The sequence below is a fragment of the Chroicocephalus ridibundus genome, chromosome 2 (assembly GCF_963924245.1).
Source record: "Chroicocephalus ridibundus chromosome 2, bChrRid1.1, whole genome shotgun sequence".
Classification (NCBI taxonomy): domain Eukaryota; kingdom Metazoa; phylum Chordata; class Aves; order Charadriiformes; family Laridae; genus Chroicocephalus; species Chroicocephalus ridibundus.
In genome coordinates this window covers 28,727,178-28,841,511 of record NC_086285.1, presented here as the reverse complement: position 1 = coordinate 28,841,511, position 114,334 = coordinate 28,727,178, and the positions used below count along the sequence as shown (strand labels likewise).

General features: G+C 38.6%; 2 protein-coding genes across 4 annotated transcripts; one reads left to right on the top strand and one right to left on the bottom strand.

The window, feature by feature from the left end:
• Positions 1-1,157: 1,157 nt before the first annotated feature.
• On the bottom strand, positions 1,158-15,188 carry MIOS (meiosis regulator for oocyte development). Of its 2 annotated transcripts, none has more exons than XM_063324894.1 (11): positions 15,001-15,188; positions 12,685-14,052; positions 12,372-12,470; positions 11,156-11,413; positions 9,797-9,966; positions 8,108-8,173; positions 7,302-7,460; positions 6,381-6,533; positions 4,839-5,043; positions 3,604-3,733; positions 1,158-3,364 (listed from the first exon to the last, which is right to left on the bottom strand). In XM_063324894.1, the coding sequence occupies exons 2-11, from the start codon at positions 13,979-13,981 to the stop codon at positions 3,268-3,270; spliced, it is 2,634 nt and encodes an 877-aa protein (XP_063180964.1). In that variant the 5' UTR covers positions 13,982-14,052; positions 15,001-15,188; the 3' UTR covers positions 1,158-3,267. The 2 variants fall into 2 exon arrangements, with proteins under 2 accessions (XP_063180964.1, XP_063180966.1); XM_063324896.1 differs by having other exon boundaries at positions 15,027-15,188.
• Positions 15,189-30,590: 15,402 nt separating this feature from the next.
• Positions 30,591-101,679, top strand: COL28A1 (collagen type XXVIII alpha 1 chain). 2 transcript variants are annotated; one of them, XM_063324892.1, is made up of 37 exons: positions 30,610-30,628; positions 30,738-30,777; positions 31,690-31,843; positions 32,385-32,944; positions 34,454-34,474; positions 35,097-35,153; positions 36,358-36,411; positions 36,934-36,975; positions 37,675-37,701; positions 38,816-38,860; positions 41,677-41,721; positions 44,752-44,805; positions 53,844-53,912; positions 55,393-55,461; positions 56,690-56,758; positions 57,711-57,779; positions 59,357-59,425; positions 60,125-60,193; positions 61,248-61,316; positions 62,318-62,389; positions 64,291-64,359; positions 65,835-65,906; positions 66,553-66,621; positions 69,388-69,456; positions 74,022-74,090; positions 76,214-76,282; positions 83,545-83,613; positions 85,724-85,792; positions 90,787-90,855; positions 93,745-93,825; positions 93,916-93,951; positions 94,150-94,186; positions 94,491-95,045; positions 95,902-96,083; positions 98,283-98,499; positions 98,944-99,120; positions 100,093-101,679. In XM_063324892.1, exons 3-36 carry the CDS (start codon positions 31,723-31,725, stop codon positions 99,111-99,113), a joined length of 3,483 nt encoding a protein of 1,160 aa, XP_063180962.1. In that variant the 5' UTR covers positions 30,610-30,628; positions 30,738-30,777; positions 31,690-31,722; the 3' UTR covers positions 99,114-99,120; positions 100,093-101,679. The 2 variants fall into 2 exon arrangements, with proteins under 2 accessions (XP_063180963.1, XP_063180962.1); XM_063324893.1 differs by lacking the exon at positions 30,738-30,777 and having other exon boundaries at positions 30,591-30,628.
• Positions 101,680-114,334: the final 12,655 nt, after the last annotated feature.

Below are 114,334 nucleotides of genomic sequence, written 5' to 3'. Positions count from 1 at the left end.
ACCATATCATAAACTCCAAAGAGGGGTCACCAAAACCAGGGCCAGTAACTGGAGGTATGAATAGGAGCTGGTCACTTCTTTGGGAGGACATGAGGGTGATAAAGGAGGGAAAGTGGGGTATGAAGTGAATGATGCAATTGTGCCTGACTGGGAGAGGTTCCTGTCACGTGGAGCAGTACAGCAAGCCTGCTGCTCCCACTATGCTTGTGACTGACTTCTGGCACCTGGCCTCTTTTTCCTGGCCCTTGCTAAGGGAACATTTGGAGCACTCTTCCTAACATCAGCATGCGGGGACACCATCATGTTGCCTTCTCCTCCTGTAACATCTGTTATACTTAGATGGGGCATCCTGCCAAGTAAGGATAACTGGAAAAAATTAAACTGGTATAGAAGAGGCATCTGCCAGAGATACAGGGAAGCACAGACTGGGCAAGATAGCTGTGGGAAAGGTGGAGAGGAGATTGAGCAGGTCCCAAACTAGGCTCCCTTGGCTGCAGTGGAGGTTAGGCTTTAGCAGACGCTGGTTACTAAGTGCTTCAAAAAGGAGAGGCAGCTTAAAGCTGCCTGCCTTGTTGAAGGGGCTGCTAGGTGGTCCAGTCTTCATTAAATAGTTTTGGAGAGCTATGTTTTAAAAAATGGTTCTTAAACCATCAGTCTGTTTTAGCTGTCCAGCAGGCTAAACTGCAAATAAAAATTAGGAAATAGAGGCAATGGAGAGTGAAGTGAAGTGAAGCACCATGCAGGAACCTAGGGCTGCAGTGGGAAGCGGGGAGAAGCCTTGTCAGGTGCGTCACAACAGACTTCTCTGGCTGAGCCTGGTCACCATCACCAGAACTGCTCTGCTGTCCTTGCTCGGGCATGGAGCAAGCAGCCTGTGCATATGGTAAGAAAGGGCTTGCGCTTAATCAGGTAAGGGAGGCAAGGCTGGAGCATATAATGAAACAAAAATAATGAAGTGATAATAATGAAAATATAATCAGCATGAACCACGCTGACCATAGGGTCAAAACATTTTAGCATGTAAGGCCATCTTCATCTAGTTAACTCTATCAGAGTCGAGAAGATAGCAGAAAACAGTAAAAGTAACTGCAGCTAATAAAGTGTCTGTAGCTATACTTTTTGTTAGAAGAGAACAAATCACCCCCAGAATCACAGCTTTATTAATTTAAAAGCAAAACAAGGAAAAAATCTGATCATTAAAAAAGATACATCTCTTACTTTGTAAGTTTTGCAAATGGTGTAATTACTGGCCTGAAAGCTTGATTAGCAATCACAACAGCCAAAACTGGTAGTTATACTGTGCCAGAATACACACACATTTATAATCCAAAACATTTCAAAGACATGCTGAGTATCAAAGTAAGCATCTAGAATTTGAATTTGACACAAACAGGTATAGTCAAGTCAAAAACATTATAAATGAGATTTCTTTACATAAGAAAATGAGACATTGTAAGTTAGTAGTTGCATTCACCTGAACATGGAATTTATCAGGAAATTTACTAAACATTGTTACTACAGAGGAATAAAAACACATCCTTGACACTTAAAAATCCTCATTTCCATAAAGCAAGTTTTATTGCCTGTATTTATATAAATAGAGTATCATACATTAAACCCCAGTTTATAAATTTTGAAGAGCTCTTCAACAGCAACATAAAGTGTGCAAAAATACTAGAAAGAGAAATAAATATTCTAACAAGAAAAAAAAGTAACTGCTCTCCCATGCCTACAAATAACAAGTACCTCGTAGATTTTTAACTTAAAGATCTTTGTCGATTAGGCAAGAATTTTAGATGAAAATCAACGCAGCAGATGTTTTATAATGTAAATGTTAAATCAGAAAATATAAGTGAAAGTCCTGAATGCAATCATGTACAGCTACAGAAAATACTTCCACATTCTATCTTGTTGCAACTACACTGGAACACTCAGAACTAGTGGTGTATTACAATATATTCTCTTTTAAAACACCAATTTTCACAGTCGTGGCAATATGGTACCAGTTTATTGCTAGCATTCCATTTAGTATTTCATAGCACGCAAGTGTTAAGTAACTTATAGACTGTTTCTACTAGTAAATAAACACACACCAAGTAAACTGATGTTATTATCACATACCTTAAAACAGGTTTGTTTTTTTCCCCCTAATTTGTGTGAATTTTGTTGCCTACAAAATCAAGGACAACAATACCGATTAGGTCCTAGGCACAGTATTAACAAAGTATCATTGACTCTCTCTCAAATTAATAAATAATCTTAATTCCAGCTGGTAACATATCTAGAACTACTTGTGGTCAATGACCTAACATTGTGCAGCCTCCTGGGAGAAGGCTGGCGTCCGCGAATGACCAGAAGCAGGATTTATATGGGCTGGTTTCGCACCTCCCAGCATATTTCAGAAGTACAGGGAAATGCTGATTATCCAGAAGTCTTTAAATATTTTTGTACTCAAAACTCGGCATGTAGTTTAAAACTTAAATATTTACAAGCCTCCAAGTCCTTGAGATTTCAGATCTTCACAGTACTATGTTACAAATTAACCAATCAAATGAAACGTCCTATAGTTTACCTGCACTTTTCAGGTGAAATCTTCTCTAGGATATAGACACCGCTAGGAGACAAAGCTCCAAAATTCTTTAGCATTAAAATTCACATCAGCTAGGTATGTAGGTAAATTAAATAAGACTTTGAATTGCCAAGGTATTGCTTTACTATTAACAAAACCTGGCAACAGAAAGAAATGGGTTTTTCTTTAAAATAAAAATCTTTAGAATACAATGAACAGTGGCACTTTGAATGAAGTTAGAAGGAAATGATCATTTCCATACAAGAAAGGGTGATCAAACAATGAACAAAGGAACCCACAGCATCACTTTGCGATCTTCTGAAGAACACTTTTCAGGTCTTTATTTAGAAGGCCCACTTTCACAGCATATAAACACTGCTTTCTTTGGAAAACAAATAAAAAGGCTGATCAGCATTACCCTGAAAACTTTATTAAAAGCAAATCCAAAAAGTCCACAGTTCGAGGAGCGCTTTTGAACGTAACTGCTTCAATCCTCTGAACAAGGACCGCATGCTAAACCCAGAGGCTCATTTCAGGAATACCAGTTTCTACCAAGCACAGTCATACACACATCATTTTACTAATCTGATAGCAATTTATTTTTTCACAGTCAGTAAGTCACAAATGACCTTTGTCTAAAACATATGCTTCGACTACGATGGACATCCATTAGAGACCCCTGCGTTTTCAAATGATATTTATGCCTGGACAGTCTCTGCTGGAATGAGATTCCCTGTTGTATCCAGCTGCATACACTTACAAGAGCAGGCAGAAACCGGGCACTCAGTATGGTCCCTAGACAGCAATAGCAGAAAAAGAGAAAAGAACAGGTAAAATAAAACTAGCAAGATTTTTGTAATCTATAAATGTAAGTATGTGCAGGGACATAGTATCTCAGAAAAACTCAGCATCATAGTAAAGTTTTGCACATGTTCTAAACCAACAAAACATTATGATAGATACAGCAAAGCAGACCAGTCTTACTCAGTGCAGCATACGCACATGAAATAAGAAAGGTTTTAACATCAACTTACCGGAACCAGCTAAGCATGTGCCCAGCATGCCCACCATGCCTACAGTTGTGACACCAAGTAAACCAGTTGTTGAACTGGGCTAACTTCTTGTCTTTGCTAAGATCCACTTTTTCATCTGACTTGGATCCTCCTGTGCAGAGGCAAACCCACCCCCACAAATATACTTGTAAGTCATTATGCTTCATTTATATTTCAGTCCCAGTAACAGTATTAGAATAAATTTGAAGTTAGGAACATTATGTGAAAAAGCGGCCTGATTTTAAAAGAGAAGCCAGGAAAATTATTAAAAGAACTGGTGGAAAGCCAAAACAAGAATTGTATTGCTGAGCTGTTTCACATCTCAGGGACATGTTAAACTTGCCTATTAAATAAATTTTTCAGACAGAATCTCTTTCAACAGTGATTTATGTTTCAGTGATTGATTTACGTTCTAGTGAATTATGGGCTTGTTCTACTGCACATGAAATGTTCTGCTTTAAAAAGAAATATAAAGAAATTATATATATATATAAAGCAACAAAAATCAAAGCTATGAATTGGAACAATTACAATAAAGAAGTCAAGAGATCAGTGAAAGTATGAGAACAGAGATATAAATAGATGACAACTGTGCAGCTGCGCATGGCTCTATAACAAGACTGACTTAAAAATATGGGCAAAATCAGTTTCATTTAGAGCTTGTATAATGCTGAGCCCAAGACATTTAGAACCAAAAGATTCTAGTCATAATATTTCTTAGCTGTGATAGCATGACCCATACACTCTTTCATACTTAGTGACAGAAAGTATACCACATTAAATTTATTCTCTTCCTCTTCCAGCTAAAAATCAATTAATTTACATTCCAAGATTTCTGTAGCATCCCTACAGTTCATCTCAAGCAAACACACTTCCCATTTCTTACAGTTTTAAAGCTCACAATATTGACCACCACAATATTTGAATCTTTTCATCTGTCTAACCATGGAATTTCACTGACAATCTCACTGTCGGAATCAAGTAACTACGTGTACTGTCTGACACCAAAGAGCTGAGACATAGGTTTCATCATAAAATCAGATGGGATGTAAACAAGTTTTCAATTATGGTCTTCCTCCCTCAAAATGATGAGTATGAATATTTACAGTCTGAGTACAAATAGAAGGAAAAAGGCGCAACAGAAGATCGTCCAACAGGAACTAATTAGTCCTCTCACTAGTACACTAGCTGAATAACTAAAACCCACTGTGTCATACCTGGGCAGCTGGAAACTGGTGTTCCCATATTTATCAAGCAAAGTGCACAGCGAGGAAGGGGTTTACGGCAACCAGGACAGCTTGTAACTTTTGACTTAGTTGGTGAACCACTAACGCCGTACTGGCTAAAACCTCGCCCCTGATGAGGAATAGCTGAACAGCTGTAGGATATTGATTTTCCACAGAAATTGCAACTCACAAACACCTAAGGAAAACAAAAGCCCATTAATTTTTGTGTTTGGCTCCACTTTTGCTACACCAGTAAGCGAATTTGTTCAAACTAGAATTTACCAGATATTCCAGAGAGTGCCCTGGAAAGCCAAGGCTACTTGTGAAGGAGTTCCTAACAGCACTTTGGCTTATAGATGTGGCACACAGTCCTGAGAAGTAGTCCTTAATGATGCTCACTTACCTCAAAAGCACATAAAAACATGCACAATTGCTAAAACTTGGAAAGCTATTATTTAAGATAATAAAATTATATATCTGCAGTAATGAAAGAAATTAAGTTTACTCTACATACTGTATAATCAAATCTGGTCTCTCCCTCCTTATAGTCAGGTGACCCATTCTGGAGTCCCCACCATGAGGATCTTCCTAATAATCTTTATCTGCATACCTTACGCCACAAGTTATGACGTGATACCAAGGAGCGCATATGTTAAACTCTTTCAGGGCTATTTACGTTGATATATAAGGAACGAGCAGTAAACTCAACTCCCTCCCACTTAAAGCAGTACGGATGCAGCTCTCCTTGAACACCTGTGACGGATACATGAATTCAAAAATAGCTATCCTTAGAAACCCCTGGGCCCTAAGGCTCATAATTCACATACTTAGCAGACACTAGAGAGTGGAAGGTGCTGTGGTAAGACCAAGTTAGCTAAAAATGCTACCAGATGTTAAATAGATAGCATTTGGACAGGGCGTTAGTTTTTGCTTTAGCTTATGTTCAGAACTGATAATGAAGGTTGCTCCTGTTCATTTTTAGTTTAAAGTTCAAGGGCTTCAAAACAGCTTTGAGGTTCGCTTCAATTAAAACAGAGCCAATTTGAACTAGTTCTTGGTTCAATTCCTTGGTTTCAGCATCATCCTCACACTGATGCTGAATTCAGCTGGATGATACATCTCTGACTGTTTTTCAACATGGGAGGAAAAAATTTTCCCCAGAAAAAGTGTTGAAAAATTACAGTTTCTGAAAGACAAGCCTTTTTCTTTCAAATAACAGGTTAAGAAAAGAAAAAAGAAAAGGAAGACAAATAAAATGGTAGGGAACTAATTTCCTAGATTAGATATGAAGAAATGTAGATTTGTTTACCATATTTTTGTACTCTACTCTCTATCAAAACAGTTATCAAGTCCTTCCTAAAAAAATATTTTGAAAAAAACACAGCTACTTTTTTAGGGCAGCCTTAGTTGAAATCTTTCTTTTGCACATGAAACCTCATAAAAGCCAAGGTGTGGCCAGCAACTTTTTTCTGCAGAAGCACCACGTCACTTTCCTTTCTGGACTGGTCATACTTCATACAAGAATTCATTTACCTGGGCTAAAGGTTTTGAACTGGGATCCAGCTTACTCCTATGGATATCGAATTCTGCACGTTTATGCCAGAATCTCCAAGCATCTAAAAGATTCCTGTAGTTCTCGATCCAGTACTGAACCCTCTCATCCTTAAGTACATCTGATGGAGAACCCTAAAGCAGTCAGGTAAAAATGTCAGACTCACATTGAAGACACACAATACATATTATTCACCTTTTTCAAAAGGCTTTACAAAGCATATTACAAGATATGAGAAATAATACAGTGTAATTTGTCTAGAGAAAGATTAATTTTCTGTTAAACTGTAATGTGAGTTTGATATAAAATTTTCTTCAGTCTGCCTCTCCAGCTGAAAATACTCGTGCTGCCATATTCTCCTAAAAACTTGTGTCTGTCATATGAGGATTATAAAATTCTGTCACATATCACAGTCTATATCATTGTTATGATTACACATGCAGTTAAACACAGTGCTGGCAATAGCTGCAACTACGTAAGGGCCAACACAAGTCCATCATAAAAGAAAAACCACAAACCCCATGCCTACAGACAAACAAAAAAACCTCACCTCAGTTCTCTCTCAAAATTGTGGAAGCAAAAATTATAATGAACCTGTCAGGAAACACACCAGCAATAAGCAGGGGAAATAGGTATTCCCAGTTCAGCTAGTGAAAAGGACTATGTTTTCTTTTTGCCTCTCTCCCCTACCATCTCCTCAAGCTATCTCAACCAGAGAGACTGAAGATACATGTTTGCAATTAATGCTGACTGTTTCAGATGATTACGCAAAACAGGCATGATACGTATTGTCCCAATTTATTATAGAAAATACTTTTTAGTTCACAAGATCCAGTACTATACTGCTAAAGAAACTGTTTAATTCTCTTCTATAAAGATTTATTTTTGAGTGAAACACTAACCTGTAGCATGCAATAGCTTGCTGTCTGAACATCCCCAGTTCTGTCAACATAACTTTCCATCAAGTCAACTCCATCTTTCGTCAGCCCTGTTAACAGTATTCCCTCCAAATTCCCGGCATCTTTCATTTCATTCGTCAGCTTTTCAATAAACCTGTTCAGCTGTAAAAAAAAAAAAAAAATTACTTAACTTTTGCCATCTGGTCATCCCTTCCTAACTCATTTATGTTGGTGTATGACAAAACTTTTAATGATTTGAATAGCTTTCTTTAAGAGTGTCTGCTGCTAACAGAATATGCCGCTTGCTGGATGTTATGCAGAAAAAGTTATATGGCTATATCCACTATATTGCAAGAACTCAAGTATTTATCAACAAAGTTTAGGGCTACGGATAGGACGTGCAAAGAGGAAGGTTATATACTCTTTAAATACTTCAGTGAATTTAAAATAAAACATTCCTGCTGTAAAACCAAGTCTTAATTCAAGAGAACATAAATATCTGGGAAAAAATACTGAATAAGTACAAAGTAAGAGAGATATACAGGTAATGCAATAGCATTTAACAAACCAGCATGTCATGAATCCTAATTAAAAAAACAACCAAACAAGAAAAATAAACAAAAATCAAGCTTAAGGTACACACTGAAGACCAGATTGTATCATACTACATTATATCCTACTGTGATCAGAAAAAACAAATCACTCATGACTCATTGCTTGCGCTGTTCACCCCTCCACCCCAGACCTTCTTCCATCTCTAAATGAAGTCCAGCTTAACCGTTTGCTCAAATATGCAACCACAAACTTACCTGAGCATCATTGAGGAACTTGCAAGCAAATGCCACTCTGTCTCGTACAGCTACATTATTTTCGTACTTTGGAAAGAAAAATGGGAATATTACCATCACATGCAAGTTTCCGCTTTTTCAATACATTGTTTGTAAAAGTCAGAACGTTTACACTATTGTATAACTAATACTATGAAATTGATTATGTACAAAGACAACATCACATCTGAAGAAAGCTAACGCTACATATCAGATTAAATGTTTATGCTCAGATACGGTTATGAGAGCAAGACTGTGGCTCCCGGAACAATCTACTCAAATGGCAGGAAAGCCTGGTACAACACATCCTACCTGGTTTATGAAACTCTAGAAAAAGAAGCTTTGCAAGGCATGTAGAGCTGGGCTTAGTGTTTCTAGCACATATAGCCAAGAGTCTCACCAAGTCACAGGGGGAAGAAAACCAAACAGACCTTCATTTACTATATGTACAAAATAACTAGCCTAACCACTCAATTCCTTACTAAAATTACAACTAAAAGTTAATAAACAAAACAAACAACCCCCTCAAAAAATTAATTCCTAATACCCAGAGCATGCATTTCTCACAAGTATACTGGCACTCAAGGTGCAGCAATACAATACTATTTACTTTCTGCTTTTTAATCCTTTTACTAGATCCGACACTGAAGAAAAAAAAATCCTTGAGCAGATTAATTCTGGTACTTAGCTGTGCCCATATTCTTCCCTTCTGATATTCACAGAATAGAAATAGTGATTGACACTGACAAAACAAGGACATGTGCTTGGCAAAACTTTTTCACGCAAACTTCAACATGTCTCACTGAAGTAAAAATTAAAATAAAAAATAAAAGACCTTATGATCTGTCAGTTTCCAATTCATCAATAAAAAACGATTATAAAATTATTACCTAACATCCAGAGAACAAGAACACTGTCTCTTGAAGAGGGAAAAAAAGACTCAGGTTTCTCTCCTCTGGGATTCTTATTTTTTTTTAATACTCTAAAAGCATCATATTATGACAACTTTGTTTTCAACAGGTTTAGGCCAATTATCCTGTTACATTACAGGAGTCCTCCCTTGGGCTAAATAATTCCTACTGAATCAAATACTTCTGTTGTTTTCTAGACAAGGATCAAGTATCCTTGAAGTATCTCATAATTAACGATTTAGTTTGCTCTTCACAAGGCAATTTTGTACCAATTTCAGAGGATGTGAAACTATTTGGTTTACTGTTTCAACACAGTGAAATTATTTTAACAAGTAAACAAGGAAAAATAAAATACAATTTAATGCAAATGTAGCTTGATGAAAACTCTGCAAACTCCCCTGCACTTACTCTGTTTTGTGCATTTCTATTATTAACGTCCCTCTCCCCTTTTTTCCCCGACCTGCTTAAATTATTTTGATAATGTATTTCTAGTGGTTTAATAACTCCATGCTAAAAAAATCCTCTAAAAATGTGTGAACTATACTGGATATTTTGGCTGCTTATGCATGTTTTATTCACTAATGCAAGATGTCTGTTTAGCAGAAAAAAAAAAAAATGTTATCTGCCAGCATCAGAAGAAAACAATACATTCTAATCTGATTCATTGATGGAGTATATAGCATTTCCCCTACGTATATATATGTGTGTATATATGCACCTATTACTTAAAGGAATTTTAACGTAAGAGAAATTTACTCACCAAAACACCATCATATGAACCAGACTCACTTGTCAGGAAAGCAAACATAGCACACAAGTACGGATTGTTCAACTGCAGTCTTAGAGTACTGCACATTTCTCTCCAAAGTGAGTTCTTCTCATCTGTGTAGCCTGACAGAGCCATCGCAACTACATTAAGGTTCAGATCACCTGATTTATTAAAAACAAACAGTGAAATAATATTTGAGTTAAGGACTTAAAAAAAATCCTATTAAAACTATAATTGAAAGCATCAGTTTGAAACAGAACATTTTGTCAGGATGCAAGACAATGCAGGAGAATTAACACTAGCTAAAATAAATGTGTGTACACAGGCATTTTTTAACTTCTGCTTTAAATACCTCTGTTTAGGTAAGTCAACAGCTTTAAGCAACATCACACTGGTTCTGGTATTTTGAAATAGTTTTGAAGTGCTAAAGGTACTCCTATCACTATCATAAAAGATTGTAATTACCATAATTCATATCCACAAGAAATGAAAAGATAGGATTGTATATATAGCCATCACTTAACAGACCTAGCTGGAGGATGACAACTGCATACAGCAGCTTCAAGTTTACAAGTTTCCTAAAAACATTAAATCTATTTCATCTAAATATTCTTTCTGTCAGAAAGTTCAATTTCATTTTTTTGAATTTGAAGATAGCGTGTCACCGGTCTGAACCTTCCCCATGGAAAGCACACACACACTTCCCCCCACCAAACAGGGGCAATATTAAGTATAAAAGAACCTTAACAGCTCCGTGCCCACTTTAGTGGCAAGACTGTCTTTTAAATTTGATATGAGAACGCAGATGCAAATCGGAGTTGTAGGAGGAATACTGGCAAGAAAACAGAACAAAAATACCTCCATCTCCTGGCTCCAGTATCTTTAACTTTTCCCTCATACACTACAACTCTTACCAAATATTACTCCAGAACAAATGTTTTCTGCAGACCCTGAATATTACATTTCAGTTATTCCACAGCCATTGCACTGGTGGAAACCTGCGTACAGCCCAATGGAAGCAGATAAACGTGACATCTAAGCCAAGACACGATGCCATTAAAATAGAAGAATCCCACCAGTTCCGAGTGTAACACTTTCTGTGGTATCTATCAACAGGAAATTCTGAAACGTACAATCTACTTTAACCAGACAGTAAGGCACATGATAGTCTGAGGAGTGAAAGATCAGGCTTTGTCAGATTCCCAGGCTCCAGGTGCAACCATTTCACGTAACTATTTTATATGACAACAGGCATCTTTCCCAGACTATCTTCCATAATTCTGTTTACATTTGAAAAATCTACTAAGGTGATGTAACACCAAAATAAAAGATACTAAAAACAATACGCACCTTTTCCCGAGGAAGCCCCTTTATTTAGAATTTGTATTGCTCGCCGTATGTCCAAGTTGAAAAGTGCTACAGCAGCAGCTCGCTCCCAGTCTCCTTCCTGTTCCAATGAATTTAAAAAAGGTTCCACGTCTAAGTCAGTTCCCTTCTTTATCCACCCACAGAGCTGCAAAGCCAAGGATCTCTCCTCACTCAGATACTGAATAATATCTGCCTGTCTATCCGATCCACTCCTGCTGTGCCTGAGGTTCTCTGTTGTTCCTAGAAATGGTGAATAAGTTAAATTATGCTTAAACCACAATCTGAATTGGAATCACAATGCTTGGATTTCAATCATAAAGCAGAGTACAAAAGCTGAGTATCATATTTTAGTGCTTTTAATCAACATCGCTAAAAACTCCATGGTAAGGAGCAACGTACACAAAATCATTTTGATCTGCTCAAAATCATGCATCTAAACTTGACACATATTCCCCACTAAGTCTTTTTTCTTTCCTTCACCTCCTCAGATTTTGGAGGTTCTTGTTACAGTTGACAGGATTGATCGATCAATGCATCCTTATGCACCGAAAAGACATAATACACAGTCAAGGACCTGCTCTACCAGTTCTTTTCTTCTTAGCAAGCATCAACGTGCTAGAAGCTTTCCCACCACTGAGGAGTTACTTTTTGCTCCAAGAAGTATAAATATTAATAAGACGCATAATGAATAAAGAAGGAAAGATTCAAATAACAGACTATAATAATAAAAACCTTACTGAGCATGAGAGGCATAATGAGATGCACCAGGGTGATTACCACTTCAGAACAAGGCAGCTAATTTAAACATAGTTATATAAATGTACTTGGTACATTTACTACAGTAAAGTCAGCTTCCTAGAACTACACCCGTATGTGGAACTTCAAAAAAATATAAAAGTTATGTGGGGAGTGAGAATTTTCAGCACCATAGTCAAAATCCAGATGTTTGAAATAGTGAGGATATCTCACGGTATCTGAGGATATTTTGTTTTTATGATTACTGACCTCCCAAGAACACTGAAAATTCTGGAAATTACTGTAATATAAACTATTAACTTACATATATTAAAACACAAACAAATACTTTGTTTCTGTATTTTTCAATAGCCTCTTTCAATAATTTTTAAAGACAAACCCATGAGCGCATCATTCTGTAAACACACTACAATAGAACTTAGCAAAGTTGGAACATTCTTACCCAAAGATGACTTCACAATTGATTTAATGCCAGCATAAACTAAGGGACCTTTGTTTCCTGTAAGTTTTTGATCCATATCTTCAGTATACTGCTTCATAAGTATTTTCATGTATAGGAAGCTTAATTTTTCCCAAGTGTTTGAAAAACTTTTTTTTTTTTTTTTAAATTTAAAAGTCATATCCTATTAATGTGTGCAAAATATTTACAGGATGTTGCATTATATTTAAAGACTTTCATGCATTTCATATAACTGGTTTACATATAAAGGTACATTACTACTTTAGGATACAAACTACAGTAATATAAAGGATATAATGCAGAGTGTACCAAAGCGATTTCAGTTGAGGATCTTCATTTCCAGCTAGTAGGTGATTTCTCCAAACTTGTTCAGTATCAAGACCATACCTTGACAAAGCTCTAAGCCGCATTTTGGTTGCTATGTCTTTTTCCAAGGAACTAGCTTTTCCTTCTTCTGTACACTCATATAAATGTCGTCCACAAGCCCACATCAAGGATGTCACTGGACTCCATGCAAGAGAAATTCTTTCAAAAACTGTGAAGTCAGACATAGTCCTGTTGGGAGTCACTACTACCATTCGATTTTGACTTGTGGGATGCCAAGCAAATGAAGCAATGTAGTTTTCACACGGCTGGACGCTTCTTTCAATGATCGTTGGCTCAGTTTCATCTCCAATAGGGGTAGGAGTATGCTGCATGTCATACAGTCTAATGATATTACTATCCCTTGTTAAAGTAGCTAACAGTCCGGTTCTTGTTGGGCACCACGCGACTTTTGTTAAGGGTTTTGGTTGCTCTGTCAAGGTCAAAACTGGCTTTTCAAATTTTCTTAAATCCCATATGGCAACCTGACCTTCATAGAAGGAAGCTACACGGTCGTGGAAATAGGGATCAACAGTCACTCCTTGGACAGCCTTGGTGTTTACAAATATTTTTTGGCTTGTGTTCCTCAGATCAAAGATAGCCAGATTTCGATGCATTCCAGCTAAAAGAAGCTTCTGATCCCGTGGAAGCCAACAGAGAGAGAGACAAGCATCGTTCTGTCCTAATTCATACAGCGGCTTCGTTACTACCAGTCCCGCTTCTGGATCTCCTGCTGAAAGTCTTACTTTCTCTGTGGCAACTGCAGTCTCTGGGGCATATTTGCTACTGATATCCCAGATCAACACTGAAAAGTCAGCCCGATGTTTATCTAACCCGGCAGCGAGCCAATTGCTATCTAGTGGGTTCCACGCGAGGGTATTGCATTGCCGCGCGTGTTTGGGAACAAACTCTTTGCCTATCAAATCTTTAGATTTTGAGTTGTGATCTTGGCCAAGGCTAGTAAGTACCACTCGACCATTGGCCTGTCCGACAGCAAGGAGACATTCAGGATCGTACTTTGGATACCACGCCACACATTTCATATACGGCGTATCTGAATTTATTGACAATAGCGTAGCTGTAGTTTCTTCTGATAACCGCAAGGACCCTGCCTTGAGTTCTGAACTTACAGCAGAGTCAATGTGATAAAGGCTCAATTCCGAATCGCAGACAACAAATCTGTCAACGTGGTGCGGGGCCCACAGAATATCGGGTTTGGAGCCACTCATGTTTAGGCTAAGTTCACACACAATTTAAGCCCTTGTAAGACAATTCAGGTGATATCCATGCATATGGAAAACTGTTGAGAAAACAATTTGTAGGGATGTTATCAAACCCCAAATTCTTTTGTAATATGAGATCATCTTTAAACAAACAAAAATATGGTTCTGAATGACTTTTAGCCCAAGGGTTTAACGTGTATACATTTCAGGCCAAAACCTTAAGCATTCTCTGCATTACATCGCTTTTCCTGCAGCACACTTTGGTTTTGCTTAGTCTCCTACAGAGACAGGACCAACACAGCCACCTACGAACTGACGACAGGATTCGCTGTGTTTACAAACTCCACACCAGTATTAAAGAAGAAGGGATTAACTGAGATGAGATGTGATGTGGCATGATATGTGGGTGTGCTGCTGGTAAAGAGACACTCCCTAAAACATGGAGGAGAAAATGTTGCTGCCTAGTTGAAGTGCACTAATTGACAGAAATTAGAGTGTCTATTTCGTCTGAAGTCTGTTCTAATGCCCAGAAAGGCCTGTCCCCTTTGAAAATTTCTACAGAAATACAACTTTTTTTCTCCTCATCTTATTCTAGCACTCCTAATCCCACCTTCCACCCCAACATTACCTTGTCTTCACTTATATTTGGCCTGGCAGCGTTCATGAGCTTACATTCCCGCCGATTGCCATGTACATTTTCAGTAGCCCAGAATCATTGCACGTGCCTCCACACAAAGAAAAAGCCCCCACAGATCCCATAAACTTCCACAATTGGAGAAAGGGACATGCGAGACCGGGAACGGCGGAAAGGCAGCGTTATTTACTTCTACCAGGCCTCCTCTGTGTTCCTGACTGTTACCCCCCTCCCCCCACCAGCTCCTACGAGTTCCGGGGGGCGCAGAGCCCCCGGGACGGGACGCGGCCCGGCCCGCCTGGCCGGAGGAGGCCTCCGAGGCCTCCGAGGCCCGCCGGGACACCGCGGGAAGGGACCGGAGCACAGGCGGCTGCCGCCATCACCCCCCTACCTCCACCGGCCGCGGCGGCTGCTCACCCAGCCCACGGGGCCCGCCGACACCGACCCGCCGACCGAGGAGAAGGAAGAAGAAGAAGAAGAACCGGGCGGTGCACGGGGGCTTCCGGTTACGGGGGCTGCGGGGAAGGAAAAACCGTGGCGCTTCCGGCGCGCGGGGAAGGAAAAACCGTGGCGCTTCCGGCGCGTGGGTCGACGGGGTGTTCGCTCGCTTCCGGCTTCGGGCCGTGCTTCTTTCATTGCCCCGCGGGAGGCTCCGCCCCTCCCCGCCGCCGCCGCCGGGGGCGAGCGGTGACGTCACGCCCGGCGCCTGGGCGATGGGGCCGCCCCGAGCGGAGCGGGCCCCGAGGCCCATGGAGAGAGGCGCCGCCGTGCTCGGGGGGTGTGAGTGATGGTGGAACGCTGGGGGTTTTCAGTCGGAATCGTAGAATCACAGAATGGTTCGGGCTGGAAGGGACCTTAAAGATCATCTGGTTCCACCCCCCTGCCATGGGCCGGGACATCTCCCACTAGACCAGGCTGCTCAAAGCCCCATCCAGCCTGGCCTTGGACACTCCCAGGGATGGGGCATCCACAGCTTCTCTGGGCAACCTGTTCCAGTGCCTCACCACCATCAGAGTGAAAAATTTCTTCTTAAAAGAACAAGAATTCATAGGACAGAGTGAACAGAGGTCACCCCACGAGGCAGTGACAGAGCAGGGGAAGGGTCACGTGACACCCACCTTATTTTATTTGATGTTGGTGCTTTATGTAACATTCAACGTCTGTCATCACTGGAGGGTCAGTGTTGGTAAGCACGCCAAGGACATGGAAAAAGGGGTAACAGTGGCAACAATGGTGGTTTTTCCACATTAGTGGAAGTAAGGCGTAAGCAGGAACACGAGTGGTATTGTTCACACTGAAAAGTGCAACAAGTGTGAACTGAAGTGACAAAACCTCAGGAAATCTTGTTCATTTTGGAGCCTGCTGTCGCCTCTTTGCCTTCTAAATGGCTTCCCAGAGTCCTTCGCATGCAGAAGTGGGGTGTGATGCACAAGTTTTCTAGTAGCGGTAGCTCTCCTACCGTCTTTTTTTTCTGTGTCCCACTATTGTCGACATCGCAAATACAGATTCTCTTATGTGCATGTGCAATAAACCCAGTACTTCCGCAGCCATGAAGAGAGGTGGCTATGACTGATAAGTGAGGCTGATAAAAAATTGTGTTCAAACTTCCAGTGGGAAGCTTGGGTATCTTCCGAAGTAAAATTTTAATTATATATGTAGTAGGTTTGCTTTCTCTGAAAGTGATTCTATGACATATTAGTGCTGTTGAAAGAGTATTTCTGTTCCAACTGGTGACACCGTTGAGGTGTGTTTTGCATTGGTTGTCATTTGCAAAGCCGGTTGCTGCAGCTAAGAAATTCCTCTCGCCAGCGTGGAGTAGAGAGTGCTGAGTAACAGGGTGCACAAACCCGCTGGAGCTCCACTTCTGTAGTCAGAAGAGGGCAGGTGACAACTGATGTAACATTCCTCTGAAATATTAGCAGTGGCTTGTTAATTGAAGTTGGAATTCTTCAGAAAACAAGTAAGCCTTAAAAAATTTTGGATATTTTCTGTGTGAAAATTATTCTCCTGATCTATTCTGTCAGTTGTTATCTATGAGCGGAGGAAACACCTGACACTGGAGGGACTTCTAATCTAGCAGATAAAGGCGTTGTGAGGGCCTGTAGCTGGAAATGAAAATGCAACATTTTCTGGCAGAATATCGAGTACACATTTTGAAAAAGCAGTAATCACTGTAACAGATAACAGAGATATGGTGTTATTTTCCAACACTCAAGCTCTTTAAACCACCTAAAAGAAATGTTTCATTGTATATTGTATTTACATGTTTTATGGATATAGTGCGGGAATCATGTGCTGAAATTTTGTCAAGTAATACAGAAAGCATTCTCCCTACAAGTCTTAGCAATATATCTTCTTCACAGGAAAAAAGTTTGTATTTTGGAAGGGATGGCTAATACTATAGTTATACTCCTTAGAGTTATACTCCTCATAGAAAACGTTGACTTCATTAAGATCAGATTTTATTCTTAGGTAAGATTTGAAACCTTCTCCCCAGACATTACCTCTTGAGCTAATGTGGTAAAAGATGGCAAGACTGGATTGTTACCATTGACGTGAACTGTCCCTAGAGAGCGATGGAAAAGGTTGGGAAAAATGTAGTCTGATTTCAAGCTCTACAGAGGAATATCGTCCACCAAGGACAGACTCTGGCTCTCACCTTCTTCTTCAGCCCTTTTTGCATTTAGTCCCTGTAGCTTCTCGCTCCAATTTCTTTTCCCTGTTCCAATCCAATTGCTTAAGGGGTGGGTGCAGATTATCTTTTCCAAAGGCTTACAGCTTGGCCAAAATTTAGTAGATTTGCATAAGAACTACAGCAAGTGCATCCCTCTTTCACCTTCTTTCTTCTCCCCTAATCTCTGTACTTTGGAAAGTACACCTTACTGCTCTAAAACATTAAGGATGCCGATTTTCTTTAACCAAAGAGAACCACCTGTTTTTCGTTAGCCTCATTCTTGGAAATGACTGGATTGCTTTCGCTAAAACTTAGACGGAAAGACATCTGGCATGAATAGTTTCAGTTTATGTCTTTAAAGTTACATAAAGCTATAAACAACGAAAACTAGAGTCTTAACTAGGAAATATTGTGCAACCTTAATAAAAGGGCGTGGTACCCAGCCTGTCCGTGATTACACAGAAGTGTTCTATACACGCTCTCTAGATGTGTCCTTTGTCTCATCTCTGTTTTTGAATGTGATGGGAATCACAAATGGATGTGGAGTCTAATCCAAGCCCTACAGATGCCAGGCAGGAGTCTTTGTTTGACTTTGTAGACTTAGAAACATGCTCAGGGGAAGAACAATCGAGGCCTTATTACCTAGACATGTAGGATAAACTCAAAATTTTCTCACTTATGTAAGTAGAAAAAATGCTGAAAAATAGGCATTATTGTCATTGCTTAGATTTGTCACATGGATCATAACTAAATCCTATCAATGGTAATTCTGAGTAATTCTCCTTACATTCTGTATATTATGTCAAAGACAAAATAGAAATGTTTGTATATTCCTTGAGAGCAAGTAATTAAGCAAAGTATTTCATCAAAGAGCTCAAAGGAAAGAAGTTTTGTCAAAAGAAAGAAAAAGTAATCTGCGACATGGTAATATTCTGAAGGCACAGGAAATTTTGTCTCTCCCCTGGGGTTTATAGCATCTCTTTAGGAATAAGGGAATTATACCAGAAAAAAAAAAAAAAAGTTGAAACCTCTATCTAGAGAGGAAGTATTTAATACCTCATATGGGAAAGGCAAAAAAATACCCTAAACAGCCTTTTAAGAGGCTCTCAGGAAGCCAAGGAAACTGTTTTATCAGATAACAGGAAATTATTCAGGGCATGTTTTGATGGCCACCTGAACATTAAAAAAGCAGCCAAGAAAACTGTACATAGAACCTCTTGGGGTGGATTATAACACTTTTTTAGGTACATTGTAAAAGATAATGATGAAACAAGCATTTGTCATCTATAAAGGATCAGAAATTATAATGATCTAAGAAGGCCTATAAAGGGCAACAAAAGATTTGGTTTGTTATGAAGGAGGATGGTTCAGGGTATTTCAGTGAAGAATATTGGTGTGTTGTTTAAAAGGAAATTTTTTATTAAGTTAATGTTTAAGAATTAAAAATCAATATGTTTTATTTTAAATGTATTTTTAAATTTGTGGCAATCCAACCAAATTATTAGTAATTATTACAAAATGTTAAGAAATAAAAGTACTTTATTTTTGTCTTTCCTTTTTTTATTTGTAGGGACCGGAAGGTCTATTTAGCCCTAAAGGACCTTGGGGCCCTTGGGTAAGTGTAACAGAAAGTATAGAACTACTCTTACATAGTTTTCTGAGAGTTCGTTGTGTATTTCATACACAATCTAATTTTGTTGCTAAACGGTAAACATTTGCGGGCAAAAAATCATACATTTTGGTAACGCCAAGAATGTGGTGCACATCTGGCACAGGGCACAGAGCTGTGTTGGTGCAATCAGCTGTTCAGCTGAGTGCTCTGTATGTGCTGTTATTATTTATTTTTTGTTACTGAGGACCTGTCGGTTCATTTTTCCTGGTGCTGGAATTTCAGTGAGCTACTTAAGTATCCACAGTGGCAGCTTCCACAGTGTCCCAGGATGACTGGCAAAGTAACTCCTCCAACAGCTGAAAAGACTGAAGCCGAGCAAGCAGTGTCAAAAATGCTGTGATTGATAAGTAACTGTCCGCTGAATCAGAGAATAGTCAAAACCAAGAGTCCCCTTGGTAGCAATTGCCCAACACCCTTCTGTTTTCATTCATTGTTGTCAATGGCAGGTCCCTGATGCTTTCTGTTTCAGCAGTTGCTGGAAGGGGTTGTAGCAGCCATTGCATTTTTTAACTTCTGGTCTTTTTGGAGGGGAGATGGGAATCTGTGGAGAGTGGCTTACTGTGACAGGGATGTCATAAGCATTGTCATATGTTGCTAGCTCTGTCTGTCAACAAAGAGAGGACAATTTTCTTACTTCCGTGCGATGGCCTGGACACAAGCATCTCTAGAGTAGATGAAACAGCACAGCCAATACAGAATATCACAGATTCACAGAATGGCTGAGGTTGGGAAAAAGTAGGGAGTTAAGGAGAATTTACTTGGGTCAGAACACGAATCTTTGGTCCTAAATTCCATTCTGCATAGTTCAAAGCAATATTACTCAGTTTTCCCTATAGTCGACAGTTTCATTTCTACGATCCTATGCAAAATTAGTATTTTTAGCAAAACTGAATTTTTGCTGTCTAAGAAAAAACAACATTTGGTATTCTTGCTAATTCTGAAAGAAGAACTTTAAGGATTTGGGAGATTAAGATCTGCCATGAAAGGGATTAACAAGAGAAACAAAGGAGTCAGCATTTCCTTGCAGAAATGAAGCCATTACTGCAATGTTTAGTTTGTGTACTTTAAAATACTAGCTGGTCTTCCAGGTGAAGTCACAACTGCTTCTATTAAACTAATTTTTTAAGGTGGAAGCAGGCCAGATTGAATTATTTTTTTCTTTTAAGTATGTACTAGTTACTTTGATTATTCTATAATTTCTTTATTTCAAGACTTGCATTAATTCTGTGTAATGTTTCAGCCTACATTCTGTTTATATTTGACAGACTTCTCATACCAAACAAAACAACTGGTGAAAAATAAAAGCAGATGAATATTCTATGAAAACGGAGGATTGATCCAATAATTTACTGGAACAGCAAATAGTGGGAATGAATTACTTACAGGCATATAAATCATGGAATCATAGAATAGTTTGGTTTGGAAGGGACCTTTAAAGGTCATCTAGTCCAATCCCCAATGAATATATATAAATGAATAAATGAATATGCCATGCAATAAATAACACAGCAATTTATATTGATGTGTTTATAGACAATTACATGTTAGTAAGTTCCATTATTTCATAAAGAAAAAGAAATGCCTTGTACAAGAGTGATGATTTGGAATACTTTTCTAGTTTTTGAGTTCTAAGAGACTTTTACGTAAGATGTTGGTGATTTTTACATGTCTCTAAGGTATTAACTTAATAGGGTAGAATTTATTATTTAAATGAAAGAGCTTTTAAAATAGCTGGCAACATTTTCAATTAGTAGTCAGCTCAAAACTACAATGCAGGAAAACCAGGTATTAAACAGGTAAGCGTGCCTACCCTAACCCATGTGCATTTGTGTTTCTTTTCTCTTAAGCAAATTAGGGATCTCAGACCTTTAAAACAGGGAGATATCTGAACTGGAGCATGTTCTTTCTGGCATGCCAGGGTTCTTGGTCAGTTCTTTCCAAACCTGTAGGGTTAGGTCATCAATTTTGCTTTGACAAAGCAAAAATTTGCTTTGCTTATCTTTTTCATTATTGCATTTGTGATTTCTAATGCTTCTGTATAGGGGTGTATTTTTGTATGGTTTGTTCCGCTGTCAGACCTGTTGTTTGTTTAACAGAGGAAGGGATAATAAGCATTTTTCATGTCATTCATGGAAGATCAGAAATGAATTTTTTAACATCGTGTTTGAAAAGTCAGGTGAAATAGGTACACATTCATAAGTCTGGGACCAAATCCACACAGTTGCTGAGGAGTTGCAATGGGAGTAAGGCACGCTTATGAGAACATTTTTGTATTTTGAGTGAAATTTCTGACATATGGGTTAGTTTCTCAGCGAAATATGGCCTGGTATCACACAATCACAGGATGTCTGAGGTTGGGAGGCACCTCTGGAGATTATCTAGTCCAACTCCTCTGCACAAGGCAGGGCCAGCTAGAGCAGGTTGCTCGGGATCTTGCCCAGTTGGTTGCCCTCTCTGGGCAACCTGTTCCAGTAGTTGATCACACTCACAATCCTTTTCTTATTTATAAATTACCTAAAAAAAAGACATTTCCTTGGTCCTACGTGGTTAGGATTTCAGAACCTGCTTTTCTGCAAGCCATGGAGAAGCGCTCTTTTGCCTTTCTCCTTTATTTGTTATTAACTCTCTTTAAAATGGTCTGAAATAGAAATTATAAGGTGAAGTACGAATTGGACGATTTCAGGTTCTGTGTGAATAACTTTCTTCTTCAGATACAAAGGCTGATAGTTGGCCTGGAAATACTTAAATGTCACATTTTTGACAGTTTCTTTGGCACTGTTAGAGCCAGGATCTTAGTTCCTTATTGCAACTGCCGCTCGTATTTCTTTCTCTTCTCAGAAAACTAAGGAAACACATAGTCTTTGGCTTCCTTACTAAATATTTTGCTACTTTCTCCTTTGAATTACAGTAAATAATTTTTAATGGTCTTTCCAATGTTTTTATAGCTTTGCAAAACTTTTTATAGAAAACATATGATAAACCATTTTTCTTCCATCCTTCCAATAATCTCCTTCTATTCAGTGACTTTAGCTTAAAAACATGTGGATGGACTGGCTTTTTCCATCATTTGTGTTAATGTTTGTTGGCTGTTTTTTCTTGGCTCTAAACATACTGGAGAATTTCTATTATCCAAGAAACTATATTTCATGTGTTATGGGTTTTATTAATTTAAGCCACAATGTGGTCTAATGGTACAACAATTATTTGGGTTAAATTTTCATTCTAATATTCCTTCCATTTTAACAGTATTTTTCCTCAGAAAAACAAACATTTTTTCCCTTAATGATAGTAATCTTTAGGAACTCAGCAATTGCTTTGGTAAATAAAGTAGCCAAAATGTGCGGGAAAATTAAGAGTAATTCAAATAGAGTAGTCTATCAGGTATCAAAGGCAAAATTGGCTGCCTGTATTTTTATGCTTATCGTCTGTTTCATTTTTCATCATTCCACTTCCTCTGCTGCTGTTGAAGTGGGACACAGTGACTTTTTCACATCTGTTTCCAATAACCACCTACTGGTTCTTTTTATAACAAAGATGAACTTCAGTTTGTGTGTTCCTAATCTTTTTCCATAAGAAAGTATAGGACATGAGTTTAGTTAATACTTGCAATAATCACATAATCTAACTTTGATTTTAAGAGGAAGTTCTTTAGGCGATAGGGAATCAGGAGCTTAAGTATCTGACATCTTCATCATTTCTGTAGCACAAGAGAGATTCAGAGAAGTTTAAAAATGAAAAATTGCATTTTGAACAATTGTACTTTGAACAGTAAATGCTGTTACTCTAATGACGGGTACCAAGAAAGTTTAATGGAAACACAGGAGCTATTTGGTGTTAAGAATGCAAATGAATTTGACCTTCTCAGAGACCACTGTGTCACAGTTACTAGATCACATGAACTGTTGTGACATACACATTTTATAATTGAACATTCTACCATACTCCTACGTTGATCTCAAAATAAATGCTGGAACAGTATTTGGTTAGTGACACTGTGAATTTGTCAACAGTTTCTGAGCCTTTTAAACTCTTGGATCTTTGCTTCTGTTCTCCACACGGTGATTTTCCACTTTTAGTTTTCCTGTAGTTATCTCTACATTTGCACCTCTGTCCAATAGCAGCCTCTTTATTTATAAATAATACAGAATATTTGTTTAGTTTTGAGGTTTTACCTAGATGATTATGAATCTCTTCATCATCATTGCATAATAGCTGCTTTTTATATTTCCCTGTTCCTTGTAATTGATAAGGCTAAACAAACTTACATCATTAAGGATCTAATTCAGCTTGACTTTCGGCAAGTCTCATTTTAATCATACATTTTCTCCTCTCAGACATTGCTTACACTTCTAATCAGTCTCTTTTACATTCCTTTTAAGATCTTAATTCTTATACCATATGTGAGAATTGCTTTCATGCAGTTGTATCTCAAACTATTTTCAGCAATTTCTCTTCATGGATGCGATATAAATTTACATTTTTTGTAACTCTCTGCAGAATATTCCAAGTTTACTCTATGTACAAGTCTGTTATTTAAGAATTTTTAATTGTGTAGGGATTTTGTAGAGTGAACACTCCATTTTGAGCTTCTTTTCTTCTTTAAAAAATTCTTAAAATTCGTAACAGATCAAGGTATACCAAGGTTAGTTAATAGTTTTTGATATATGCATTGGAAACAGTTTTTGCCCTACAACTTTGTTATGCTTTTCCATATTTGATTCCTGGAAGACTGGCTTTTATTTTAGTTTATATCCATCTCTGAGATTTATTGTATTTGTGTCATGTCTGGCCAAGGAAGACTAGCCAAACTAGCCAAATCCTTTCAGGAATACAGAAACAGAACACCTAAATACTACTGGGGTTTTGCATGTTGCAACACATTGTAAACACTGACTTTAAAGACATGGCGATGTCTAATTAAGTTATGTAAGTCCATTACTGCTCTTCCCTTTACAGGTAAAGAAAAAAAAAAAAGTAGTCTGACAATGCTGTCATTCACATTACTTCTGTTTTGGATTATGATTACTTAAACTTGGAAAAGTTGTTGCTTGATGGAGCCTAGCAGTCTGTTTCAGATATGCTGTTGTAGTCCTCCGTGCCATGATGCGTACCCGATAGTACTGGTTTATCAGATTTTAGGTAAGAGAAAGTGTTAATTACATATGGAGCTTGAAGCTGGGGTTCAGACTTCTCTCAGTCTATGTAAAATGTATGCTTTTTTAAAAATATGCCAAATTATACAGATTCAGCTATGTGATTGCAAAAGTTATAGGTAATGATTTCCCCTAGGTTTTAGTATTTCTACTGAAAATTCTTTCATTTGTACAGATCACACATTCATTCTTTGTATGTGTTGTGATTATGACTTAATTTTGTTCAACTTCATAATACAATTTCAATGCAAGTTACTGTATTCAGATGCCATATATTTTCAGGGTGAAAAAGGTTCTGAGGATGCAGTTGGTCCAGTTGGCCTACCAAGTCTTTCACCTCAGGCATTCATTAACTGAGGTATTGAAAATAATAAGCCTTTTAAGCAAGGAAGGTGACTGGTTTTAGACAGAAGAGCATCCTGTGCCACTGCACAGGGTTGAGTAAGAGTGAAAGAACCTCTCAGCTTCACTTGTTCCATTATTATCAGTTGTTGCTGTCCTTGTTACTCACTGAGATGTGAGTGAGGGGAATCGAGATAAAGACAGCAAGACTTTCACCGATATTTATTTGCTTTTGAAGGTAATTACTTCATTGTATTACTTGAAAAACTGATCTATGAGACTTTTGAAATTAATCTCCTACCTTGTCTTTTTAGGGTGTAAAGGGTCCTGAAGGAATGAATACCTGGACCAAAGGGATCCCAAGGTTTGAGTGTTCAAGGTCTGAAGGTAGCCTGTGAACAGCAAGCATGATTTTTAAAAGGATAGAGCAAGGGATATATGTGACTGAGGACAAGCCTTTTTATACATTTAGAGCTCCTGTTCTTCTAGGGAAACTCATGAAAGAAAAGGTAACTCTTCAGTTCGGATCACTATCAGTAGCTGACTGTTATAGAGAGAATTCGTCTTGAACTGTATCATACGTTGTGATAAACAAACTTGGTCACCAGGTGCTCACAAAAATACATGGAAGTGTAGAGGCTTTACAAAGGGTTATTTAAAGGATTTTGAAGATGAAATATATTGTTTTCTAACCAGGTTCCTCACTGCTAAGCCTGACCAAAGCACTTTTTCAAACTCATCATTTTTTGTAGCCATAGAGTGACTACACAACAGATGATGTGATCACCGTGCATAAAACCTGTGGTCATCTTTGCTTTAAGCTGTCAGTGAAGTCAAACATTTTACAAAAATGATTTTAAATTAAAATTTTTGAGGTTGTTTTTTCTTTTTTTCTTTTTTTTTGAAGTACAACAAGGTGATTGTAGAATTTCAGGAACTGGACTGCCAGAAAGTAAAGTAAGTCTGTTTTAATCCTTGCTCTGTGTTCTTACGATTGTAAGTAATAATTTCCCTTAAGACTAATGGGGAACATTTCTAAGGCCAGTATTACATGTGTTCCTAAGTGACACAACAAGAATTCTCTGACAGCCCAGAACTGTACTTGCTACAGCAGATGATACTGCCTTGCAGATACATCCACTAATCGCTTTCAGCTTTCATTGACTTTGTAGTTCTCAGAAGATCCACGTGTCAGGTACTGGCACTCCCAATCTGGGTATCTGAAAGAGAGGAATGTGTGAAATGAGTATTTAGTTTCTCAGGATCAGATAGGAACTAAGGAGTAAAACCGGTTCTTCCAGGAGATATCCTCCCTTCTTGAAGCATTGTATCTTATTCTTTTAATATCTTAGTATTCATCTTCCACCTTCTATTACAAGGGGACAAATGTTTTGCCCAGGCAGTAACCTCATTTACTAGCCGTGTCCTGATTAAATGCTGAATGAGTCACCCAGTATGAAATACTATCATTATGCATTATCATGTAGATACACCAGAGGGCAGGATTTAGGTAACATAAATATCTTTATAGCTTACATAAATTGAATTCAGCAACTAAATGATCCTTTTGATACATTTATTGCAATCTGATTTTAAAAAGGCATATAATCATGGCTTTACTTACATAGCATATGAGTAACAATGGCACTGAATTAAGAAATATCTAGTATTACGAACAGAGTTTTTTAAAAACTGTTTAAAATATTTATTTCAAATTGCGTCCATTAGCTATTATCTCCTAGCCAGAAAAAAAATCTACCATTCTGTACAGTAACTATTGGCATTGTTATTGAGGAAAGAGCATACGGGGAGGGGGAGGAAACATATAATTTACAGCAGTCAATTTTGATTAATACATCATCAACCAAACTGATCCACAGTGTAAGTCCTTTGACACACTAAATTAATGTACTATAAAACAGTTACCTTCTTTCATACTTTTATAGATCTGTATCACATTTGGATTCAGTTGTGGCTTTCCAAGCTACAGAATATAATTTACTTTGTCTGTCTTCATACAGAAGCTATCTCTTATCTTTGGCAGCTCTCTGTTTCTTTTTATTTCTTCTTTACCATTCCTGACTTGCAGTAATGAGAGTAGGAGGAAGTATTCAAGGACAGGTATTGTACCAGGGAAGAAAGCTGATAAATGAATTTTTCCAGTAGAAGAAGTGACTTAGCATGAATGTGGGAACTAAAGGCTTTTGAACTTGAAATTCAATAGCAACATGAGTTTTACAGATAAAACTTTGTATTGCAGACGAGAGCTTTAGTATGGTCATTTAATGAATGCATTTAGACAGATGCAGTAGTCCTGGGAGCTAGATGTACTGAGCATCTGGTTCAGAGCATGTGGTTCAGAAGAGCCATTGAAACACTGCTGTACTAAACAGCACAGAAAGATGTTTCAGTAGTGTTAAAAACAATGCTGTAAATCTGGAAACATTTCTTCTATCAGGTTTGATTTCTAAGTGAATATAAAGCTATGAAACTATTGGCAAGACTAGTGAAAAAGTAAAGCTCTGACTTGTAAATCTACAATCCTGTAACAGAACTGTCAAGATCCTTATTGTACTTCCAAAGCACAGTAAGTAGTGAAGAAGAGCTTAGGATGTTTCCAGAGACCAATTACACACAACATCTAACAGATCTACAGATTTTCTAGCCAGAGAAATACAAGCAAACTTGACCCCGATGCTGTCTGAGTACTGGATATCTGTGAGAACTACTAGGTTATGTGTGTATTAACGGTCAAATTTTTATGTCTAAAAACCATAAATGGTAACATTTTCTGATCTCTGCAAGATGAGAGTCATGTTTGCGGGTCCAAAAAAAGTGAGAAATCTTTGAACACAGCTGGGAATCCATTCACTCAATACTGTTTTAGCACACTGTGCAGAAAAACCTTAACGACTGCTGGAAAAAGCATTCTTCTATAGCTCACAGTCTGTTTTTGAATGGATAGGCTCTTTACAAGTCTTGATCTAAGCATGTATAAGGGTAAGAATAAGTATGTAAACAGTATGAGTGATACACGTGACTAATTTGTTACTAATGAAATGCTTAAGCATCACCATTGTGTCGCATCCAACAGATGCTGGATCCTGCCAGTAATTATCATTTATATATAGCATTAACAGATATTTAGTGTAAAAGATTGTATTCCATTGAAACTCTTTAGTCTCAATTTGTATAATGAAGGCAGCATTTATTTAATGAAGAGAGTTAACCTCAGCGGAGGTGACACATGCTTATCTGCACTTTGACAGGAGATGATGTAGAGGTTTCTAGGAAGGACACCTTTCAGGAGCAGGCTGCAGCTGCTGGGACAGCTAATCTTTCCTCCGTTGCACTGGTGAAAAAGTGTGAGCGGTGGTGGCATGTATGATTTTTTTCTCCAGTACCTTTCATGTTAACAGAGCACGCGCAGACTGACAATTCTGTGTAGGAACTGTACTATGTACAATCATGTGGCAGAGGTACAGCTTTCCCATGCAACCAGATTAGCGTTATCTCCATCTTTGCTAAGACCTCATCAAGTTATTTAGTGTGTGTTGTTTCACCCTTTAAATAAGTTAAAGTTACATACGCTGCCATACTTGTGGCTCAGAGCGCACGTGAATAGATTGCGGATGTTTGCAGAGGTGTGATTTCTAGGTGAGTACCTTTTAAAAAAGGGATGTACCCTTGGAGAAGCAGAAAGTGGGTACTTAAGGAAGTGTTTGGTCTAGCAATGGAGGAGACCTTGCTCCCAGCCTAGGTGAAGGGTGCTTCTACTAGCCTGAATGCAGGCGGAGACTTTTTTTATGCTCACTGGTCAGTGATGCCCTATTTTTTCTCCCCTATTCTTTCCCCTTCACCAAAATTTTAATAAAATCAGCAGCAAATGTACTCTGCGTACTTAAAAGCTTCTAGTTACCATATTCCATTGCTGTTATTTAAACACCGCATGAAAAGCAAAGCTGGCATGGTTTCTGTATAGTTTTCTACAAGAGAACAGAAAAGAGACAGAAAGTGTGATTATCTACACCATTTTATAACGGCAGTGGTTTGTGAAACACCACTTGCTTCATTGTCTGTGGTCAGGGAAATCAACCATTGCAATAACTCTCTGATTTAGCAGAAACTGTGTCCTTTAAGACATTCAACTACATCGCTGTTAGGTTCTGTAACTGTACCAAAAATAAAAAGTGTGGATTTGATTAGTGAAGTTTAAGTAATTCATTCTCTTTCCTTGTAGTTTTTCGTACTGCAGAATTTGAAGGTAATCTGAATTTTAGAATATTTCTCTCCTCAGTGGATTACTTCTTTCCCTCCCTGCTCATAACTGTTTTAACTTCCTTCAAGAAGAATATAGCCTTTGTATCCAGATTTATGAAACGTGCCTCAACCGCGATATCCTCATAATAAAATCTGCATCGTAGCATATCATCAGCCTTTTAATTAAATTTCTTGATTAGGAGACCAGGTATTCTATGAAAGCAAGTATTTGCACTCTACCATGTTGTGCTCTAACAGCTTTCTAAAGCGCATGCTGTGAAAGAGCTATGCTTGACGCAGAATAAACAGATGCACTTTTGCGTTTTTTGGAAAGTTGAATACCTTCAAGAAAGAGGTATCAATGGCAACTGATAAGCATGGTATTTGCTCTATTTCTACTAAATAACCTGATTAAAGCTGCAATATCAAAATCAAAGTTTAGAAATTCTCTATTCTCTGTCTTTTCATCTTTCAGATGCACTCTCCTAACAAACTAAAAAAGCAAAAATTACTTACAGAGGATGTGAAGCCTCAACTTTCATATTTTTTTGATAAGACAACAATTCCTAAGCTTTACCCGCTACTTGCCATGCTGAAAGTGTCTTCTGGGTAATGAAAGGTATTAGTTTCACCATGAAACTTCCATCGGGTGAAGGAACAAAAAGAGCAAACACAAGTCATTGGGTTTGTAAACACAAAAAAGCAATGAACAGGCAACAATACTGTCCTGTGGAGTTAGATACTGAGTTTGTTTTTAGTGTATGTGTTTAAAAGCCATGACATAAGCTAGCAAGGTGATCTCAACTCTAGAAAATCTGTCTTGAGAAAAGTTAGAGTGCAACTTATATAGTATTTAGGTAGAATTTTTTAAAGCTATTCAGTATAGTTGGATGGTAATAAACAACCGTGTATAAATTTTCAGTCCTAAGTTTTTGATGAAAGATTGGACCTCTGCCAAAAAATCTGCTTCATTCAAAAGCATCTTTTTATCATGTGTTTCTGAAATGCCCAAATTATTCATATATCACTTGATTTTTTCAGTCTACAGCTGACACGTTTCAATGCTTAATCACATTGCAGTTCAGGGACCCGACACATCCTGGCGATGAAGCCCAAGCCTTCTCTACTGCAGCACCACATGAAGGAGCTCTTCATTTAGCCCTGCCACCAGAGTGCCGAGGGACATCCTGCCTGGCAGGCAATGCCTGTCCGGAGGCTGGGCACTGACCTGTTGCTGGACATCTGCACAAAACTCCCTCAAAGCATGTCATGGTTCCTTGAGACTTACCATTGACAGATTTTCTCTCACCCCAGTTTTTTACTTAACACTGTGACAATACAATTTTACTCTGCAGCCTGCCATTAGGTAGAGCAAATCTAATTTGCATGTAGCATGCTGAGAGCTACTTACATGACAGCCCCCTTTTAGATATCCTGTCTGTATCTGACCGTTAAGAGGATTTAAATAGCAGAAAGAATTTCTGCGAAAAACAGCTCAGGATTTAAATTTTTTTTTGTCTTTTAATATTGTAATTGCTAATGCAATTACCACCCTTGAGACCGTGCTCGTGATCCTGGCAGACTCATAAATCCTTGGGTCAGAATTCAGTTCTAGCCTACAAATGATAATGAACTAATCTCACATCTCTGATCTAGCCAGCGCTGCAACCTTAACACGGGCAAGCTGAAGAGGTGCGGCTGGCAAAGTGACGGGTAAAGATGTAAATTGGCTAGAGGTGATTTTTTTAATGTAAAAGTTCAGTTATTTAAAGTGGGAAAACACTTGTGCTCCCAGACTGACACTGTCCCTTTAATAAAATGGCTCTCCCACTCAGCCCTGGCGAAGTGCCTGGCAATCTTCATATAAACTTTGGCCAACTAAACAGCAGTAATGGACCACAGAGGATCTAGATGCAAGGTAGAGCCATTTACTAGTGGGTGGACTATTTATTTACAGATTGCTTTATTTTTGTAAACAAAACATATTTACCAGTATGACCTGCTGGACGTATTTTCTACACTGACAGCCTATTCAATCCACAGTTTGCTTTTTGAATGCCTTTGAAGGTAAGAAACTTAGTTATTTCCTTTCTATTTTTAGAGGACTGCACTGATGGTTTCTGTATATGTAACTGCTTGATGGACATGAAAAGAGGATTTAGGAAGGATATTTAATATTTTATCTTTGTTATTAATGATATTTAAAATGAATTATTGTAAATTACAGGCATTTTTTTGTAAATCACTTTTCACGGAGTTCAGTTTTCTCTAGAAATTTGTTGAGTTTTCTCTAGAAATATGTTGAATACCTGATTGAAATGTTGTAATGTTCATTTTATTAGTGTATATTGTCATTGTAATAGAATATTGTCTTTATGGGAAATATTGCATACATTCTGTTACAGCCATGTAATATTAATAATACATTCATGTATTGAATTTCATTACTAAGCCATTATTTCTTAGAAGAATAAGTTGTTCATACTGATACTCTAGACCTAGGTAATATATCTACATCCCCAAACACCCAGATCTTTGTTTATTCCTAACAGTTAGGGATTTCTAGAAACAACTATAGTCTATGTTTTCTATAATATTTCTGCTAATGTAATATAATTAGTTTAATAGCAAAGTATGTTAATAGCAATTTGCATTAGTAATTTCTTTTACCCTTCTTTGTTAGATGTTCAAATGGGAGCTAAAGATAGCACTGGCTTCTCTAAAGAAAGTAAAGGGAGCACCGTGTTTGTTCTACCCATATTTCTTCTCTAATTAAACAAGGTCTAACATACATGTGAGCTACAGTTGGGATTGTACCAGCTGCTATGCTTAAACCCAGTAACTTTTTGTAATTGTTTTTCATATGCTGTCTCTAGAATTGTGCTTCCAGCAAATGTGTATTCTGTGTGTAAAGTATCTGTATTTATTTATTTGTATCTATTTATGAAGTACTATCAGGTGGTTTTTTACTTTTAACAGGAAGGAGAAGTCTAATTTGGGATCGAAGTCAGTATGTGGGAAAAACACCTTTTCTTTTGCTTTTTACTTCTGGCTGTGACAACAAACCAGATAATATATGGGCAAAACAGAAAGAAAGGAAAGAATTCTTATTCTCTCGTGCAAAAGGATGAAGGTAAAACCATTTTCTTAAAATTTCTCATTGACCGTGTTGTATGTCTCTGCATACTAATCTGCTAGTAATCAATAACTGATGTATGCATTTATAAAATGTGATTTATTTTGTGAGGCCTGGAAAATACTGTGGTGACATTTACTTGGTTATGGACTCCAGGTTGATCTATGGTTTTCATTGACATGCATACCTCTTTTAAGATAAATGATAAGGAGCCCAATTTTTTCTTTGCAATTGCATGTGGCAAATTTTGTATAGAAAAACAACTAAAATGCTAAAACAATTCCATCACAACCCTAATTTTTTGTCTGTAGACTGTATTTAATACTGGTATGAATTAAAGTAACTTAAATTTAGTTATTGACTTCAGTAGAATTTCTTGGCATTTGCAGTGAAATTTATCCTTAGAATTTTTCCTTGGAAGACAGAGGAATCCTTGGGGAAATGATTTGAGGAGTGGGACTGTTGCAGGGAAGTATCTGAAATGTGTTGTGCAGGTGTGCCCATCATTCATAGATTTAACTTTCTTGTTCCATTACAGGTGATATGTGTCTCGTTGATATAGCGTTTATCTTGGACAGTTCAGAAAGTGCCAAAAATCAGTTGTTTGATTTACAGAAGAATTTTGTTCAGAATTTAAGTGAAAGAATTTTCCAGATGAAGCCAGTTAAGTCTCAGAAGTATAATGTCATACTAGCAAGTTTGCAGTTCAGCAGCACGGTCAGCATTGATCATCCTTTTACAGCCTGGAAAAATTTGCAGAATTTTAAAGAGAAAATCAAGTCTCTGGGCTTCATTGGCCACGGCACCTACTCCTATTACGCGATTTCCAATGCCACTCAGCTGTTTAAAACTGAAGGTCGTAAGAGAAGTGTGAAAGTGGTTTTTTTGATGACTGATGGTGTGGATCATCCAAACAGCCCTAATGTCCAGGGTATAGCTGCGGCAGCTAGGGGTCTTGGAATACATTTTTTTACCATTGGCCTTTCTAAGAAAAAAGTCCAAGAAGAAAAACTGCAGATGATATCTGGTGATTCATCCTCTAAACACGTCTTATGCCTGGATGATCAGAATCTGATAGTTGATGTAGCATTGGAGCTGGTAAGTAATGCTGATTTAATCTTGTCACCCGTCTACCTATGGCAGATTTCATTTAACTTTGATAGGTGAGTCCTGAAGGCAGTGCAGAGGTTTGCAGGTGAACAAAGGCTGGAGCTGGCCTCAGGTTTGGAAGTTCAGGAAGTTTGTAAAGATTGTGTGGGACATGTGCACAAACTGAACGCCAGCGTTGGTAGCAGAGAAGGTCAGGAACTGTGAGCTTAAGAATTAACTTCAAGAAAGTCTGCTGAAGCCAACAGAATTTTTTTAATTGACTTGAGTGGGATCAGGTTTCCAAAGTAGTGTAAATCTCCACTGTAGTTCTTAATTAAGGGCACTTGTATATCTACCCTTCTAGTGCAACATAAAGCACACATAAGAAAAGGCAGGGAATACTGTTGAATTAATTTCTTACTTTAGAGTGGACAAAAGCGTTGCCGTGATAGAGATGTCAGGTGAACTTAACCTTTCTCTCTTCTAAAGCAACAATGTGCAAAGTGTTGGAGCGGCCTAGGAAGTGTTTGGCGTTTAAAATCCTAGAAAATATTTTAAAGTAAGGCAAGACTTTGCAAATAATAAATTAAGACAATTTGGAGGAAAGTGGTTCTTAGAAAACACAATAGCTTTAATTAGGGAGTAGTCCATACAGTATTTAGGTAATATTTTTGTAGTTTCTTAAAGGTGGTAAAAAAATAATTTGGAAAACTTAAAATCAGAAATAGAAACTTGGTACTTGATATGTGTAAAAATAAATTATGTTGTGCAACTAAGCACGTGGCTAGAGATCTCACAGACAGACTAAGTGAAAGGCATTTCTGAAATAAGTCATGTTGTTACAAGCCTATGTTTTGTACCTGTGAAAGTATGTATTTACAAAAGAAAAATTTTTCCCTCATGGAAATGGTGCTGTCGTGAGGAATGTTTTTGTGGTGCATGTCTCTGCTACATGAGGAGTCAGGACAGAGTGAGCTTCTTCCTCCCAACTGCTCTCTGAGGAGCTGCGTGCCTCGACAATTAGAGCTCAGTTGCACTGATCACTGATGGAGGGACAGGGTATTTTCCAGCACACAGAGTGTGTCTCTGAGTGTATGATAATGCTTTAGAAGGTAACTTGTTCTCATGGATAAGGCTGATAAAATCACTGAGTCCTTCCCCTGTATATTATGTTGTAGGACCTTCCATGGTAAGGCCTTTCATTAGGAAGTCTTTTCATATTCTTCTTGTTAGCGTTCTTCCTTAATATGGTCTATTTAGCTGTCCCATTACATCTCATTTGTTTTCTCATCATTATGGGTCACATGAAGCAACCACCTATTCCTACTGGAGAACCATTTTTCGTACGAGTAGTTCCGCAAACTTGTTCTTACCACTGTGGGGAAGGGATGAAGGATGAAAGTATTCAGTCTTCACCATTCACCTTGGAAATTCTGTAAACTGGAGAATAAAAATGGTTAAATTAGCAGTCTGATAAATTAAATCTATATGAAAGTAACATTTTTCTTTTCTTTTCAGGAAGCCTTGCTTCAGAAGCAGGTAGGCTTTTTGAGTTTTGTGTGTTTTGATTACTCCTGTTCATACTGGATCTCCTGATGTCTGCTGCTTCTATAATGCAACAATACTCCAGGATAAACTTCCTTTCCTGAGTAAAGTTTCTGACCGTGGTTGCTTTTATTTTAACTTTCATCCATTTCTTCCATCCCATCTCCTGGGAAATCTACAACTTCTGTTCGTTAGAGGGTATCAACAGTAAGAGATAAAGAACTCTTCCTATGAGAGTGGAATAGGACTAGTACAACACATGCAGGTTCATGAGTGGTCTCATTAGAAAATAATAGCAATATCAAAATTGTCCAAAAATTGTGTAAGATTTCACAGTACTATATGCTATGTGTATGCTCTCTTAAACATTTGTAGTTACAGTAGTAACAGACTTATTTATTTTTGTTATAAATAAATCAAGCAACTGATTTTGGTCTCTACAGAAGTGTAATGTTGATTATATAAGAAATATATATATTAGAAAATAATTTATTTCCTGTTATATGACTTTTATGTTCTCTAGTCTATGGCTAGGCAAAAACTGAGTTTTTGCTGTAAAAATTTGAAATCATAAATTTAAAAAATGTTCTCCTTAATGTTTCTACTAACCTTTCAGTGTATGCGGAAGAACTGTGTGTGTGAAAAGGGAATAAAAGGAGACAAAGGTGATTCTGTAAGTATGCATTCATATGAAAAGCCTCCAGAATTTGAATTTTAATCATTGAGATCAATGTTGCACAGTATTTTAATTGGTTACTATGTCTGTAAAAAGTAAGACATGAGCTGTGCATGTACTGCAAAAAGAAGTGATGTATCACAGCATATCACTGTGAAAGGACACTGTCACAAGAGCTCAGGAAAAAAATCTATCCATAATCACATGCTACCATGGAAATATATTTATATTATTGGGTAATAAAACACTGTAGAGAAGTAGGTATGTGATTCAGAAGCCCAAATCAAAAAGTTGTTCTTGAATCTTGCGACGGGAAAGGAAAGATACATTAGACAAAAATTTACTTCTACCAGCAGCTTCTATTTGTGTGAGGGATAAAGGTTCAAAATTGATGGTGATGGCATATATGAAGAAAAGTCTAAAACTCTGCCTCCAACACTCTCTTTTCTCGTGTGACACTTCAACATGTAACTGTTTGTTGGGTCTGGTAAAGAAGAGAGAAGTGGGAGTTCAGACAGTGTGTGACCTCTTTAATCCCTTTTGTATCTTTAGTAGCTCCCCCAGAGACAGTCAAGGTACATGCAGAGGTTTTTGCCTTTCTCCCGAGACACTAAGCAATTGGTGAACCATAGGTGCAGCACGTTATGACAACAGGGTCTATCATCCAGTCCCTTGGCTCTGGATAATGTGCATCTGGAACTAAAACCTTGGTTTCCAATTTAAAATTTAAGATCCAAGAATTTTAAGTTATTTTCTCAAAAATGATTAGATGCAACCAATTATATATGTATTTTTTATATCTACACATATGCACCAAACTTTCTAGTCCCCACCTTCATGATCCTCCAGACAGGAATAATGGTGTAGTAATTTTTTGTTTGGGGGCTGCTGGATATTGACATTAAGCTATTCTCCGCATGAGTTTTTTTAAGCAGAGGTCATGGTGGGTAACTCTGAAAAATGGGGAGGAGGAACTGTGTGTTCCCTGTGACACCTTCTTGGTTAGATTTTCAAGTACTCTGTAGAAAATGTATTTATCATTGAATATTGATTTTAAAAAAATCACAGATTTTTACCCTTTTTTTTTTTTAGATAAATGAAAGTAGCGTCACACGTGCCATACCTGAATCAGTGTGAGTCTTAGACAAACTGGAGAATTTTATCTTCACAATGATAATAACATTTTCCGGCTTTGTTTCAGGGTAGTGCTGGTAACAGGGGGGAAAAAGGTGAGCCAGGACCAAAAGGAAACAAGGTAAAGTGAATTTAAAAAAAATAAAGCAGATTTCTATCTAGTTTTATTCAAATGATATAAGTGAATATAGCAAAGGAAAATTATATTAAAATATGATTTAAAAGACTGACTTTTGCTATGAGAGGTTTATGGTTAGCTGCTTCAGAAGTGAGAGAGAAAAATTCGAAATTAAGCTGCTACCAAGTTAACACTGCCTATCATTCCAGGTTTTCTCTGACAGCAGAGGTCTCTGAATCTAGCTGAAGGCTCTCTAAGCTCCACAGAGCTTTCTAACACTACAGAAATCTCTTGAGTAGAGCAGCTTGCTCTGATGACTATGATTTCAGTCAGCTAATAACAGTAGTTGAATTTTCTATGTTAACGTTCAGGAATTGTGTGTCCTTGACTATGGGAGGAAGAAGTGTGGTTATTCGTAAATAGGACAAGCAACTTCTACTCCTTAAAGAGTGTTCTTGGTTTTAGTGTAATAGGGACAATAACAGAGCAATACATATTTCAGTAGTGTTCCTTTGCTTCTAATAGGGGGATGCTCAAAAAGGAGATCATGGAGAAAAAGGTGAAGAGGTATGTGACTACTACAGTGCTAACTCATATTTGGTCTTTTCAGATTGTCTTCCAGATCCTGATTCACAGTTTAGTTCCACTGAACTGAAAATGTGTTTTCCATTTTCCATCTACTTTATTCAATTATTTAGAGCACCTAAACTAAGTTCCGGTTTAGAGAAGCATCTATACAGAGAGAAACAGTCTAACCATGTGCTTAAGTATAGTGATGGGATGCTACTGACAAAAGGAACTTCTGAAGCTATGTGATTTTGTATTGACTTGCATTAGACTTATCCCGAAGCTGGAATTGAAAACGTCATCACTAAAAACATTTAGATAGTTCTCCAGTGGCTTCTGACATCTGATATTTCTCAGCTTGAATTCTTGTTGATTCACAATAAAAAGATTAACGCTACTCCATGCTTAAGATCAAGTCAGTTTAAAATTCCCATTTAAATGGTAGGATATGTCTGCTAAGAGGCTGGCAAACTGAGTGGCATATTTACAGCTAATGTTATGAGGACAAAATACACATCTAAATTTGCAGGGAATTATATGTGAAATGATTCCAGAGAGATATTTTATTGTGGTGAATAGTTAAATTTCTGAAACGTAATTCTTTACTGTTTTTTTTTCTACTTAAATTAGCAGTCTGTTACACCTTTGCTTTCTCTTTTATGATTTTTTTCTTTTTATTTTTTTTAAATTTTCAAATAGGGACCTCCTGGCTACAAGGGAGACAAGGTAAGATTTTTATAGAATAGAAGTAGTCTGAAAATAGATTTTCACTTCCTGACAGTGTACGCGAAAGAATGGAAAGAAGAGCCTGTCATGTCTTTTTGTCATGAGAGTTCCTGATGCAATCCCTAGAAGTAAATTCATCATTTATATAAATGCTTGCAGACTGGCTTGTTGGAACAAAAATAAATAAAATCAAAAATGTAATTAAATATAAAAAGAAAAATGTCAAAGACCAGAAGTAAAGCTTCGGGAAGGAAAAAGAAAGTTGAGGGTTGAATAAGAGGTTAAGTAGAAAGAATGCAAAATTGTTTACTACAAACACAAATAGATGTGGCAATCATTAGCTTTCAAAAACTTACCACAAGGAAGTTTACTTTTCAGCTAATTATAACTTGCGAGGGCCAATGCTTGAAAAAAAAATAAATCTCAAAACAGGCTCTCCAAGAAGCTAAAAAAATGATACACTTCAATGATTTGCAAGTTTCTATAACCGAAATTTATATTGCAAACTGGACCATCATAGCCAGAACAGAAACAGATAATCCCATTTTGACTTTGCTTGATTTGGACACTTATCTCTCTACATCGTTAATAAAAGCAGTGCCTCTCTGAATTCATTAGAAAAATGCTTCAGTCAATTTTATGGAAACTTTTCATGGAAATGGGAAAAGTAGAGTCATATGTCTACTTCTCATACATCTATTGATATGTTAAATCGTCAGCAGAACACATTAGTAATTCTCTTCATTCCATTTGTACAATCTCACAGTTGTTATTCAGGAAAATCTCAGACATCACAGTAATGAAATCAGAATATAGAGAGGATCTCTGGAGGCAGTGCAGTGAGGTGGAAAAATACAGCAAAACTTATTAGATATTAAATATATTACTCTCTTATGATGTAGATTGGAAATTCGTAGGCATTCTCAGAGAGAAAAAGTAGCTATCTTGAGTAGAGCAGACCATGTCTTCTACAGATCTTATCTAATGATGCCACTCTCAGGTCCTCAGAATCTACTAAACCTCTTGTGCTACTGAACTGCTTGCACAGTCTTTAATGTATGTAGTGTAATCAAAACATCTTGTTTAGCTGTTTACCTTTTGATTTCTTATAAAGGGTGAAAGAGGAGAATGTGGATCACCAGGAATAAAAGGGGAAAGAGTAAGTATAATTTCTATTTTAACTGTTTCAAGTTGATGAAGATACTAGAAAGTCATGTAACATATTCATAAACATAACTTGTAAATATTATTGTAAATTTGGAAAATCTTATAATTCCCTAGTAGTAGAGATACATTCACAGCAGAAATATGCTTCAGAGAAACTGAACCCACAGTTCACCATTTTCCCATTTTGCAGAAGAAGTGTAGAAAAGAAGAAAGCTTTCTTTCTTCTCTCTGTAGAGAGAAGAAAGCTCTCCTGACCAGTGCCAAGCCCTGCTTACAAAGGACTGTGACCGTGATACAGAGTTCACCAGTTTTTTTTCCTTAAAATGTTAACTTTAATTCAAGTGCATAAAGTTATATTACAATAGAAGCAGGTTCTTATACAACCTGAATAACTTTGAGGTTTACCAGCCCATCTGTGCTGACATGCATTCACGCTTCTATCTAATCCTCCTCTTCTTTTAACCTGGAGTGCAGAAGTGATAGAAGTGAATATAGATTTTTACTTGGTTTTTACACTCTGAAAGATGGGAGGATAATGTACTCCTGAGCGAGATAATCATGTATCTTGAGTTCATGTTTACGGTTCTTTACTGTGAAGGTGGTGAGGCACTGGAACAGGTTGCCCAGAGAAGCTGTGGATGCCCCATCCCTGGGAGTGTTCAAGGCCAGGCTGGATGGGGCTTTGAGCAGCCTGGTCTAGTGGGAGGTGTCCCTGCCCATGGCAGGGGGTTGGAACTAGATGGTCTTTAAGGTCCCCTCTAACGTGAACCATTCTATGATTCTGTGATTCTATGTAAGCAGGTTTGTATGAGTGCTACAAAACACTGATTTATAATTAGAGTTATTAAGTACTACCAACTAGATTGCAATTGGTCATTCTATTAAAGCGCATTTCTTCAGTTTTAACAACCTTTATCAAAGACCAACTTGAATATTTTGTGGTTCCTGGAACCTGTTATTTGATGATGAATTTCAGGTAGGAATAAGGCAATATTCAAAGCGCCAGTATTTGTCACAAATTAAAAAGGGCATTATACTATAATAATCTAAAGGCTGAGAATACCTTGTGAGATGCTGGGGTTCAAAATGGCAGCGAGTCAGAAAAGGCTGAAGTATCAATGAAAAAGAAGAAAAGGTTGCATCTCTCAGAGGAATAAAGAAAGATCATAACTTCTTTATCCAGGCAATATGTGAGAAATAGCACAAGGCTATGTGAAATGTCTACTAACATAAACGGAAGTTGTTCGGAAGCTGTTCAGAAGCTGCCAAAGAACATCATCAAAGCAGCCAAGAAATATGGATGTAGAAAACATATGGCAGGGTTGCTGGAAATTTACTTGTTTCATTTCTGTTGAGGACAGTGATGAAAAAAAAAGTTTGACATCTGCAGAGGTTCAGAGATTATAATGGATTATGGACTTCAAGAATTTAGTGAACAAATGAGAATTACAGTCACTTCCAGAATTCCCAGCTTCACATTTACAAATGCAGAAGATAGAACAAAATGATTATTTTGGTTTTTTTGATGCTGGACAAAATCATCAGAAACAGAACATACATGGCCAAATGTGAGAGAAGTAAATTCAATATTCTGAGGTGGATCTTTAACTGCAGTGATGGATATTGAAGCATAATTGGCAGTAGTGTTGTCTGATTTGAAAACGTTCCACTTTTCCCCTGCTGCTTTCCAATCTCACTAATCAGACTGAGTCCATCAGAGGTTTTGATGCTGTGAATATGAGTTTCTTCAAAAGCTGTTCAAGCTTGACATTCGGACAGTTTGTGTTTGGCTTTGAAATCAAAACTGTTTCCAATCATATGTGTGTATTCTACCACAAGCAGCTATCATCATATCAGCAGATTGCTGTTTGTGCCATCCATTGCTTGTGTAGTTTTGTAAGGGGGATAGAACTGAGTGGAGTTACCTGCTCTCTCTGGTGGCTGCCAGGGAGTAGAGAATTGTTAAAAAATTCCATATGTGAATCTGTAGGGGAAGGCAGTTGGTGGAGTGTGGCTGCGTAGGTATCACTGCTAAATTTGTCAAGGCTATTAGAAGTTGAAAATGTGATGTATGCCTTGAAAAATGCAGCAGTCTTCCTGTGCCTCTGTGTGTGGAGATGTTGGTAATTAGAAGAAAGAGAAAGAAAAGACCAATACATTATTTGCTCAAAGCCATTTTTGCTTTAGAAATAAATTGTAACTGAATATTGAGTCAACTGGAAGTGAAATTCCATAGAATATGCATTCTGGTGACCAATGTAAAAACAGTGCAGCAGAAAGATTTATGAACAATTTGGGTGGTAGTAAATGGTAAGAACTCATGAAGTGGAGAAACAACAGGTAACGGGAAAAAATTTTACTTTCTTTGCATGCATTTTTAAATGTTTTTTGTGAACCTTAGTGTGATTCTGCCATGCTACTGATCAGCAGTTTGAGTTCGTGAGACAAAGTTACCTGAAGTTGTTCTGGTATAAGTACTACAGCATTTTTTTAAGAATTTTGTATCTAATATACTTCTAGAAATTGAATTTAAAGACCTGTAGCAAATAACAACTAGTTAATCAAATAGCTAAGGAGTTAAGTAGCCATCCACAATGTTTGTTATATGTGAAAGGTATTTTAACCAAATATTGAGGATGGAACGTAACAGGCAATTACTGAATACAGGATGAGAACAACAGTACTCTGGAGAGAGAATAAACTCCCTAGAAAATGCTTGAACAGAGATATGAGACATGTAGACTGTGGTTTTCAATCCTTTAAGGCAATTTCCTATTAATCTGATAATTGAATCTTATTCTTCCTCAGGGTTTGGAAGGTCCTTTTGGCCCTAGGGGACCTCGGGGACCTCAGGTAAGGGAACTAAAAGCTACCAAATGGAAAGAAAACACATTATAGTCTGTAAGTTTCTCCTACATACAACCTGTCAGCTCTGTGGAGAGCAGCACATTTGGTGCGTAAGACTCCAAGACAGCAGAATCTGGCAAATCTTTGTCTTTGGGGAATAATTTTCAAAGAAAAAATCTTTGCTGCTGCTGCTGCTTAAAGCTGCTCAAAGGTATGTGTCCCATTTGGGCTTCCCAACCACAGAGCTCTCTCCTACCGGTAGAGTGTAATCGTGCCCTCTCATACCCCTGCTTGCTAAATTCCTCTTATATTACAGGGCAGCATCCACCTGTATCTTGGAAATCTGTACGCGGTCCTTCTGAAATATAAGGCAGCCAGAAAGATTGAAATTTGTTGGAGAGACTGAAATGTGCAGTAATTATTTAAAAACCTGAGAAATGAGTCAGACAAAGTCTCAGTGTTATTAGGAGCAGAGATTGTTACCACTCTCAGATCAGTGATCATGTATTTGTTACCTGTGCAGAAGTCCAGATCATCCTCTTCTCTCTTTGTAGTTGCTGAAAACGATCATTGCTGTCTTTTTGTTTCTTACAACCTGTGTAATTTCTATTAAAAATTTGGTACTAGACATGTAAAAACAGCTGCTGTATGGAGCAGAGATCTCAACAAGTTATACCAGTCTCCTAGTAGATCCATAGGTGATGTGGAATGGTGACGGCCAGCACTTGCCCACTCACTTCTCTACAGAGCCTGTTTCTGAGTTATATGAAAGAAAACATAATGGGGGCATAACAGGGTAACAGAAATTTATTACATGGTGTTAAGATGTGAACATTTCATCTTAAGTGTCATTTTCTGTTTTTAAATTATATTTTTCTGCTTTCCTTTTGCTTGGCAATGGACATGCAATAAAGCTACAGATTTATTAACTTGTTATTTGATGCTCCAGTCATTCTGACTTGTTAGCAATTAGTAAAGATGTGATCTGTGCCCCAAAAGATGACAATTATTTATTCTTGTTTAGTAAAAAATGGAAACACATAAGTCTAAGGGATTTTGGCCAATTTTGACAGGAATTAATGAGATAAATCATATCACCAGAATTTCTCTACATAAATTCAACTCACGAGGCAATATATGTTCACTTTTGCACACTCTGTAAAATACTAGCTGCTGTTGCAAGTCTATAAATTCTCGTACAATGACATAACCTGAGTATTTTAAGGCAAATATTCTTTTCTTTTCATATACAGCATCACTGCAGCTACCCCTACATCATCCCAGCTTTGAACTTAATGCTACATATCATCATATTGTACAATGGTCTATATTCAGTTTAGGTTTGAAAGGCTCATTAAAAAAAAAAAAATCCTAGCTACTGGAGAACAGAAACAGATAAATGTTCCACTATACAAGAGGACTAATCAATGGTTACAAGGATTTACTGTAATTCTGAGCTATGAGAACTAAGTAATTACCATGGGAACCTGCTTAATGACTGAAAGGAAGATAGCATGCAACAAGCTTGAGAATGATTTATCTCAACTTACGTATTTATATTAACAGATTATACTATGTATTTGTATTAGTGCACCCTGCCTCAAGCACATTGCCTTTTTACCTCTGTGACGTTTGTCCATCTCACATCATGATCATAATTTTTTCCTTGGGAAGAATAGCTTCTAAAAATGTGATTTTTCAAAGTCTGTTTTGGAAATGCTTTTCAAGTACTAAGAGATTTTAAAGAAATATTTTACTCCTTTATATGACACCAAGATACTAAGAGAATGAAGTAGAGTTTGCTTCTTTTGAAACAAACAAAACTAAAAGATTCCTTTTAGTAAATAGTATGCAATTAAAGTGCATAAAACAAGGAGTAAGGCCATATAACTGTGAGTTTGTGCACAATACAATGCTCGGGAAGTCACTGTACTCTTATGAGACAGTTATTCCCTAGTTTGTAAAGTTATGATTTGAGCATAATTTGGAACACTAACTATATTAATTTAATTCAGTTTTCCCCCCAATATTTGATATGTGGTTGTATAACTGTTGCTTAGGTGTGTGATTTCATTTTTGCACGGTTTGTGCAAAAGCTGCAAAAGGAAAGGAGAGGATAATAAATATTTTTTTTTTCTGCCTGGAAATCCATGGGATGCAAAATCACAGATATTCCAAAATTTGCATATCTGTGAGCCAAAATCCAATATTTTGGAGGATTTACTATAGCTATTAATGATGGCAGCCAAAAGGGATTATTTTTGTTTCTTTTGGGATAGTCATGGGTTTCCTGTAGTTTGTCATACTTAAGAAAGGGAATGAACACGCTCTGAGCACATTTTTGCATCAGCAATGAAACAATACATTTAGATTTGGGCCAGTTTGTGGCCCAAAATGCTATTTATAAGCATAAAGTTATCCATATTTGACCCAGCATTTGTACCACTACGAAAAACTATAATTTTGTGGCATTACTCTTTTGATAACTCATGATTTATTTTTTTCTCCAGTCACTTGAAAAACTTTGTGAGGCTTCCACTTCATTTTGATTGTCAGTTCTGTTGGTGGTGGTTGCAGCAACGTTGACCAATCTGACCCAACTGGGTAGCCCAGCCCATGCCAGAGGGATGTTCACTAACTCACAAGTCAATGAACTGGAGGGTTTCAGTAAGAGTTAAAGCTTTAACACCAGACTTAGGTGTCACAATGTGACAGCTTAGTTTATTTGCTTGGGAACAAGAAAGAATATGAAAATATGGCAAAGTCAGGAGCAGGAGGAGAAAGAAATGGAAAGCTTCAGATAAAACAGATGCAATTCACATGGAGTAGTAAAATACCCTTTCTGCCAGCGCTGGTTATTGAATACTAACTGCATTCAATGTGTTGGGCACTTCACAGGATATAATGAAGAAAACTTTTGTCCTTTAGAGCTTAGCATTGCGCTATGTTTTACTGTACCCAGTTCAGGCCAAATTCAAAAGAAACTTTACATGCCTCTTCAAAGGCAACTCATTCTGTACTTTGACTTTTGTATAGGGTATCAGTGGACCTCCAGGTGAGCCAGGCCCGAAAGGCATTCAAGGAAGCAAGGTAAGATGCAGTTGTATATGTGTAGATGTTGTTTATACAGGGAGAGAGGATGCAGAAACTATGTAGAATCTTCATACTCTACAATCCTTTTTCCTCAGTAACTTTTTGTTAGTGGTGTCCTTTACACAGCAATTACGTACATCACCTGCTTGGTTCACCATAGTGTCATCATGTTATAAAAGCTTTGCATCGTTGGCATGTTCAGCTCATTCTCCATCTGGGTCTCTGAGCCCAGCCGTCAGAGCTTGGGAGAACATTTTGTAGGGCCACAGTAGGGTGCTATCAAGGACCTGCTGAGACCCACAACAGTTAGGTTGGAATTTAAATCACCTGAATATGTGTCTTGTCTTCTGTCATCACTTAGGAAGTTTTTTCTAGAATATTTTTCACAAAAATGCTGCGTGTTTAGAGATTTGAAGGAATCCTAGATGGCGGTTATAAAATCTTTATGTTGTGTTTTTAAAGTCATTTTTAATTGCTTGTATACTGTAAAAACTCAAGACTGAAATTGGTAGAGGTGTAAGATTTGATGATGATTAATGCCCTAGTTATATTTAAAATAGATTATTTAGAGTTATTGAATACAGCTTGTCAAGAGAAATCAGATGGATAAAGTGTCTGGTTTGCAAATCTTTGGGAAACTGTGTGAATGCAGTTGTCTCACCCATGGGACAGCTGTTAACATTATTTGGTATAGAAAGGTCTTTCACGTATCAGTTTGAAAATGTAGGGTCTAATGACAAAGACTTTCTACCACAGGATTATGGATAGCCTAGTTAATACAATGCCATATCTAAGTTATACACAGCAACTAAATTCATACAAAGCAATTTGCCAAAGATGCAATATTTAAATGCTCATGTTTTGTTTCTTAGGCAACAATTTCATTTGAAGATTCACAGAATTAAATTTAGATATGAGAAATGTTTACGGTAGGAAGTTTGGAATACTGGCGTCCATCATGATTTTCCTTTTCCTGACAAATGCTTTTTCATACTTCATATTTCTTCATCTTCTCAACAAAATGTGTGATTAGGAAAGCTGCTACAGAATATTTCAGAATTGGAGAAAGAAAGAGGATGATGGGTCTGAAAGAAACTATTCATACATGTGGTGGAAAAGTCATGCCTCTCTCCAGCACAGCAAATGACAGTAATTTTTTTTATCCATCATTTTCACACTGATGAGTCCAAGATAGTACTACCAGATACTTTTATTATACACTAAACCGTATTTGTTGAATGTCATTTGTCCTTCTGTCAGTCTCTTCACACACTTTCACGTCTGTAAAATACATGCAGCTCTCTCTACAATACATCTACCTGGATTTATGGTCTCTTGTTACACTTTAGCTGCAGATTTTCAGTATGAGTAAGAAAGAAAGTTCCCTCCTCTTTCAGCTTCCAACTTTGCAACCTGCTGTCTAAAGTCTATAGTTGAGGTTTTTCCAGGCTCAGACATCTAGCATAAAAATATTGCTAGACAAGTTTAATTAATATGCCTAGGTAATTACACTTTAAGAGTATAGCAGAAACATATATATGTTTAGAGGTTATGTCTTGTCCATACCTAGTGCCAAAGCTAACCTTTGGCATTTTGGAGCTTGTTTGAGATGAGCGAAAAATTTTAAATGATCAGTACAGATAATCAGTGGTTGTTTACAGCTTAATAAACACCCATTCAGCTAGTAAAGGTCAAGGTCTTTTTTGGTTCAGACACATAGCAATCTTTCCAATATCTTTTGTCCTTACAGAAGGATTATTCAGTTGGTCTTTTAAAATTAGTTTTCATGACACATAATACAATATCACTGAAAACTGGCAGTTATTTATAACGGTCTTGGATAAAATAAATAAGTCTATTCTTAGTGCAGTTCCTTATATCCGTGGCCTTTCCATGCTAATACTTTCTGCTTTTTGAGCTGAACTAGTGACTTCACCCTGGTTTAGCAGAGCTAAAGGCAGATGCATGCCATTAGTATCGATGTGACATAACGCAGAACACCGCCGCTGAACACTTTTATTCATTGTTAGTGGGCCATGTTGAGGTTTGAAAGAGGAGATTCAGTTCCTCAAAATATAAACTCCAGATCAAGCTCAGCCTACAGATGTTTTGGGTCTCATTTGGGAGGTCTACAGTTCCCTCATATGTCTGGCCAGCTCAGTCTATCCCACATCTCTGTACGGCAGTGCTGTATCCGTTCTCTTGCTTTGCAGTGCCAGGCAACAGACAGAGCTGGGGACAGTGTCATCTGTGTGCTGTCTGGGTGCCACTGGCTCTGTCAGCCTCCAGCAGGAGAGGGTTGGTGGCATTGCAGCTTCAACTAATTTAATTTGACTTGTCTGAATCAAGGTAGCATGGAGTCCAGAAACATCGTCCAACAAATTACTTAAGAGAACTTTTCATACCTTACTTATCCAGTTATTCATATGCATTTTCTTATTCTGTCTGGAGCTGCTGGGTAATCTATCAGTGTGAAGTCTTACTGGCTGCACAGTACTCTACTCCCATCCCTTTTCGTGGTATTGCCTTACCATATTGCCAGTAATGATTTGAATCTCCCTCAAAGTCCTGCTGCCTGCATTCACCAGCTTTCCACTGTCTACAACACAAGCTCAGCCAACTTGTTTCCATGTAGACGTCTAAGCTTAGGAGTGATCTTATGGAGCTGAATCACGTCCTTAACCTCTTAAAGTCTTTCTAATGCATGTCACAATAAGTCCTTGTCTTTAGTAACCTCCTTAATACACAAGCAAACTTTATGACTTTTCTTTTACCCTCTTTTCAAGTCATGTATGAATGCGTCGAACAACCTATATCCTGTACAGAATGCAGCTCAGCCTGGCATTAACTAAGACCACTTTTTTTCTATTAAGCAAAGTTTAAAAAAGGTTTTCTCTATTTGCGTTTCTGCAAAGTTATAACATCTCAAAAACACCTAAATAGTTTTATTGCCATATATACAAACCTTCTCCATAAAGAAGCTGAGGCATTTAAAATGGCAAATTTGAACTCTGCTTCTGTAAAAATAAAAACACGTTAGCTCATCTTCCATTACTATTAATTTACATGACTAAATGTATTTCCATTTAACCAAATGCTGAACTTGCATGTTAACAGTAAACATACAATACAGTATAAAACAAAATAACTTTAAGAGAAAAACATTAGAGTAACAGGACATTTCACTCAAATACAGTTAGGAGTTGGGAACTGGCTATTTTCATTGTGTACCTCCTGTCTTCTGAAGCAGTCATCTTGGCCCCCAAGCACGTCCTGAGCAAAGGACCAGGATTATTCTGTTTGTTTTCTGGTTTACTGAGTTTCTATTGCCTATTGGCAATATTTCCATAGAAAGACGTTAAATTTACAAAAGAAAAATTATATTGTTAAAGTCAAATTCATGTTATTTTCTCTTTCTCACTAACTTAAAATATCAAGAAAAAACACCATTCACAGCTGTGCTTTATATTTTCTTAGACGTTTGCTTCACTTTAAGGCATTCTTCATCAGCCACCACATATTATCTGCACTGTAGCATAAAACAAAAACTTGAATCCAGGTGTACCATATACCTCATTCCACTATAAAACACGTAAAGAAAATTATAAAAACCCCATAGGAGAAAATTTTGTAGTTCTTTTAAGTTATCACACACAATTAATTGATTGAATTTGCAGAATATCAATTTATAACCCTGGGTCTAAGGTAGTGACATTCAACTCTTGTCAAACTGCAGCTTGTAGGAGCAAGGAACTAGCAAAGATCCTTGCTTAGGTTCTACATATCTCTTAACTGCATTGGTTAATACAGTAAAATAGTGTCCTAACGGGCTACTGCATTTACTTTTGTTGGATTTATTTCTTACGACATATATTACGTGGTTATGTTCTCAATAGAAGACAGGAAAACAGGAAAAAACAGGAAAAATGCAAATACTCTTAACACAAAAGGACTTCATGCATCCTGGTTTCCTCTCTAAAAAGGAAATGGAATCACCATGATTTTTTTGGAAAATTGAGTTCTAACAATTAATAGAATGACTTTTATTTTGGTCAAGAAAATTTATCATCCCTAAGCTTCTGCTGCTTACATTTTTGCAAAGCTGAAGTATCTCATTGGGGTCAGCAATGTAAAATGTGCAAATCAACTTTCCCCTAGTATTCTTGGTGTTGGATAAAAATTGAATTTTCAACATGCATATGTCTATTAATTTATTCAAAAGAGTAGGCATTGTTTTGTCTTTTTCAATGAATTTATTCAAAAATACTTAACTAATATTTATTAAAAAAAACCACTAAAAACGTCTTTTATACAATAACACCAGTAAGGTTCTGTAAGACTGTTGCGGATTATAAATTTGGGGTATAAAATCAGGAAGTGGGCATGACCTGTGTTCCGCTCATAAAGAAGTGGTGACCAGGGAGTACTTGTGGTTATCATTTCAGAAGTGTTAGTGGGTTTGTTTGTTTAAACTCTTAGACCAGCTACGAGAAATAAAGTACACATTCCTAGAAACCATGATATATTCATGGAAAGACTGAAAACAACACATTCTTAAAAGCCACTGCAATAGTTGGAGTCTCTGGAAAATTTCACATGCAAGATTCTGAATTAGAGTCTGAAGTTGCATGAACAGATGTGTATTCAAACTGTTAAGGAAACAGTTAAGTTTGAATGTGGGTATTCAAAGGAGTTATTCCCATAAAAATATCTTGGGATAATCCTGTGAAAAATCCATCATTGCATATTTCCCTGAAAATATGTCCCTGGGTGAACTGCTAAGGGATGCTGCTGCTTCTATGATGACATAAATTCTTTCCTTACTGATGTGGCAAGTTACATCTTTCCCAGGAGACTGAAAAATCCAATTTCCCTGTAAAGAAGTATAATTCTTAGGTACCTCAACTAGCTTAGAAACACAGAATATCAACAGTATCTGTTAAAATAACTATATCTACTTCCACTGTTGTTGCCAGTGTTTACTTTAAAGATAAACTCATTGTATTTGAAAGATTATTTTTTACTATAGCTTAATCATTATCGCATTATAGACTGAAATTCGGAGTCTTTATGTCTCTTACAGTATATGTGTGCTTTCTTAAAAGTGAAGACATTATTTATATAGACATTAACTGGTACTCATCATAACATGACAAATTATTTGGGGGGGTGGGGGGTATACTGTAAAGTATGTTCCAAGCTTAAACTGGTACAGTTTTAATACGTAAAAATACTAAGCTCAGATCAAGTGTAATTTTCCTTCCCATTCCTCTAGCTGATATTAGATGCCACCTGAAGGAAAATCCCCATACAGAGAGAAAAAAAAGGAATTTGAAAAGAGTGTTAGACAAAGAAAATAATGACAAAGAAGCTACTTTGAAAAGCAGACTTTTCCTTCTATGTGTAGAGATAATGATGTTACTGTCAGCACTTTATGGTTTTAATAAATTCCGCACTATCTGTAGCACCAAGACTATAGAAGATAAAAGCCAGGCTTACTACTAGTGATATGGAGTTTGAAATATGTAGTCTTTAAAATAGACTGAATAGTTTAAGTTTCCAAGTTTTGCGTGTTGTCTGGTAGAAGGTGGGGATTCTTTCTCCATTAATATGCAGGCATCCTCTGCTATCAGTGAGTAAGCATTCAACAGAACAAAATTTTCACAGTACCCTACATGGTTTTTACCATAAGGGCTATTTACGCTGCCTACACCAGTACCTACTGGTACAGTTGCCACAAGGCATATTACATGGCACCGGTCATTGGAAAGAAAACTGTGTCATGTTTTTATCATGGTTAAAAAAAGAGCTTTTGGAAAAACATTAACTTCAGTGGGACTCCCATCTGCATTCAAGGCAGCGCATATATTAGCATAGCTCTAGCATGTGGGGGAACTTGCGAAGGAGTGAATGATTTGTGATAGGAAGCATCCCTTGGAGTTGCTTTCCTTGGGAAGTTCTGCCAGGGGCTGTCAGAAATAGATACAAAACACGATGTCCATTTGGATGACAGGACAAAAAAATTGGCAGACACTTTCCAAACACAACAAAAGGGGTTGGTTTATTGTTTCAGCTGAGAGATGAGCCTGTATTTATCAAGTGTTGTTTTGCTGAATGGAACAAGTTTCTGCACCATTTCAAAGGTTTGGTTTTGATCAATGGAACCAATGAACTTAGTGGTGTTTGCTGTGCCCAGAGTAGCCTACTTACACATAGTGGTGCTGCATGCTGCTGAATAGATTATTTTTTTAATATATTTTCAATTTTATATATCTTTTGCATTCATTCTCTGGGGCATGCTAATACATCATGGCAGAACAGGGATCCCAGGCTGCCTTCTCTGTGAAAGAAATGAGGACTGTGAATTTGAACAGCTAATATTTAGCAAGCTGCCTGGCCTTACAGCAGCCTGTATCTATTTCTTTCTCACTGAGGCACCTCTTCCTTGAAGTGGGGAAGTCCATCCCTAACCAGACTGTCTCCAGGCCCTGAAGCTACATGCAGCTGTATCTGTTAGTGTTGCTGGTCAAGTGAAGAGCTGTTGAAGTAAGAGTTGGTGGCGAGGTAAGGGAGCCTATAAGCTGTAAGGCAAAGATTCTTGGGCACCTGGCTGGTGTGCTTGGCTTTTCTTCCAAAACCCATGTTTGTGCATCTTGACCAGCTTTGCAAGAAGCACAGCTGTGGGTAAAAGTGGCAGAAGTATTTCTGTCCTTAAGGGATTGTCTATGCGTGGAAATTTCCTTGCAAAACTTTCCACTGAAACCTTAATACAACAGTTTTACTTGTATAGCTCCCGTGTGGATGATTTTGCCCTGGAAGCAGCGGGGGTGGATGTGTGTAACCCAGCACCCACATTACATGTGTGTAAGCCCAGCATCCACGGGGCTGGATGTGTGTAACTACAGCACTGTGGCTCTGCTGGTGCCATTCTGCCAGTGCACTTCCATATACTGATGCACAGTCAGAAGCTGAACTTCCATGGGCGCTTAGATGTTTGTGACCTGTTGGCATGGATGAAATTCAGTAGCCTACATTACTACCATTGGAAATGAAATGGAGGCTTCTAAGTCACTAAAACCCTTCTGAAAGTGTTGCTTTTACTATACATTATTTTCTAAAGAAATAGTATAAAACATACTTCCCCTGCTTCTTGTCTAAACAGAATGAGCCAAAAAGCCCTGAAAATCAGCTAACTTGGCTTAAAGGACAACAGTACTTAAAACAGAGAGTTTGTAAAGAGAATTAAAGAGGAGACAAGTACGAGCTTTGGTTGTATTATTCTTGGCCTTCCTGAAATTTCCTGCTGATGGGAAACAATAAAAATGATTTTTGATAAGCTGATTTTAGAAGGACAGTTTGTTCAATGCCAAATTAATCCCATGGAGGAACTGGAAGTCTAGAAGATGGGCCATCTGAGGATTTGTTGTTGTTGTCATCGTTGTCGGTTGATCAGTTTCAGAAAAACACAGGAGCTAAAAAACAGCTATGGACAAAAAGGGTCAATTTCTTATGGGCTTTATATAAGTAAAAATTGCATCATTAATGATAATCTGGATGCACATCAATGGATTTGTGACTCTGATCCAAAGCCTTAATGAAAATATTATTAGGAAGCCCAAACAATAAAGTCTACCTTGGAATACAGTAAACTTCTTTGCTGTATTCTGTATTTTGGCAACATCTGCATGCATAGAATCCACATTAAAGCAATGTCAGTGTTGCTAATACCCTGTCAGTGTGTTATGTGGAAATATATGTGCTATTCTGCTGAGTGATACCAGCTTTCTCTGCTTTTTCTCTGCCTTTTAAGAAATACCTCCTAACAATGCTGTATTAATTTATAGATTATGAAGGCGTGCTATAAAATCTTGTATTTTGAATCAGCATTAAATTTCATAGCTGCTCTTCAGATTATCATATTGTCCTGTAATGGAATGAATTTAGGACTGTGCATCAAGTTCCGCTTTATTCTAGGTTTAAAGCTGCAGTAGTGGCACTCCAAGTGTGTAGTTATCAGAAATTAAGCTTCAAGGGTAATCTGTTTATTTACTTTCACTGTATATTCCCATTCCTGCATCTTAGCTTCATTCTTTGGCCGATTGCAAACTGGTAGATTTCTGGAGAAATACCTGGCTTTGACATTTTTTACACTTCCATTGACCTCTCAAGTGCAAAAATTTCATTGAAAGGTTTCAGAACTCAACATGGACCTGTTGGAGCGGGTCCAGAGGAGGGCCATGAAGATGATGCAAGGGCTGGAGCACCTCTCCTATGAGGACAGGCTGAGAGAGTTGGGGTTGTTCAGCCTGGAGAAGAGAAGGCTCCGGGGATGTTCCTGCTTGCTGCAGGGGGGTTGGACTAGATGACCTTTAAAGGTCCCTTCCAGCCCAACACATTCTATGATTCTAGAATTCTATGATTCTGTATAAAATTTCTAGGTATATACAAAGTTTCAATGCCGCCAAATATTAATACCTCCCCCAAAATAAACACTTTTTAATAAAAAGCCTTTTTAATAATCATGTGACTATGTTGGCTTTGTTAGAAGCATATTAAACATGCAAGAGAATGAGGAGCCGCAGTCAAAAATAGCAGTAGGAACAACAGTTGTGATATGCAGATGTTGTTATGGGGAAGAACCTTGAGGGCAATATTTAATTTCCAAATGCCTGTCTTTCTAGCACGAAAGAAGCTGAGGAAGCACCATATTATTGGGGATGGATATTATTGGATAAAGTCAGGACCAAAGATACGACAAAGAAGAAATATATTTTTTATCTGTCATGATGCGTATGAATGGATTTGTAAGATTATTATCTATTCCAGCAACTTGTATGGCCAGGGTATTGACCCTACTCCTAATCTAAACATTTATCTTTAAGACAGGGGGTTTGGGTTTTTGTTTTTTTTTGGTGTGGTTTGTTTTTTTTCACTTTAAAAACATTCCTAAATAAGGCTGTGGAAAGACACTCTGGTGGAATTTGCTTAAGGTTCCATTTGCATTATTAGTTTCTTTCCATTTTTTTTTCCTTTAGGGAGAGCAAGGCCCTTTAGGTCCCTATGGTCCTCCAGGACTCCCTGGTGTTGGAGAGCCAGGACCCAAGGTAACTCTCAGTAATATGTCTGTTAAAGTGCTAACTGTGGGCAGTCATTTTTTGGATGAAAGTTCTCACCTGCCGTTTTACCAAACTCAGACTCTTACCATCTAAATGTAAAACTGATATGATATTGACATTTTTTTTGTATTTGCATAGGATGGAGATAACAGACCTGCCTTTCCAGCAACTCTGAGTTTTTATTGTGATCCCATTGATACAAGAGAAGTCAGAAATAATGCCATTTAAATGGAGGTTAAATACGTGAGATCATTTTCAAGCACTAGCAGATGCTTGCACTAATGAATAAACCGTACTTCAAGGCATAGATATACATCTCAGTCACTGTGATACACAGTCAAGTGACAGATTTACCTTGTTATTTCTTCACTAGGGAACAGATATAGGTTATAAAATTCTCTCACTCATGCAGCATTTAATTCCTCCATCTTATTTTATTGCAAAAGACTAGAAGGTGGAATCCAGTCTTGCTAATTTGGAAAAGCCATGTCTGCCTATGCTGGGCAGCCAGATCTCCTTTTGAAAAACTGCAGAAGCATCTACATAGGGAACATGACTACGTAGACTCAAACAAGAAGTCAAAATTGGGCAGAACTAGATCTCACCCTAGTTCTTCTGGCTGCTAAGTCTTTGCTGTTGCTTTATGCCATTCATTTCCCTCTTTTTTTGGACCCAAGTGCCAGTGTCTAAAATACCTGCATTTTTTTGCTTTTACTGCTCTAATTTGTACATTCATTGAACTCCTGCCTATTTTCTGTGCAGTGAGGCAGACCCCAGAACATAGAGACGGGTTATATAGCTCAGAAACTAGTAATTTGCCATGTAAAAGGAACAACACTGGATCGTTCCAGAAGGGAAAACAGTTTACGGAGAAGGAATGTCACTCCTAATCTCTGTACTACTCTGGGGAGAGATAAAAGTCCTCTGTGCTTTTATCCTTGAAGCACATAGTCCTCAGTAAACTGGAGGACTTGTGAAGGTTATGACACCTTATAAATAGAAGATACAGAAACTATGCAGTTCCTGGAGTTCCCATGCAATCCCATATTCCACTGAAGCAGGCTTCAATTCAATTCGAGTGCCTAGATAGAGGCTACAGTCAGATTGCTCACACCTGGGGATTCCCGCTTCATGCTTGGGTTGTACTGCAACCAAATTTAGCCTGACTTCTCTCCCTCATCCCTGTCAACTCTCGGGCCCCACACTTTTAAGCAATTACCCCTATGATAACAACCCTTTGCTGTTGGCGTAAGGGCTGGAATGTGATCTAGTGCTAAGCATTAATTGAAAAATACTTTCAGCTGTTTCTAAATTGTTATTTATGCTTTCTTTTTACATCAGGAGATGTTACACATTTGATTTCAGACCTTTCTGATGATGTCATTGAGTCATCTATATGTAAATGTTATGCTTTTCGAAAGTATTGAGTTGAATTAGGAATGAACTTTCTAATGTTCTTTTTCACAAGGGTGCTCAAGGTCGAGAAGGTAAAATCGGACTCCCAGGACCTCCTGGAATTGGTGAACCAGGATTACCTGTAAGTCAGTGATATATGCATTAGAAGTGGAAATATAATAAAATAAGTCTTAGTGTAACTGATTGACAGCAGCTATATCGGCTACTGATTCCATGAACCACCTTGTACCTACTCGGGAGCCATAGAAGTGTGTTTGGCTGTGCTGGCCCAGTAATTGCATGTGGCTTGCCCACGTAAGAGAATAAAGCCATGTCCAAATAAGTTTTGGGGAAATAAAAAATTGCTTGGTCCATGTGAGCAGGATTGCAGTATCCAGTTTTCAGAAAGACAGAGCGTTGTATATAAATAGCTGTACCCCTACTTGTTCGAGTTGAGGATGATCTTTAAAAATTGTATAAAATCAAATTTTAAGAAGATGAAAATCCAAGAGCTGAGACATTCCTCAACTCCTGTGTGTAATTTGGATTACATCAAAGACAAAGACGCTAATTGCATGCTTTTAATTATATCTTTATCTTCTGAATTACAGAACTTTAGCAAGCGTTTTGTAACGTTAAGTTAGTGCTTGCTGGCTGCTGTTTTTTCCTGAAATGCATAAAATGTATGGTTTTCCTGTGTATTTCATAAAAAATCTCAAAGATTGTTAATTAAGAAGCCGTGAATGTGGATCGATGTTAGATTCATTCTAGTAGTATTTTTGAAAATCACTTCGTAGTTGTAAAAATCTATTTTTCTCATAAAAAATGTAGAAACTTTTTGCTTTATCAAGATCATCCTTAAAAACTCTTTATTAGCTTTAAATAATGAGAGCTGAATTTTGTGGAAGAACAGAAAGTATTACAAAAATAATTATTTCTGTACTCGTTTAAAACAAAATTGTCATTCTCTAATTTTGTATGTTTAAACTGCCATTTTGTATGATAAAAACCCTATGTTCAGATTAATGCTTTTCATTATGATAACCATGAAATTATAGGGAATAAATTTCATACTGGTAAATGTATTTATTACAAATTAACCTACAAGTTCATTTGAGTTTTAAGGATACAGTTTTTAGACATTAATTATGTAATTCACACCATTTCAGCATTAGCTTATTCTAATCTAAATGCTCCAATTAAGGGTTGCTACACTTCATTTCATTGCCTGGGCTCCGCCAGCTGTTACAGAAGCATTTGTATTTACCAGTGTCATAAGAATTGCAAAAACCTGTACTACAAGTTAGACAAAAAGTCAATAAAAAATGGACTTGCTGACATAGTCTGAATATATATTTATTTTCTTACAGGGACCACCTGGCCCTGATGGTCCACCAGGTGAGAAAGGTCTACCAGGAGAGGGCATTCAAGGCCAAAAGGTAGTTTTATGGAAATTACTCTTTTAACATTGTGGGCCAGATTTGCAGTAGTGTCTAAGTTATTTAAGGTCACTGATCATTCCGCTGGTATAAAACATCATCCGATGGACCTCGGTCTTCTGAATCATTGTGCTCTCTGAATGTCCTTCTGAGTTCAGAACTCTGTCAAGATAATTACAAAAAAAGTTGTACAGTCTCTCTAACATTAGTAAATTAACGATTCTCTTATTTATGTGTTTAATAAGATACCTTATTTTAGTAGCATTAATGAGATAAATTGTGTCCTGAAAGACTACTTAGTTATTTATGTTCTGTATTGGAAGAAAACATTCAGAAACTGTTTTCATTCTGTCTTACCATTTTGGGAAACTTACCATTTTGGAAAAAAGAAGGGCTTGTATGTGTCTCTGTGGACAGTTATCTCATTAAGGCCACTTGCTAGATTAATATATGTGAACATTCCTTTTTTTAAAAATAAGTACAAACAAGCAAGGATTTATGATTAAGTCACAACTGGGCTTCCCATCAAAATGTGTCCCTCTTTTTTAGTAGCTTCAAGATTCTCTAGAGCCTTGAACTACTAAGCAAAGAAGATTTTTCTCCCTTTTATGGAAAAGATGTTAGTCATGTCCTTGCACCAGGTTTTGAACTGCTCTCTCTGACTAATGAACATATTATTGCATTTTCAAAATGTAGCTTCCTTCTTCCTAGTATTTAATTTTCTCCTTTTGAAGTCCTGTGTTCAACAACACAACAAACACAGATGAAGCATATTATGAGTTGTAACTGAATTGCTTTTCTCTAATACTGATAATTCTGTTGACTGTTTTTCTTGTTTGTTTGTGAAGGAATGCTTTGTTCCTCATTGTCCACATTGTGATGACCAGTTTATCTGGGATGGTGTTCTTTATAATTTCCCAAATACAGTTACAGAACTGTCACATATTTCTAGGGTGAAAAAGGCTCTGAAGGTGTAGCTGGTCCTCCTGGACTGCCAGGTCAACAAATCAAAGGTGACAAGGTGAGGCACAGAGTATTTTTCTAATTATATCTACAGTTAACTATATTTACAGTTAAGTTAATGATGAATTATTCACACAGTATCACAACAATGCAAAGGTATTTTTTACCTGGAATCTGAGGAACTATGCTACACTGTTCCATGCAGCTCCATAGGCTGCACTCATCTATACAAGCAGCTGAGCCTGTTAATGTTAACTGAGAGCACTAAGGACTGTATTCAATGCAGCTGGGAGTATGAGGGAAGAAAGTGACTTTTTTCCTCCTAAATTTATTTCAGAAATATTGTATATTAAATATTTTAAATTTCATTTAAATATTTTTTTTTTTAAAAAGTAAAAAATCGCTTGAGTCATCTAATCTAATGGACCTGGAACAGGCAAAGGAACACTCTGGCTTTTGAAATTTGTTTGCTTTTTCTTACCCAGTCCCCGAAAGAGGGATCCAAACAATTTTAGTTCCCTTGGCCTGATGAGATTCCAGCCTGTATCTTGTGCATCCCCAGAGGGTGGCTGAGGCAACATGCCCAGATGCCCTATAGAGCAGAGGTAGTGATTCCAGATCTTCCTTCTCATGATTTAGTGCCATAGCCCTCGTCCTACTCCCCGTTGTTTTCCTTTCCTTCTGTCCCCATGACTCCTGCTCTCCTCATTGCCCAACACTCAACTTCAGAGAGAGGAGGGGACAGCATGCCCATCCAAAATCGTTGGCAGCTTAGTCAGTAGGGAGCGCTTCGTGGATGTGGAAAGTTTAACTTGAACTAACTCATCTCACTGTCCAGTCAAATGGCTCTCCAGAATCTTCAGAGCAACCTGTGTGGTGTGGTCTGATTTGGCCCGTCTGTGAGAGGTACGCTTGGGGAGCGCCTGCCAGACCATCTTGCTTGAGGCCTTAGAGGGAGATGAGCCATCTTATTCCCATGTCTGTGTAGTAAAAAAGCAGCAATGGCCAGGACAGTAAGCATATGGGACCATTTCAGTAAATAAGTGTTTCTGGTGTAAGCAAAACTAATTATTTTTTGTTTTCTAAGGACAAATGTCACACATCCTTGACACCTTCATGTGTCTGTGCCACTTCCAATAGCCACATGACTTCCCCAGATTCCTCTGTTCCCATAATTCCCTCTGCCATAATTCCTTTGTTCCCTCCCCAAGTGCTGTACAATACTGTTACGATACCACGTGACAAAGATTTTTCAAAAATGCTCTCTAGCTGCTCTGTTTACACTTACAAGTTTTTCTTCTGAGTGTTGTGCAAGAAACTGGGTATATTTCCGTACAAGAAAATCTTTAAAATGAATCTCAGTGTGTAAATATAAGCTTCTAATAATAAGGTTACAGCTGTGATCCTCTAATGTTATAAATGAGATAGAGTTTGTAGGTAGGAAGGGGTATTATTTTTATTAGATCGATTGCCATAGGCAGACTTTCAAGTATTCCAAACACGTTTAACGCAAATAGAAGCCGCAAACTTTGAGATAATACAGCTTGGGGACTGTTGCTCTGTGTTTAGTTTAAATACGTTAATCAGCTAGCACAGACTATTGCGATTTAGCTCTTGGGATTACTTTTTGTATAGGGTGAACAAGGCCAAGTAGGACCACAGGGCCCAGCAGGACCACCAGGAATAGGCAATCCAGGAAGCCAGGTAGGTCTACATTTTGAACATGTAATGAGTGTTTGCATGTAGATTTCATTTTATACTTTTGATGTGAAAACAGCAAAAATCTCACAGTGATTTTTCATTTTTAAAAGTATCGCACTAATCGATAGGCAAAGATTGTAAATTCCAGCTGATTTGAATGGTCTTAAAATCAAGCAATCAGAAATTTGGTCTGATCTGCGTAATAATTTGTGTAGGAGATAAATCAGATGCATTGCTTGGAGGATGACATATTATAGATAGAGTTTCACAAGATAAGAATCCGCTACTTCTAGATTTCACGCTCTTTGAAGCTTGAACACTGCATTTAACAGTTGGATACAGAAAAACTAAAACATCCCACAAGATCTTTTAGTTTTTGGTTTTTTGTAAAGGAGATAAGAGTTCATGCTTCCACCGTACTATCCCAATGAATCAGGGCTTACATGCAGATGCTGAGACACTTCCCATTTGTTTTCTCCCTAAACAGTAATTGTCGTTATACTTGGATATGTCAGTAAAATTGACAGGATGGTGACAAAGGAAAAATAAAATAAAGATCTCAGAACTAAGCCTGAGTCCAGGCAAGCAACTTGTTTTCTTTTAAAGATAAGATAAAGTCATGATTAATTGAAAGACGGACATGCGGTGAATTTCAGATGTGGAAGAGTATTATGCACTAACTGATTTGTTTTGCTTTGTTAGGGTATACAGGGTCCACAAGGAAACCCTGGGGCAAAAGGATCTAAAGGTTTTGGTCTGCCAGGTCCAAAGGTAATGACTCAGATATTATTTTTTAAAAATACCACCAGCAAGAAACAACAAGCAATTTTTCTTTGCCAGGCTTTTCAAGAGTGCGTTTGATGAGATGAAGATGTGACTCTCCATTGGAGACAACAATTCACTTTTGGATCTTTGAGGGAAAATCACCCATGTTATGAAGGTGTTCCCCAAATGGAGCATACAGCTTCTGCTTAGCATCAGCACTTGTAAATGTGGATTTTAGGTTCTAAATTAACAGAAATTTATAAACAAAGTATCTTTCAGACATATTTAGATCAAATGAGTTTGGTGCCACATACACATTGTGTTCAAATAAAGCATTTTACCAAGCAACTTAGCTGTAAACCAGAGATGATTTTGAGACTTAAGGCCAGTCCCACCACATCTTCAGCCTGTCCTTTAGCCTTCCATGATCATTATGAGAAAGAACCAAAACCATAGACAGAAATACTAGGAGAGAAAAAAGTGCTTGAGAGTACTTAGTAGCTGACACTGCACCACAGAAGAAGGGAAAGTAGGAAGAGAACAGGAAAGTGGGGTAAACAATTACTGCTGTCAAAGCCCAAGCCTCAAGTGATACACTGTCAGGTGATCACCATAAGAGGAGAAAAAGGGAATTGCTGGAAGGAAGAATCATGAGGGTAAAACTTTCTCTTAAACAGTTCTGATTTTTCTTTATTTGGACTCACTTTTCATTCAGTGACCAAAGAGTTTTTGATATGGTGGTACAAAGTAAAAAATAAAATGCATTAAAACAAAAGGAGGAAGTAGGAATGATTCACTTAAACTTTCTGCCCACTGCAAGGTTAAATAAAATGCGGTCCTACAAGTTACTGAGGTTTTTAAAGAACAGGATTTTCCAGGTGAAAACTGCTTTAGCTGAAAACTTGACCACTTACTTAGAATCATAGAATATCTCAAGTTGGAAGGGACCATAAAGATCATCAAGTCCATTTCTACATGTAAAGCAGTTAGTGAAATAGTGCAAGTAATGAATGAAGCTAAATTGTGTTCCTCTGTTAAGCAAAAGACCTTTTGTTACTAGGGTCAACCAGGTGAACCTGGACAAAAAGGAGAACCAGGACTTCCAGGAATTGGCGTACGAGGACTTAAAGTGAGCCTGTTTTTATTTTTAACTGCTCCTTACAGGGTCTTCTAATTCTTTGACTAAGTAGAATGTTTTTTTGGTATAAATTATCTATGATCAAAATAAGAAGGAATTTCAGTGACAGATATTCACTTAACTTCACAGTTTTAGCTTTTAAACTCAACATGCTGTGCTAGAGCTCCCACCCTTTCTCCTAAAATCATTATTGCAGGCATAACTGGAACAGAGTTTTCCCCCACCTTTTCTAAGCTAGTGAGGTATTTCCAAAGCCTGTTGGAAACATTACTACCTCTGTTCTTCTGCAATGATTTGGGAAAAAAACCAGGCTGTGTGACAGCAACAGTCATACTGCCCATACATTAGAAGAGCAGTTCAACACTTAAAACTTTAACTTCAGCTGCCATTTTGAAGACCGTATACCATGTCCTTAATGATTTAAGTAGGGCTTCCAAAATCTTGGGTAAGGTGACACAGGCATCTTGGTTTTGGTGGTTCTTCCCAGGATTGTGGAAGAAGCACTTGCCAGGACTAGTTCCTACAGGGACTATCCTATGGAGAGTTTCAACTCTTTGTGGCAAGTCTTAAAAGTAATGCCTAGACCAGTTTATACAACCAGCGAGGTATTAGTCTGCAGTCAGCGACTCCATTTAGGCATTTTAGGTTGACCGTTCCTTAAGTCCCAGATGTTTGGCTTTGCAAATAAACTACATTCATATCATATTGTTCTTGTGCACAGAATAACAAACTCACTGAATAAATGTAAATTTATTTAATACAAAACCAAGGTCGACGAAGTAGGTGGGAGCTTGGAAAGAAATTTAAAATACTTATTTTAGTAGAAAAAATTACTGGCTCTATAGAATGTTTAACTTACTGAGAATAACAACCTTTATTTGAGCAAAAATATTATATGTCATTAGTTAATATTTTAACACGCTGTTAGATCCATTTTATAGAATAAAGAATTTATTGAAGTATGCAGATGTAATTATTTATTCTTCTTAAAGGGAGACATAGGTCTGTCGGGACTCCGAGGAGAGAAAGGGGTGCAGGGAGATCCTGGGAAGTCAGGGAAAAAGGTAAGGAAATACATTTTACTGCATGTAAAAGAAAGAAGAACAAACCATTATTTGCAGGTATGCAGTGGCATGGAATTCATCCTGGAGGAGGGCACGTGCCGATACTTTTGCCAGGGAGAAGGGACTAGACTAGTTGAGATGTTTCCAACAAAATTTACTAACAGTAGCTACCATCTGAATCTACAACTGATTTAGCTGCCTGCCTTTTGTGGGCTACTGACTACTGTTAAATTTCGTCATCTTCTTGAAGAACAGATATCTTATGTCTTTGGCCTGCTCCTTACAGCCTGTTTAGATTTTTCCGGACACCAAGAAGTCATGCTCAAATTGATGTGACTTAGGGGCATCTAGCAAGGTGGTGAGCTGTGGCTGAAACTGTCAGGCTGGTACAGAAACCTTCACAAACAGCTGAAACCAGAGTTGCTTGTTTCCAAGATTTTAAGAGAAACTCGGACACATTGGGAAAATAAGCATGAATTCAAAGTGGTGGAGTTTAGAGGGGTGGAAAGCAGAGTGCCCAAAATAGTCGATTTAGAGTAAGTTAAATGGAGGCTTTTAATTTTACTCTTTCCAAACAGAATGAGCTGCTGAGTGAGCAAAACTCAGTGCTTTGGCTGATTGTTGAATTGCTGATGAGAATTCAGGCGCCTCCAAACTCTGCTACTGTAAAGCTCTTAAATGAGGGTAGCAGCTGGCCAACGTGTAGAACTGATGAACTGAGTAAGCAAATCAGCATTTTTTGACTGCAGGTCTTTAATCAGAAAATATCTGAATAGCCGTAATAAACGTCTATTAAAAATGCAGCTTCACATTTTTTTCATCTACAAGGGCAGTGCGAATACCAGTTTGACAAGCTACAGCCCGAGGCAGTAAGCCTTCCACTGTGGAAAAACATGTAGCATTTCTGTTGCTATTTAACTATTTTTTAAAAATTTTAAATCGCCCGCTGTATAAGTGCTCAAAAATGAAGATCTCAGTGTATCAGAAGTGAAACATCAGAATTAAGATAAAATGTTGGGTTACAGTTCCAGGTGGCTTTTGTATTTGGGAATGCTGAGGTTTCTTTTTCTCTTGCATATTACCCTTACTCTGATGATCAACTTGGTGCTGTCACCTTCACTGTCGTAATTCATTATAAGTGAAAATATTAGTACTGAGCAGCTACCTTGGGTATTCAGAACAGCGCAAAGAACAGCTTGATGCCTGCACTGAGTGGCAGGGTGGTGTCATGGCAGTTATTTGCAGGTGTGAAGCCGTCTCACAGAAGCGGGATCCAGACTGATGCCTATCAACAGCAGCCTCTGTAATGCCACTTCCATCAACAGCACAAATCAGAAATGGATTTTTAAACTTCCTTTTAATCTACTTTTCACTTTCATCTACAGACATTCTGATATACCAGTCTGACTTATGTTATGCATAAATATTTTGTAGATAACGTTCCTTAATAGACTGTTTTATGTGGATTATTTGTGAATTATTTGAAGTAATGTTTCTGGCAAATATTTGCAGCTTGGACTGGCCTTTGGCTACAGTGTTGCCTAAAATTTCTGCTTCTTAAAAGTTGTTTTTCTTAGAATCAGCCAGCTAAAACCTTTTCTGATAACTTTGCAAGCATTTCTCTTCCTCATATGAGTATATGCATGCAATCCTTCCAACAAAAGATTGATGAAATTATGAATGGCACTATTACAAATGCCTGTGAAAATAAGGAATATGAATGCAGGAGTCCGGAAAGGGTTTAAGACGACGGAATGCTTTATTTTTTGCAGGAAAAAATTCCAACAGATATTTACTGGCATGTTTGGGAGAAGTGTTTATGCAAGCATTTCTTCTCATAAGTCTATTGATTCAATAAAATTAGCTACATGAAAATTAATTAACCACCTAATCTCTGCCAGGGAGAAAAGGGAGATCAAGGTCCAAGAGGCCCGGAAGGACCCCCTGGCAAAGGAGATGTAGGCCAAAAGGTATGGCTTGACATGCACATGGGAGGAATACTGCAAACTTCAGAAGAGTTTATTTTTTCATTCATTACATCTTAAGTAGCAACTATATTTTAACTGATTTTTGTTCAGTATATTCATTAATGACTGGATGATGGGACAGAGTGTATCCTTTGCAAGTTTGCTGATGATACCAAACTGGGAGGGGTGGCTGACACTCCTCCAGAGGGCCGTGCTGCCACCCAGCATGACCTGGACAGGCTGGAGAGCTGGGCAGAGAAGAACCTAATGAGGTTCAACAAAAGCAAGTGCAAGGTCCTGCAGCTGGGGAGGAAGAATGCTAAGCACCAGTATAGGTTAGGGGTGGACCTGCTGGGAAGTAGTTCTGAGGAGAAGGATCTGGGGGTCCTGGTAGACAGTAAACTATCCATGAGCCAACGATGTGCCCTTGTTGCCAAAAAGGCCAATGGAATCCTGGGCTGCATAGGGAAGAGTGTGGCCAGTAGGTCGAAGGAGGTCATTCTCCCCCTCTACTCTGCACTGGTGAGGCCACAACTGGAATACTGCATCCAGTTCTGGGCTCCCCAGTTCAAGAGGGACAGGGAACTACTGGAGCGGGTCCAGTGTAGGACAATAAAGATGACTGAGGGACTGGAGCATCTCCCTTATGAGGAAAGGCTGAGAGAGCTGGGACTCTTTAGCCTGGAGAAGAGAAGGCTGAGGGGAGACCTTATTATGGCATACAAGTATCTAAAGGGTGGGTTGAAGGAGGATGGTGCCAGACTCTTTTCAATGGTTCCCAGTGACAGGACGAGGGGCAACGGGCACAAGTTAGAACATAGGAAGTTCCGTTCAAATACACGGAAAAATTTCTTTACAGTGAGGGCGACAGAGCACTGGAACAGGCTGCCCAGGGAGGTTGTGGAGTCCCCTCCTCTGGAGATTTTCAAGACCTGCCTGGATGCAGCCCTGAGTAATGTGCTCTGGGCAATCCTGCTTTAGCAGGGGAGTTGGACTAGATGATCTCTAGAGGTCTCTTCCAACTCTGAAGATTCTGTGATTCTGTGATGATTTAAAAGGATTTAAGAGAGAGTGATGTGTTCCTTAGCCTGAACAAGTGGAGCAAAATCAGACTATAAAGATAAAGTTAATTGGGCAGTAGAAATTTCCTAAAAATTCAGTACAGAGTTTTCATTAAAGCTAGGAGGAAGCAAATTATCTTAGTATTCTGATAGGGAGAGAGAAGGAGCTAAGAGAAATTAGGTGACTATTTAGATATCTAAATATGAAATTAAAAGCCTGGAAAGATGTATTAAGTAGACAGAGAGCTTTTATCTCCCAACTGGTTAAATTTAGGATGATTGGGGCAGATTCTAGAACTGAGTGGGATTTCAGTTGGAGTGAAGCATCTAAACACCTTATCAGCGTGGGTTTGGTTATTTGTGTATGTTGTGAATGAGTCTTTGCTGTGATTGAAAAAAAAGGTTTGTTTTCATCAGGGTGACCCCGGAGAAAAAGGATCCCAAGGACTGATTGGTTACAGAGGAGTACAAGGCCCAGCTGGACCAAAAGTAAGCTTGTTCCTCCAGGGTAACCCTTCACTTCGTCTTTTATAAAATAATTATATAATTTTTGTAATGTACAAATTTCTTAAGCATCTGATGCTTGGCGACTTAACAGACCGAAGGAAAAGCAGGAATATTTCCATCCTCTGTCCTGAATGACATAAAAGTCTAACGGAGAAAAAGAATAGGTAAACGTATAATTACAGAGCTTATAATTACGCATGGGCACTGAGAAGCTAAGTTAAAGTTGTCCAAGTGCTTCTAACCGTAAGCATTTTGCAGATTTTTACTTTGAAACATTAACCTTCTCTTATAATATTTTGTGAGTAAGTGTTGCTCTGAATAATAAGGAAATCAAAATAATGCCAGTGTTCTGATTATTCTATTGGCTTTGTAAGCTGGACACAAAAAATTATTTAAAGTTAAAAAATCAAATGCACGGTTCAACCAATAGTTATTTAAAACATGAAACTTGGACCAGCTTTCACAAGAACACTAAGTTGATTTATGTTTTTTCCCAAATATTGTCTATTTTGTAGATAGATCTATATTGTAGATATTTTTATAATACAAAGCTTTGAAAAAACGGTTTGCTACTTGTGCAGAAAGTGAAACTGTCTGTCTAAATCTAGATGATACCATTTTGTAACAGGGTGAACCAGGAGAGAGAGGACCACCTGGTGTCGCTGGATCATCTATTCAGGGACCTGCTGGACCAAAGGTGATTATCTGATAAGTGTTTGCTGGACACCAGAGATTGGAAAATTTCTAGTGCACATTTCTGTCAAAATTAAAAGAATATAAGTTAAAGAAGTTGAAATTCCTTGTTGTAGTAACAAAGATGGCTGAATTTTAGAAATAAGGACTGAAAAGTACCAGAAGTTAACAGAGAGTGTTCGAGGGCCCTTTAACAGGATGCTGCACTTAGTAGGTGTGATTGCCTCCTGAAGCCATTTGTTTAAAAAAATAATCCTTATTACATTTCTGTTGTGCTTTGGCCCCTCCTGTGAAATTAATCACTTTGAAGTCTATTTTTTAATTTATTTTTTTTTCAAATTTACTATGCATTTTGTTTCTTGGACTAAAGGTTTCCTGAATGTGTCAGTAAATCCCTGCAGGAATGTGTCTGTGTGTAATTCTAGGGAGTTATATGGTGAACTAGATGATTTTTTGGAGATGAATGTTTGTTGCTTCCAAGTGAAGAGCTGGCCTGTAGATACTACTTTAAATGAAATGTCATATTACGAGATAGCTGGAGCTACATCCACCTCACTTTCTCCATGGGGAAAATGTACCTGAAATGAGTGAGACTTGTCCTGATGAGTAAAATAAGCAGATTCAGCTGCAGTGAAGCTAACTTTGAAGGTTTTAAAAACATTTGAAACTTCATTACCACCCCAGTTTTATTTTAAGACTAAAATAATTACTGTTTTTATAATACGTCAGTTAACTTCAACTGATGCTTTTCAGCTTGATGATAGGTTTAGGATAGGGAAATCACTAATGTACATCCTGTCACTCTGAAGGAACTTCATCATCATTTTTCTTCTTCTTTAAAAATATATGTGCACATGCAGATGTCGTACATACTATGTATTCATCAGCCTGGCAACAGGACGTCACAGAGGGCTAAGATGTAGTTTGGACTTGTTTGTGGATGGAGGGGGAAGGAAGAAGGGAACGCAAGAAGCTCCAGCTACACCTGGAGTAAAAATGCAACCACAGAGAAGAAAGGAGAGGATTGTGGGGTGCTCATAATCTCTTGTATTGGTTTAAAACCATAATAATGTGCCAAACTTTGTCAGGAAGACATAAGTGCCATGCTATAAGGCACAACTTGTATGAAGACAGGTTTCACTACACCAGTCTCCCTTCTTCACATTTTCCTGGTTACTGTGACATTTTTGAATAGACCAGTAAGTGAGCCAAGATTGTTCATTGATAAAATTCATGCTGAAAAATAAGAACTTTGTATATGCTATTGCCTTTTTTACTCTGATTTTATTCTGTTCAGTACAGTTCATATCACTTTCATAGCAGACTGGCTATCCAAAATCCACTGAAGTCTGCAGGAGTTTTTCCAAACTCCTTACTAAATTTTAGATCAGGGCTTTTATGTGCAGTGGCTGATGCAAGAAAACAAGCATTTTGGGTAATTATAAAGTGCAAGTTGATTTTTAGAAAATATACAAACTCTGTCTCTTTAGCTCCATAATAATTTCTCTGTTTAAACAACTATTTATCTGCTACGTTTCTTATTTATCTTATTCTTATTTATCTGCTGTGCTTAATAACACAGCAGCCTACACAGGTCTGTTTTCTCTCTCCACTGTGGAAAGTACAATGATTAGTAGTAATTGCGTTCTTGGACCATCCTGGTATCTGCAGTACTGAAGACAGATTATAAATTTCTAATGCAGGGAATCTGCATGTTTTTCAAAGCTGGGAGTTATCATGGTCTGAGGTCTTTTTAGGACATCTCTTAAGTATTTGATGTAGTAGTGGGTGATTGCTAGACGTCTTAACTCCTCGACAGCCATGGTTGTGTCCACGGGAAAGTTATTTCTTTTAAGCTTCACCCACGTTTGGGTATTAGAGTTTTATTTCCCTTGACAATCATTATGCTGTTACTAATATTGAGATGGTAACATTAAGTAGCTGTCTTTCCTCATATTCTTTTCTCATGGTTGCAGCTGCTCAGTGGTTTTGATAGAACATTCAATCTGCATTCCCTAGTGAATGTTTCCGGAAATACTGCCTGTTCTCACTGGTGTTAAAAATTGCAAAAGTTTCACTGAAAATTGAGATTTTCTTTTTAAGATCCTTAATGTAAAGCAAAACATCTGCTGCCATAAATTAAACAGTAGAAAGAGCCAAATTTTGCTCTGTGAAGGTATAGTATGAGGAACTTGAATTCTAAGCCTGATTGATTGCTTTCCAGGAAAGCCACTGACAGAGCTGAGATTCCCAAACAGTTGTACCGGGTAATATTTGAGGAGAAACTGAAGTTTATTCCTGGGTCTTCAGTCTGTGGAGCTTGCAATTTTGAAGTGTTGCACCACTGCATCTGTAGCCTTTCTAACCATATTCTCTATCAGCACTTGTCTTTGAGTTTCTTTGCTGTTCTCTACGTGCTCTGGTAAAAACAAGGTTATGCAGCCTTGCTCGTGTGGGCAAAAGCAGGCAGAAGCCACAGGTGAATATGGCCACTGAAACTGAATTACGATGCTCAATCTTCAGTTGAAAACTAACGCCGTCAAGTTATTCGTCAAGGCAGAACAAACTCTTTTGACACAGTTGCAGAGAAGCAGAAGAGAGGTCAGAATGAAGGTAGTAAAAACTTCCTCTAGAAATACTGATTTCATATTGCCTAGCTTAATAATTGTCACTGTCAGAAAGAATTGAATACTTGTTCTTTTCTGTAAATCTTCAGAAATTAAAACTGAAAATAATGACTATGTTTTTGGATTTGTTTCTTTTTGGATAGGGGGATCCAGGACCCAAGGGGCCACCGGGAGATGATGGAATTCCTGGAAATTCAATAATGGGACCAACGGTAGGAGTTTTTAGACACAAGATGGAAAATAAAGAAACATGAGACGTATGCAAAACTCTTGTGAAAGTGTGGAAACCACTTGAACAACTTTTTCAGGAAAGTAACTGACCAGTTCTTCAACTTTTCCATCACTCCAGGTTAAGTCTATTTTTAAAAATAAACTTACTATCTTTTCAAAGAAGAAACACAAAATAGATTAAATAACTAGTCTAGTGTATGTCACCCTGCAAACTTCCCTGAGGAAGTCTTCGTTAGGAAGCTAGCTCTTCTAATTCATCTCCACCTATCATTATCTCATGTGGTCTTTTATACCTCTGTATGGGCAATATGCTCTTTACTGAGTGTAAACTGAAAGGTATTAGTTATTTTAGCAGTGCTGTTTCAGTATTACCAACCTTGCACATTCCAAAACATAAGTAAGACCCAAAATAAAGAACTTCAAAAATAGATCTTTTGGAAGTACTTATTTGCATATAGGTTACAGAATAGGATTTACTTGGTTATATCCTGTACTTTTTTAACTTTGACACCGAGAACGGAGTACAGTAGTCTGTAGCAGGATTGCTGTGCTCACTCTTTGAGCCTTTAGTGGCTCAATCTGGCAAGATCAACACACAAATAAAAGACCAGAGATAAAACTGAGGATTCAGTGGTAACACAGAGATTCCAGTCTTTGAAAACGTGAGAGACTGAAAAATTCTCTGTAGTACACGAGTTCACGTAAGGCTGCTTGAAGAATAAGGTGAGACCAAGGACCATCCTTTTGTCAGTGGGAAAGAAGTTAGAAGAAAAGGATATATATTAATTTGCAAAGGATGAAATTTGTGGGTTTTTGTCACTGCTGAACAGTGAAGTGACCTTTTCAAAGAATGGTTCTGTCTCTCTTGTTTCTTAAGTGGTAATAGTAGTTCAGGATCATTGTTAGGTACCTAAAGTTATTAGTGCTTTTCCTCCTTGCATAATGCGTTACAGTTATCAGCATGGAATTTTGTTTGATATTTTATCAACAAATTACTCAAATTTTTAAGTAGGGTTTTTCCTCAGCTCCTTGGAATTGCCTTTCGTTTAACTAATCAGAATAATATGGTGTCATTAGAAAACAATGCCACTCACCTTTCTACATTATTTGAGAACAAACTGAAAAGTGCAGTCCCTAGAACATATCCTGTGTCCTCTACTGCAAAAACTGGATATATTTCCTTTTATTTTGCAGCTATCACCTCTTCCCCTCTAACACATTTTATGATCTCATATTGTACTTCTATCAGTCATGATCTGGATTGAAACTTTCTATAAGCCTTCTGGCACTTGTGATAAGGGAACAGTTCAGGAAGACTTCCTTCAGGTACCATTCTTGTGATCTCCTTTCCAGACTGAAATCAGGAACCTTCTTAGTGAACCTCGTTTTCTTCCACATTTACCATGTCTACACATAAAATGTTCCACTCAATTCCACTGTTTCCCTTCTTGGTAATATAGTTGATAGACTCAAATTCAGGGACCAGTTAGTTTCCGTGTACGTAACACAATGCAGTTCAAAATAAAGTAATGTAACGCAATAACTTTTCTGTAATACAATCCTAGGAATACCAATAATGCTTTACTCATGGCTTGACAGACTTCTACCAGTACACCTACCAGAGAATGCTGGATAGCACATTGATCCACATGCATTCAGTATCTTGTATTTTTTAATTTTGAAAACCTCTAAATTTATTTGTCTATAATCTAGAATGCTACTTCACTCTGTTTTTCATATAAAAAGAAGTGATGAATATTAGTTAATTGTCCATTTATATACTTTATCATTTAGTTTTTGGTTATGGTAGTTGGTTTTTTTTCTTAACAATGACCATGGACACAAGATTTACGTTTATATTCTGGTTTGTTTTGTGGTTTTTTTCTTTGAAAGACTGTAGAAGCAACTATCTCTGTATTACTGCTTCAGAAAATTACTTTAAAACTTGCCCCAGAAAGGTTGGCAAAGAAGGGGAATTAATTCGCATGCCATCTGTTACATCAATGGCACTTGCCTTATTGCCAGTGCAGTGACTTAGAGTGAGTCACTGTGATGGTCTTTTCCAGGCCCCACAAAACTGTGTGAAGCAGTAATCACACAATTGCTCCTGAGCCATCTCTTGTGTATTTTTGATGCAGCTATTAAAAAAATTGAAATTAAATAATCTGGACTAGAGAGTTGTTTCTTATAGCAGATTTGGCTGTAGATTTGACTTTAGTAGGTTTGTAGCAATGTTACTAATGGTGAAATCAGCCACTTGACAAAATCCCAATTCTTACAGAAGAGAATGTGCTAACATGTATTTGGTATTTACAAAGGTCTGCAAAGATTAAATGAAAACATCTGTTTGGCCATTTTTTACTGTAGTGGAATTAAAAGAAGTAAAAATAGAGATGAAGTCATGATCCATGGTTTCCTTTCTTGTTAAAAAAAATGTTATTAAACATTTCTAAAACATTTCTCATTTTATGCACAATTTAAGAACTATGTATATTAAGAATGAGGAAGAGGTAGAATTGAATTTCCATTTTAAAGCTATTTATGAACTAGAAGCACACTCATGGATTAAATTTTCACAGAACTGGATCAGAATTTCATCATTTGAAAATTAGGAGACATGAAGAAACATCTTCCAGGGCTGATGCAGTTTGAATCTGGTGGTCAGGTTGTGTTTAAAGTCTTCCAGTGAAACTGTCCCTTTGGACTGGAGAATAGGAGAGATTCATACAGGAGTGACCTACCATGTACAATTTTCTTTGTATCCCTATCCCAAATTCCATCTTAAAGTGGTTTCAGGATTACATCTTAACCAGAACATTGAGTCTACCTTGCCTTTCTTCATTCACTTACCTCCTAACCCAAAGTTGTGATATATATCTTTAGGAGAGCCAAAACAACTCTTTCACTTCACCTTGACAAAGCTAAATTGATTAAGAAGATCTGATTACTTGTGTCTGTGGTATGGGACAGGAAATTTGGACCTGAAGTCTGTTTTTGTTGGATGTCTAACTAGAATATGAGTTATTTTTTTCTCCAGCCATGGATACTATTCAGACAGACCTGCCGCTGAGATCTGAGCTGCTATCAGGATTCCATTCGTGGTTTCTTGAAGCATTATGTTATTGCAGAAATTTCCAGGCACAATGCACTGTTGAAACAGCAGTTTTCAGTCATTTGTACTTTCTTTTTTCTAGATATTTATTTTTACTGGAATAGACAGGGAGATATTTACTATTTGTATGTAATTATTTTCAAGATGATAAGTTATCTGTGTGTGTATTAACAACTGATCCTCCAACACTCTGCAGGAGAGTCCATTACATTTCGTAGTTCTGTGGGAATGAGTGAAGGGTGTGCACTTCTCCCTGCATTGCCATATACATACCATGCTTAGGAGTGGGGTGGATGTGTGACCTACAGGTATCAATGAGGATTTCTGATTGGCAGCGCTGTCATTTGAACATCTACAGTACAGACTGACAGTGTATCTTGAGGGATACTTCAAAGTAATATGTTTCCTTTCTTGGTTCTGTGAAGAACAGTCTATTGCAAGCTCAGTTAATTTCCTCATTAAATGTCAGGAAAACAATCACTGGAATGAGGGAAGAGGAAAAGATTGCTATTTGCTTCTCTTCTGGTCATCAAAGGAAGCATTGAGGTTTTGCAAAAGCACAAATCTTTAGTGGGAGTCAGTGGAAGAGTCAACAGAAGGAGTGATTGTCTCCTGATACAGAGCATTTCGGGCTAAACTAAGAGAAATTATATATTTCTTATAACTGGTTTTATTTCTTTCTTTTGCTTCTTTCCCTTGTAGAATGCAGTTTTGCAGTGATTACCTGAAAGTGCAAAGTGTGCAACATATGATAACTGAAGGCTGACATGTTATGTTTCAGTATTGCTGAATTCATTGTTCAAATGTCAGGACTTACCCCCAAAGTCATAAAAGTTTAACTTTTTAAAAATAAATTTAACTTTGTATTGGCTGAAGATAAAGCCAATGTTCTGAAGACTTCTCTCTGCAACTACAAATCTAGAAATTAATAATTTCCTAACGAGAACTCCTATTCTTCTGAAATCTTAACTGGATCAACTGAAGCGACAATAAAAAAGCACAAAAAATTCTGAGCTTTGCAAACAAATTGCAACAGCAGGTAACTGCTATTCTATATTCAGAAAAAGACCTTAATAGTTTCCTTACATATTTGTTAATATTTGCTATATCATGATCATAGAATCGTCTAGGTTGGAAGGAACCTTTCAGATCATCGAGTCCAACCATCAACCTAACTCTGACAAAACCCATCACTAAACCATATCTCTAAGCACTATGTCTACCTGTCTTTTAAATACCTCCAGGAATGGTGCCTCAACCACGTCCCTGGGCAACCTGTTCCAATGCTTAATAACCCTTTCAGTGTAAAATTTTTTTCCTAATATCCAGTCTAAACCTTCCCTAGCACAACTTGAGGCCATTTCCTCTTGTCCTATCACCTGTTATGATGATCCAGTTGCTGGCACAATGCTTGAATTACTATTTTGTATTTAGGGTAACCGGGGACCACCTGGACTACCTGGACCCCGTGGAGAAAAAGGCGATGGCCACAAAGGTGAAGCTGTAAGTACAAGTCTAATTCTGTACTTTGTGTTCTACAAAAAAAAAAAAAAGAATTACTGTACGATAACTGAATATTTCATTACTCAACTAAGTGCAATTAGTCTCCTCTTTCATCCTTTAGCTAATTTAAATATTTCATGTATATTTTCCTGTCCTAGATACAGTGCCAGTTCTACAGTGCCAGTTGGAACCATATCTAAACTGTTCTCATATCAGCGTCATGAAAGGGATACCGTGTAAATCCATAAAAATATTCATGGCTGCTCATACATGTTTAATGTTATCACTGCTTCGAATTCTTTTCCTTCCCTCCCTCCCTTTCCTTTACTGTTCTTTGTTCAAGATCTCAAATAACATCATCTTGGACAAATCTTGCAGCCTTCAATTCCTTGGTTTTTTGAAGATTCCTTCCCCTGCCTTGCTTTTCTGATTATTAGCTCCAGAGGGGGTTAATGCCTGAGTATTTCAGCTGGCACATTCCATTACAAGGGCATATCAACCTAAATTTCAGTCATCCAAAGCCACACAGACATGTTTGACCAACCTTTCACTAGAAAGTGAAAATACTGTTGCCATCCTTCAAACACCACATGTCAAACTTCCATTAGCACTATTTTCTTTATGTCTAATCCAGCTTTATTTCAAACTACAACCACAGAGACACTCCCAAATACACTGAAGTGGGACCTGAGTGCTTCCAAATAAGTCATGGCTCAGCTCCAATTTCCTGTCATTCACGCTGAACCTGGGAAGATCCTTTGGGATCAGAATTGGTTCAGAGGGCATTCACTCGAAATTCCTGGTGTAATGCCATGTACGTGACAAATTTCACAGCACATAGGGACACTAAACCAGCTCGGGACTCCTTGGAGGGTCAAGGACTGCCAGTAACAGACCCAGACCCATTAAACAGGGGACATGCAAATAAATGAAAAAACCCTACTGTCATCCAAAACGAAAATGAAAAGCAAATGCAAAGACAATCATAAAGAAGTCATTAATGCAAATAGATGACTGATGAACTTTTAGTAGGCCTTAAAATGCCTCATAGGAACTGAAGTTTTAAGATTTACGAGTTGATATGTGTTTAAACTATATGAAAAAGAAGTATTTGTAGATACAGAATCAAAGAGGTCAGTGAGAAGCTGAAAACTTTTCATTTCTAATTAATCAAAGAATTCAAGAGAAGCCTGGTTTGGTAACCATTGACTGATAAAACTATACAAATGCTGGTTGTAGTCTGCCCAGTCACAGGATGACAAAGTTACGTGTGTGCGCTTCCTGTGTTTCTATTAGTGACTAGACAACAAAAAAAAGAGCTTTGCTCTGCAGTAGTATTCCTGAAATCATGTCTATTCTAGGATTCCCATCTGCAACTGCCAAAAGAGTCATGCTTCTCTGCAACTCAGTCTCAGGCTTCAGTAAAAGCTGGTTGTTTCTCCCTACCACATGAGTATACATCCTTGAAATGTATGAAGCTTCTGTTGTGCTGTAGCATGCATCTTTCCGCTTCTCGGGCCACTTTTCCATGCCCCATGATCTGGAAAGACCAACTTCTTAAACCACTGGCAGACATGAACAAGATTTACGTAGCTAAGTCTCTGTAGCATGATGAGGCAAAGACATCTGCCCTACGAGTGCTGAAGGGGAGGCTGGGAATGCCTCCAACAGTGTGAAGAGCAACTTGAAGGGGCTGTGACGGATTGAGCGGGGAGTTCAAGAGAACAGACTATCAAACACAAATACGCCAAAGTATGTTAGGGTTACCCAACCCCCAGATTTAGATGGGTTAGCTCTGGTATACAAGTTGTGTAATGTCTGCAGCGTATGAATCATGGAGCAGTGTCTGCTTTCTCACTGGTTTCCTGAGCTGAGAACAACTTGGTTGTTCTTAAGTCAAGAGCTGGATGACTTTTCCACCACTCTGGTAGTCTTTTCAGGTTTCCACCAGGGACTGAGGATGACTGTTGCTCAGTACACATCAGAAATGTGAAGAATTTGACAAAATACAGCAAAACCAAAGAGATTAGTAACTGTTGCTGAAGTTCTCTTCTTTGTTGAAGAACACGAGTACTCTTCCTTTAGGATGACTACTGACATGCTTTATTCCTCTGCCGTACCAGGGACCTCCAGGACCAGCAGGCCCCCCAGGACCAGCAGGCCAAAAAGGCGTGGGAGATGCTGGACCAAAGGTACTTGCACAATGGTAGTACATGCATCTGACTAGTAGACAAGGTAGCCAAACATCTTCTGAAAAATGCATTAGATTAGAATGGCATATGTATAACAAAATGCTGTGATCTCATCTCCTGCTTTCCATTTCAGTTAGAAGAAAAGCCTGCGATAGACTTTTCTGCCACGATAGATACAAACCAGTTCTTGCTCTACCCCCAGATTTGATGCAAATCTGCAGGTTTTCTGTACATCCAAAGATCTTTCTAGATGCTAGAGTTTCCGTGTGGAAGTCAGAATCAAACACAGGCAGAGTATTGCCTAATAATTAGGCGCTTGCTTTCTCTTACAGAAGTGCAAGGGATGAGGCCCCAAATAAGTCAGGGAAATGTTGGTTATGTGGAACTAGTGGGGTATTTTTAAAGTTCCTAGAAATGGATTCCTAAGAGAAGACTATAAACCTTCATCTAAAATTAATATTCGTTTAGAGGCAAAACTTGTCAGAAAAGAAAAAAAACAAACCAAAACTGATAAAGGGACTAGAAATACAACACTGAAACACAAGATTTTTTTCATAAAACACAGAATAGCTGAAGTGTTCTAAGCAGTATGTAATTCACCTAAAAAGTCGCATTGTAACTACTATGTTATAAAAAGTTGGAAAAAAGAGACTGAAGACTAAAATCATAAAAGCAATTGCTTTAAAATATCCCACAGAGCAGTTTTATTAATGATTTCCTCCTTACATATGTGAAATAGAAAACAGGCAGCCTGTTGCAGGAGAAAGCAAAATAAATATCGCCCAAACAAGTTTTTTCCCCAAACAAAAGGAACTTTCAACTTCAGTTCCCAGAACATGAGAATTCCCATTTAAAATAAACAACGACAATAACCTCTTAAAGACATACCCACATGGGTATGGAATTCCATCTTGCTTCCTAAATGCTTAATTCTGGAAAGTAGTGTTTCCCAAAGAAAAGGAGTTGGAAGATCATGTCACATAATCAAATAAAATAATTTCCCACTGTGATGCCATGGTTGAAAGATTACAAACCCCAGAATTATAAATCAGAATTTCAGTGGGAATATAGCAGAATAATTGCAGTGAAATTTCTCACAACTGCATTTTTTAAATCGACATTTGTGGTTGTGCTTCTGAAAAGTATCAATATACAAGATATACAGAAGTGCATTTAGGAAAACCATAGTGCCTGGCTTACATGAGAGATCAAAAAAGTGGGTCACAAGTCCCTTTTGTTCTTGTAAGACATGTAATTCTTGTGATTGCTGGGACAAGCAATTCTTTGGCTGTATAATTATTAGGAAAGTTCCAACGCAGATAATGAATGATGGAATCATAAAATGCATTAGAGGGGAGGAGATAAAAGCTGTAAAGTAAATGTACCCAGTTTTTGCAGTGGAGAACATGGAATCTAGTCTTTTTATCACAGTTATTCTTAAACCACTATAAGTATTGTGATAGAATAACATATATATTTTATTAATATTTAATTAAATCATAGACTAGCTATTACAGTACTTACAGTTTTCACTTTCAGTTCTAAGTGATGTAAATCATTGCCGATTGAAGTGGTTTGTTCATATTCCTTTATAAAGACATCAGATCCTTACTTGTCAGTCTCTTCTCCCCCCATGAACAGCATAAGAAGTATTACCATCCCTCCAGATCTGTGGGTACTAATAAAAGAGGCTTATTGGTAGTATCTTTTTGTGGAGGAATATGACCTCTTGAACATTACCAATTAATAGTAAATTTGGCCTTCAACCTGAATTTGACTGAGCAAAAGTGAAATAGCTGTGACCAAGAGGTGAGGCTCTTATATTTTAATAGTATTTAATTACAACAGGAAATAGTATAATGGAATATCTAATACTAGAAACTCTTATCCTACCTCGTTATCTATAAAGAGGTCAGCAAAAGATTAGGCAAATGTAAACTGATCAAAATTTATCACTATTCTCATGTCTTTTCTGACAATTTCAGATCAGATCAGGGTTGTCATGTAAATTAAAAGCATCTTCCTCATTTCCATCAAGTCACCTCCATTGTCACAAAAATTGTCAGAATTAGGTGGCTTGGTTCTAAGAACCAAATTATGGAAAAACATGGATGCAAAGGAAGGTGTGTTTTCAGGTTAATAGAAGAGGGCCTCCCGTGCTTTTGGGAGCTGGATGTGATACAGCCTAAGGACCGAGAGCTCACATGTGCAAACAGTCTGGTTCACGTACACACTCAGAGTCTTCTCGGGTGATCTGCGTGGGTGTTTCAGGCTGGATCGGAAAGCGCTGAAGTGAATATCCCAGTGGACCCATTTACTGTGCTTTGGGTTCTGGACCAAAAAGAGGTTTGAGCGGTCCCACAACCCAGGAAATGGATTTCCTTCAGATGAAGCTAAACTAGATGGTCTGATCTGGAAGGGCTCTTCATGTACTTCTGCCCCCAGCGAGCAATCAGTCCACAGGAGCAGACCAGGCAGGTCTCCTCACATTGCATACAGGGTAAACATTGGGCTGCAAGTCCACTGCTATTGTGTCTGTAGCAGTGTTCGTTGATGGACACATAGAATTAGAAGCTGCCTATCAAGCAGAGGTTTCTACTCATAATAATCAGTCATGGGGTAGATTCAGAATGCACCGTATCACTTATGGAGAAGTGGCATCTTGTTCTAGGAGCAGTCATATTACAAAGAACCCTGTAGAGTAGCTGTCTTTGCAATTAACATAATGCAATTAGGGCGAAATCATGCTCACAACAAATTCTGTATGGCAAGTTTTGCGTGAATCTTGAGGTTTGACTGTGTTGCAGTGTGATATTGCCCATCAAATCTGGCTGCTCAGACTAGTGCTTATCTAACAGTAGCTGTCAGAAAATTAAAAAAATCAAGAGTTAAAAACACCTGATAAAAATGTAATTTCTATTTTTTACTTTAAAATAGGTAAAGTTTCTTTTTTTATGATGTACCTAGATTCATGCGTTAATCCTGTGGGGGAAAATGCATATTGCTTCTATAAACGGTGAGCAGCTGTAGGTTTTGCAGTGGGTGCCTGCTGCACCAAAGCATTCATTATCCCAATTGATAGTCACGTCCGTGATTTAGTTCTTTGCATCCACACTAGACAGGGGGTAGAGTACACTGGAAAAAAAGAAACAAAGTTTGTGAACATCTCTTTTCCCTCCCTGATTTTTAATTCCTGTTTGCTTATACAAAGTTTTGAAACCTTTGTCTCTACATAACTTCCTGGTAGCAAAGGTGCCACGAGGAAAAACAATTCACTTGAATTGCAAGAATTCCCCCAGAACTTAGTTCATAAAATGGACAGTTGTCTATTTTTTCAAATAAAATGTAAGCGCACTGGCTACCTCTCATCCCTTCCACATAAAAAAAATGAATATAAGAACAGCAACAATCTCTGTGTATAAAAGAGAACATTTATTTGATAAAAGAGACTCATAAATTTACACACTACTTAATTTGAAATTCCTTTGAGTATCATTATATAGGAATGTTCCACTCAGCTGAATCAGAGCTCTGTTCTCCCCACTTTCAGAAATGGCTCACATATGTGCAGACTGCTAGATAGGAATTTTATGTATCAGAGGTCAAATTCACATGAAAACAGAATTGGAACATGTGGGATGCATTCAATCCTGGCAGCACCCTATTTTCTGTAGCATTAAAACAGAAGCACATAATGTCAGAATATAATAAAAAAATGATTTAAAAGCACTGTTGCCAGCTAGGAGGTGGGTTACAGACGTTCAAGTGCAAGAGCCCAGCGCTAGAAATAAAGCAAGCTTCATTTTCAGTAACTGGATAGCAGAAGGATTATTAAAATCCCCAGCGTAGTCCCTAGTGCATGAACATTTGGGCTGGATCCAGTTGCAATATAAATAACTTTTGCAGCTTAGACCCTGTCTGTTTGAACTAATATGTGGAAAGTAGAGATGCGATGTCTTTTTTTTTAATATGTTCTTCTCACAAATACCGTTATATCCGCTAGCTCTCACAAAAGAGACTATTGAAGTGTCTGTTGTATGTTTCAGTATCAAATATACGTGCTTCACTGTAAATGAGGTGTATATATTTGGAAGCCATGATTTATTTTTTAGGTGACCATTAGGTCATTTAATGAATTTTCTTGAACAAATAGTATGGAATAGACATCGGAATCCCATACATTACACTCTCTTGACTCAGCTCTTTATTTCTCATTCCAGTGATGTTTTTCTAGTTCAGTGTTTTGCTGATGGTGACAAGCTTGTCTACAAGTGCAATACAGGAAATAAATTAGACCTCATCAAAGAAGAGTACTAATCCTTCTTGAAATGAATTCCCTCAAGGACAGTTTAGTGTCACACCTTAGAAAAAAGAACTGCCCCACTTCGCAACTCATAAAGCAAAATAAAAGTCTTTTTCTCTAAGCCAAGAAATACAGAAACTTTGAGGATTACTATAAAACTCTACAAAAGAGCTTTTCAGTGAGACATCTGGTATTAACTAAGCATGTGAGGCTAAAATTCGATCCTTCACCTGCGACGACCCTGTGTAAGAATGTATTACCCATGGGAGGAAGAGGCAGATGACTTCAAGTCACCCTTACGCTCTTTTTGGACAGGGCTGGTCTAAGAGCAGGTTGTTGGTCTGTTGGATACTGGACCATAAGGAATCATTTACTTGTTTGGTAACCTCCCATTCATCTTCCATCACAGCAATTTATAGGCTGTTTCACAGGCCACAGCAGCCCAGGATCTCCTCAAAAAAATGCCTTATAATGTGAATCTTATCTGTGTATCCACCGCATGGCTCTGGCACCTCTGGCAGGTTTCAGAGGGAGGCTTGGACAGGGAAAGCTTTGGCTGCTCTGCGCAACTTCTGCTCGTGGAGAGTTCTCCTACAAATAGCTTAAGGTTGTATTATGGTTTGTGGGGACATTGGGGACCAATAATTGCCCCTTTGATAATAGATCATATAGGTAGGAAGATGACTACATTTGCCTAGACTCAGTATTTCCTAGAAATATGACAATCTCAAGCTAAGTGTAAGAAAATGCATTGCAGGAGAAATTGAGAAACCAGGCATGTTTTCAAAGATCAGGAATATTAACCATTCATCCCACTGCAGAGGAACATTTTCCAGCACCATGTACCAGACTTAAGAGCTACAATCTTTAAGTACTTAAGATTGTAATCTTTAAGAGTTTATAGCTAGAATTTGGAAAATAAAAAAAAAGACAGAACGTTCAAGGGCTTTGCCAATATCTTGGCTCTTTGCATTAGCAGGGAAGGTGTAATGTAAATGCCTCAGGTCATCTCAAGAACACCACCACCACTAAAGAGAGTAGCGCTCTCTTTAGTTCCTTTTTCCAAACCAGACTAGATGAAAACAACAACTCCCCTCTCTGATCAAATCTGAGGAAGAAATTTCCTCCTGACTGAACATGGCAATCTGTTTAACCCAATCAGTTTGACACATTAATTTAAAGCTAAGAGCATCCATGTACCACGCCTGTGTCCTGACTCAAACTGGCCACTCTCCAGCGCTTTGGAAGAAAGAAGAATTGAAGAGAAATTCAGAAGCCAAATATTACGGCAAGAAGGAAAGCATTATAAGCTCAGTCTAAGCCTTAGCCTTTGGATTCAGAGTTCCCACTTCTCCAAATCCATCAAACTTGAGCATAGTTTGGGCCCTATTATATTTACATAAATAACACAATGTCGGGACTTAGCTTGAGAGTATCATAAACATATGAAAAACACAGATTGGAGTGATCTCTTGCTAGAGATTGAACCTTGGGCAATTGTTATAATGACTGAACACATTCCTCCTGGAAAGTAAAGGAAGTCAGTAGAACATTCTGGACTTTTTTTCCTTCCTTTTTAATCAGTTAGTTATGTTTCTTTTCATCTACCACAACTCAAGTGTCATCTGCGATTTGTGTGATTCATACTTGCACCTCTCTCCTAGTTAGAATGCTCCCTCTGCAGGCACAGCCATTTCTACAGCTTTTCCGAGTGCAAAAGCAAGTACAATTAAGAGGTTTTATAAGGATTTTTTTTTATTTTGTTAAGAAACACAATTTCTTCTTGGCTCCCTTGTTAATATATTAGCTTATGAGAACATTTATTTCTTTTGCACTTGCCTGCACAGGCATAGGTTTAGGGACATTTGCCAAACCTGATTCTGAATGTTCTGCCTCTATAACTTATCTGCTACAGATTTCTTTTTTTCAAACCAGGGATCATGTGCTGAATGCGTGCCTGTTCCCTCGTTTGTACAATTACGGACTGAGGAAAACAAAACTGCCTCTCACGTCCCCATGCCTTATGCCTTCCCCCTTCCAGTAATGTCCCCTGACCCATCTCCTTTGCTGGGCTTGTCTGCAGCACGAGGGGCAGCACTGGGCGCAGCGTTACCCCCATTCCCCCAGCTGCTGCCTTCTGTCTGCCTGCTGCTTAAGGGATGAGCCCCCTCTAGGGTTTTTTTCCCCCCACTAGAAGCATAAATTGATCCTTTACCCAGGGTCCAATTATCACCAAAACTGTCGAGAGTGAATATGCTCAAGGCCTCTTCATTTCCAGTAATTTGGCTGAAATGAACTGATGAGGTCAAAATATACTGGGAGAAAAAAGAGGACTAACACAGACAAGGAGAAACACAGGCAGAGTATCACTTCAGCCTCATTTCCTTAAGAAATCAAGCTAAACGTATATGCATTAGGCTTTTTAAGAAAACAAAGGAAGGGCTGTTCTTTTTGTTTCTTCTGTATCAATGCTATTAAAATTCATTTAGTTTTCATACACACATTAGTTTGACAGTTCTGGAAATTAAACGCCTCTAGTTTCACAACAAGCACGGTGTCAGTAAAGGGCGCGATTGCTGTTGTGTCCCACTAGTAAGCCCCCTGTCCATCCTGGCAAGCCCCTGCAGAACGTGGTGATGGAAAAACGGTGTTATTTCCAAATCAGTTTGCTTTTCTTTTTCTTCTGTAGCTGATAAGTTTGCAAATTAGAGTCCTAACTCTGTTGGTGATTTTGATCACATGGACCATTTCTTGGGGAATAACGTTCTTCACCTAGAGCTTAAATAATGTGGATGCCTGCATTTTGGTCTCTTTTTGATACCTATCTATAAAGCAACTGTTTATGTATATAACATTTGTTTGTTTTGTTTTTTAAACTCAGTAGTTTGACTGACTGCTTCATAAGTGTATGAAAGATATAACAGTGATAAATGACTGACATTTCTTGGACTATTTTCAGGGAGACCGTGGAATGAGAGGCTATCCTGGGCCGCCGGGGCCACGGGGAAGCGGGACAGTTGGTCCCAGGGTTGGTATGATGCCGTATTGAAGCTTTTGTGCTCTTTTGTGGTGCTGGCTGCCAGACTCTGATCTCGCAGATACCGAAATATCCATCAGTTATGGATTTACATTGGTGCAACTGCAGGAGAAATCAAGCGTAAAACCTTGGGCACTGACCATACACTTCTACCAGCTGGATTAGGAGGGAATACTAACTGGATGAAAATTGCATTTGCATCTAAACTGTATGAGATTACAGCTGGAAATTGAATAGAACTATCAGGCTGATAATCAGTTAAACAATGCATTTCTTCTGTTTGTATCTGTTCTGTTTCCAAGAGATTCTTCTGTGGTGGAAAATATGTTAAATGTGAATTTTGTTTGCAATTTTTGCTCAATGAAATTGAATCCAGTCAATTTCATTAGTAAATCAATTAGGAAAGAAACATGAAAACAAAAAGTTAATTCTATGAGCAGCCAGCATGCAACATCTGGGCAATTTTTTCCTCCCTCCACTAAAGTGATTTATAATAAAAAAACATACGGCAAGAAAATAAATTCAGTGCACGACTGGATTTCTTTATTATAGATGTATCCATCAATTATTTTTACAAAGGCAATGAGGAGAAACATGGTGTATATTTCTCCACTCTAACTTAAGTTAAAAATAGATACACCTTTGTAACTTTTTCTGTGATTTCCTTAGGGGAGATTAACAGAAGTCTCCACAGCTATTTTGAATAAACTAGTATCTGAATGGAGAAACATTGCTGTGACCAGCCTCTTGCAGAAATGCAATGAGGAACAGAGCATCAATATTTTCTCAGGTTGTGTGTCTGACTTTGCCTTGCTTTCTGAAAGCTGTAGGAATTTCAGTTTCTTGGTAAATCATACAGACACAGTCTGTTTAAAAAAAGTAAGTTTCGATTGAGTGTCAAAATCCTACAAATATGTGACACACACTGCTGCTTCCTCAAAGCCTTTGAGAAAGAAAAATGTGTTCCCTGTGGGGAAACAATATTTTGTTTTCAAGGGTGAGGATCTGCTTGTAGCATCTAGTTCTTGAGATAAGCTATTTAGCACAACATTTTGCATGAATCCCTGCTTATAAATATATAGGTTAAATTAGTAGATTAAAATGTGTATTTTTACAAGAGATTCTGTCAAAGTTTGAGGCAAAGTTTTTGTCTACACAGATAAGAATGGTGACTTTTCAAACATCACTAATACGTAGAAGTTAAACATTTAGAGCTATATATTTCCATTTGAAGATGATTGAGTTTTGATATACTTCTGCCTAAATATTCAACATGTGCAAAATGTAGGTAATTTACATACCACTGAATGAATTCCATTTATTGTATTGGAGCACGGTGATTATTTATTATAAGGCAGTAATCAAAAATCCAACCTGAACTCTACAGAAACTTTTTTGAAGCTCGGTCAAATTTCAAATGCTTTTTTCAACTGAAAATAAAGAAAGAAAAAAAAAAGGAAAACAAAACCTTTAATTTTGATGTAATCAAAGGGATATTCTTCACTTTGTCACTTCGAAATGTTAGATTAACCTGCCTCCAAAGCAAAAGGGCTTTACCTGGCTTTGACTGTATTAACACAAGTCAGCAGGTGCTGCTTTGGCTTTTCTCTCCTTCCCTCCCACTTACGATTTTCTGCATGACTGGTGCTCCCAGAGACTTTGGCACCACAGGGCCTTGGCATGTATACATGGTGCACAAGAACTAGCTAACGTGCCTGGCAGATTTACTCCCGCTGGGTTTTATTGCTCTAGGCCTTTGTGCCTCTGCTGTTGGTTGCCCTTGTGTGGAGTGATTGCACGAAGCTGTTGTATAAAGATGGTTTCTGTTGGTTTCTACGTGGGAAAAACTGGGGAAAATATCACGCTGTTTCACAGGCAAATTTTATTTAGTTATTTTCAGCTCAGTTGTTCCTTTGCTTTCCTGGGAATTTGCCAAGAATAATTACTAAGGCCCACAGTGAGAAACCATAAACCAAAGAAGAATCAGAATCTAGGGTCTTTGACAGGGTTTTACTTGTTGCTTGCAGTGATTTTGAGATTACTTCCTTAGTGTTACCAGGTATAGTTTACCTCCTAATTCTTCTTTTTTTGCCTGTTATAGGGTATTATGGGACAGAAAGGCTTGCCTGGTCCACCTGGACCCCCTGGTGACAGCATACAAGGAAGCAAGGTAATCCAGTTTAATGTGATCCCTGTTCAGTTTCTTCTCAAAACTGTCTTTTAAGGAGATTGACTCTCTGTTTTTCTTTCTGCCTCTGAGTCAGTGAACTCTTGCAAGTATTCACTGTATATTTAAGTTTCCTGTTCATAACGTATGCAATATTTAACTGTAGAGTTTTCAGTATTGTTGGCACTCGATTGCTCTCCTATTATTCCTGTCATTATAAATATATTTAACCTGGAAAAACAGTCTCATTTATGCCACGTCTTACTGATTTAATTAGACTTAAAGCATGCTCCAAAGAAAACATCCAGGGTTTTCTCTGGATGCCCTTGTAAAAGACAGTAACAGAGATCCACCATGTCAAACAACACATATAGGAATATAAAAGAAATGTCTCCCACATACTCTTAATCAGGTTTTTACTCACCCAGTTCTAGCCATAACTTCAACTTCTCTCCTTACAAGGAGAAACACAAACATGGTAACATTCTGAACATGCAAAGTTAGTAAATTGCCTTGTCACAAATGTCTGGAAGAAAATTGTTCAAACTGGAGGCTCTAGTGGAGAAAAACCCAAGTTTCTCCTATTTCTCTTAAATCAGTGTGGTTAAAGGTGATGATATCATTGAATATTTCCCCGGATCAGGAGGATTGTGCTCAGCTCTTCAACTCTAGGTTATCAAACCAGCAGTGATTCCGTAAGAGGGACACTGTTTTATCTGGGTTAGGAAAGATGCCTCTCTATACTGCGGTTGGCTGTAGACACTAAATCCACCAGGGAATTAGTTGACAAAATAGGTTTTTGTTGGAAAATAGTGACATGCTGAAACAAACAAACAAAATCATTAAAATGTACCTTGTTGGCAAGATATTTCAGAGGAGAACCTTTCTTTGGTTCAGTGTGGAATTGCTTCATACAAGCTATACCAGAAAAGCGGCGATTCCTTCTGCATTTGTTTTGTTCAGTACTTCCTCTGATTCCAGTTTCAACGTCTTCTATTTTTATATTCCTGTTCAATCATTACCCTTTTTATACTGCAGCGATGTAACACTGTGAGGTGTTTCATAGCATAAAAACATACTTTCCTCTGTTCTTTCTTTTGTCCCTATTGTGCAACTGTCTTTAACAGATTCTGATTTATCTCAGGACTTCCCTAGACAGAGATCTCTACACGGTTGGAGTCATGACTGTCTAGACCTCTGGTTCTGATCTGTTTGGAGTTTTCTTCCATATTAACTGTTATCAGTAACCACAAAGCTATTATGTATTTTAATGTGAGGGCATAAGGAGCTTCTTATTCTTTTCTTCCTTTGTTTTCTCAACCTCTGAAGACTCTTTGCTCTATTCTTGTGGAAAATAGAAAAATTTCTGCCATCTCTGGGTGGCTTTATGGTATAGGAAAACTATTTCCTGCCTAGCTTTAATAGACATTTCTGATGTGTTTCCAGAATCTAATACTTAGGATATATCTTTGATAATTCTATGGGTATGTGAGATTATCTATAAATGCACAATTGCCATTCTGAACAGAAATGTTTCAGCAATCAAATGCATCTGATGATACATGAAAAAATATATAGATTATATCATATTTTTTCTGTTCCTGAAGAAAGATAAAGGTTAGTCAAAATATATTCAGAGTGTACATCTGTCTGTCTGTCTATCTATCTGTCCCTATACAGACAGATACACACACGGTTTTGGATATTATGTTGGCACTGCTATAAGTAAATGTCTAAAGCATATTTTAGAAGTGTAGAGAACTCAGTTTCATCGTGAAAGTTTTCCAGTGGAAGAACACGATCCACTGACACATGCTGTCAGACAAAGGTGTGTTTGTAATGTAAGGATGTGGAATTTAGGGATGTAGGAAAGTAACATGTGCTCTGGCTATGGAAGGTCTTTGGATTTTAAAATAAAACTGTAATGATGTGGTGGATCAAACTCAGCTGGTGTTGTTTCTATAGCGTTCCATGAGTTGTGTAGGTATAGTCTTGTCATTTAAATTGTCTTCCCTTAACAATCGCTTTTTTAAATTATCATTATTTTTATATAATTTTTAGGAACAACTTCTTTCCAAACAACTTTGGCAACTGTCTTGCTCCTGTAGTACTGGTTTCCTCCACGTGCTCATGCTTGTTCAGCGTCTATCTGTCTCTTCTGTCCTTCTCCCTCTTCCCAGCCATGTCCAACTTCATTCTTTTTGGCCACTCTTCATCAGCTTAAAGCTACTGTACTGCTGGACTTGAACTATCAATATCACTCCAAGTATTTTTTATACATGTGTATATATATATATACACGCACACACGTAGAGCTCAGTCTGCATATGGTAAGAACGGAATGTCAAAAATGAGATGGTTTTCGAGTAACTTTATGTTGATAGCTACATTCATAGGTCTTCTTTTTTCATGCATGGTTTCCTTTCAAAACCACAGTCTAGACATTCTCAGATCTGCCCTCAGTTCATAGAATGACATTTTTACATGGAGGTGTACTTATTGATCAGGAATCTAGCAGGATATTAGGGTCAGGGATGGAAGGGTCTGCATTTTTACATGCATACCACTTTGTTTTTTATGATAAGACTGATGGTCAAATTTGAATTTAATCATGTACATGGATTGAACTGAGAAGCAATAAATATTTTTAAATTAATACAGCATACTTCTTGGTTTTTACTAAGCGTTCGGTTATGGTATCTGTAATAAATCCCTTTAAGGTTGAGTGATTGCACAAGTAGGGGAAGCAGTTCTGCGGTTGACATTTTAAAGGATAAAACTCACATGTGTGCCTGTGAGAAATGTCAGCTGTACAGGTATGAATTTTTTTAGAACAGTAGGTCTCATTCAGTTTTCATTACCTGAACACCATCCTAACAATGTCAAACGGGCTGTAACAAGTGGCAGCAGTAAATCTATAGTTTTGTTGGATCTGACATTTATTATTAGTGAAGGACCACTGGAATACACAGCATATCCTTACTCTGGTTCATATGTATGTGCTCTGCAGAGCTGCAAAGGTTTATCAGAAAGCTCTGTGGTGGCCCCAGTCAGGAAGGATAGTCAGTCCCAGTGCTAGACAGCAAGCATTGAAACAAGCTGGCACACTGTTTCACTATGTTTAAAAGCATTAATAACCTACATGAAAGTCCCAGGAAGCACAATCCTGCTAAAAAGTGACTTAAAGTAAATTTGATTAAATAGTAACTGTGTGTTCCTACAACAGCGCAAAATAAATTGCCTTGCACATCCCATTGCCTTAAGAATATTTCCTATTTGCAGGAAACTCCTTTTTTTTTTTTCTTTTTTTCCTAATGAGTCAGCTGTGTAATTTGGTGCATCAGTTTCTTTTCCAGCCTCCAGATTCTACATATCAGTGTCTGAATTTTTGCTGCTGTAAGAAATTGGGCAGAGGGGAAGGGGGAAAATTCTGCTTACAGAGGCAAGAGGTTTCTGGTTAGCAGGTCAGTGATAGGTAGCCCCGATGTCAAGCAGAGCATTTTAGCTCCCTGATTTGGGGCTAGTGGACCGAGAGGCTCCTGCAGGCTGTGAAGGCAGAGCTCTGGTGGAGATGTGAGTGGCGAAGTGCAGTGGGTGCCTTTGCCTAGCATGGAGCGAGACCACAATGCACCCGCGTGCAAGCAGAAGCTCCCATCTCAACAGCATTGCAGTCAAATCTGGAATTTGGACAGTGAAAGCCATCCATGGACCATGACTCGTAGTATAATGCCTCTTGTAGGAGCTTCATCTCATTGTCTAACTCCTGTTGAGAAGTCCCAACTCATGGGAGTCAGGAGACCTGAGTAGCAGGAGGAGAAGCTTGACTTGGCTGTGCACCATGCAGCTGCTTCTCCACCTGCGGGAATCCAGCACCACAGGAATGCGCAGTGGTTGGTCCTTCTGCACTAGTGAGCCTTTGGTGAAGGCTGGAGTCTTGATAAATTTGGATACATTTTTGTATTTTGCTGCCCCTTATGAGCAAAATAACCCCTCTAGGCCCATTGGTGAGCAGCTATACAAGTATTAATAAAAGACCCTTTAGTGAGGCAGTCTGAGAGCTCTTGACTGAAAAATAAAACTAACTAACCTTGTACTTACATCTCATAGGCTAGGTTTGGGGCAGGTGGTGACTGCTTCTAATCTCACTGACATTCTCTGGAGCTGGTTTGGTATCTGCACCAGGCATTGCTGTTATGTGAATTACGTATGTGATGTGAATTATGATGGAGCATTTATGTACCAGGGAATATAATCACCTCTAGCTGTGTTTACAACATATACAGCAGTTGATCTGAAAAAATTATGTGTATTACCCTATTAAAAAAAGCAGGAAAGTTTCTGGCAGCCAGATGTGGTGAAGTATTTTCTGTACATATTTTATAACAGCTGTGTTTTATAACACATTGTATGCCCACGCTGCTAGCATGAACATGCTTTTCAAGTCTGCGTGCATGCAGCAGGGCATGTACAACAATCATTATAAACAAATTTGAACTTTATAGGTGGACTGATAGCGTCTTTTGAAGTATCAGCAGAAAGATGTTCTGCTCTCCGCACTGTGAAAAACAGAGATGTCTTTTTATTTACTTAAGGTCAGAATAAACAAGTCGACCCCGCAGAGATTCTGGGTGTGTATTTCTAGAGAACCTTTGTGTTGGACCTCATTGTGCTGTTTGTAGACTGGATGAATAACTGTCTGAGCCTCCATGAGGTTACTTTTGTCTTTCATCTCTCTCAGTGAAATGACAATATTTCATTTAATTCATCAGGAATAAATTCTTCATTATATACTTTATAAAGGCTTCATGTGTGTTCTGAGTCACACCCAATTGCTTATTTCTCCAGCTTCAGACCGCTTCTGTCTTGAAAATTATGTACTTCATTGCATAATACAAATATCTGGCTTTCTCTATGATGCAGAATGTTATAAAGTGAATAGATACAACATAGATTTTGCTTTAATTTTCAGTTAAAATTACTTTCCGTATTCTGTTCAGGGAGAAAAAGGAAATCAAGGTTTTCCTGGACCAAAGGGATCATTAGGAATTGGCCTTCCTGGACCAAAGGTAAATCCTAGGTTTGTGTAAGGAAAAAAAAGGTAATTTTTTCTTTCTTTATTGGTTATTTGGTGTCACAGGTCTTTGAAGATAAATAGAAGGCAAAGACATTGCCTTGTATAGCTAGCAAGGTTAATGCGTACTACTTGTTGTCAGCTTTGGAGTCTACGAAAATCCTAATTGTCATTAAGGACCAGGCCCTGAAGTGGGATCTAGAATGAGTTCATAGCTGTTAGCAGGAGAATAATATTGGTAAAATTATGTATTCGGTTATCTTAGATATTTTTCAGGTATTACAAAACATCCTTTTATTTGTTAGGCTCTGATAAAAAAAGTTTTGCTTTTGACTAATGCCTTTTAAGGGCTTTGTTTTATTTGACTCTTTTTTTTTTTTTTATGATTGAAGCCCAAGCTTGAATCTTCCCTTACTGAACAACTCCCTGGTTGATACAAAATTTTAAGAATTTCCTACACATACCTATTCCCATCTAACAAATTTTGCGCAAAGAGAATTTAAATACTTTGGCTATTTATTAGTGATTTTCAGATGTATAGCATCTGGTGGGAGCATCCTAGGCCAAGGAAACCAAGACTCATGGACAATGTGGATGTGCAGATCAACTATGTGCACGCACAAGTCAGAACAGTGTGCCGAAGAAGAATGAGCGTTGATGTAAATGCATGATGCAGTATGTCACCTCTAATTCACAGCAGATGCCTGGTTCAGTGGGCAGACCCTCTGCAATAATTACAATGCAGCTGAAATACTGATTTTATTGTGAAGGCTCTGTCTGGAAAGCCTGAGAAAAAAAAACATGGCAGCCTTCATTGGAGAGCAGAGTTCCAACCCCCCTGCCATGGGCAGGGACGCCTCCCACTAGACCAGGCTGCTCAAAGCCCCATCCAGCCTGGCCTTGAACACTCCCAGGGATGGGGCATCCACAGCTTCTCTGGGCAACCTGTTCCGGTGTCTCACCACCCTCAGAGTAAAGAATGTCTTTCTAGTATCTAATGTAAATCTCCCCTTTTCAGTTTAAAACCGTTACCCCTTGTCCTGTCACTACACTCCCTGATATGGAGTCCCTCCCCATCTTCCCTGTAGGTCCCCTTTAGTTAGCGCAAGGCTGCTTGAAGTGTTCAAGGCCAGGTTGGATGGTGATTTGAGCAACCTGGTCTAGTGGAAGGTGTCCCGGCCCATGGCAGGGGAGTTGGAACTACATAATCTTTAAGGTCGTTTCCAACTCCAACCATTCTATGATTCGCCTCTGACCCAACTAAGATGATTAGGCTCTGACCCAAATACGAGCTCAATCCCCGCTAGTCACCTGAGGCAGACAGCGCCCATTCAGAGCCCCAGCCATTTTTTCCCTGCACAAATGATGTTCATGGTACTACAGTTTACATCAGCTCAAATTATACAGCACTTTCTCAGACTTCGGTGTTATTCAGGCTACTACAGCTTGGAGCTTTTATGCAACAGCGATTATGAAGCTCTTTCACACAGATTCAAATTTCTGCCTCCTAATTCTGTTTTCTCTCAGATGCTGGATGCTCGTACTATAATAATAATTGCAGTATTTTCACTGTTCTTCATATTCATCTTGTATCTTGATTAATCTTTGTGACCCACTGTAAATCTCTCCACATACTCACAATTTTTCTGTTTGCTATTAAAATAGCAGACTTGTCACACATGAAAAGGAATGGTTTAGTTCCTTAGGAATTTCATATAAATGCCAAGTACCAGAGAGATCATTTTTTAGTATACTTACGTGTAAGAGAGTAGCAGTACCACCGCAGTCAGTAGATCGTATTTGCACTCCCTTATGCTGACATTAACTTTGATGAGGTTAGATTCAATTCATGGGCAGGTAATGGAAAGTAATATCCTCTGCTGGATATTATGATTCTGTGAAATAGAATAGAAACTGTCTTTCAAGAGTTTACTTAGTGGAGACTGGTTTTCTTAATGCTATGGAGGAGCTATGTACAATTCTCAGGTTTGAATAACATCAGAATCAGACTGAGAGAGTCAAAAGGGTTCCTTAAAATTTATAGCAATCGCCACAGTGAATGCTGTAACACAGGAGGTATCTGTGTGGTTCCATTGGCTGGATAATAATGAGGAGTAATATCAAAATGGACAGTAATCTAGGTAAATTTCTATGGTTTAAGGTTTCAAGTGAAATGTAAGGTGGTCAGAAGCTTCCAGAGAAGTAAAAAATTGTCCTGCACAATCTCCTCCTTGAAGAAATGTCTAATTTACAACCTGAATCTTTTGATAGTGTGTTTCATACCTGCATTATGTGAAAACTGTCTCTGGAAATACCATAATGTTGAACTCTTTGTTTTGGAAATCAAAAGTCAGTTGAGGAAAAAAATGCAAAATTGCTTCTAAATGTGAACCTGTGTATTTTCCAATGGATGTAACAGTCCGAGCATGCCTTTTCTCTGTTCTCTGCAAGCTCCCAGTTTTTTGTGTGGGTTCTATACAAAGCTGGTGTGAATTTCAATACACTGGCTGATCTGAGGCAGCTACGTCTTTCTATAGGTCTGAATTAACACAGGTCCAATATAAACATTGGTTTAGAGTTCAAGAAAATCAAAGAAGAGTAAAAAATTGTATAGTTTCAACATTTGCATAAAGATGTCATTACCCTTCACTCCTGAATTAAGGTATTTTTTCATAGACATTTCTATAAGATATTTTTACTGCCCATCTTTCTCTGAGAGCTTACTTTCAGCTGTTCGCTTCGTAATACATATACAATAATGCAGCCGCACAAAAATAAACCACCAGAAAATTTATCTTAAAAGCTCATTGAACCACAATACCAGCTCTGACTATCAACAGAAATGCAGTTACTGATTGTGTTTAATATGATTGTTTTAAATAAGGGAGACTATGGAGATAAAGGTGATCCAGGGAGCAAAGGTGCCAAAGGAGAGATTGGAGACCCAGGACCTCCAGGACCAAAGGTAAAACACATTTTCATAGTACTTAATTTTACACAGTAGAAATTAGAAAAATTTGACCTTTGTTAATTATCCCACTCTATGCGTTTTCAGGGAATTTGGGGAAGAAAAGGTGAACCTGGTCTTTCGGTAAGTATGTACATGAATTAATTTAAAAGACAGGAGTTTATTTTGGGAAAACATTTAAAGGTTATGTGATGTTATGCAAAGTTGCTTATGGAGCATTGCATTGCCTGCATTTTTGTATGTAAATAAATAAATAAAAATATAGATTTCAGCATTCTTAAAACCAGAACACACAGCAAATCAACTAATACTCTTTTTCAGAGAGAAGAAGTGATCAGACTTATCAATGAAATATGTGGTAAGCATTCCAGTATGGAAAAAAAGTAGTTCTAATAAAACACACTGAATGTATGTTGTCTGAATGGCTTCGTCCTCTGCATATTTGTATGTAAGGATAGCATTGATATGAAGACGACACTCACTGTTTTGCCAGAGCTATAATGGAAGTAATTTGGTCCAGCTCCATTCCTAGTTGTCAGTATCAGTAACTATGAATTAATTCATTAATGGAGCTTTAACTGACTGTGAATCTGATATATGAGTTCAACTCGTTTTTATGAAGGTGGTTTCTCATAAAATGACTGAAATTGTTATTCTTCTAGGTTGTGGCATCAAGTGTAGGGTAACACCACTGGAACTAGTCTTTGTCATTGACAGTTCAGAAAGTGTTGGACCAGATAACTTCGATATTACCAAAACTTTTATGAAAACAGTCATTGACAAGGTGTCGGCCAACCACGCTACAGCTCGCATTGGCATCATCAACTTCAGCCATAAAGTGAGGTTGGTGTCTTCTCTGGAGCAGAACAAAAACAAAGAACACCTGAAATCAGATGTTGATAAAATGCCCTACTTAGGAGAAGGCACGTACACAGCTTCTGCTATCCAAGAAGCCATTAAATTATTCCAGGCAGCACGGCCGGCAGTAAGAAAAGTGGCTGTTGTAATAACAGATGGACAAGCGGACGCTCGTGATGAAGTACGACTGGATACTGTAGTAAGAAAGGCCCATGCTATGAATATTGAGATATTTGTCATTGGGATTGTTCAAAGGACTGATCTTCATTATGATGATTTTCTGAAAGAAATGCAGCTTATTGCCACAGACCCTGATGAAGAACATGTTTACCAGATAGATGACTTCATGACACTTTCAGGTAAAATAAACTATTTTAGTAAAAGGAAACTTGAAATAAGCGTATGAGAGAGTTTGGCCTTTCCCATAGTGAGGCAAGGCAGCCTGCTGAATGGCAGCTTATGTTTCTCTTTTGGATGCAGCTCTTTCCTCTCTTTCTCTTCTTTTTTGGCCAAAGTAAACCTTGCCAAATTTTCACCTCTCGGAGAAACAATAAAACACAATGAACATCAGTTTTCTGAGCTGAGGCCTTCTCTTTTGTGAGAGCTCGCGTCAGCCTTCCCTCACAGTCCTTTTGTGCTTGGCCATAGTTTCATCCCAGAGAGGTGCAGATTTCCTTCCACCTTGACGCAACATCTCTGTCTCTCTCTCTCTGGCTCTTACCAGTCTTGGAGTTCCTCCACCATCTCTTACAAGCCATAGGGAAAACTACGCTTTCATCCTGATTCTAGGGGAAAAGTGGTGGAGCAACACACAAAGGAATGGGGACTGACAGTACATTGTGTATTTCAAACTGTGGCTTGAAAAAATCCTGTGGCCACAGCTGGAATCAGGAGATTACACTTATAAACACTTTATTTCCTTCACTCTGTTTTTTTTCCTTCACTGTTGAGCTATGATTTCTGCATAAAAAAGGGACTTGGTATTTTTATCTCTTTCTTCTTAAAAGAGCAAAAGGGCCTTAAAATCAAATAATTCAGAGAGCACATTACTTTATTACTTCTCATTTGCATTTTGACATAACTTTAGAAGATGGTCTTTCACAGGTCACTATCATTAAAGATTTAGGGTTAACAATGCACTAAAAGCTTGTGGTAAATCATTCTGGCTATTCTTGATTACCCTTAATAAATGTCATCATTTTGTTAATCTTTCAGCTCTTGAAAATAAACTGATCACAAAAATCTGTGAGAACGTGTCTGAAATCTACACCAGAAAATACAATGTTTTATCTCCATCACCAAGTCCAGAATCTGAAATTGCTAATGAAGATACTAATAGCCAGTTAATGACTACTTCAGAGTTTTATGTGGTCCCTACAGAAGGAATCAGGTACCCCGTAAGTAAAGAAGTAACAGTTATCAAATATTTATGAAAGATGTATGTCTTTATTTGAATTCAAATACTCTTTATTTCACCATTCACCAGTCTTCTAATATGCAAATAATGTGTTGTTGGACTAGACCAAAATATCTGAACAAAATTTTTAAAGTTAGAGTGAACTTACTTGTTGAGAACAGAAGCTTACGGAAGAAAGAGGGTAATACTGTTTCTTAGTTGCAATAAATGCCAACAGTCCTTATATTTTTTGTAGTTCTTATTAATCTTAGGAGCGAGTTAGAAATCTTAAACATACACCTTTATTGAGGCACATACGTACTGTATAAGGCATGTATTTACATGCAAGCTGATTGTTAGTACAATGCTTCTTGTCGTCACGCACTTTCCAGGTGTTATTAAGCCTTCAGTAATGTTTCGCTTTCCACATCGAGCTGTACTTCTCGGACTCCTCATTCATGTTACTCTTCTTCTCCGGCTTTAAATTCCTCCTGTCCTGCACTGGGGTTCTGCCCTCCAACACGGTGCTGCTGCAGATAGACAGGAGTTTCAATGCAATAGATAAATATTTTCTGCAGGTGTGTATCGCCTTAGTTCCCTTATTAAGTCTTTGGCATTTTTCAGCCACTGTCTTAGTATCAGAGTAGGATATTTGTCACCTTTGCAGTATATCAGTGCTAACTCTGTAGGGTGTTTTTATTGCTAAAAATAGCTGACGATAAAAACTGAGTGCTGCTTGCCCCTATAACCTGTTGAATGACCTACTGAAATGTATACTGAGATGTATAAACCTCTGTAGCTGCCTGGAATGGATACAGTGAATCACGATACTGGTATTTAGATATTAAGTGAATTGAATACAGATTGGAGCTAAATAAATATCACTGATTTACTGTGGAGGAGTCAATGGATTAGCCAATATTAATCCTTTGGATTATTGTTTATGTAATATAATCCATAATTAAATAGTTCACTTTCAAAATTCAGTTTAATTTCTTTGAAGAACTCCCTCAACAGGTGTGATTGATTTAGGTTTGGAGCTTGTAATACCTTCAGATCTGAGACAGACAGATCTGTGTGACACTGAGGGTAAATTTTGACGTCCTGTATCATTAAGAAAAATAAATGTAAACCTGGATTTATAGATGCTGATTTTATAAAGTGTGTGATCAGGATCACAGATGGGATTAGTTCTAAGTGACTAGATGCTCACACACTTGGTTCTGGCTAGCCATGTTTGTAATTAAATCTTCAAAACTGTTGAATTACTATCAGAAATAAACACAGCCTTTTTGTAGACCTGGAGAAGAAACACAATATGCAAAGGACTGGATGAATTGCCTGCACATTTACATTTCACCTAGACTTAAATTTTCAGAGTCCCAATGACTCTGAAGAGTTTTCTTAAACGGACTGAATGTGTCAGTAGTGGCCTGTAAATGGGAAGACACTGAATAGTATCAAATTCCTTCCTGTTCTTAGTAGGTAATGAACAAGTGGGATTAATGCAGTCATTTGTGCTATACCATACTAAGGCCCTTGGAAATCTTCTTGAATATACTAAAACACTAGAGAGGGAAATTTTTATATAATAGTCTTCATTTGAAGAGCAGGATTGGCTTTTTAACACTTCTATCAAGGTAAACTCTCAAATGCTAATGACTAGCAACTGGCTGTTAGCTAGAAATGGGAAAATTTGCTGTACTCAAAGGATTCCACATCTAAATAGATCTTTGGAGGAGCATAACGCACATGTGTTTTTCTACCAATAACAAGTACCCTATTCCTCCCACCTGCCATTTTCCATTTCTTGACAAATTGAAGATGTGAGATCATTCCCAGTGAGTGTACCAAATGTTAAGAAGCACTGATTTACTCCAGAGGTCCTTCCATTTTTTGTTTTATTTATATTACAGACTAAGTGGTGACCGAAACTTTGTTTCAATGGAATTAATTCAGCTTATTGACTAAATGGAAGGCATTACTTTGCCTTTTCATTCAGCTCTCAGTGTCAGAAAATGCATTTGTTAAAATGATGGTCACGTACTGAGTAATCACTAGGAGTCCAAACCCGCCTGCTGTTAATGGTATATTTTTATGTTATTTAGCAGTAGATTCCTACATAATTCTCTCAGTTTTCTCTCTTAGCATCTGAGCCCAGACAGAATTTTAAGTTACAAGATTTTGATTCCTTTTGCAGCTTAGTCCACCACAGACCAGGTATACTGAGCCGCTGCCATCTGCGCAGGATCACACTGCGACCACCTCTGCTCACAGAGAATCAAGACTTCCCCCGCTGTATGACATATCTGAAATCAGACCTCAGAGTCCGGTTGTCAGTCCTTTGTTCAATGTAACTGCTGCTGAAGATCACCACCTAACTGTGTTGCAAACACAGGTAGCAACAACCCAAAAAGGTAAGTAATAAATACTGTCCTCAGACACTGGGTAGCAAGTCTGCACCAAAACCAACCAACCAGCAAGCCCACTGTGTCCCCCAATACAATTACTAGATTTTACCACCTTTCGTTCTTCTGGCTGCAGACATCGCACACAGCGAGAGCCAGAGTCTCAAACCTCGATGACAAACAACTCCTGTGTACCGACTGTGTGCTTAGGTATTTAAATAGCAGCTTGGTTCTTACATCAGGATTTAGGCAGTCTCATCTCAAACTGATCCTGTATTTGTTTAGACCTGTTCAGGTAACTCGTTATAGAAGTGGAATTTAGCTACAAATTTGAGAGAAGCATATAGACTCCCAGGCACTACAAGAAAAGAAAGAGGTGCTCTTCTTTCTGGAGGAGGCACTTTTAGGATGATGTAACTTATCCCAAGTTAACTTTTACTGATACACTTTCAGACCCAAGGTGCTTCGAACCTTTGAAACCAGGGGATTGTCGGGACTACGTGGTGAAATGGTATTATGACAAGAGTGGCAATTCTTGTGGCCAGTTCTGGTACGGAGGTTGTGATGGTACCAACAATAGATTTGAAACAGAAAAAGAATGTCGAGAAACCTGCATTGATTGATGAATAAGTAAGTTATCTCTATTGTTCAGTCACCTCTTTTCCAGGCTAAAAAGATTGAGGCTATTTAAATGTCTCCCGTACTATGCATACATATCATATCATATCATAACATATATCATGTCATATCATGTACCTTTGATCAACTTTGATATGTTTCGCTGAACCTTTTTGAGATGGTGGGACCAGCAGTGCACTTTGTGGTCATGGATTCATACCCAGTGAGGTTTTCTACTTTGTTCTCTATTCCTTACTTTATAGCTTCTAACATTGTACTTGATTTTTTTGCCATTACTGAGGTTGGAGGTGGTATTGTCGTAGAACGTAATTCCAAGACTTCATCTATAGGATAAGCTGAGAACCCACTATATTATATGTGAATTTAGGATCATTTTCCCCCTTGTGTATTATTTCACATGTTTCAAAACTCAGTTTTGCTTTGCCACTCACAGCCTACACAGTCGATATCACAAGGTCCTTCTGCAATTTCTTACAGTCACCGCTTTTCTTTACTCTTCAAACAGTATTGTCACAAACTTTGTCACATCACTTTTTACTCCTCTCTGTAGATCTCTAATGACTATATAGAGTAGAACAGACCATAGCATACATCTTCCAGTGACTTCTCTCCCCTGACCATCTATTCCCTTTCCTTTTTTTCTTCTTTTCACCATTATAAATTAGTAGACTGTCCCTCTCAAACCAGTATACCTTTCTTTGGGGAGGGATCTTGTGTTTTGGAAATCCAAGCAGACGGTATTAACTGCCTTAGGCCCACATGCTCAGTGAGTGAGGCATGGACTTCGGAGAGCTTGCTTATCTGTAGTGCATAACGTCCTTTACAGAAGCCATATTGCTCATCCCCAGGAAATTGTATTACATCCTTTATTTCATCTTTCAGTACAGGAAAATTCTATTAAACTGCAGCATGTTGGTTTTTTAAATGTTTCAGGAAAATTAATCAATTCCTTATTTCTTCTAGAATCGACTGCTTTTTGGAGTTTTTAAAGCTGGACGTTCGCGTGTATGGAGGAAGAAATGACTGAGAAGAATCCAAAATGATGTGTTAACATGAATATATTACTACCACGCTCTACTGCTTTCCCCAGTATGATATTCACATTAACTAGATTCCTGTATAACATATGTTATCTGCAACACCATAGCAATAACTTACAATCACACAGGCACACACATGGGAACATACCTTTTCCCTCCAAATTTATATTAATTTGTTACTACTACATGTAGCAATGATGAAATTCTATTTTTAGGATTAAAATGTTGAAAGTGTTTAGCATTTAATGACAGAGGTCTCTTATTCTCTTGAAAGAATAAAATATGCTCTAGTTTTAAACAAAAGTGGTTCCTGAAATTAACACTCTTAATGCAGCATTTAGAGACATAAATTAATATTTCCATTAATTAGAGTACCTTTTTGGAATGTAAATACCACAGCTATAAGTAATTAGAGGCCTTTGTCGTCCCCTCCCCCCAGCATTAAAGCACATTTGGATTAACTTCAGTATAATCTTTTCAATTATAAAGGTATGACTTTCATTCAGAATTACATTAAAAACAGGATTCTTCATGTCCTTTAGGCTAGTCAGTACACTTCCATTTCTCAGGGCCTCTGTGTTAAATTAAAAAAAATAAAATTAATTCACTCTAATATATGCTGTTAAATTAAAAAAGGGAAAAGCACTGAAAGATGTATCTAAATATTTACTTATAGCCTTTCTACTTTTAGCCTTGAGCCTATATGAACGTGTTGTTAAAACTGAAAATGATGGGCATGTGATTAAAATGGAAAGCAACACTTGCTAAAGAGTCCTGCGTTTTTATCTCTTTGCAAACAAAAACCTCGTTTCTACCCAGGCAGTATGGACAATTCTTGATATGTTTAAACAATTGCGTGCACAATTGCCCCACCCTCTATGTAACCAGATGACAGCATGTGCAATGCAAAATGAACTTGTTTACAGCAGAGAGGATGCAAATTTAATTCTATGGAAAGATGTGCCAGAAGTGCAGTTTAAAAGTATTTAATTTTTCTTCCAAAAATCTGGCCTTGTTAGTGAGTTTCAAATTAGAAAAAAAACCCTGATAGCAGCCCCCCCAAAATATCCTGCTCTTATTATACTAAGAACTAATATGATGATAATTCAAAAAAACACCCGAGGGCACAATTAATTTCTGTTTGCCATGGAGCGGTAAAACTCAAGGACGTTACCTTGTGCTATGTGTCCTGTGATATCCTGAAAGTGAAGAGACTCAATGGTGTAGAACAAAAATCAAGCTGTTGAAATCAAGAACTAGTTTCCTTTCACAGAAAAAAAAAAAAAAGAAAGAATCAGAAAGTAAAACTTGACACAACTTTTAATAAGTCAGTGTTTTTTGCATCAGAAAAATAAATTGCTTCAAAGTATACTACAAATGCTATAGACGGACTCTTGTGATAAATAAAATCAGCTACATTTAAAGCTGGATGTAAGCAGCAAATAAAGTAAAAGGTCAAATAAAAGGTCGCAAGCAAACAACCTGTCTACTAGTGGCACAAAACAATCATGGAAAGGATGAAACTACTGTTGAGTAGTAAAGCCAAGGCCATCATACCAAGAATATCTATGTGCTGGAGACCTTTAATAGCGAACAGATGCCCAAAACAAGAGAGGAATAAACACAAAGTTTAGGGAAAAAGAAGAGCAGGAGGGATAGACACAATGATGCTTTCAAATTGGCTGGAAAAAGTAGATTCAAAGCTTAAAACATACTAAAATACAATGTTAACATACTATCGAACTTGAAAGACGTATTGAGAGACTTCTTTTCTAGGCTAGGTCTCAAATCCAGTATTCAGAATTCATTTCAGTCAGATGAGAAAGGCAACATAAGAAATATTAAAACAAAGAGGCAGTGCAAACATTTTTAAGAAAAATATGGCCCTCAAAAGAAGAAAAAAATCATCTGAAGGAAAAAAAAAACCTCACCAACATCCCCGCCACCCCAGAAGGACCGTCTCCCCAGAGCAGCCTGGAGTCAGTAAGGGGCAGAGCAACAACCTGAGCTTCAGCATGAACGATTCATTGCACTGATTCAGGCAAGCAAGTTATTTAAGTTGGACACGTAGACAGATAGATATAGCTAACTGGAGTGATAGATAGGTAGAGAGATACAGGGGTAGAGATTCCTATCCAGATGAACATAAAACGATAAGATCTTTTCATCCAGAAAAGATGTAGAATTTGCAGAGTTAAAATCTACTGTGGAATTTACGGATACCTGTAAAAATCTCTGGGTGTAACAGGTTCCAAGACACGCTTTGCTGCACACCTGCCAGGAATATTTTAGGTTTAGCTGCTCCTGGAAACCCACAGCAGCAACGCCCAGTGGAATTGCAAAGAAGTCTAGGAATTTGCAGGATCTTTCGAATCTGTTCTAATCTTCTGTGCCTGGGCAGTTGCTTCAGGGACGGGATGAGCTGTTGTGTTCAGCTCCACATCTCCAGAAAAACAGAAATGTCTTGTCTAAGATGTACTGGGGGATAATGAATTTGGGAACGTAAGATGTAAGTTACGGGTTTGCAATAATATCTTCGACACTGTGTAGTGCAAACCTTTCTGGTAAAGCTGACAATTTTTTAATAAGTACAAACAGTGACACCATTTGCTAAGTAACAATGCTAAAAAAAAGCGTTTACTCATTAACATGTGCACAAGAAATCTTCTTAATGCAATTAAACCAGTGCGATCCAGAAGGTCACTGCCGTCTTTTCCACTCCAATGTAGAGTTGACTAAACCTTTTGTAGCAAAGAAGCAAAATGAAGGCTATAAATATTTTTAAAAATTGTATGCTATCTAAATCAGATTATCCTGAAATAAGCATCCTTTTTTTATTCGGGTTTTTCTGTGAATCCCCAGACTGCAAAGTCTGAATGTATGCTCTGATATTTAGTAAACCATGAAAAAGCAGAAAAATCCTTGCTGAAAGGACAACTCTTTTCTAAATCTGTGTCACCACTGACTGGCAGCGTTGTCTCCTGTGTCTCTTCACCCAGCTCTGCATCCTCAAGGGTGTCTTGGGTCAGTAAGCCAGGAGGGGCCACCTCTTGCCAAATGCCCACTGCTTTGTTCTCGAGTGGTATAAAATCCTACAAACATCATCACTAACTGAAAGCTTTACCGTTTCCACTGGCAAACAAACCCACCCTTTATTTACATTACAGGCAAATTTTAAAAGCAAGAATAGTTTAATCATTAAATCCTTAAGTCTTCTGCTAGACCAGGCCAAATGCGATGAAGCATAAAAGCTGAAAATGACGGACAATGACAGAGGCTTTTCTTTTTTACAGAAGTGATTGTTATAAGGTGAATTCTTTTTCTGACATCCTTGCTTCTAACAATTCAGAAAGGGACTCAGAAAAGAAAATTAACAAGAAAATAGTACCCCATCTGCTCAGCATAGAACAGCAGCAGCTTTTCACTTTGAGAAGCTCTACCAGTCTCTTGCTAACAGCTATCGAGTTGAATTCATCTTTTGCCTTAACCCAGTTCGGTCGCCGCCTGTCCCTAGGGCCCATTCAGCGTGGTTAATAACGCTGCCTGGTCATTGACCGTCCTGCTGTCTGTGCTCCTCCGTTTCTTCCACGCCTTCAAATTTCCTCTGTTACCCTAAATTGTCTGAAGATACGCAACATTTCCTGCACTGCAGTTTCGAACATCCTCGGAAAACTGATTAGCACGTTTCCTTATCATGTCAAAGACATTCCTTGAGGGGGAGAAAAAAAAAAAGATAAAAAAGACACTACTGATAGCATGTCTGAGACCAGCATCCACCTTGTTTAAAGAAAAATTTTATGGACAGTATAGGTTTATCACATCATTCACGCGCTTTTCTTGCTTAGCTCTTTTGGTGCAATCATACGTACGGCGCACCCTTCTCAAAGCTTGCCGAGGCTCACAGCTCACTGCACATAGTTCTCATGGGTAACTCGATGAATTTTTTTTAAAAAGATCTTTTGTTAAAAACAAAACAAAGTCTTCCTGGCCTGGGACACCCCAGTTCTACCTGCAAGTAGAGCGACTTTTCTAAGGTCTCCTGACACGTGAGGTACTGTAGGTCCAGCACTGAGATCTTTGACATCCCCATTATCTGCTTCTCCTGTGGCTTCTTATCAGTCATTCTTTATAATCATTTCAGTCTCCTCAGACTTATTTTTTACCTTCCCGGCTGCAGAGCTCTTCCAGCTGCTGCTGAAGCAGAATCTGCAGCAGATCAAAGTTTTGAAATCGCACCCGCAAATGTAAGCAGACATCTCAGCTGTCCTGCTTGGTAGCTAGACAAAGAAATATAAATTATATTTAGTTAGTACATTTTCACTTGAGATGGCCTTAAACAAAAGTGTCTTTAATTCTGGGGGTATTATCACATCTTTTAGTAGAGATAGAATCAGGGATAAATTAAACCCGTATTTTGAGTGAAATTCTAGTTAAACTTGGGGTTTTTTGTCTAACCAGGAATATGTCGAAATTCGGCCAAATGGGCAAGGCTCTAAAATGTGATCCATAAAGACTTTCTGTTTTGGCTTTCTAACAGTACATAAGAGCTATTTTAGAGCAATTTCTACGACAAAAGGAAGAACACGTGAGCTCTCCTTGTCTCACAGTCTCTGCTTTCAGCAGCTGGAACCTCCCTGCCTGTGGACACAGAGGGAGAAGGGAGATTTTTGCATTTTATTGGCACGGCAAAAGGGATCTCTCCAACATCTGGCTCGGTTAACCCCAGGACACAAAGAAAACCATTTGTTATTGTAAAAGTAATGGTAGAGAAGAGCATTGACAAGAATAAATCTGGTAACCACGAGGCTCAACATGTGAGTAAACACCCCAGAAGAGTTTTGGATTAGCTTTAAAATTGTTGCAAACTCAGCTTGTCCCAGGAGCTGCCGGAAGTGTTTGGGCTGGCGCTCCTCTCGCAGCAGCTTAAAGCTTTCCCAACACTTAAAAAAAAACCCTACCAGAGCAGTAAATAAAAGAGCGACAACTCCAAAAAGCCCCCCCAGGCCCAGGATGTCCCTGGGTACGTCCCTTTCAGTAGCAGGGCTGGGGGAGAGATGGTCAGCCAGCGCATGGAAAGCATCGTATTCCGAGAAGGATTTGGGGGATTTTGTGGTCTGGGCACACAGACAGGGGTGCGGAGAGCGGGACAGGGGAGGGAGGTAGGGACAGTCAGTAGTGATTTTTCCATGGAAAGCAAGTAGCTAGCAATTCTTCTCAATTACCGTCGTGATATAATTGGCGGTTTCAGTTACTTCTGATTTCATTCAGGGCAACTCCCTAGTGCACCGTGTTTTCTCAAAGGGTAGCTGCTATCAATTTTAACTACATTGTAAATTAATAGGTAAAATATATTTCTGCCCACCAGAAAGGCTGTATTTTCCAACTAATTCAAGCATAATGAGATTCACATGTAAAATCCAGTTTTGAAAATTAATATTTTCCTTGCAATGACCTTCAGAGAACTGCGACTGGGACTCCCATCAGGCTGCACGCCGCGTAACTGTGCAGATCATCAGTTACTGGGGGCACAGGCTGCCAAAATACACCAGTCGCTGTAATAAGTGGAAGGCGCACTGAGGAGGACGGTGCTGGAGGCAGAACTGCGCTCTGCCTGAAGGGAATTTCGCATTTGCGAGTTGAAAGCTTCAATTTTTGTTCCGGAGGAACCGTACAACCTCATCAACCAAAAGTCACGGTGCTCGCTGGATGTTCTAGAGCGTTCAGGTGAACTTGCGCGAGTGCAAACCATTGTCTGAGCAGGAGCCTTGAGAATTTAATAGTCGTATGTCAGGCTTTTTGGACCTTTTTTTTGGCACGCTCAGTGATGCACTGGGCTAGTTTACAATCCATAAACTGCTTGAAACTTTCCTTTTTGAGAGGAGAAAAATCACTCAAGAAAAGTCCCCTTAAATAAGTTAAAGTCCACATCAGTAATTGAGGTTAACGTGGAGTAAGGTGGTTGTTCTGGTCCCCAAGTCAAGCATTACAGAATTTGTCATGTCAGCAAAAAGAAATCCCAGCGTCTTAAACGATGCAGCTGCAGCACAGGGCCCCAGCGACCACAGCTTTATCCTGCAGTGCCACCAGGAGGAAAACAACAAAATGCCTTTATAAAACAAACATCGCAAGACGTCAACAAGTTTTACAAATCCTATTGAAGTAACAACTTGCAAAACTGGGGTGAGCAGCAGTAGCTGGTTGAGGACTTTTAAGTCACCCCTTAATTCGTCTCACAAAATTACATTTTCTACTGGCCACCGCAGCTACCTCGTGCTCCTCAGTCTCTGGCACATTTATAAGTTGTCTTAGGGCCGATGTTTAAACTGGACATTGTGTAAACAGGATGTTGAGCAAACCATTGCAGGGACAAGGCTGATAAGGTATTTACACTGAAGCAGGAACACAGCTATGAAAAGGGCCCTCCTGCACTATACTGCAGTGTGAAAGCCAAAGAGCAACGTGCGCCATAATCACATCATGGATCCCCTTGCAGCACTCCCGCTTCATCTGGAACCATTGCAATACTGCTGAATCTAGCAAATTTATATCAATAAATATCAAGCCTAGGAGCACTTTCTGGAAACCCAAGCACCCAGGGAAGTCAGGGCTCCGTGTAACCAGCGGTCATAAATGAGGGTCCCTGGCCCCAAGCTGTATCTCCAGTGCAAAGCCAGGCGCAGAACGTGTCCTGCTGGAAATGAAGCTGTTACACAGGAGCAGCCTTTGAGATGGATTACTCACCCCCGTGAGCTGAGGTCAAGGGCTCCAGAGCTCATGAGCTGGTGAGCAGGGAGGTGCAGGAGGTCTGAGACAGGAGTGTCCAGTTTTGGGCCCCTCACTACAGCAAAGACATTGAGGTGCTGGAGCAGGTCCAGAGAAGGGCAATGGAGCTGGTGAGGGGTCTGGAGAACAAGTCTCATGAGGAGCGGCTGAGGGAGCTGGGGTGGTTTAGCTTGGAGAAAAGGAGGCTGAGGGGAGACCTTATCGCTCTCTACAACTACCTGAAAGGAGGGTGTAGCGAGGTGGGGGTCGGTCTCTTCTCCCAGGTAACAAGTGATAGGACAAGACGAAACGTCCTCAAGTTGCACCAGGGGAGGTTTAGACTGGATATTAGGAGAAATTTCTACACCAAAACAGTTATCAAGCATTGGAACAGGCTGCCCAGGGAAGTGGTGGAATCGCCCCTTTCTGGCCCTGATTTATTTCTAGAAATGGCCTTGCAAAACCTACTTAAGTACTTAAGAAAACTGCATCTCTCTTATTCGCGTTACTGATATTTTTCGGTATAGATAAGTATATTTCCGTTTGTTTTACATACCCATGCACCTTAGAAGTCAGACAGGGCAAGTGCAAATATTTTCTCTGTCAAATCCTACAATAATAGTAAAATAATAAATTCTCAAATAATAAAATCTCACATAAAATAGATGCGTTTCAGAACAGCTTGAGGTGTAGCCAACACTTGTGGATAAATTCTTTTGTTTGCCTATCTTGTACCTGTTCCTGGCAAAAGCAAAGAGGTTCAGGAGACTGTTGTCAGCTAAAAAAAAAAAAAAAAAAACACCACCAAAAAAAACAACAAACAAAACAAAAAGCTTAATAAAAATGTTGTAATTAATATTGGAAATTATGCTGTTAAATATGCCCAGGGAGGTGGCTGAGGCACCATCGCTGGAGGTATTTAAAAGACGGGTAGATGTGGTGCTTCGGGACATGGTTTAGTGGTGGTTTTTGTCGGTCAATGGTTGGACTCGATGATCTGAAAGGTCCCTTCCCACCTAGGCGATTCTGTGATTCTGTGATCATGACCTCTCCTGGGTACAAGCTGGGATACAAGCTGAGCTACCTCCCTACCCCTCCTGGCAGCTCAGACTAGCAGCGCCCCAACACTCCCGGTCTCTGTAAAGCTTTCTCACCCTACAGCCCTGAGAACAAGGCTTCATTCTGGGAGCATCATTTCATTAAATCCCACCCACCCCACCCCCGTTTTTTTTTTTTCATTGGTATACTTTGCACAGGGAAATATTTTTACTTTTATGTATCTTACACTGTTTTCCGTACCATTCTGTTCTGTAACGAGAGCCCCTTCCAGCTTTTGGAAGAGCAGCGTCTATGAATCAAACAGCCGCAATGGGAGAGGGCAGCATTAATGTCGGATCTAGAAGGTTTTTGTGATATAAAACTCATTCCAACCACCGCATGAGGATCATTCTCCCTCTCAGGTGTACGCTCATGGGTCACACGCAGGACACGCTGGCAGCATGAGCTCAGCCGAGCTCTTTAGAAGGATGAGCTTTTAGGTGAAATGCCCAAGGTTCAACCTCTAGTGAGAGATCGCTCCAATCTGTGTTTTTCATATCTGCTTATGATACTCTCGTGCTAAGTCCCGACGTACGTGCTACTGATGTGAACATCTCAGGGCTCCACCCGTTCTCGGGCGCTCTACTTGCCTGCTGGTTACCACAGGGTGGCAAGCCCTCGCGTGGACATTTCCTGCTGTGGGTGTGGGTGGGAGGCTTTTGGATACTGGCTGCGTTTCTGTTAACTCTGCTTTCTTTCACCAGCTTGCTTCCTCCTCTAACACGGAACAGATGCATTTGTGGAACAGCAGTGAAACGCTGAATATCAGCGTAACGCTGACCCGAACATCAAGGGAAAGTGTTTCCTGCCTTGTTGCGTTTGTTTCCTGTTCTTTATGTATTTGCTTTTTAAGAATTACAAGAAGTAATTCTTGAGCACCAGGCTTAAGTTAGGCACAGGTGCTGCAGGCAGCGCAGGCTCCCCTTTATTACTTCCACGTGGGAAAAACCGTTTTGGATCCTGTTCTCACATTGCCTATAATCTTTTTTTTTATGGCATTTTTAATAGCGGCTACCTGCCGGCTATCAGAGATTAGAAGCTTTTGTAACAGAGGAAGGAACTGTGCCAATACCAGAGTTAAACTTCCAGCTCTGCGTATCAAGGAAACGTGATCTCCGAGTTTGGCAAGCGATAGGCACGACTATTGCACAGGAACAGAGAGAGAAGGGAACCTTTGCACCCATAAAACCCCACATGCATTAACCAGGATACATCGGAAGGAGAGCAAACTCAACCCACAGTTAGTCACTTATACGATACACGCTTATACGATACACGCTTATACGATACAGCAGAACAGTCCCTTCCCCACGTGATGGAAACAGTACACGTTAGCGCCGAGACAAAACAGAATAGTCTTAACTACCCTTCTATAACATGGGACATAGAAGAGGTGGTTTGGCGTAGGGCTATTCATAATGAAAAGCAGAACTTCCACAATACCGCCGTTCCTCCGGAAGGAAAAGGAGAAAGTGAGGATGCGTGGAGGATGAGATGGGCACAATGGGGCCAGCTAACACTTGTGACTCGTTTATATGCCGCAATAGCTTTCTCACTCTCTCCTGGGGCCAGACATCCAGCCCACAAATACATTTGGCTAACAGGACATGGCAAATATGTCCTTTTTCCAACCGTGCTTTCATGTTTTTTCATGCTGTTAAACATTTGTAACAGTTTCCTCGTTTTACAGTGATGTCAGGAGTAAAATTCCTAGATGCTACGTGTAAGAGTAACTCCTGCTCCCTCCGCTTCTTGAGGGCTGCGTGTTCAGGGTGGCAGCTCGCCACCAGTACATACGGATCTTTTAAAAAGCTTTCCTGAAAATATATGTGAAATCCACAACTTGTACTCCACAAAAAAAACCCCAAAAAACCAACCAACCAAACATTCAGCAATCCTGAAGCTCTTTGCTGGAGGACTGATCAGTATGACAAAGACCAGATGCGACCAGAGAGCCCCCCCACATCTTTCACTCGATACTGCTGAGAGCTCCTTCAAGGAGAAGTGCTGGGCAAAGCATGGACTGGCGTAACTGCGTTTATAGTGGGACTTCTCTGCGCTCACAGGAGGATTATACAAAATAATAAAGGGTCTGTGAACCTAACTCGTTCTCCTGGAGAAAGCATTAGCAGTTGTACAGTGACTAGTAAGACCCAAACGCTACTTCTGCAATGATGGTTTTAAAGGACGAAGCTCCAGCTGATGCGTGAGACTTCTCCCACTGGGATCGGTGTGGATTTGTGAACATTCCCTTCTGCATTTAGAGATCACGAAGCTTACCTAAAATGAAAACGTGGCCAATGCCTTTTGAGAAATATTTACTTGAATGAGTCTGAACAAGATGCGTGAAACGCAGCTTTGGAAGCTGACAAAGATAGAGCTGACGAAGCCCAGGCTGACACGGAAATACTTTAAAAGCAGGATGCTGTTGATGAGACTGACAAATGAAGTTCTAATCTGGGTAAACAGACACCACCTCGTCTCTGCTAAAAAACAGGCAACGCTGACAAATAGGAACAAAGGTTTCATTGTTCGCTGCCAGCTTCTGAACAGGAGAGTTTGCTTTTCTAAACCGTGTTTGAAAATTGGTCCTAGACATGATTACCCTACCTGCCCTTGAAACGCTGATCTTACTTCAGCTGTGATATCCACAGAGTCTACAGCAGAATATGTGAAACCTGCTGTTTTCAATGGTAAATACTCAATCTGCTGGCCCTGGTGAGGAACTCTTCTGTGCTGGGGAAGATTTCAGACCCTCAGGGGTGGTTTTCATAATGATTTGTGATTAATCCCTGCAGAGTGCTCAGCTGGGCTACAAATCCAGGAAGGATACGGGCTCCGGTTTACAGCCACATCCTCCACTTGAGATAGACCAGCCTGAGAACAGACGTTTAACAACGCTGTCCTACGCCCAAATATAATAGAACTAGGAGACTGAAGACAATATTAATTAAAAAAAAAAATAATTATGGAGACATATGTATTTGTTTTGATTTTTACCAAGTAGTCAGGATTTGGGCCTAAGTTAAGGTTTGTCTTAAACATGATGTTCTGCATCTCCAAGGACAGGGAGCAGGAAGACAGCACGTAACAGCAAACCCCCGGGTGATTCCCAGTTAGGAACTGATGTGGGACAGTGAAAGGAAAGCCAAAAAATCATCATCCAAGGTTTCAAAGGTGCGGCGTACTAACGCACATTAATTTCTAAGTCTTTTTGGTCGGTTCTTAGACAGAGGAGGAAAGGTCAAGACCTTGACTACCTGCGACCCTGCAGGATCCAGAGCTGCTGGGGAACACTGGGAACTCAGGGTGGAACCGGGAAGCAGCAGCAGGAGGAGGCTCATCCCGTTCTTCAGGTGACTGACGTTGCTGACAAAGCTCCTTTCCTTGCAGAGGGTTAGGATTTTGTCCTAGGAGGGGAAACAAATCAGAAGAGGGCAAGGACTTCCTGGAAGCCACGTTGGAAATTCAAAGCAGCAAACCAGCCTTTTTGACATCAAAATGCCAAAGCGATGGGTTCACACGTGCCACAGTCTGGTTTTGTCCAACTGAGGAGCTGCCCTGCAAATTTATACACCTCCTCAAGTAAAGTTTTAGAGTTCAAATGAAAGGAAACGAGCAAGCTGCTCACGTCAACTTACATGTAACAGACATTCCTGTGAAACTCCCCTTTCTATTCAGATCTAAATTTGAAACTCTGTTGCCACTCGGCTTTGCAAAAGACTGTTCACCTCTTTGTGCGAAAGCAAAAAAATAAAGTGAGAGTTGGAAAATTCCCACTCCTTTTAGAAGAACATTGCTGCAAAGAATCCCCTCTCCTCTAGGGAAAACATTTTTCATACTCCTTTAGCACAACTGGAGCCAGCCCACCTGTCCGTCCGACCAAACTGAGTAGTATTTTAAGCATCAAGCGATAAAACATGGTTCCGGCTCTTGCTTTAGCAGCGACTCGTTTAGGCTGAGTTTAAAACACATTGTGAGTTAGTGACTTCCCTGAAGGCAGGGCACCGTTCCACGTGCAGACCTGCGGGGAGAAGCTGCCACTTGGGAGCGTGAAAAACGACAGCGATCCATCTGGTGTGGCGGCCTCCTCAAAAAAGCACTTTGTGAGGCAGCAGAAGGTGAAACTATTGACAGAAAAGGGAGGGGAGGGGGTGGAAAGGGGTGGGAATCTGTTTAAAAGACAAATCACACCTCCAAAGAAGGTTAACGCCTTGAATATGGAAATGTATTGACACTTTCTCATCTCCCAGCGCTGTCTAACACATCAGAGAAGCCGCCAGTGGAACTGGGACGCTGCGGGGTGAGGTTTTGGTCAGTCCCAGGGCAGGCTCCAGCAGCCGGGGCTTCAACCTCCCTAAATAAAACAAAGCTTATAGAGAGGCATTTTTGGGGGGAGAAAGGAAAGGAAGGACTGTATTTCACGGCTTGCAGTTTCACCACAAAGGAGGTGTGTGACACACAATGGAACAGGGGCTGAGGGAGTCGGGAAAGACGAGGGAAAATGAAAACGTGTGGGTCACAGCTCCAAACCACATCAGGTCCCAATTCCAGCGTTAACAAAACCGCACTTAGAAGTGGTCTCTCTGCCACGTTTTGTTGACTAAGGAGTGTTGAGGGCACCTCTACAATTTATTTTTATTGGCACTTTAAGCAGCCTTGCAGGAATATATGTTAGAAAGCTGAAAAAACGCAGAGCTCAGGCTACATTTCTGAATTAAGTATCTACTTTTCCTTTATAAATGCCAAAGACTAGCCTAACGACTAGAAGAGAGATCCCATGATCCAGATGCTTTCCCATGTCTATCTTAAATTACTTTATATGTGGAACAATGCAAATGTTCACTGCAGGGCTCTGATTTTCTCACTTATTCCTCATATAGTTGTCAGAGTAAGTGCTTTTTAAGGAGTCCATGACACCAGGTGCATCAGTGTCACTTTCACACTCCCCAGTGGCACTCACTCACCACCAAATTTCTGGGACCCATAGAAGGGCCCCATTAAGGTGAAACATTGTCAAAAAGGAGGAAAGGGCGGGTGTCAGGAGGATGGGGCCAGGCTCTTTTCAGTGGTGTCCGGCAATGGGACAAGAGGTAACAGGCACAAACTTGAGCATAGGGAGTTCCACCTAAACATGAGAAGGAACTTCTTTACTTTGAGGGTGGCAGAGCACTGGAACAGGCTGCCCAGGGAGGTGGTGGAGTCTCCGTCTCTGGAGACATTCAAAACCCGCCTGGACGCGTTCCTGTGTGACCTGCTCTAGGTGACCCTGCTCTGGCAGGGGGGTTGGACTAGATGATCTCCAGAGGTCCCTTCCAACCCCGACCATTCTGTGGTTCTGTGAAAGACTGATAAATATTTTGCAGCAAGAGCTGGAATCAGCATTACGCAGGCTTATCTTCCCCACAGCTTAGAACAACCTTAACAGTCCCTGGGCGTAAAATATTTACTTAATATTTTTTTGATTCACAACAGTGCGCAGAGAAGAGCTCTAGGAAAATTCCCTTGAGCCAGTGAAACTTCCTGTAAGGGAGCCGGTTACGAGAGGTTACCTTCATTTCATGATATTTCACTTGTGTCTACAACTCTGGTAATTGAATATGCAGAGTCTGTTACATACGGAAAAAGAGGCAAGCAAAGCAAACTCACACTTACGAAACAGCTTTTCTCCAGAGTGGTAGCTGGCGTTCTTGTTCTGCGCCAGTACTCGCATCTCCCTGCAATTTGCTGGATCTAGTTCGATCCTGACAGTTGAAAGTTACCGTAGCATCACATAAAAGCGTAACCTACGCCTGAGACTTCAGAAAGGAGCATTTATTGTCTGTTCAATTCGCCCTTGTTCCTTAGTTTTTCTAGCTTTTGAGCACACTTAAATGGGTTGTCACACGCTTCCTGCGCCTTGAAATGAAGCAGTTAATTAATCCAGGTTAATAGTACCAGCAGGGTCTGTTATGGCACTTAAAGTAATAAAACACAGCCGTGCCCTGCCTGTGCTTACCATTGCCAACAACCAACATCTCCTATGTAAAGACACCTCCCACCTGCGCAAGTGGAATATTCTTTACTGATCAATATTATTCAGCACGGAATAGCAGAAAGTTGGGTTAGAAAGCACAACAGTTAAATATCAACAGGTTTGGGGTTTTTTGCAGAAGTAAGAGGCTCAGTGAAAGACTAAATCCTTTTTTTTAAAAAAAAAAGGTTGTTAATTTTGAACAGTTTGCTTTGTCTTTGAGATATCAGCTATAGCCAGTTCACTCAGGACTCTGTAATAAGGTGGAGACACTGAAAAATCAGGACAATGC

Coding starts and splice junctions, on each gene's coding strand:
- COL28A1 (XM_063324893.1), top strand. CDS start 31,723: ATGTGGGAAAAACACCTTTTCTTTTGCTTTTTACTTCTGGCTGTGACA. Junction 36,976..37,674: donor ATGGAGAAAAAGGTGAAGAG/GTATGTGACTAC, acceptor ATTTTCAAATAG/GGACCTCCTGGCTACAAGGG. Junction 53,913..55,392: donor TTGGAGAGCCAGGACCCAAG/GTAACTCTCAGT, acceptor CTTTTTCACAAG/GGTGCTCAAGGTCGAGAAGG.
- MIOS (XM_063324894.1), bottom strand. CDS start 13,981: ATGAGTGGCTCCAAACCCGATATTCTGTGGGCCCCGCACCACGTTGAC. Junction 7,461..8,107: donor AGTTCCTCAATGATGCTCAG/GTAAGTTTGTGG, acceptor TTTTTTTTACAG/CTGAACAGGTTTATTGAAAA. Junction 6,534..7,301: donor CAAGCTATTGCATGCTACAG/GTTAGTGTTTCA, acceptor TGACTGCTTTAG/GGTTCTCCATCAGATGTACT.